Below are 144179 nucleotides of genomic sequence, written 5' to 3' on the forward strand. Positions count from 1 at the left end.
GCTCGATGGTCCAGATGGATGGAGTGGAGGATGGCTGGTTGATGGACACCCCACGCAAACACGGCTCTAGTGCCAACCAGGAGGAGGTGGAGTAATTGTTTGGGCTGGAATCATGGGGAGAGAGATTGTCGGCCCCTTTAGGATCCCTGAAGGGGTAAAGATGAACTCCATTATGTATGTGGAGTTTCTCAAACAGCACTTCCTGCCATGGTTCAAGAAGAAGAACCATGTATTCCACAGCAAGATCATTTTCATGCATGATAATGCACCGTCTCATGCTGCACATAACACATCTGCATCTCTGGCTGATATGGGCATAAAAGGGGACAAACTTATGGTGTGACCCCCATGCTCCCCTGACCTCTACTCCATTCAGAACCTCTGGAGCATCATCAAAAGGAGTGTCTATGATGGCGGGAAGCAGTTCACATCTAAGCAACAGCTCTGGGAGGGTATTCTGTCCTCATGCAAAACAATTGAATCAGAAACCATCCAAAACCTGACAAATTCAATGGACGAGAGAGTTCAGAAGCTCCTTTCGAACAAGGGGTCCTATGTGCAAATGTAACATCACCTAGAATAAAGTTTTGAGTTGAAAACTGTTTGATTTCAGTTTCTAATAACCTGCTAATGCTTATAATTTCAAAAATGACCATTTTTTTGTTCTTTATTAAAATGAAAAGGTTGATCGAAGAGTGTGGGGGATCTAAGAGTGTGGCAACCCAGTAGTCAGGATTACTTCGAATTCTGACAAACTGGGGGTCATGTTGCAGGTAGTGCAGCAAGAAGGCACTTATGTGTCTTGCGCATCTCGGAGCCCCAAAATTATTTTCCGGGCTAAATGCAGCTAAAAATTATTATTAATTTTAAATCTGGTGGAGCTTAGTATAGATGGCCTAATAGAATCAGTGCTGCACACTGCTACAAAGCCCAAATTATTTTCCAGCCAAGATACAGATAAACATGATTAGTAATTTTAAATCTGGTGGAGCTTAGTATAGATGGCCTAATAGAATCAGTACTGCACACTGCTACAAAGCCCAAATTATTTTCCAGCCAAGATACAGATAAACATGATTAGTCATATTAAATCTGGTGGAGCTTAGTATAGATGGCCTATTAGAATCAGTACTGCACACTGCTGCAAAGCCCAAATTATTTTCCAGCCAAGATACAGATAAACATGATTAGTAATTTGAAAGCTTAAAATGGTTGGTGAGGTGATTTTAACCAATCATCAAGCTTTTACTCTCCCCAGGATGACACAGGGGTAGAAAAGTCGTTTCGGATCCATGATTTGTTCATCTTTATGAACGTGAGTCTGTCTACATTATCAGTGGAGAGCCGCGTGTGCTTATCTGTCAGCACACCACCAGCAGAGCTGAACACACGTTCAGACAGAACGCTGGCTGCGGGGCATGACAAGATTTCCAAGGCGTACGTGGCTAGCTCCGGCCATTTATCCAGATTGGAAGCCCAAAAAGAGCAAGGGTCCAGTGACACAGTCGTGGCTTCAATGTTTACTTGGAGATACTCCTGTACCATCGTCTCTAGGCGTTGACTATGTGTCAGACTTCTTGTCTCCTGTGGCCTTGCAAAGGATGGGCTAAAAAAGTGGTGAAATGATTCCGCAAAATTGATGTTACCAGCAGATACTGTGTTTCTGTTACGGTTTGAGTGCTGAACACTCGACGGTCCCACGGTTGGCAAGTTGGAACTGTGAGATTCACTACGTGCACCACTGGTGTTTTGTGGAAAAGCACATGTAAGATTCTGCAACAGTCTCTGCTGATACTCCTGCATGCGTGCATCCCTTTCTATGGCAGGAATAATTTCTGCAAATTTACTTTTGTACCCGGGATCTAACAGTGTGGCAACCCAGTAGTCAGGATTATTTCTAATTCTCACAATTCGAGGGTCATGTTGTAGGTAGTGCAGCAAGAAGGCACTCATGTGTCTTGCGCATCCAGGAGCACAAAGTCCTTGTTGTGTTGGTGGCGAGGTAACAATCATGCTTCCTTCCTCTGTCCTCTCCCCCCAACCTCGCACAACAGAAATGTGATCAAGGTCTCACTCATCTGATGAGACTTCCATCAGTTCGTCCTCCACTTCTTCCTGGGCTCCTGCACCTTCCTCACTAGTTTGGCTGCTACCATGCGCCCTGGTAAAACCATCTCCCACACTCTCACATGCCTGTCACCTTGGTGCTGCCGACCGTCTGGACCTTGCAGATGTTAGCCCTTCCGCATACAACTCCTCCTCCTCTACTTCCTCCACCTCCTCTTGTGCCACCACCTGACTCCGAATTCTGTTTAACATGTGCTCCAGCATGTAAATCACCGGAATAGTCATGCTGATAATGGCATCGTCAGCACTAAACATCTTCGTCGCCATTTCAAAACTGTGTAGAAGGGTGCATAGGTCCCTGATCTGAGACCACTCCTCCAGTGTGATTTGCCCCACCTCTGAATCTCGTTGGCCCAGGCTATACGTCAGAACGTATTGCACCAGGGCTTGTCGGTGCTGCCACAGTCGCTGCAACATGTGCAGAGTTGAATTCCACCGGGTAGGCACATCGCATTTTAGCCGGTGAAGTGGCAGGCCCAACGACTTCTGTAGAGATGTAGTCGCTGAGCTGCGGGATGCGAACGGCGGAAGTGAGCACACAGCGACCGTGCCCTCTGCAGAAGGCCATCTAGTCCGGGATAGTGGGCTAAAAATTGCTGGACAACCTGGTTCAACACGTGAGCCATACAAGGCATGTGTGTGACATTGCCCCAGCGAAGGGCCGCACCCAGGTTTGCAGCATTGTGGCACTCAGCCTTCCCTGGTTTCAGGTCCAGTGGAGACAACCATTCATGAAATTGGTTCTCCAGAGCTAACCACAACTCCTCAGCTGTGTGACTCACATTTCCCAGACATTTCAAAGTAAAAACCGCCTGATAACGTTGAGCCCTACTGCCAGCATAGTAAGGAGGTGTGCAGGATCCCTTCTGCGCAGTTAGAAAGCTTGTGGTATGACCAGACCGGCTTTGGGTGCAGGTGGAGGACCGAGAGGAGGTTGAGGAGGCAGAAGCAGTGGAGGAACTTTGAGATAAAGAGGATTGACGCACAACTCGTGGGGACGGCAAGACTTGGACAGCAACCCCTTGTCCTGCTGTCACCATAGTTACCCAGTGCCCAGTCAGCGACATGTAACGCCCCTGTCCATGCCTACTCGTCCAAATGTCTGTGGTGAAATGCACCCTGTCACACACAGAGTTTCTCAAAGAAGCGGTGATGTTGTGTGCGACATGCTGGTGGAGCACAGGCACACCTTTCTTTGAGAAGTAGTGCCGACTGGGCATCTGGTACTGGGGCACTGCGATGGACATAAGGTCTCGAAAATCCTCTGTGTCCACCAGGCGGAAAGGCAGCATTTCTGTAGCCAAGAGCTTGCAGATGGTGAAATTCAACCTCTTAGCTTTCTCATGGCTAGGAGGAAATGGTCTTTTACTTGTCCACATCTGAGGGACCGAGGCCTGGGGGTTGTGCTTAGACGGGGTTGATAAGGGTGTCCCCGGCAAACTGCCGGTCTGTGAGGAAGATGCAGGCGGACATGTTAGGTTGCCTTGATCCAAAGGTGGTGCTATCGATGTCGGACAGCGCTCAACACCAGCTGGTGTTACCACCTCCAAAGAAAATGATGACCTGCCAATCACACTGGCTGTTGCGGGTAAAGAGGTGGCAGGTCTGCGTCCCAAAACAGGTGTGACTGCTGTCCCCCCAGTCATAGAGGATGAAGAGGCCGCGGATGCACAAGATGTGGCAGACGGTGGTTGGCCCGGCCGGGTAGGCCGCATTGTAGCACAGTGAGCTTCCCACTGCAACTTATACTTCATGTCCATGTGCCGTTTCATGCATGAAGTACTCAAACTATGTATTTTTTGGCCTCTACTTAGCTTTTGCTGACAAATGTTACAGATAACATGAGTTGGGTCATCTTTATCGATCTGAAAAAATGCCCAGGCTATGCAAGGCTTAGCACCCATGCGACCTGAAGAGCCACCACAACGTGGTGAGAGGCAGAGTTGTGTTTGAGGATGCAGTTGTTGACGTGCTTCCAGTACTACGTCTCTGTCCAGGAAGGCGCAACCTGACCACCTCGTCACTAATATTCTCCTCTACCTCCTCTGCTGACCTCATCTCTTGGCTGACTGTGGGTAGACAGTAAGTGGGATCTCCAACCTCATCATCATCACCCTGTGTGTTATCACACCCGTCGTCCTCAGAGCCAACCTGTTCCTGCCCTGACAAAAAATTAATGTTGTCGCTCCAATCAGGTATTTGAGTCTCATCATCGTCTTCCTCATTGTCTCCACCAACAGGAGTTACAGTTTGGGAATGAGGGTCTACATTATGGTCAGAACCTTCTGCGTCTGGTCCTGGATCCGACTCATAAAGATTCTGGGCATCAGTGCAGATCATTTCCTCGTCTGGATTCACAGAAGCGCTGGAGCCGACCTCTGATTCCCAGGCTATAGTATGAGTAAACAGCTCTGCAGACTCAACCATCTGTTCTACCTCATACTCAGACGGGCAGCTGGAGATTTGGGAGCTGTGAGGAAGCAAGTGCGATTGGGGTGACACCTCTGAGGACTGGAGTATTTGTGATGTTGAAGTTGATGTGGAGGAGAGCCCACTTAAAGGAGCACTTGATATCCGTTGAAGCAACTGCTGTTTTTGTGCCTCATCTGGAATTTGTAGCGATTGGCATGGCCATAAGAAAGGGTTCTTATCACATTGTCCGCTAAAAGAAGTAGACATTTTAGTTTGGCTGGAAGATGGTCTTTCTTCTGCAGATGTTACTGTTGCTTTAACACCTACTCCACGGACACAACCTTTTTTCCCCTTCCCAACACGCCTATTCCCCTTTCCACCAGCAGCAGGCCTTTTTCCACTCGTTTGGGTGGTTAACTAATTCACAACTCTGGAGTTGTTTGCACAAAAAAACAATGGATGGGAACCGAGCAGAGCTGAGTGGCCAAACTGTGGTATTAGGCCAAAACTATTGGCTGGGTTAGATGCAGAAAAAAAATTATATTCAATTTGCAACCTGATGGAGGTCAGTATAGATGGACTAATAGACCAAGTCCCACGCACTGCTAGAAGCCCAAACATTTTTTCAGAGCTAGATGCAGAAAAAAATTATATTCAATTTGCAACCTGGTGGGGGTCAGTATAGATGGACTAATAGAAGAAGCCCCACACACTGCTAGAAGCCCAAATATTTTTTCAGAGCTAGATGCAGAAAAAAATTATTTTTAATTTGCAACCTGATGGAGGTCAGTATAGATGGACTAATAGACCAAGTCCCACACACTGCTAGAAGTCCAAATATTGTTTCAGAGCTAGATGCAGAAAAAAATTATATTCAATTTGCAACCTGATGGAGGTCAGTATAGATGGACTAATAGACCAAGTCCCACACACAGCTAGAAGCCAAAATATTTTTTCAGAGCTAGATGCAGATAAAAATTATTTTTAATTTGCAACCTGATGGAGGTCAGTATAGATGGACTAATAGACCAAGTCCCACACACTGCTAGAAGCCCAAATATTTTTTCAGAGCTAGATGCAGAAAAAAATTATATTCAATTTGCAACCTGATGAAGGTCAGTATAGATGGACTAATAGACCAAGTCACACACACTGCTAGAAGCCCAAATATTTTTTCAGAGCTAGATGCAGAAAAAAATTATATTGAATTTGTAACCTGATGGAGGTCAGTATAGATGGACTAATAGACCAAGTCCCACACACTGCTAGAAGCCCAAATATTTTTTCAGAGCTAGATGCAGAAAAAAATTATATTCAATTTGTAACCTGATGGAGGTCAGTATAGATGGACTAATAGACCAAGTCCCACACACTGCTAGAAGCCCAAATATTTTTTCAGAGCTAGATGCAGAAAAAAATAATATTCAATTTGCAACCTGATGGAGGTCAGTATAGATAGACTAATAGACCAAGTCCCACACACTGCTAGAAGCCCAAATATTTTTTCAGAGCTAGATGCAGATAAAAATTATTTTTAATTTGCAACCTGATGGAGGTCAGTATAGATGGACTAATAGACCAAGTCCCACACACTGGTCGAAGCCCAAATATTATCTCAGGGTTAGATGCAGAAAAAAATAATATTCAATTTGCAATCTGATGGAGGTCAGTATAGATGGACTAATAGACCTAGTCCCACACACTGCTAGAAGCCCAAATATTTTTTCAGAGCTAGATGCAGAAAAAAATTATATTCAATTTGCAACCTGATGGAGGTCAGTATAGATGGACTAATAGACCAAGTCGCAGACACTGCTAGAAGCCCAAATATTTTTACAGAGCTAGATGCAGATAAAAATTATTTTTAATCTGCAAACTGATGGAGGTCAGTATAGATGGACTAATAGACCAAGTCCCACACACTGCTAGAAGCCCAAATATTTTTTCACAGCTAGATGCAGAAAAAAATTATATTCAATTTCCAACCTGGTGGAGGTCAGTAGAGATGGACTAATAAGTCCCACACACTGCTAGAAGCCCAAATATTCTTTCAGGGTTAGATGCAGAAAAAAATAATATTCAATTTGCAATCTGATGGAGGTCAGTATAGATGGACTAATGAAGATTTCCCAAACACTGCTAGAAGCCCAAATATTTTTTCAGAGCTAGATGCAGATAAAAATTATTTTTAATTTGCAACCTGATGGAGGTCAGTATAGATGGACTAATAGAACAAGTCCCACACACTGCTAGAAGCCCAAATATTTTTTCCGAGCTAGATGCAGAAAAAAATTATATTCAATTTGCAAAATGGTGGAGGTCAGTTTAGATGGACTAATAGAACAAGACCCCCACACTGCTAGAAGCAGAAATATTTTTTCAGAGCTAGATGCAGAAAAAAATTATATTCAATTTGCAATCTGGTGGAGGTCAGTATAGATGGACTAATAGAACAAGTCCCACACACTGCTAGAAGCCCAAATATTCTTTCAGGGCTAGATGCAGAAAAAAATAATATTCAATTTGCAATCTGATGGAGGTCAGTATAGATGGACTAATAGAACAAGTTCCACACACTGCTAGAAGCCCAAATATTTTTTCAGAGCTAGATGCAGATAAAAATTATTTTTAATTTGCAACCTGATGGAGGTCAGTATAGATGGACTAATAGACCAAGTCCCACACACTGCTAGAAGCCCAAATACTTTTTCAGAGCTAGATGCAGAAAAAAATTATATTGAATTTGCAACCTGATGGAGGTCAGTATATATGGACTAATAGACCAATTCCCACACACTGCTAGAAGCCCAAATATTTTTTCAGAGCTAGATGCAGATAAAAATTATTTTTAATTTGCAATCTGATGGAGGGGAGTGTAGATGGTCTAATAGACCAAGTCCCACACACTGCTAGAAGCCCAAATATTTTTTCAGAGCTAGATGCAGAAAAAAATTATATTCAATTTGCAACCTGGTGGAGGTCAGTATAGATGGACTAATAGAACAAGACCCCCACACTGCTAGAACCCCAAATATTTTTTCAGAGCTAGATGCAGAAAAAAATTATATCTAATTTCCAATCTGGTGGAGGTCAGCATAGATGGACTAAAAGAACAAGTCCCACACACTGCTAGAAGCCCAAATATTTTTTCAGAGCTAGATGCAGAAAAAAATTATATCCAATTTGCAATCTGGTGGAAGTCAGCATAGATGGACTAAAGGAACAAGTCCCACACACTGCTAGAAACCCAAATATTTTTTCAGAGCTAGATGCAGATAAAAATTATTTTTAATTTGCAACCTGATGGAGGTCAGTATAGATGGACTAATAGACCAAGTCCCACACACTGCTAGAAGCCCAAATATTTTTTCAGAGCTAGATGCAGAAAAAAATTAAATTCAATTTGCAACCTGATGGAGGTCATTATAGATGGACTAATATAACAAGTCCCACACACTGCTGGAAGCCCAAATATTTTTTCAGAGCTAGATGCAGATAACAATTATTTTTAATTTGCAACCTGATGGAGGTCAGTATAGATGGACTAATAGACCAAGTCCCATACACTGCTAGAAGCCCAAAAATTTTTTTCAGAGCTAGATGCAGATAAATTTTTTTTTAATATGCAACCTGATGGAGGTCAGTATAGATGGACGAATAGACCAAGTCCCACACACTGCTAGAAGCCCAAATATTTTTTCAGAGGTAGATGCAGATAAAAATTATTTTTAATTTGCAACCTGATGGAGGTCAGTATAGATGGACTAATAGACCAAGTCCCACACACTGCTAGAAGCCCAAATATTTTTTCAGAGCTAGATGCAGAAAAAAATTTAATTCAATTTGCAACCTGATTTAGGTTAGTATAGATGGACTAATAGACCAAGTCCCACACACTGCTAGAAGCCCAAATATTTTTTCAGAGCTAGATGCAGAAAAAAATTATATTCAATTTGCAATCTGGTGGAGGTCATTATAGATGGACTAAAAGAACAAGTCCCACACACTGCTGGAATCCCAAATATTTTTTCAGAGCTAGATGCAGATAAAAATTATTTTTAATTTGCAACCTCATGGAGGTCAGTATAGATGGACTAATCGACCAAGTCCCACACACTGCTAGAAGCCGAAATATTTTTTCAGAGCTAGATGCATATAAAAATTATATTGAATTTGCAACCTGATGGAGGTCAGTATAGATGGACTAATATACCAAGTCCCACACACTGATAGAAGCTCAAATATTTTTTCAGAGCTAGATGCAGAAAAAAATTATTTTTAATTTGCAACCTGATGGAGGTCAGTATAGATGGACTAATAGACCAAGTCCCACACACTGCTAGAAGCCCAAATACTTTTTCAGAGCTAGATGCAGAAAAAAATTATATTGAATTTGCAGCCTGATGGAGGTCAGTATAGATGGACTAATAGACCAAGTCCCACACACTGATAGAAGCTCAAATATTTTTTCAGAGCTAGATGCAGAAAAAAATTATTTTTAATTTGCAACCTGATGGAGGTCAGTATAGATGGACTAATAGAACAAGTCCCACACACTGCTAGAAGCCCAAATATTCTTTCAGGGCTAGATGCAGATAAAAATTATTTTTAATTTGCAACCTGATGGAGATCAGTATAGATGGACTAATAGACCAAGTCCCACACACTGCTAGAAGCCCAAATATTTTTTTCAGAGCTAGATGCAGATAAATTTTTTTTTAATATGCAACCTGATGGAGGTCAGTATAGTTGGACGAATAGACCAAGTCCCACACATTGCTAGAAGCCCAAATATTTTTTCAGAGCTAGATGCAGATAAAAATTATTTTTAATTTGCAACCTGATGGAGGTCAGTATAGATGGACTAATAGACCAAGTCCCACACACTGCTAGAAGCCCAAATATTTTTTCAGAGCTAGATGCAGAAAAAAATTATATTCAATTTGCAACCTGGTGGAGGTCAGTATAGATGGACTAATAGAACAAGTCCCACACACTGCTAGAAGCCCAAATATTTTTTCAGAGCTAGATGCAGAAAAAAATTATATTCAATTTGCATCCTAATGGAGGTCAGTATAGATGGATTAATAGAACAAGTCCCACACACTGCTAGAAGCCCAAATATTTTTTCAGAGCTAGATGCAGATAAAAATTATTTTTAATTTGCAACCTGGTGGAGGTCAGTATAGATGGACTAATAGGCCAAGTCCCACACACTGCTAGAAGCCCAAATATTTTTTTCAGAGCTAGATGCAGATAAATTTTTTTTTTAATATGCAACCTGATGGAGGTCAGTATAGATGGACGAATAGACCAAGTCCCATACACTGCTAGAAGCCCAAATATTTTTTCAGAGCTAGATGCAGATAAAAAATATTTTTAACTTGCAACATGATGGAGGTCAGTATAGATCGACTAATAGACCAAGTCCCACACACTGCTAGAAGCTCAAACATTTTTTCAGAGCTAGATGCAGATAAAAATTATTTTCAATTTGCAACCTGGTGGAAGTCAGTATAGATGGACTAATAGACCAAGTCCCACACACTGCTAGAAGCCCAAATATTCTTTCAGGGCTAGATGCAGAAAAAAATTATATTCAATTTGCAATCTGATGGAGGTCAGTATAGATGGACTAATAGACCAAGTCCCACACACTGCTAGAAGCCCAAATATTTTTTCAGAGCTAGATGCAGATAAAAATTATTTTTAATTTGCAACCTGATGGAGGTCAGTACAGATGGACTAATAGACCGAGTCCCACACACTGCTAGAAGTCCAAATATTTTTTCAGAGCTAGATGCAGATAAAAATTATTTTTAATTTGCAACCTGATGGAGGTCAGTACAGATGGACGAGTAGACCAAGTCCCACACACTGCTAGAAGCCCAAATATTTTTTCAGAGCTAGATGCAGAAAAAAATTATATTCACTTTGCATCCTGATGAAGGTCAGTATAGATCGACTAATAGAACAAGTCCCACACACTGCTAGAAGCCCAAATATTTTTTCAGAGCTAGATGCAGATAAAAGTTATTTTTAATTTGCAACCTGATGGAGGTCAGTAAAGATGGACTAATAGACCAAGTCTCACACACTGCTAGAAGCCCAAATATTTTTTCAGCGCTAGATGCAGAAAAAAATTATATTCAATTTGCAACCTGGTGGAGGTCAGTATAGATGGACTAATAGAACAAGTCCCACACACTGCTAGAAGCCCAAATATTTTTTCAGAGCTAGATGCAGAAAAAAATTATATTCAATTTGCATCCTAATGGAGGTCAGTATAGATGGATTATTAGAACAAGTCCCACACACTGCTAGAAGCCCAAATATTTTTTCAGAGCTAGATGCAGATAAAAATTATTTTTAATTTGCAACCTGATGGAGGTCAGTATAGATGGACTAATAGACCAAGTCCCACACACTGCTAGAAGCCCAAATATTTTTTCAGAGCTAGATGAAGAAAAAAATTATATTCAATTTGCAACATGAAGGAGGTCAGTATAGATGGACTAATAGACAAAGTCCCACACACTGCTAGAAGCCCAAATATTTTTTCAGAGCTAGATGCAGAAAAAAATTATTTTTAATTTGCAACCTGATGGAGCTCAGTATAGATGGACTAATAGACCAAGTCCCACACACTGCTAGAAGCCCAAATATTTTTTCAGAGCTAGATGCAGAAAAAAATTATATTCAATTTGCAACCTGATGGAGGTCAGTATAGATGGACTAATAGAACAAGTCCCACACACTGCTAGAAGCCCAAATATTTTTTCAGAGCTAGATGCAGATAAAAATTATTTTTAATTTGCAACCTGATGGAGGTCAGTATAGATGGACTAACCGACCAAGTCCCACACACTGCTCGAAGCCCAAATATTTTTTCAGAGCTAGATGCAGATAAAAATTATTTTTAATTTGCAACCTGATAGAGGTCAGTATAGATGGACTAATAGACCAAGTCCCACACACTGCTAGAAGCCCAAATATTTTTTCAGAGCTAGATGCAGATAAAAATTATTTTTAATTTGCAACCTGATGGAGGTGAGTGTAGATGGACTAATAGACCAAGTCCCACACACTGCTAGAAGCCCAAATATTTTTTCAGAGCTAGATGCAGAAAAAAATTATATTGAATTTGCAACCTGATGGAGGTCAGTATAGCTGGACTAACAGAACAAGTCCCACACACTGCTAGAAGCCCAAATATTTTTTCAGAGCTAGATGCAGAAAAAAATTATATTCAATTTGCAACCTGGTGGAGGTCAGTATGGATGGACTAATAGAACAAGTCCCACACACTGCTAGAAGCCCAAATATTTTTTCAGAGCTAGATGCAGAAAAAAATTATATTCAATTTGCAACCTGGTGGAGGTCAGTATAGATGGACTAATAGACCAAGTACCACACACTGCTAGAAGCACAAATATTTTTTCAGAGCTAGATGCAGAAAAAAATTATATTGAATTTGCAACCTGATGGAAGTCAGTATAGATGGACTAATAGACCAAGTCCCACACACTGCTAGAAGCCCAAATATTTTTTCAGAGCTAGATGCAGAAAAAAATATTTTTAGTTTGCAACCTGATGGAGGTCAGTATAGATGGACTAATAGAACAAGTCCCACACACTGCTAGAAGCCCAAATATTTTTTTCAGAGCTAGATGCAGATAAAAAAATTTTTTAATATGCATCCTGATGGAGGTCAGTATAGATGGACTCATAGACCAAGTCCCACACACTGCTAGAAGCCCAAATATTTTTTCAGAGCTAGAAGCAGATAAAAATTATTTTTAATTTGCAACCTGATGGAGGTCAGTATAGATGGACTAATAGAACAAGTCCCACACACTGCTAGAAGCCCAAATATTTTTTCAGAGCTAGATGCAGATAAAAATTATTTTTAATTTGCAACCTGATGGAGGTGAGTGTAGATGGACTAATAGACCAAGTCCCACACACTGCTAGAAGCCCAAATATTTTTTCAGAGCTAGATGCAGATAAAAATTAATTTTAATTTGCAACCTGATGGAGGTGAGTGTAGATGGACTAATAGACCAAGTCCCACACACTGCTAGAAGCCCAAATATTTTTTCAGAGCTAGATGCTGAAAAAAATTATATTCAATTTGCAACCTGGTGGAGGTCAGTATAGATGGACTAATAGACCAAGTCCCACACACTGCTAGAAGCCCAAATATTTTTTCAGAGCTAGATGCAGAAAAAATTATATTCAATTTGCAACCTGGTGTAGGTCAGTATGGATGGACTAATAGAACAAGTCCCACACACTGCTAGAAGCCCAATTATTTTTTCAGAGCTAGATGCAGAAAAAAATTATATTGAATTTGCAACCTGATGGAGGTCAGTATAGATGGACTAATAGACCAAGTCCCACACACTGATAGAAGCCCAAATATTTTTTCAGAGCTAGATGCAGATAAAAATTATTTTTAATTTGCAACCTGATGGAGGTCAGTATAGATGGACTAATAGAACAAGTCCCACACACTGCTAGAAGCCCAAATATTTTTTCAGAGAAAGATGCAGAAAAAAATTATATTCAATTTGCAACCTGATGGAGGTCAGTATAGATGGACTAATAGGCCAAGTCCAACACACTGCTAGAAGCCCAAATATTTTTTCAGAGCTAGATGCGGAAAAAAATTATATTCAATTTGCAACCTGGTGGAGGTCAGTATAGATGGACTAATAGAACAAGTCCCACACACTGCTAGAAGCCCAAATATTTTTTCAGAGCTAGATGCATATAAAAATATTTTTAGTTTGCAACCTGATGGAGGTCAGTACAGATGGACTAATAGACCAAGTCCCACACACTGCTAGAAGCCCAAATATTTTTTTCAGAGAAAGATGCAGATAAAAAAATTTTTTAATATGCAACCTGATGGAGGTCAGTATAGATGGACTAATAGACCAAGTCCCACACACTGATAGAAGCCCAAATATTTTTTCAGAGCTAGATGCAGATAAAAATTATTTTTAATTTGCAAACTGATCGAGGTCAGTATAGATGGACTAATAGACCAAGTACCACACACTGCTAGAAGCCCAAATATTTTTTCAGAGCTAGATGCAGATAAAAATTATTTTTAATTTGCAACCTGATGGAGGTGAGTGTAGATGGACTAATAGACCAAGTCCCACACACTGCTAGAAGCCCAAATATTTTTTCAGAGCTAGATGCAGAAAAAAATTAAATTCAATTTGCAACCTGGTGGAGGTCATTATAGATGGATTAATAGAACAAGTCGCACACACTGCTAGAAGCCCAAATATTTTTTCAGAGCTAGATGCAGAAAAAAATTATCTTTAATTTGCAACCTGATGGAGGTCAGTATAGATGGACTAATAGAACAAGTCCCACACACTGCTAGAAGCCCAAATATTCTTTCAGGGCTAGATGCAGAAAAAAATAATATTCAATTTGCAATCTGATGGAGGTCAGTATAGATGGACTAATAGAACAAGTTCCACAAACTGCTAGAAGCTCAAATATTTTTTCAGAGCTAGATGTAGAAAAAAATTATATTCAATTTGCAACCTGGTGGAGGTCAGTATAGATGGACTAATAGAACAAGTCCCACACACTGCTAGAAGCCCAAATATTTTTTCAGAGCTAGATGCAGATAAAAATTATTTTTCATTTGCAACCTGATGGAGGTCAGTATAGATGGACTAAAAGACCAAGTCTCACACACTGCTAGAAGCACAAATATTTTTTCAGAGCTAAATGCAGAAAAAAATTATATTGAATTTGCAACCTGATGGAAGTCAGTATAGATCGATTAATAGACCAAGTCCCACACACTGCTAGAAGCTCAAACATTTTTTCAGAGCTAGATGCCGAAAAAAATATTTTTAGTTTGCAAACTGATGGAGGTCAGTATAGATGGACTAATAGACCAAGTCCCACACACTGCTAGAAGCCCAAATATTTTTTCAGAGCTAGAAGCAGATAAAAATTATTTTTAATTTGCAACCTGATGGAGATCAGTATAGATGGACTAATACACCAAGTCCCACACACTGCTAGAAGCCCAAATATTTTTTCAAAGCTAGATGCAGGTAAAAATTATTTTTAATTTGCAACCTGATGGAGGTGAGTGTAGATGGACTAATAGACCAAGTCCCACACACTGCTAGAAGCCCAAATATTTTTTCAGAGCTAGATGCAGAAAAAAATTAAATTCAATTTGCAACCTGGTGGAGGTCAGTATAGATGGACTAATAGAACAAGTCCCACACACTGCTAGAAGCCCAAATATTTTTTCAGAGCTAGATGCAGAAAAAAACTATATTCAATTTGCAACCTGATGGAGGTCAGTATAGATGGACTAATAGAACAAGTCCCACACACTGCTAGAAGCCCAAATATTTTTTCAGAGCTAGATGCAGATAAAAATTATTTTTAATTTGCAACCTGATGGAGGTCAGTATAGATGGACTAATAGACAAAGTCCCACACAGTGCTAGAAGCCCAAATATTTTTTCAGAGCTAGATGCAGAAATAAATTAAATTCAATTTGCAACCTGATGGAGGTCAGTTTAGATGAACTAATAGACCAAGTCCCACACACTGCTAGAGGCCCACATATTTTTTCAGAGCTAGATGCAGATAAAAATTATTTTTAGTTTGCAACCTGATGGAGATCAGTATAGATGGACGAATAGACCAAGTCCCACACACTGCTAGAAGCCCAAATATTTTTTCAGAGCTAGATGCAGAAAAAAATTATATTGAATTTGCAACCTGATGGAGGTCAGTATAGATGGACTAACAGAACAAGTCCCTCACACTGCTAGAAGCCCAAATATTTTTTCAGAGCTAGATGCAGAAAAAAATTATATTCAATTTGCAACCTGGTGGAGGTCAGTATGGATGGACTAATAGAACAAGTCCCACACACTGCTAGAAGCCCAAATATTTTTTCAGAGCTAGATGCAGAAAAAAATTATGTTCAATTTGCAACCTGGTGGAGGTCAGTATAGATGGACTAATAGACCAAGTCCCACACACTGCTAGAAGCACAAATATTTTTTCAGAGCTAGATGCAGAAAAAAATTATATTGAATTTGCAACCTGATGGAAGTCAGTATAGATGGACTAATAGACCAAGTCCCACACACTGCTAGAAGCCCAAATATTTTTTCAGAGCTAGATGCAGAAAAAAATATTTTTAGTTTGCAACCTGATGGAGGTCAGTATAGATGGACTAATAGAACAAGTCCCACACACTGCTAGAAGCCCAAATATTTTTTTCAGAGCTAGATGCAGATAAAATTTTTTTTTAATATGCATCCTGATGGAGGTCAGTATAGATGGACTCATAGACCAAGTCCCACACACTGCTAGAAGCCCAAATATTTTTTCAGAGCTAGAAGCAGATAAAAATTATTTTTAATTTGCAACCTGATGGAGGTCAGTATAGATGGACTAATAGAACAAGTCCCACACACTGCTAGAAGCCCAAATATTTTTTCAGAGCTAGATGCAGATAAAAATTATTTTTAATTTGCAACCTGATGGAGGTGAGTGTAGATGGACTAATAGACCAAGTCCCACACACTGCTAGAAGCCCAAATATTTTTTCAGAGCTAGATGCAGAAAAAAATATTTTTAGTTTGCAACCTGATGGAGGTCAGTATAGATGGACTAATAGAACAAGTCCCACACACTGCTAGAAGCCCAAATATTTTTTTCAGAGCTAGATGCAGATAAAATTTTTTTTTAATATGCATCCTGATGGAGGTCAGTATAGATGGACTCATAGACCAAGTCCCACACACTGCTAGAAGCCCAAATATTTTTTCAGAGCTAGAAGCAGATAAAAGTTATTTTTAATTTGCAACCTGATGGAGGTCAGTATAGATGGACTAATAGAACAAGTCCCACACACTGCTAGAAGCCCAAATATTTTTTCAGAGCTAGATGCAGATAAAAATTATTTTTAATTTGCAACCTGATGGAGGTGAGTGTAGATGGACTAATAGACCAAGTCCCACACACTGCTAGAAGCCCAAATATTTTTTCAGAGCTAGATGCAGATAAAAATTAATTTTAATTTGCAACCTGATGGAGGTGAGTGTAGATGGACTAATAGACCAAGTCCCACACACTGCTAGAAGCCCAAATATTTTTTCAGAGCTAGATGCAGAAAAAAATTATATTCAATTTGCAACCTTGTGGAGGTCAGTATAGATGGACTAATAGACCAAGTCCCACACACTGCTAGAAGCCCAAATATTTTTTCAGAGCTAGATGCAGAAAAAAATTATATTCAATTTGCAACCTGGTGGAGGTCAGTATGGATGGACTAATAGAACAAGTCCCACACACTGCTAGAAGCCCAAATATTTTTTCAGAGCTAGATGCAGAAAAAAATTATGTTCAATTTGCAACCTGGTGGAGGTCAGTATAGATGGACTAATAGACCAAGTCCCACACACTGCTAGAAGCACAAATATTTTTTCAGAGCTAGATGCAGAAAAAAATTATATTGAATTTGCAACCTGATGGAAGTCAGTATAGATGGACTAATAGACCAAGTCCCACACACTGCTAGAAGCCCAAATATTTTTTCAGAGCTAGATGCAGAAAAAAATATTTTTAGTTTGCAACCTGATGGAGGTCAGTATAGATGGACTAATAGAACAAGTCCCACACACTGCTAGAAGCCCAAATATTTTTTTCAGAGCTAGATGCAGATAAAATTTTTTTTTAATATGCATCCTGATGGAGGTCAGTATAGATGGACTCATAGACCAAGTCCCACACACTGCTAGAAGCCCAAATATTTTTTCAGAGCTAGAAGCAGATAAAAATTATTTTTAATTTGCAACCTGATGGAGGTCAGTATAGATGGACTAATAGAACAAGTCCCACACACTGCTAGAAGCCCAAATATTTTTTCAGAGCTAGATGCAGATAAAAATTATTTTTAATTTGCAACCTGATGGAGGTGAGTGTAGATGGACTAATAGACCAAGTCCCACACACTGCTAGAAGCCCAAATATTTTTTCAGAGCTAGATGCAGAAAAAAATATTTTTAGTTTGCAACCTGATGGAGGTCAGTATAGATGGACTAATAGAACAAGTCCCACACACTGCTAGAAGCCCAAATATTTTTTTCAGAGCTAGATGCAGATAAAATTTTTTTTTAATATGCATCCTGATGGAGGTCAGTATAGATGGACTCATAGACCAAGTCCCACACACTGCTAGAAGCCCAAATATTTTTTCAGAGCTAGAAGCAGATAAAAGTTATTTTTAATTTGCAACCTGATGGAGGTCAGTATAGATGGACTAATAGAACAAGTCCCACACACTGCTAGAAGCCCAAATATTTTTTCAGAGCTAGATGCAGATAAAAATTATTTTTAATTTGCAACCTGATGGAGGTGAGTGTAGATGGACTAATAGACCAAGTCCCACACACTGCTAGAAGCCCAAATATTTTTTCAGAGCTAGATGCAGATAAAAATTAATTTTAATTTGCAACCTGATGGAGGTGAGTGTAGATGGACTAATAGACCAAGTCCCACACACTGCTAGAAGCCCAAATATTTTTTCAGAGCTAGATGCAGAAAAAAATTATATTCAATTTGCAACCTTGTGGAGGTCAGTATAGATGGACTAATAGACCAAGTCCCACACACTGCTAGAAGCCCAAATATTTTTTCAGAGCTAGATGCAGAAAAAAATTATATTCAATTTGCAACCTGGTGGAGGTCAGTATGGATGGACTAATAGAACAAGTCCCACACACTGCTAGAAGCCCAAATATTTTTTCAGAGCTAGATGCAGAAAAAAATTATATTGAATTTGCAACCTGATGGAGGTCAGTATAGATGGACAAATAGACCAAGTCCCACACACTGATAGAAGCCCAAATATTTTTTCAGAGCTAGATGCAGATAAAAATTATTTTTAATTTGCAACCTGATGGAGGTCAGTATAGATGGACTAATAGAACAAGTCCCACACACTGCTAGAAGCCCAAATATTTTTTCAGAGAAAGATGCAGAAAAAAATTATATTCAATTTGCAACCTGATGGAGGTCAGTATAGATGGACTAATAGGCCAAGTCCAACACACTGCTAGAAGCCCAAATATTTTTTCAGAGCTAGATGCGGAAAAAAATTATATTCAATTTGCAACCTGGTGGAGGTCAGCATAGATGGACTAATAGAACAAGTCCCACACACTGCTAGAAGCCCAAATATTTTTTCAGAGCTAGATGCATATAAAAATTATTTTTCATTTGCAACCTGATGGAGGTTAGTATAGATGGACTAATAGACCAAGTCTCACACCCTGCTAGAAGCACAAATATTTTTTCAGAGCTAGATGTAGAAAAAAATTATATTGAATTTGCAACCTGATGGAAGTCAGTATAGATGGACTAATAGACCAAGTCCCACACACTGCTAGAAGCCCAAATATTGTTTCAGAGCTAGATGCAGAAAAAAATATTTTTAGTTTGCAACCTGATGGAGGTCAGTACAGATGGACTAATAGACCAAGTCCCACACACTGCTAGAAGCCCAAATATTTTTTTCAGAGCTAGATGCAGATAAAAAAAATTTTAATATGCAACCTGATGGAGGTCAGTATAGATGGACTAATAGACCAAGTCCCACACACTGATAGAAGCCCAAATATTTTTTCAGAGCTAGATGCAGATAAAAATTATTTTTAATTTGCAACCTGATGGAGGTCAGTATAGATGGACTAATAGACCAAGTCCCACACACTGCTAGAAGCCCAAATATTTTTTCAGAGCTAGATGCAGAAAAAAATTATATTCAATTTGCAACCTGGTGGAGGTCAGTATAGATGGACTAATCGAAAAAGTCCCACACACTGCTAGAAGCCCAAATATTTTTTCAGAGCTAGATGCAGAAAAAAACTATATTCAATTTGCAACCTGATGGAGGTCAGTATAGATGGACTAATAGAACAAGTCCCACACACTGCTAGAAGCCCAAATATTTTTTCAGAGCTAGATGCAGATAAAAATTATTTTTAATTTGCAACCTGATGGAGATCAGTATAGATGGACTAATAGACCAAGTCCCACACACTGCTAGAAGGCCAAATATTTTTTCAGAGCTAGATGCAGAAAAAAATTAAATTCAATTTGCAACCTGATGGAGGTCAGTTTAGATGGACTAATAGACCAAGTCCCACACACTGCTAGAGGCCCAAATATTTTTTCAGAGCTAGATGCAGATAAAAATTATTTTTAATTTGCAACCTGATGGAGATCAGTATAGATGGACGAATAGACCAAGTCCCACACACTGCTAGAAGCCCAAATATTTTTTCAGAGCTAGATGCATGAAAAAAATTATATTCAATTTGCAACCTGATGGAGGTCAGTATAGATGGACTAATAGACCAAGTCCCACACACTGCTAGAAGCCCAAATATTTTTTCAGAGCTAGATGCAGATAAAAAAATTTTTTAATATGCAACCTGATGGAGGTCAGTATAGATGGACTAATATACCAAGTCCCACACACTGCTAGAAGCCCAAATATTTTTTCAGAGCTAGATGCAGATAAAAATTATTTTTAATTTGCAACCTGATGGAGGTCAGTATAGATGGACTAATAGACCAAGTCCCACACACTGCTAGAAGCCCAAATATTTTTTCAGAGCTAGATGCAGAAAAAAATTATATTCAATTTGCAACCTGGTGGAGGTCAGTATAGATGGATTAATAGAACAAGTCCCACACACTGCTAGAAGCTCAAATATTTTTTCAGAGCTAGATGCAGAAAAAATCTATATTGAATTTGCAACCTGATGGAGGTCAGTATAGATGGACTAATAGACCAAGTCCCACACACTGCTAGAAGCCCAAATATTTTTTCAGAGCTAGATGCAGATAAAAATTATTTTTAATTTGCAACCTGATGGAGGTCAGTATAGATGGACTAATAGAACAAGTCCCACACACTGCTAGAAGCCCAAATATTTTTTCAGAGCTAGATGCAGATAAAAATTATTTTTAATTTGCAACCTGATGGAGGTGAGTGTAGATGGACTAATAGACCAAGTCCCACACACTGCTAGAAGCCCAAATATTTTTTCAGAGCTAGATGCAGATAAAAATTAATTTTAATTTGCAACCTGATGGAGGTGAGTGTAGATGGACTAATAGACCAAGTCCCACACACTGCTAGAAGCCCAAATATTTTTTCAGAGCTAGATGCAGAAAAAAATTATATTCAATTTGCAACCTTGTGGAGGTCAGTATAGATGGACTAATAGACCAAGTCCCACACACTGCTAGAAGCCCAAATATTTTTTCAGAGCTAGATGCAGAAAAAAATTATATTCAATTTGCAACCTGGTGGAGGTCAGTATGGATGGACTAATAGAACAAGTCCCACACACTGCTAGAAGCCCAAATATTTTTTCAGAGCTAGATGCAGAAAAAAATTATATTGAATTTGCAACCTGATGGAGGTCAGTATAGATGGACAAATAGACCAAGTCCCACACACTGATAGAAGCCCAAATATTTTTTCAGAGCTAGATGCAGATAAAAATTATTTTTAATTTGCAACCTGATGGAGGTCAGTATAGATGGACTAATAGAACAAGTCCCACACACTGCTAGAAGCCCAAATATTTTTTCAGAGAAAGATGCAGAAAAAAATTATATTCAATTTGCAACCTGATGGAGGTCAGTATAGATGGACTAATAGGCCAAGTCCAACACACTGCTAGAAGCCCAAATATTTTTTCAGAGCTAGATGCGGAAAAAAATTATATTCAATTTGCAACCTGGTGGAGGTCAGCATAGATGGACTAATAGAACAAGTCCCACACACTGCTAGAAGCCCAAATATTTTTTCAGAGCTAGATGCATATAAAAATTATTTTTCATTTGCAACCTGATGGAGGTTAGTATAGATGGACTAATAGACCAAGTCTCACACCCTGCTAGAAGCACAAATATTTTTTCAGAGCTAGATGTAGAAAAAAATTATATTGAATTTGCAACCTGATGGAAGTCAGTATAGATGGACTAATAGACCAAGTCCCACACACTGCTAGAAGCCCAAATATTGTTTCAGAGCTAGATGCAGAAAAAAATATTTTTAGTTTGCAACCTGATGGAGGTCAGTACAGATGGACTAATAGACCAAGTCCCACACACTGCTAGAAGCCCAAATATTTTTTTCAGAGCTAGATGCAGATAAAAAAAATTTTAATATGCAACCTGATGGAGGTCAGTATAGATGGACTAATAGACCAAGTCCCACACACTGATAGAAGCCCAAATATTTTTTCAGAGCTAGATGCAGATAAAAATTATTTTTAATTTGCAACCTGATGGAGGTGAGTGTAGATGGACTAATAGACCAAGTCCCACACACTGCTAGAAGCCCAAATATTTTTTCAGAGCTAGATGCAGAAAAAAATTATATTCAATTTGCAACCTGGTGGAGGTCAGTATAGATGGACTAATCGAAAAAGTCCCACACACTGCTAGAAGCCCAAATATTTTTTCAGAGCTAGATGCAGAAAAAAACTATATTCAATTTGCAACCTGATGGAGGTCAGTATAGATGGACTAATAGAACAAGTCCCACACACTGCTAGAAGCCCAAATATTTTTTCAGAGCTAGATGCAGATAAAAATTATTTTTAATTTGCAACCTGATGGAGATCAGTATAGATGGACTAATAGACCAAGTCCCACACACTGCTAGAAGGCCAAATATTTTTTCAGAGCTAGATGCAGAAAAAAATTAAATTCAATTTGCAACCTGATGGAGGTCAGTTTAGATGGACTAATAGACCAAGTCCCACACACTGCTAGAGGCCCAAATATTTTTTCAGAGCTAGATGCAGATAAAAATTATTTTTAATTTGCAACCTGATGGAGATCAGTATAGATGGACGAATAGACCAAGTCCCACACACTGCTAGAAGCCCAAATATTTTTTCAGAGCTAGATGCATGAAAAAAATTATATTCAATTTGCAACCTGATGGAGGTCAGTATAGATGGACTAATAGACCAAGTCCCACACACTGCTAGAAGCCCAAATATTTTTTCAGAGCTAGATGCAGATAAAAAAATTTTTTAATATGCAACCTGATGGAGGTCAGTATAGATGGACTAATATACCAAGTCCCACACACTGCTAGAAGCCCAAATATTTTTTCAGAGCTAGATGCAGATAAAAATTATTTTTAATTTGCAACCTGATGGAGGTCAGTATAGATGGACTAATAGACCAAGTCCCACACACTGCTAGAAGCCCAAATATTTTTTCAGAGCTTGATGCAGAAAAAAATTACTTTTAATTTGCAACCTGATGGAGGTGAGTGTAGATGGACTAATAGACCAAGTCCCACACACTGCTAGAAGCCCAAATATTTTTTCAGAGCTAGATGCAGAAAAAAATTATATTCAATTTGCAACCTGGTGGAGGTCAGTATAGATGGATTAATAGAACAAGTCCCACACACTGCTAGAAGCCCAAATATTTTTTCAGAGCTAGATGCAGAAAAAATCTATATTGAATTTGCAACCTGATGGAGGTCAGTATAGATGGACTAATAGACCAAGTCCCACACACTGCTAGAAGCCCAAATATTTTTTCAGAGCTAGATGCAGATAAAAATTATTTTTAATTTGCAACCTGATGGAGGTCAGTATAGATGGACTAATAGAACAAGTCCCACACACTGCTAGAAGCCCAAATATTTTTTCAGGGCTAGATGCAGATAAAAATTATTTTTAATTTGCAACCTGATGGAGGTCAGTATAGATGGACTAATAGACCAAGTCTCACACACTGCTAGAAGCACAAATATTTTTTCAGAACTAGATGCAGAAAAAAATTATATTCAATTTGCAACCTGATGGAAGTCAGTATAGATGGACTAATAGACCAAGTCCCACACACTGCTAGAAGCCCAAATATTTTTTCAGAGAAAGATGCAGAAAAAAATTATATTCAATTTGCAACCTGATGGAGGTCAGTATAGATGGAATAATAGGCCAAGTCCAACACACTGATAGAAGCCCAAATATTTTTTCAGAGCTAGAAGCAGATAAAAATTATCTTTAATTTGCAACCTGATGGAGGTCAGTATAGATGGACTAATAGAACAAGTCCCACACACTGCTAGAAGCTCAAATATTTTTTCAGAGCTAGATGCAGAAAAAAATTAAATTCAATTTGCAATCTGATGGAGGTCAGTATAGATGGACTAATAGAACAAGTTCCACACACTGCTAGAAGCTCAAATATTTTTTCAGAGCTAGATGCAGAAAAAAATTAAATTCAATTTGCAACCTGATGGAGGTCAGTTTAGATGGACTAATAGACCAAGTCCCACACACTGCTAGAGGCCCACATATTTTTTCAGAGCTAGATGCAGATAAAAATTATTTTTAGTTTGCAACCTGATGGAGATCAGTATAGATGGACGAATAGACCAAGTCCCACACACTGCTAGAAGCCCAAATATTTTTTCAGAGCTAGATGCAGAAAAAAATTATATTGAATTTGCAACCTGATGGAGGTCAGTATAGACGGACTAACAGAACAAGTCCCACACACTGCTAGAAGCCCAAATATTTTTTCAGAGCTAGATGCAGAAAAAAATTATATTCAATTTGCAACCTGGTGGAGGTCAGTATGGATGTACTAAGAGAACAAGTCCCACACACTGCTAGAAGCCCAAATATTTTTTCAGAGCTAGATGCAGAAAAAAATTATATTCAATTTGCAACCTGGTGGAGGTCAGTATAGATGGACTAATAGACCAAGTCCCACACACTGCTAGAAGCACAAATATTTTTTCAGAGCTAGATGCAGAAAAAAATTATATTGAATTTGCAACCTGATGGAAGTCAGTATAGATGGACTAATAGACCAAGTCCCACACACTGCTAGAAGCCCAAATATTTTTTCAGAGCTAGATGCAGAAAAAAATATTTTTAAGTTTGCAACCTGATGGAGGTCAGTATAGATGGACTAATAGAACAAGTCCCACACACTGCTAGAAGCCCAAAAATTTTTTTTTAGAGCTAGATGCAGATAAAAAAATTTTTTAATATGCATCCTGATGGAGGTCAGTATAGATGGACTCATAGACCAAGTCCCACACACTGCTAGAAGCCCAAATATTTTTTCAGAGCTAGAAGCAGATAAAAATTATTTTTAATTTGCAACCTGATGGAGGTGAGTGTAGATGGACTAATAGACCAAGTCCCACACACTGCTAGAAGCCCAAATATTTTTTCAGAGCTAGATGCAGATAAAAATTAATTTTAATTTGCAACCTGATGGAGGTGAGTGTAGATGGACTAATAGACCAAGTCCCACACACTGCTAGAAGCCCAAATATTTTTTCAGAGCTAGATGCAGAAAAAAATTATATTCAGTTTGCAACCTGGTGGAGGTCAGTATAGATGGACTAATAGAACAAGTCCCACACACTGCTAGAAGCCCAAATATTTTTTCAGAGCTAGATGCAGAAAAAAATTATATTGAATTTGCAACCTGATGGAGGTCAGTATAGATGGACTAATAGACCAAGTTCCACACACTGATAGAAGCCCAAATATTTTTTCAGAGCTAGATGCAGAAAAAAATTATATTGAATTTGCAACCTGATGGAGGTCAGTATAGATGGACTAATAGACCAAGTCCCACACACTGATAGAAGCCCAAATATTTTTTCAGAGCTAGATGCAGATAAAAATTATTTTTAATTTGCAACCTGATGGAGGTCAGTATAGATGGACTAATAGAACAAGTCCCACACACAGCTAGAAGCCCAAATATTTTTTCAGAGAAAGATGCAGAAAAAAATTATATTCAATTTGCAACCTGATGGAGGTCAGTATAGATGGACTAATAGGCCAAGTCCAACACACTGCTAGAAGCCCAAATATTTTTTCAGAGCTAGATGCGGAAAAAAATTATATTCAATTTGCAACCTGGTGGAGGTCAGTATAGATGGACTAATAGAACAAGTCCCACACACTGCTAGAAGCCCAAATATTTTTTCAGAGCTAGATGCATATAAAAATTATTTTTCATTTGCAACCTGATGGAGGTTAGTAAAGATGGACTTATAGACCAAGTCTCACACACTGCTAGAAGCACAAATATTTTTTCAGAGCTAGATGCAGATAAAAATTATTTTTAATTTGCAACCTGATGGAGGTGAGTGTAGATGGACTAATAGACCAAGTCCCACACACTGCTAGAAGCCCAAATATTTTTTCAGAGCTAGATGCAGAAAAAAATATTTTTAGTTTGCAACCTGATGGAGGTCAGTATAGATGGACTAATAGAACAAGTCCCACACACTGCTAGAAGCCCAAATATTTTTTTCAGAGCTAGATGCAGATAAAAATTTTTTTTAATATGCATCCTGATGGAGGTCAGTATAGATGGACTCATAGACCAAGTCCCACACACTGCTAGAAGCCCAAATATTTTTTCAGAGCTAGAAGCAGATAAAAATTATTTTTAATTTGCAACCTGATGGAGGTCAGTATAGATGGACTAATAGAACAAGTCCCACACACTGCTAGAAGCCCAAATATTTTTTCAGAGCTAGATGCAGATAAAAATTATTTTTAATTTGCAACCTGATGGAGGTGAGTGTAGATGGACTAATAGACCAAGTCCCACACACTGCTAGAAGCCCAAATATTTTTTCAGAGCTAGATGCAGATAAAAATTAATTTTAATTTGCAACCTGATGGAGGTGAGTGTAGATGGACTAATAGACCAAGTCCCACACACTGCTAGAAGCCCAAATATTTTTTCAGAGCTAGATGCAGAAAAAAATTATATTCAATTTGCAACCTTGTGGAGGTCAGTATAGATGGACTAATAGACCAAGTCCCACACACTGCTAGAAGCCCAAATATTTTTTCAGAGCTAGATGCAGAAAAAAATTATATTCAATTTGCAACCTGGTGGAGGTCAGTATGGATGGACTAATAGAACAAGTCCCACACACTGCTAGAAGCCCAAATATTTTTTCAGAGCTAGATGCAGAAAAAAATTATATTGAATTTGCAACCTGATGGAGGTCAGTATAGATGGACAAATAGACCAAGTCCCACACACTGATAGAAGCCCAAATATTTTTTCAGAGCTAGATGCAGATAAAAATTATTTTTAATTTGCAACCTGATGGAGGTCAGTATAGATGGACTAATAGAACAAGTCCCACACACTGCTAGAAGCCCAAATATTTTTTCAGAGAAAGATGCAGAAAAAAATTATATTCAATTTGCAACCTGATGGAGGTCAGTATAGATGGACTAATAGGCCAAGTCCAACACACTGCTAGAAGCCCAAATATTTTTTCAGAGCTAGATGCGGAAAAAAATTATATTCAATTTGCAACCTGGTGGAGGTCAGCATAGATGGACTAATAGAACAAGTCCCACACACTGCTAGAAGCCCAAATATTTTTTCAGAGCTAGATGCATATAAAAATTATTTTTCATTTGCAACCTGATGGAGGTTAGTATAGATGGACTAATAGACCAAGTCTCACACCCTGCTAGAAGCACAAATATTTTTTCAGAGCTAGATGTAGAAAAAAATTATATTGAATTTGCAACCTGATGGAAGTCAGTATAGATGGACTAATAGACCAAGTCCCACACACTGCTAGAAGCCCAAATATTGTTTCAGAGCTAGATGCAGAAAAAAATATTTTTAGTTTGCAACCTGATGGAGGTCAGTACAGATGGACTAATAGACCAAGTCCCACACACTGCTAGAAGCCCAAATATTTTTTTCAGAGCTAGATGCAGATAAAAAAAATTTTAATATGCAACCTGATGGAGGTCAGTATAGATGGACTAATAGACCAAGTCCCACACACTGATAGAAGCCCAAATATTTTTTCAGAGCTAGATGCAGATAAAAATTATTTTTAATTTGCAACCTGATGGAGGTGAGTGTAGATGGACTAATAGACCAAGTCCCACACACTGCTAGAAGCCCAAATATTTTTTCAGAGCTAGATGCAGAAAAAAATTATATTCAATTTGCAACCTGGTGGAGGTCAGTATAGATGGACTAATCGAAAAAGTCCCACACACTGCTAGAAGCCCAAATATTTTTTCAGAGCTAGATGCAGAAAAAAACTATATTCAATTTGCAACCTGATGGAGGTCAGTATAGATGGACTAATAGAACAAGTCCCACACACTGCTAGAAGCCCAAATATTTTTTCAGAGCTAGATGCAGATAAAAATTATTTTTAATTTGCAACCTGATGGAGATCAGTATAGATGGACTAATAGACCAAGTCCCACACACTGCTAGAAGGCCAAATATTTTTTCAGAGCTAGATGCAGAAAAAAATTAAATTCAATTTGCAACCTGATGGAGGTCAGTTTAGATGGACTAATAGACCAAGTCCCACACACTGCTAGAGGCCCAAATATTTTTTCAGAGCTAGATGCAGATAAAAATTATTTTTAATTTGCAACCTGATGGAGATCAGTATAGATGGACGAATAGACCAAGTCCCACACACTGCTAGAAGCCCAAATATTTTTTCAGAGCTAGATGCATGAAAAAAATTATATTCAATTTGCAACCTGATTGAGGTCAGTATAGATGGACTAATAGACCAAGTCCCACACACTGCTAGAAGCCCAAATATTTTTTCAGAGCTAGATGCAGATAAAAAAATTTTTTAATATGCAACCTGATGGAGGTCAGTATAGATGGACTAATATACCAAGTCCCACACACTGCTAGAAGCCCAAATATTTTTTCAGAGCTAGATGCAGATAAAAATTATTTTTAATTTGCAACCTGATGGAGGTCAGTATAGATGGACTAATAGACCAAGTCCCACACACTGCTAGAAGCCCAAATATTTTTTCAGAGCTTGATGCAGAAAAAAATTACTTTTAATTTGCAACCTGATGGAGGTGAGTGTAGATCGACTAATAGACCAAGTCCCACACACTGCTAGAAGCCCAAATATTTTTTCAGAGCTAGATGCAGAAAAAAATTATATTCAATTTGCAACCTGGTGGAGGTCAGTATAGATGGATTAATAGAACAAGTCCCACACACTGCTAGAAGCCCAAATATTTTTTCAGAGCTAGATGCAGAAAAAATCTATATTGAATTTGCAACCTGATGGAGGTCAGTATAGATGGACTAATAGACCAAGTCCCACACACTGCTAGAAGCCCAAATATTTTTTCAGAGCTAGATGCAGATAAAAATTATTTTTAATTTGCAACCTGATGGAGGTCAGTATAGATGGACTAATAGAACAAGTCCCACACACTGCTAGAAGCCCAAATATTTTTTCAGGGCTAGATGCAGATAAAAATTATTTTTAATTTGCAACCTGATGGAGGTCAGTATAGATGGACTAATAGACCAAGTCTCACACACTGCTAGAAGCACAAATATTTTTTCAGAACTAGATGCAGAAAAAAATTATATTCAATTTGCAACCTGATGGAAGTCAGTATAGATGGACTAATAGACCAAGTCCCACACACTGCTAGAAGCCCAAATATTTTTTCAGAGAAAGATGCAGAAAAAAATTATATTCAATTTGCAACCTGATGGAGGTCAGTATAGATGGAATAATAGGCCAAGTCCAACACACTGATAGAAGCCCAAATATTTTTTCAGAGCTAGAAGCAGATAAAAATTATCTTTAATTTGCAACCTGATGGAGGTCAGTATAGATGGACTAATAGAACAAGTCCCACACACTGCTAGAAGCTCAAATATTTTTTCAGAGCTAGATGCAGAAAAAAATTAAATTCAATTTGCAATCTGATGGAGGTCAGTATAGATGGACTAATAGAACAAGTTCCACACACTGCTAGAAGCTCAAATATTTTTTCAGAGCTAGATGCAGAAAAAAATTAAATTCAATTTGCAACCTGATGGAGGTCAGTTTAGATGGACTAATAGACCAAGTCCCACACACTGCTAGAGGCCCACATATTTTTTCAGAGCTAGATGCAGATAAAAATTATTTTTAGTTTGCAACCTGATGGAGATCAGTATAGATGGACGAATAGACCAAGTCCCACACACTGCTAGAAGCCCAAATATTTTTTCAGAGCTAGATGCAGAAAAAAATTATATTGAATTTGCAACCTGATGGAGGTCAGTATAGATGGACTAACAGAACAAGTCCCACACACTGCTAGAAGCCCAAATATTTTTTCAGAGCTAGATGCAGAAAAAAATTATATTCAATTTGCAACCTGGTGGAGGTCAGTATGGATGTACTAAGAGAACAAGTCCCACACACTGCTAGAAGCCCAAATATTTTTTCAGAGCTAGATGCAGAAAAAAATTATATTCAATTTGCAACCTGGTGGAGGTCAGTATAGATGGACTAATAGACCAAGTCCCACACACTGCTAGAAGCACAAATATTTTTTCAGAGCTAGATGCAGAAAAAAATTATATTGAATTTGCAACCTGATGGAAGTCAGTATAGATGGACTAATAGACCAAGTCCCACACACTGCTAGAAGCCCAAATATTTTTTCAGAGCTAGATGCAGAAAAAAATATTTTTAAGTTTGCAACCTGATGGAGGTCAGTATAGATGGACTAATAGAACAAGTCCCACACACTGCTAGAAGCCCAAAAATTTTTTTTTAGAGCTAGATGCAGATAAAAAAATTTTTTAATATGCATCCTGATGGAGGTCAGTATAGATGGACTCATAGACCAAGTCCCACACACTGCTAGAAGCCCAAATATTTTTTCAGAGCTAGAAGCAGATAAAAATTATTTTTAATTTGCAACCTGATGGAGGTCAGTATAGATGGACTAATAGAACAAGTCCCACACACTGCTAGAAGCCCAAATATTTTTTCAGAGCTAGACGCAGATAAAAATTATTTTTAATTTGCAACCTGATGGAGGTGAGTGTAGATGGACTAATAGACCAAGTCCCACACACTGCTAGAAGCCCAAATATTTTTTCAGAGCTAGATGCAGAAAAAAATTATATTCAGTTTGCAACCTGGTGGAGGTCAGTATAGATGGACTAATAGAACAAGTCCCACACACTGCTAGAAGCCCAAATATTTTTTCAGAGCTAGATGCAGAAAAAAATTATATTGAATTTGCAACCTGATGGAGGTCAGTATAGATGGACTAATAGACCAAGTCCCACACACTGATAGAAGCCCAAATATTTTTTCAGAGCTAGATGCAGAAAAAAATTATATTGAATTTGCAACCTGATGGAGGTCAGTATAGATGGACTAATAGACCAAGTCCCACACACTGATAGAAGCCCAAATATTTTTTCAGAGCTAGATGCAGATAAAAATTATTTTTAATTTGCAACCTGATGGAGGTCAGTATAGATGGACTAATAGAACAAGTCCCACACACAGCTAGAAGCCCAAATATTTTTTCAGAGAAAGATGCAGAAAAAAATTATATTGAATTTGCAACCTGATGGAGGTCAGTATAGATGGACTAATAGACCAAGTCCCACACACTGATAGAAGCCCAAATATTTTTTCAGAGCTAGATGCAGATAAAAATTATTTTTAATTTGCAACCTGATGGAGGTCAGTATAGATGGACTAATAGAACAAGTCCCACACACAGCTAGAAGCCCAAATATTTTTTCAGAGAAAGATGCAGAAAAAAATTATATTCAATTTGCAACCTGATGGAGGTCAGTATAGATGGACTAATAGGCCAAGTCCAACACACTGCTAGAAGCCCAAATATTTTTTCAGAGCTAGATGCGGAAAAAAATTATATTCAATTTGCAACCTGGTGGAGGTCAGTATAGATGGACTAATAGAACAAGTCCCACACACTGCTAGAAGCCCAAATATTTTTTCAGAGCTAGATGCATATAAAAATTATTTTTCATTTGCAACCTGATGGAGGTCAGTATAGATGGACTAATAGAACAAGTCCCACACACAGCTAGAAGCCCAAATATTTTTTCAGAGAAAGATGCAGAAAAAAATTATATTCAATTTGCAACCTGATGGAGGTCAGTATAGATGGACTAATAGGCCAAGTCCAACACACTGCTAGAAGCCCAAATATTTTTTCAGAGCTAGATGCGGAAAAAAATTATATTCAATTTGCAACCTGGTGGAGGTCAGTATAGATGGACTAATAGAACAGGTCCCACACACTGCTAGAAGCCCAAATATTTTTTCAGAGCTAGATGCATATAAAAATTATTTTTCATTTGCAACCTGATGGAGGTTAGTAAAGATGGACTTATAGACCAAGTCTCACACACTGCTAGAAGCACAAATATTTTTTCAGAGCTAGATGTAGAAAAAAATTATATTGAATTTGCAACCTGATGGAAGTCAGTATAGATGGACTAATAGACCAAGTCCCACACACTGCTAGAAGCCCAAATATTGTTTCAGAGCTAGATGCAGAAAAAAATATTTTTAGTTTGCAACCTGATGGAGGTCAGTACAGACGGACTAATAGACCAAGTCCCACACACTGCTAGAAGCCCAAATAATTTTTTCAGAGCTAGATGCAGATAAAAAATTTTTTTAATATGCAACCTTATGGAGGTCAGTATAGATGGACTAATAGACCAAGTCCCACACACTGATAGAAGCCCAAATATTTTTTCAGAGCTAGATGCATGAAAAAAATTATATTCAATTTGCAACCTGATGGCGGTCAGTATAGATGGACTAATAGACCAAGTCCCACACACTGCTAGAAGCCCAAATATTTTTTCAGAGCTAGATGCAGATAAAAAATTTTTTTAATATGCAACCTGATGGAGGTCAGTATAGATGGACTAATATACCAAGTCCCACACACTGCTAGAAGCCCAAATATTTTTTCAGAGCTAGATGCAGATAAAAATTATTTTTAATTTGCAACCTGATGGAGATCAGTATAGATGGACGAATAGACCAAGTCCCACACACTGCTAGAAGGCCAAATATTTTTTCAGAGCTAGATGCATGAAAAAAATTATATTCAATTTGCAACCTGATGGAGGTCAGTTTAGATGGACTAATAGACCAAGTCCCACACACTGCTAGAAGCCCAAATATTTTTTCAGAGCTAGATGCAGATAAAAAAAATTTTTAATATGCAACCTGATGGAGGTCAGTATAGATGGACTAATATACCAAGTCCCACACACTGCTAGAAGCCCAAATATTTTTTCAGAGCTAGATGCAGATAAAAAAATTTTTTAATATGCAACCTGATGGAGGTCAGTATAGATGGACTAATATACCAAGTCCCACACACTGCTAGAAGCCCAAATATTTTTTCAGAGCTAGATGCAGATAAAAATTATTTTTAATTTGCAACCTGATGGAGGTCAGTATAGATGGACTAATAGACCAAGTCCCACACACTGCTAGAAGCCCAAATATTTTTTCAGAGCTTGATGCAGATAAAAATTATTTTTAATTTGCAACCTGATGGAGGTGAGTGTAGATGGACTAATAGACCAAGTCCCACACACTGCTAGAAGCCCAAATATTTTTTCAGAGCTAGATGGAGAAAAAAATTATATTCAATTTGCAACCTGGTGGAGGTCAGTATAGATGGATTAATAGAACAAGTCCCACACACTGCTAGAAGCCCAAATATTTTTTCAGAGCTAGATGCAGAAAAAAATTATATTGAACTTGCAACCTGATGGAGGTCAGTATAGATGGACTAATAGACCAAGTCCCACACACTGCTAGAAGCCCAAATATTTTTTCAGAGCTAGATGCAGATAAAAATTATTTTTAATTTGCAACCTGATGGAGGTCAGTATAGATGGACTAATAGAACAAGTCCCACACACTGCTAGAAACCCAAATATTTTTTCAGGGCTAGATGCAGATAAAAATTATTTTTAATTTGCAACCTGATGGAGGTCAGTATAGATGGACTAATAGACCTAGTCTCACACACTGCTAGAAGCACAAATATTTTTTCAGAACTAGATGCAGAAAAAAATTATATTCAATTTGCAACCTGATGGAAGTCAGTATAGATGGACTAATAGACCAAGTCCCACACACTGCTAGAAGCCCAAATATTTTTTCAGAGAAAGATGCAGAAAAAAATTATATTCAATTTGCAACCTGATGGAGGTCAGTATAGATGGACTAATAGGCCAAGTCCAACACACTGCTAGAAGCCCAAATATTTTTTCAGAGCTAGATGCAGAAAAAAATTATATTGAATTTGCAACCTGATGGAGGTCAGTATAGATGGACTAATAGACCAAGTCCCACACACTGATAGAAGCCCAAATATTTTTTCAGAGCTAGATGCAGATAAAAATTATCTTTAATTTGCAACCTGATGGAGGTCAGTATAGATGGACTAATAGAACAAGTCCCACACACTGCTAGAAGCCCAAATATTCTTTCAGGGCTAGATGCAGAAAAAAATAATATTCAATTTGCAATCTGATGGAGGTCAGTATAGATGGACTAATAGAACAAGTTCCACACACTGCTAGAAGCTCAAATATTTTTTCAGAGCTAGATGCAGAAAAAAATTATATTCAATTTGCAACCTGGTGGAGGTCAGTATAGATGGACTAATAGAACAAGTCCCACACACTGCTAGAAGCCCAAATATTTTTTCAGAGCTAGATGCAGATAAAAATTATTTTTCATTTGCAACCTGATGGAGGTCAGTATAGATGGACTAAAAGACGAAGTCTCACACACTGCTAGAAGCACAAATATTTTTTCAGAGCTAAATGCAGAAAAAAATTATATTGAATTTGCAACCTGATGGAGGTCAGTATAGATGGACTAATAGACCAAGTCCCACACACTGCTAGAAGCCCAAATATTTTTTCAGAGCTAGAAGCAGATAAAAATTATTTTTAATTTGCAACCTGATGGAGGTCAGTATAGATGGACTAATACACCAAGTCCCACACACTGCTAGAAGCCCAAATATTTTTTCAAAGCTAGATGCAGGTGAAAATTATTTTTAATGTGCAACCTGATGGAGGTGAGTGTAGATGGACTAATAGACCAAGTCCCACACACTGCTAGAAGCCCAAATATTTTTTCAGAGCTAGATGCAGAAAAAAACTATATTCAATTTGCAACCTGATGGAGGTCAGTATAGATGGACTAATAGAACAAGTCCCACACACTGCTAGAAGCCCAAATATTTTTTCAGAGCTAGATGCAGATAAAAATTATTTTTAATTTGCAACCTGATGGAGGTCAGTATAGATGGACTAATAGACAAAGTCCCACACAGTGCTAGAAGCCCAAATATTTTTTCAGAGCTAGATGCAGAATTAAATTAAATTAAATTTGCAACCTGATGGAGGTCAGTTTAGATGAACTAATAGACCAAGTCCCATACACTGCTAGAGGCCCAAATATTTTTTCAGAGCTAGATGCAGATAAAAATTATTTTTAACTTGCAACCTGATGGAGATCAGTATAGATGGACGAATAGACCAAGTCCCACACACTGCTAGAAGCCCAAATATTTTTTCAGAGCTAGATGCAGAAAATTTTTTTATTCAATTTGCAACCTGATGGAGGTCAGTATAGATGGACTAATAGACCAATTCCCACACACTGCTAGAAGCCCAAATATTTTTTCAGAGCTAGATGCAGATAAAAAAATTTTTTAATATGCAACCTGATGGAAGTCGGTATAGATGGACTAATAGACCATGTCCCACACACTGCTAGAAGCCCAAATATTTTTTCAGAGCTAGATGCAGATAAAAATTATTTTTCATTTGCAACCTGATGGAGGTCAGTATAGATGGACTAATAGACCAAGTCCCACACACTGCTAGAAGCACAAATATTTTTTCAGAGCTAGATGCAGAAAAAAATTATATTGAATTTGCAACCTGATGGAAGTCAGTATAGATGGACTAATAGACCAAGTCCCACACACTGCTAGAAGCCCAAATATTTTTTCAGAGCTAGATGCAGAAAAAAATTATATTCAATTTGCAACCTGGTGGAGGTCAGTATAGATGGACTAATAGAACAAGTCCCACACACTGCTAGAAGCCCAAATATTTTTTCAGAGCTAGATGCAGAAAAAAATTATATTCAATTTGCAACCTGGTGGAGGTCAGTATAGATGGACTAATAGAACAAGTACCACACACTGCTAGAAGCCCAAATATTTTTTCAGAGCTAGATGCAGATAAAAATTATTTTTCATTTGCAACCTGATGGAGGTCAGTATAGATGGACTAATAGACCAAGTCCCACACACTGCTAGAAGCACAAATATTTTTTCAGAGCTAGATACAGAAAAAAATTATATTGAATTTGCAACCTGATGGAAGTCAGTATAGATGGACTAATAGACCAAGTCCCACACACTGCTAGAAGCCCAAATATTTTTTCAGAGCTAGATGCAGAAAAAAATATTTTTAGTTTGCAAACTGATGGAGGTCAGTATAGATGGACTAATAGAACAAGTCCCACACACTGCTAGAAGCCCAAATATTTTTTCAGAGCTAGATGCAGATAAAAATTATTTTTAATTTGCAACCTGATGGAGGTCAGTATAGATGGACTAATAGAACAAGTCCCACACATTGCTAGAAGCCCAAATATTTTTTCAGAGCTAGATGCAGAAAAAGTTATATTCAATTTGCAACCTGGTGGAGGTCAGTATAGATGGACTAATAGAACAAGTCCCACACACTGCTAGAAGCCCAAATATTTTTTCAGAGCTAGATGCAGATAAAAATTATTTTTCATTTGCAACCTGATGGAGGTCAGTATAGATGGACTAATAGACCAAGTCCCACACACTGCTAGAAGCACAAATATTTTTTCAGAGCTAGATGCAGAAAAAAATTATATTGAATTTGCAACCTGATGGAAGTCAGTATAGAGGGACTAATAGACCAAGTCCCACACACTGCTAGAAGCCCAAATATTTTTTCAGAGCTAGATGCAGAAAAAAATATGTTTAGTTTGCAAACTGATGGAGGTCAGTATAGATGGACTAATAGAACAAGTCCCACACACTGCTAGAAGCCCAAATATTTTTTCAGAGCTAGATGCAGAAAAAAATTATATTGAACTTGCAACCTGATGGAGGTCAGTATAGATGGACTAATAGACCAAGTCCCACACACTGCTAGAAGCCCAAATATTTTTTCAGAGCTAGATGCAGATAAAAATTATTTTTAATTTGCAACCTGATGGAGGTCAGTATAGATGGACTAATAGAACAAGTCCCACACACTGCTAGAAACCCAAATATTTTTTCAGGGCTAGATGCAGATAAAAATTATTTTTAATTTGCAACCTGATGGAGGTCAGTATAGATGGACTAATAGACCTAGTCTCACACACTGCTAGAAGCACAAATATTTTTTCAGAACTAGATGCAGAAAAAAATTATATTCAATTTGCAACCTGATGGAAGTCAGTATAGATGGACTAATAGACCAAGTCCCACACACTGCTAGAAGCCCAAATATTTTTTCAGAGAAAGATGCAGAAAAAAATTATATTCAATTTGCAACCTGATGGAGGTCAGTATAGATGGACTAATAGGCCAAGTCCAACACACTGCTAGAAGCCCAAATATTTTTTCAGAGCTAGATGCAGAAAAAAATTATATTGAATTTGCAACCTGATGGAGGTCAGTATAGATGGACTAATAGACCAAGTCCCACACACTGATAGAAGCCCAAATATTTTTTCAGAGCTAGATGCAGATAAAAATTATCTTTAATTTGCAACCTGATGGAGGTCAGTATAGATGGACTAATAGAACAAGTCCCACACACTGCTAGAAGCCCAAATATTCTTTCAGGGCTAGATGCAGAAAAAAATAATATTCAATTTGCAATCTGATGGAGGTCAGTATAGATGGACTAATAGAACAAGTTCCACACACTGCTAGAAGCTCAAATATTTTTTCAGAGCTAGATGCAGAAAAAAATTATATTCAATTTGCAACCTGGTGGAGGTCAGTATAGATGGACTAATAGAACAAGTCCCACACACTGCTAGAAGCCCAAATATTTTTTCAGAGCTAGATGCAGATAAAAATTATTTTTCATTTGCAACCTGATGGAGGTCAGTATAGATGGACTAAAAGACGAAGTCTCACACACTGCTAGAAGCACAAATATTTTTTCAGAGCTAAATGCAGAAAAAAATTATATTGAATTTGCAACCTGATGGAGGTCAGTATAGATGGACTAATAGACCAAGTCCCACACACTGCTAGAAGCCCAAATATTTTTTCAGAGCTAGAAGCAGATAAAAATTATTTTTAATTTGCAACCTGATGGAGGTCAGTATAGATGGACTAATACACCAAGTCCCACACACTGCTAGAAGCCCAAATATTTTTTCAAAGCTAGATGCAGGTAAAAATTATTTTTAATGTGCAACCTGATGGAGGTGAGTGTAGATGGACTAATAGACCAAGTCCCACACACTGCTAGAAGCCCAAATATTTTTTCAGAGCTAGATGCAGAAAAAAACTATATTCAATTTGCAACCTGATGGAGGTCAGTATAGATGGACTAATAGAACAAGTCCCACACACTGCTAGAAGCCCAAATATTTTTTCAGAGCTAGATGCAGATAAAAATTATTTTTAATTTGCAACCTGATGGAGGTCAGTATAGATGGACTAATAGACAAAGTCCCACACAGTGCTAGAAGCCCAAATATTTTTTCAGAGCTAGATGCAGAATTAAATTAAATTAAATTTGCAACCTGATGGAGGTCAGTTTAGATGAACTAATAGACCAAGTCCCATACACTGCTAGAGGCCCAAATATTTTTTCAGAGCTAGATGCAGATAAAAATTATTTTTAACTTGCAACCTGATGGAGATCAGTATAGATGGACGAATAGACCAAGTCCCACACACTGCTAGAAGCCCAAATATTTTTTCAGAGCTAGATGCAGAAAATTTTTTTATTCAATTTGCAACCTGATGGAGGTCAGTATAGATGGACTAATAGACCAATTCCCACACACTGCTAGAAGCCCAAATATTTTTTCAGAGCTAGATGCAGATAAAAAAATTTTTTAATATGCAACCTGATGGAAGTCGGTATAGATGGACTAATAGACCATGTCCCACACACTGCTAGAAGCCCAAATATTTTTTCAGAGCTAGATGCAGATAAAAATTATTTTTCATTTGCAACCTGATGGAGGTCAGTATAGATGGACTAATAGACCAAGTCCCACACACTGCTAGAAGCACAAATATTTTTTCAGAGCTAGATGCAGAAAAAAATTATATTGAATTTGCAACCTGATGGAAGTCAGTATAGATGGACTAATAGACCAAGTCCCACACACTGCTAGAAGCCCAAATATTTTTTCAGAGCTAGATGCAGAAAAAAATTATATTCAATTTGCAACCTGGTGGAGGTCAGTATAGATGGACTAATAGAACAAGTCCCACACACTGCTAGAAGCCCAAATATTTTTTCAGAGCTAGATGCAGAAAAAAATTATATTCAATTTGCAACCTGGTGGAGGTCAGTATAGATGTACTAATAGAACAAGTACCACACACTGCTAGAAGCCCAAATATTTTTTCAGAGCTAGATGCAGATAAAAATTATTTTTCATTTGCAACCTGATGGAGGTCAGTATAGATGGACTAATAGACCAAGTCCCACACACTGCTAGAAGCACAAATATTTTTTCAGAGCTAGATACAGAAAAAAATTATATTGAATTTGCAACCTGATGGAAGTCAGTATAGATGGACTAATAGACCAAGTCCCACACACTGCTAGAAGCCCAAATATTTTTTCAGAGCTAGATGCAGAAAAAAATATTTTTAGTTTGCAAACTGATGGAGGTCAGTATAGATGGACTAATAGAACAAGTCCCACACACTGCTAGAAGCCCAAATATTTTTTCAGAGCTAGAAGCAGATAAAAATTTTTTTTAATTTGCAACCTGATGGAGGTCAGTATAGATGGACTAATAGAACAAGTCCCACACACTGCTAGAAGCCCAAATATTTTTTCAGAGCTAGATGCAGATAAAAATTATTTTTAATTTGCAACCTGATGGAGGTCAGTATAGATGGACTAATAGAACAAGTCCCACACATTGCTAGAAGCCCAAATATTTTTTCAGAGCTAGATGCAGAAAAAGTTATATTCAATTTGCAACCTGGTGGAGGTCAGTATAGATGGACTAATAGAACAAGTCCCACACACTGCTAGAAGCCCAAATATTTTTTCAGAGCTAGATGCAGATAAAAATTATTTTTCATTTGCAACCTGATGGAGGTCAGTATAGATGGACTAATAGACCAAGTCCCACACACTGCTAGAAGCACAAATATTTTTTCAGAGCTAGATGCAGAAAAAAATTATATTGAATTTGCAACCTGATGGAAGTCAGTATAGAGGGACTAATAGACCAAGTCCCACACACTGCTAGAAGCCCAAATATTTTTTCAGAGCTAGATGCAGAAAAAAATATGTTTAGTTTGCAAACTGATGGAGGTCAGTATAGATGGACTAATAGAACAAGTCCCACACACTGCTAGAAGCCCAAATATTTTTTTCAGAGCTAGATGTAGATAAAAAATTTTTTTAATATGCATCCTGATGGAGGTCAGTATAGATGGACTAATAGACCAAGTCCCACACACTGCTAGAAGCCCAAATATTTTTTCAGAGCTAGATGCATAAAAAAACTATATTCAATTTGCAACCTGATGGAGGTCAGTATAGATGGACTAATACACCAATTCCCACACACTGCTAGAAGCCCAAATATTTTTTCAGAGCTAGATGCAGAAAAAAACTATATTCAATTTGCAACCTGATGGAGGTCAGTATAGATGGACTAATAGAACAAGTCCCACACACTGCTAGAAGCCCAAATATTTTTTCAGAGCTAGATGCAGATAAAAATTATTTTTAATTTGCAACCTCATGGAGGTCAGTATAGATGGACTAATAGACCAAGTCCCACACACTGCTAGAAGCCCAAATATTTTTTCAGAGCTAGATGCAAAAAAAAATTAAATTCAATTTGCAACCTGATGGAGGTCAGTATAGATGGACTAATAGACCAAGTCCCACACACTGCTAGAGGCCCAAATATTTTTTCAGAGCTAGATGCAGATAAAAATTATTTTTAATTTGCAACCTGATGGAGATCAGTATAGATGGACGAATAGACCAAGTCCCACACACTGCTAGAAGCCCAAATATTTTTTCAGAGCTAGATGCAGAAATTTTTTTTATTCAATTTGCAACCTGATGGAGGTCAGTATAGATGGACTAATAGACCAAGTCCCACACACTGCTAGAAGCCCAAATATTTTTTCAGAGCTAGATGCAGATAAAAATTATTTTTAATTTGCAACCTGATGGAGGTGAGTGTAGATGGACTAATAGACCAAGTCCCACACACTGCTAGAAGCCCAAATATTTTTTCAGAGCTAGATGCAGAAAAAAATTATATTCAATTTGCAACCTGGTGGAGGTCAGTATAGATGGACTAATAGAACAAGTCCCACACACTGCTAGAAGCCCAAATATTTTTTCAGAGCTAGATGCGGAAAAAAACTATATTCAATTTGCAACCTAATGTAGGTCAGTATAGATGGACTAATAGAACAAGTCCCACACACTGCTAGAAGCCCAAATATTTTTTCAGAGCTAAATGCAGATAAAAATTATTTTTAATTTACAACCTGATGGAGGTCAGTATAGATGGACTAATAGACCAAGTCCCACACACTGCTAGAAGCCCAAATATTTTTTTAGAGCTAGATGCAGAAAAAAAAAAAATTCAATCTGCAACCTGATGGAGGTCAGTTTAGATGGACTAATAGAACAAGTCCCACACACTGCTAGAGGCCCAAATATTTTTTCAGAGCTAGATGCAGATAAAAATTATTTTTAATTTGCAACCTGATGGAGATCAGTATAGATGGACGAACAGACCAAGTCCCACACACTGCTAGAAGCCCAAATATTTTTTCAGAGCTAGATGCAGAAAAAAATTATATTCAATTTGCAACCTGATGGAGGTCAGTATAGATGGACTAATAGACCAATTCCCACACACTGCTAGAAGCCCAAATATTTTTTCAGAGCTAGATGCAGAAAAAAATATTTTTAGTTTGCAACCTGATGGAGGTCAGTATAGATGAACTAATAGACCAAGTCCCACACACTGCTAGAAGCCCAAATATTTTTTCAGAGCTAGATGCAGAAAAAAATTATATTGAATTTGCAACCTGATGGAAGTCAGTATAGATGGACTAATAGACCAAGTCCCACACACTGCTAGAAGCCCAAATATTTTTTCAGAGCTAGATGCAGAAAAAAATATTTTTAGTTTGCAAACTGATGGAGGTCAGTATAGATGGACTAATAGAACAAGTCCCACACACTGCTAGAAGCCCAAATATTTTTTTCAGAGCTAGATGCAGATAAAAAATTTTTTTAATATGCATCCTGATGGAGGTCAGTATAGATGGACTAATAGACCAAGTCCCACACACTGCTAGAAGCCCAAATATTTTTTCAGAGCTAGAAGCAGATAAAAATTATTTTTCATTTGCAACCTGATGGAGGTCAGTATAGATGGACTAATAGAACAAGTCCCACACACTGCTAGAAGCCCAAATATTTTTTCAGAGTTAGATGCAGATAAAAATTATTTTTAATTTGCAACCTGATGGAGGTGAGTGTAGATGGACTAATAGACCAAGTCCCACACACTGCTAGAAGCCCAAATATTTTTTCAGAGCTAGATGCAGATAAAAATTAATTTTAATTTGCAACCTGATGGAGGTGAGTGTAGATGGACTAATAGACCAAGTCCCACACACTGCTAGAAGCCCAAATATTTTTTCAGAGCTAGATGCAGAAAAAAATTATATTCAATTTGCAACCTGGTGGAGGTCAGTATAGATGGACTAATAGAACAAGTCCCACACACTGCTAGAAGCCCAAATATTTTTTCAGAGCTAGATGCAGAAAAAAACTATATTCAATTTGCAACCTGATGGAGGTCAGTATAGATGGACTAATAGAACAAGTCCCACACACTGCTAGAAGCCCAAATATTTTTTCAGAGCTAGATGCAGATAAAAATTATTTTTAATTTGCAACCTGATGGAGGTCAGTATAGATGGACTAATAGACCAAGTCCCACACACTGCTAGAAGCCCAAATATTTTTTCAGAGCTAGATGCAGAAAAAAATTATATTCAATTTGCAACCTGGTGGAGGTCAGTATAGATGGACTAATAGAACAAGTCCCACACACTGCTAGAAGCCCAAATATTTTTTCAGAGCTAGATGCAGAAAAAAACTATATTCAATTTGCAACCTAATGGAGGTCAGTATAGATGGACTAATAGAACAAGTCCCACACACTGCTAGAAGCCCAAATATTTTTTCAGAGCTAGATGCAGATAAAAATTATTTTTAATTTACAACCTGATGGAGGTCAGTATAGATGGACTAATAGACCAAGTCCCACACACTGCTAGAAGCCCAAATATTTTTTCAGAGCTAGATGCAGAAAAAAATTAAATTCAATCTGCAACCTGATGGAGGTCAGTTTAGATGGACTAATAGAACAAGTCCCACACACTGCTAGAGGCCCAAATATTTTTTCAGAGCTAGATGCAGATAAAAATTATTTTTAATTTGCAACCTGATGGAGATCAGTATAGATGGACGAACAGACCAAGTCCCACACACTGCTAGAAGCCCAAATATTTTTTCAGAGCTAGATGCAGAAAAAAATTATATTCAATTAGCAACCTGATGGAGGTCAGTATAGATGGACTAATAGACCAATTCCCACACACTGCTAGAAGCCCAAATATTTTTTCAGAGCTAGATGCAGAAAAAAATATTTTTAGTTTGCAACCTGATGGAGGTCAGTATAGATGAACTAATAGACCAAGTCCCACACACTGCTAGAAGCCCAAATATTTTTTCAGAGCTAGATGCAGAAAAAAATTATATTGAATTTGCAACCTGATGGAAGTCAGTATAGATGGACTAATAGACCAAGTCCCACACACTGCTAGAAGCCCAAATATTTTTTCAGAGCTAGATGCAGAAAAAAATATTTTTAGTTTGCAAACTGATGGAGGTCAGTATAGATGGACTAATAGAACAAGTCCCACACACTGCTAGAAGCCCAAATATTTTTTTCAGAGCTAGATGCAGATAAAAAATTTTTTTAATATGCATCCTGATGGAGGTCAGTATAGATGGACTAATAGACCAAGTCCCACACACTGCTAGAAGCCCAAATATTTTTTCAGAGCTAGAAGCAGATAAAAATTATTTTTAATTTGCAACCTGATGGAGGTCAGTATAGATGGACTAATAGAACAAGTCCCACACACTGCTAGAAGCCCAAATATTTTTTCAGTGTTAGATGCAGATAAAAATTATTTTTAATTTGCAACCTGATGGAGGTGAGTGTAGATGGACTAATAGACCAAGTCCCACACACTGCTAGAAGCCCAAATATTTTTTCAGAGCTAGATGCAAATAAAAATTAATTTTAATTTGCAACCTGATGGAGGTGAGTGTAGATGGACTAATAGACCAAGTCCCACACACTGCTAGAAGCCCAAATATTTTTTCAGAGCTAGATGCAGAAAAAAATTATATTCAATTTGCAACCTGGTGGAGGTCAGTATAGATGGACTAATAGAACAAGTCCCACACACTGCTAGAAGCCCAAATATTTTTTCAGAGCTAGATGCAGAAAAAAACTATATTCAATTTGCAACCTGATGGAGGTCAGTATAGATGGACTAATAGAACAAGTCCCACACACTGCTAGAAGCCCAAATATTTTTTCAGAGCTAGATGCAGATAAAAATTATTTTTAATTTGCAACCTGATGGAGGTCAGTATAGATGGACTAATAGACCAAGTCCCACACACTGCTAGAAGCCCAAATATTTTTTCAGAGCTAGATGCAGAAAAAAATTATATTCAATTTGCAACCTTGTGGAGGTCAGTATAGATGGACTAATAGAACAAGTCCCACACACTGCTAGAAGCCCAAATATTTTTTCAGAGCTAGATGCAGAAAAAAACTATATTCAATTTGCAACCTAATGGCGGTCAGTATAGATGGACTAATAGAACAAGTCCCACACACTGCTAGAAGCCCAAATATTTTTTCAGAGATAGATGCAGATAAAAATTATTTTTAATTTACAACCTGATGGAGGTCAGTATAGATGGACTAATAGACCAAGTCCCACACACTGCTAGAAGCCCAAATATTTTTTCAGAGCTAGATGCAGAAAAAAATTAAATTCATTCTGCAACCTGATGGAGGTCAGTTTAGATGGACTAATAGAACAAGTCCCAAACACTGCTAGAGGCCCAAATATTTTTTCAGAGCTAGATGCAGTTAAAAATTATTTTTAGTTTGCAACCTGATGGAGATCAGTATAGATGGACGAATAGACCAAGACCCACACACTGCTAGAAGCCCAAATATTTTTTCAGAGCTAGATGCAGAAAAAAATTATATTCAATTTGCAACCTGATGGAGATCAGTATAGATGGACTAATAGACCAATTCCCACACACTGCTAGAAGCCCAAATATTTTTTCAGAGCTAGATGCAGAAAAAAATATTTTTAGTTTGCAACCTGATGGAGGTCAGTATAGATGAACTAATAGACCAAGTCCCACACACTGCTAGAAGCCCAAATATTTTTTCAGAGCTAGATGCAGAAAAAAATTATATTGAATTTGCAACCTGATGGAAGTCAGTATAGATGGACTAATAGACCAAGTCCCACACACTGCTAGAAGCCCAAATATTTTTTCAGAGCTAGATGCAGAAAAAAATATTTTTAGTTTGCAAACTGATGGAGGTCAGTGTAGATGGACTAATAGAACAAGTCCCACACACTGCTAGAAGCCCAAATATTTTTTTCAGAGCTAGATGCAGATAAAAAATTTTTTTAATATGCATCCTGATGGAGGTCAGTATAGATGGACTAATAGACCAAGTCCCACACACTGCTAGAAGCCCAAATATTTTTTCAGAGCTAGAAGCAGATAAAAATTATTTTAATTTGCAACCTGATGGAGGTGAGTGTAGATGGACTAATAGACCAAGTCCCACACACTGCTAGAAGCCCAAATATTTTTTCAGAGCTAGATGCAGAAAAAAATTATATTCAATTTGCAACCTGGTGGAGGTCAGTATAGATGGACTAATAGAACAAGTCCCACACACTGCTAGAAGCCCAAATATTTTTTCAGAGCTAGATGCAGAAAAAAACTATATTCAATTTGCAACCTGATGGAGGTCAGTATAGATGGACTAATAGAACAAGTCCCACACACTGCTAGAAGCCCAAATATTTTTTCAGAGCTAGATGCAGATAAAAATTATTTTTAATTTGCAACCTGATGGAGGTCAGTATAGATGGACTAATAGACCAAGTCCCACACACTGCTAGAAGCCCAAATATTTTTTCAGAGCTAGATGCAGAAAAAAATTATATTCAATTTGCAACCTTGTGGAGGTCAGTATAGATGGACTAATAGAACAAGTCCCACACACTGCTAGAAGCCCAAATATTTTTTCAGAGCTAGATGCAGAAAAAAACTATATTCAATTTGCAACCTAATGGCGGTCAGTATAGATGGACTAATAGAACAAGTCCCACACACTGCTAGAAGCCCAAATATTTTTTCAGAGATAGATGCAGATAAAAATTATTTTTAATTTACAACCTGATGGAGGTCAGTATAGATGGACTAATAGACCAAGTCCCACACACTGCTAGAAGCCCAAATATTTTTTCAGAGCTAGATGCAGAAAAAAATTAAATTCAATCTGCAACCTGATGGAGGTCAGTTTAGATGGACTAATAGAACAAGTCCCAAACACTGCTAGAGGCCCAAATATTTTTTCAGAGCTAGATGCAGTTAAAAATTATTTTTAGTTTGCAACCTGATGGAGATCAGTATAGATGGACGAATAGACCAAGACCCACACACTGCTAGAAGCCCAAATATTTTTTCAGAGCTAGATGCAGAAAAAAATTATATTCAATTTGCAACCTGATGGAGATCAGTATAGATGGACTAATAGACCAATTCCCACACACTGCTAGAAGCCCAAATATTTTTTCAGAGCTAGATGCAGAAAAAAATATTTTTAGTTTGCAACCTGATGGAGGTCAGTATAGATGAACTAATAGACCAAGTCCCACACACTGCTAGAAGCCCAAATATTTTTTCAGAGCTAGATGCAGAAAAAAATTATATTGAATTTGCAACCTGATGGAAGTCAGTATAGATGGACTAATAGACCAAGTCCCACACACTGCTAGAAGCCCAAATATTTTTTCAGAGCTAGATGCAGAAAAAAATATTTTTAGTTTGCAAACTGATGGAGGTCAGTGTAGATGGACTAATAGAACAAGTCCCACACACTGCTAGAAGCCCAAATATTTTTTTCAGAGCTAGATGCAGATAAAAAATTTTTTTAATATGCATCCTGATGGAGGTCAGTATAGATGGACTAATAGACCAAGTCCCACACACTGCTAGAAGCCCAAATATTTTTTCAGAGCTAGAAGCAGATAAAAATTATTTTTAATTTGCAACCTGATGGAGGTCAGTATAGATGGACTAATAGAACAAGTCCCACACACTGCTAGAAGCCCAAATATTTTTTCAGAGTTAGATGCAGATAAAAATTATTTTTAATTTGCAACCTGATGGAGGTGAGTGTAGATGGACTAATAGACCAAGTCCCACACACTGCTAGAAGCCCAAATATTTTTTCAGAGCTAGATGCAGATAAAAATTAATTTTAATTTGCAACCTGATGGAGGTGAGTGTAGATGGACTAATAGACCAAGTCCCACACACTGCTAGAAGCCCAAATATTTTTTCAGAGCTAGATGCAGAAAAAAATTATATTCAATTTGCAACCTGGTGGAGGTCAGTATAGATGGACTAATAGAACAAGTCCCACACACTGCTAGAAGCCCAAATATTTTTTCAGAGCTAGATGCAGAAAAAAACTATATTCAATTTGCAACCTGATGGAGGTCAGTATAGATGGACTAATAGAACAAGTCCCACACACTGCTAGAAGCCCAAATATTTTTTCAGAGCTAGATGCAGATAAAAATTATTTTTAATTTGCAACCTGATGGAGGTCAGTATAGATGGACTAATAGACCAAGTCCCACACACTGCTAGAAGCCCAAATATTTTTTCAGAGCTAGATGCAAAAAAAAATTAAATTCCATTTGCAACCTGATGGAGGTCAGTATAGATGGACTAATAGACCGAGTCCCACACACTGCTAGAGGCCCAAATATTTTTTCAGAGCTAGATGCAGATAAAAATTATTTTTAATTTGCAACCTGATGGAGATCAGTATAGATGGACGAATAGACCAAGTCCCACACAATGCTAGAAGCCCAAATATTTTTTCAGAGCTAGATGCAGAAAATTTTTTTATTCTATTTGCAACCTGATGGAGGTCAGTATAGATGGACTAATAGACCAATTCCCACACACTGCTAGAAGCCCAAATATTTTTTCAGAGCTAGATGCAGATAAAAAATTTTTTTAATATGAAACCTGATGCAGGTCAGTATAGATGGACTAATAGACCAAGTCCCACACACTGCTAGAAGCCCAAATATTTTTTCAGAGCTAGATGCAGATAAAAATTATTTTTAATTTGCAACCTGATGGAGGTGAGTGTAGATGGACTAATAGACCAAGTCCCACACACTGCTAGAAGCCCAAATATTTTTTCAGAGCTAGATGCAGAAAAAAATTATATTTAATTTGCAACCTGGTGGAGGTCAGTATAGATGGACTAATAGAACAAGTCCCACACACTGCTAGAAGCCCAAATATTTTTTCAGAGCTAGATGCAGAAAAAAACTATATTCAATTTGCAACCTAATGGAGGTCAGTATAGATGGACTAATAGAACAAGTCCCACACACTGCTAGAAGCCCAAATATTTTTTCAGAGCTAGATGCAGATAAAAATTATTTTTAATTTACAACCTGATGGAGGTCAGTATAGATGGACTAATAGACCAAGTCCCACACACTGCTAGAAGCCCAAATATTTTTTCAGAGCTAGATGCAAAAAAAAATTAAACTCAATTTGCAACCTGATGGAGGTCAGTATAGATGGACTAATAGACCAAGTCCCACAGACTGCTAGAGGCCCAAATATTTTTTCAGAGCTAGATGCAGATAAAAATTATTTTTAATTTGCAACCTGATGGAGATCAGTATAGATGGACGAATAGACCAAGTCCCACACAATGCTAGAAGCCCAAATATTTTTTCAGAGCTAGATGCAGAAATTTTTTTTATTCAATTTGCAACCTGATGGAGGTCAGTATAGATGGACTAATAGACCAATTCCCACACACTGCTAGAAGCCCAAATATTTTTTCAGAGCTAGATGCAGATAAAAAATTTTTTTAATATGAAACCTGATGGAGGTCAGTATAGATGGACTAATAGACCAAGTCCCACACACTGCTAGAAGCCCAAATATTTTTTCAGAGCTAGATGCAGATAAAAATTATTTTTAATTTGCAACCTGATGGAGGTCAGTATAGATGGACTAATAGACCAAGTCCCACACACTGCTAGAAGCCCAAATATTTTTTCAGAGCTAGATGCAGATAAAAATTATTTTTAATTTGCAACCTGATGGAGGTGAGTGTAGATGGACTAATAGACCAAGTCCCACACACTGCTAGAAGCCCAAATATTTTTTCAGAGCTAGATGCAGAAAAAAATTATATTCAATTTGCAACCTGGTGGAGGTCAGTATAGATGGACTAATAGAACAAGTCCCACACACTGCTAGAAGCCCAAATATTTTTTCAGAGCTAGATGCAGAAAAAAACTATATTCAATTTGCAACCTAATGGAGGTCAGTATAGATGGACTAATAGAACAAGTCCCACACACTGCTAGAAGCCCAAATATTTTTTCAGAGCTAGATGCAGATAAAAATTATTTTTAATTTACAACCTGATGGAGGTCAGTATAGATGGACTAATAGACCAAGTCCCACACACTGCTAGAAGCCCAAATATTTTTTCAGAGCTAGATGCAGAAAAAAATTAAATTCAATCTGCAACCTGATGGAGGTCAGTTTAGATGGACTAATAGAACAAGTCCCACACACTGCTAGAGGCCCAAATATTTTTTCAGAGCTAGATGCAGATAAAAATTATTTTTAATTTGCAACCTGATGGAGATCAGTATAGATGGACGAATAGACCAAGTCCCACACACTGCTAGAAGCCCAAATATTTTTTCAGAGCTAGATGCAGAAAAAAATTATATTCAATTTGCAACCTGATGGAGGTCAGTATAGATGGACTAATAGACCAATTCCCACACACTGCTAGAAGCCCAAATATTTTTTCAGAGCTAGATGCAGAAAAAAATATTTTTAGTTTGCAACCTGATGGAGGTCAGTATAGATGAACTAATAGACCAAGTCCCACACACTGCTAGAAGCCCAAATATTTTTTCAGAGCTAGATGCAGATAAAAATTATTTTTAATTTGCAACCTGATGGAGGTCAGTATGGATGGACTAATAGACCAAGTCCCACACACTGCTAGAAGCCCAAATATTTTTTCAGAGCTAGATGCAGATAAAAATTATTTTTAATTTGCAACCTGATGGTGGTCAGTATAGATGGACTAATAGAACAAGTCCCACACACTGCTAGAAGCCCAAATATTTTTTCAGAGCTAGATGCAGATAAAAATTAATTTTAATTTGCAACCTGATGGAGGTCAGTATAGATGGACTAATAGACCAAGTCTCACATACTGCTAGAAGCACAAATATTTTTTCAGAACTAGATGCAGAAAAAAATGATATTCAATTTGCAACCTGATGGAAGTCAGTATAGATGGACTAATAGACCAAGTCCCACACACTGCTAGAAGCCCAAATATTTTTTCAGAGAAAGATGCAGAAAAAAATTATATTCAATTTGCAACCAGATGGAGGTCAGTATAGAAGGACTAATAGGCCAAGTCCAACGCACTGCTAGAAGCCCAAATATTTTTTCAGAGCTAGATGCAGATAAAAATTATTTTTCATTTGCTACCTGATGGAGGTCAGTATACATGGGCTAATAGACCAAGTCCCACACGCTGCTAGAAGCCCAAATATTTTTTCAGAGCTAGATGCAGAAAAAAATTATATTGAATTTGCAACCTGATGGAGGTCAGTATAGATGGACTAATAGACCAATTCCCACACACTGCTAGAAGCCCAAATATTTTTTCAGAGATAGATGCAGAAAAAAATATTTTTAGTTTGCAACCTGATGGAGGTCAGTATAGATGGACTAATAGACCAAGTCCCACACAATGCTAGAAGCCCAAATATTTTTTCAGAGCTAGATGCAGAAAAAAACTATATTCAATTTGCAACCTGATGGAGGTCAGTATAGAAGGACTAATAGAACACGTCCCACACACTGCTAGAAGCCCAAATATTTTTTCAGAGCTAGATGCAGATAAAAATTATTTTTAATTTGCAACCTGATGGAGGTCAGTATAGATGGACTAATAGACCAAGTCCAACACACTGCTAGAAGCCCAAATATTTTTTCAGAGCTAGATGCAGAAAAAAATGAAATTCAATTTGCAAACTGATGGAGGTCAGTTTAGATGGACTAATAGACCAATTCCCACACACTGCTAGAGGCCCAAATATTTTTTCAGAGCTAGATGCAGATAAAAATTATTTTTAATTTGCTACCTGATGGAGATCAGTATAGATGGACGAATAGACCAAGTCCCACACATTGCTAGAAGCCCAAATATTTTTTCAGAGCTAGATGGAGAAAAAAATATTTTTAGTTTGCAACCTGATGGAGGTCAGTATAGATGGACTAATAGACCAAGTCCCGCACACTGCTAGAAGCCCAAATATTTTTTCAGAGCTAGATGCAGAAAAAAACTATATTCAATTTGCCACCTGATGGAGGTCAGTATAGAAGGACTAATAGAACAAGTCCCACACACTGCTAGAAGCCCAAATATTTTTTCAGAGCTAGATGCAGATAAAAATTATTTTTAATTTGCAACCTGATGGAGGTCAGTATAGATGGACTAATAGACCAAGTCCAACACACTGCTAGAAGCTCAAATATTTTTTCAGAGCTAGATGCAGAAAAAAATTAAATTCAATTTGCAAACTGATGGAGGTCAGTTTAGATGGACTAATAGACCAATTCCCACACACTGCTAGAGGCCCAAATATTTTTTCAGAGCTAGATGCAGATAAAAATTATTTTTAATTTGCAACCTGATGGAGATCAGTATAGATGGACGAATAGACCAAGTCCCACACACTGCTAGAAGCCCAAATATTTTTTCAGAGCTAGATGCAGAAAAAAATTATATTCAATTTGCAACCTGATGGAGGTCAGTATAGAGGGACTAATAGACCAAGTCCCACACACTGCTAAAAGCCCAAACATTTTTTCAGAGCTAGATGCTGATAAAAATTATTTTTAATTTGCAACCTGATGTAGGTCAGTATAGATGGACTAATAGACCAAGTCCCACACACTGCTAGAAGCCCAAATATTTTTTCAGAGCTAGATGCAGATAAAAATTATTTTTAATTTGCAACCTGATGGAGGTCAGTATAGATGGACTAATAGACCAAGTCCCACACACTGCTAGAAGCCCAAATATTTTTTCAGAACTAGATGCAGATAAAAATTATTTTTAATTTGCAACCTGATGGAGGTCAGTATAGATGGACTAATAGACCAAGTCCCACACACTGCTAGAAGCCCAAATATTTTTTCAGAGCTAGATGCAGATAAAAATTATATTGAATTTGCAACCTGATGGAGTTCAGTATAGATGGACTAATATACCAAGTTCCACACACTGCTAGAAGCCCAAATATTTTTTCAGAGCTAGATGCAGAAAAAAATTATATTCAATTTGCAACCTGGTGGAGGTCAGTATAGATGGCCTAATAGAACAAGTCCCACACACTGCTAGAAGCCCAAATATTTTTTCAGAGCTAGATGCAGATAAAAATTATTTTTAATTTGCAACCTGATGGAGGTCAGTATAGATGGACTAATAGACCCAGTCCCACATACTGCTAGAAGCCCAAATATTTTTTCAGAGCTAGATGCAGAAAAAAATTATTTTTAATTTGCAACCTGATGGAGGTCAGTATAGATGGACTAATAGACCAAGTCCCACACACTGCTAGAAGCCCAAATATTTTTTCAGAGCTAGATGCAGAAAAAAATTATATCCAATTTGCAACCTGATGGAGGTCAGTATAGATGGACTAATAGAACAAGTCCCACACACTGCTAGAAGCCCAAATATTTTTTCAGAGCTAGATGCAGATAAAAATTATTTTTAATTTGCAACCTGATGGAGGTCAGTATAGATGGACTAATAGACCAAGTCCCACACACTGCTAGAAGCCCAAATATTTTTTCTGAACTAGATGCAGAAAAAAATTATATTGAATTTGCAACCTGGTGGAGGTCAGTATAGATGGACTAATAGAACAAGTCCCACACACTGCTAGAAGCCCAAATATTTTTTCTGAGCTAGATGCAGAAAAAAATTATATTGAATTTGCAACCTGGTGGAGGTCAGTATAGATGGACTAATAGACCAAGTCCCACACACTGCTAGAAGCCCAAATATTTTTTCAGAGCTAGATGCAGATAAAAATTATTTTTAATTTGCAACCTGATGGAGTACAGTATAGATGGACTAATAGACCAAGTCACACACACTGCTGGAAGCCCAAATATTCTTTCAGGGCTAGATGCAGAAAAAAATATTTTTAATTTGCAACCTGATGGAGGTCAGTATAGATGGACTAATAGAACAAGTCACATACACTGCTAGAAGCCCAAATATTTTTTCAGAGCTAGATGCAGAAAAAAATTATATTCAATTTGCAACCTGGTGGAGGTCAGTATAGATGGACTAATAGAACAAGTCCCACACACTGCTAGAAGCCCAAATATTTTTTCAGAGCTAGATGCAGATAAAAATTATTTTCAATTTGCAGCCTGATGGAGTTCAGTATAGATGGAGTAATATACCAAGTCCCACACACTGCTAGAAGCCCAAATATTTTTTCAGAGCTAGATGCAGAAAAAAATTATATTGAATTTGCAACCTGATGGAGGTCAAGATAGATGGACTAATAGACCAAGTCCCACACGCTGATAGAAGCCCAAATATTTTTTCAGAGCTAGATGCAGATAAAAATTATTTTTAATTTGCAACCTGATGGAGGTCAGTATAGATGGACTAATAGATCATGTCCACACACTGCTAGAAGCCCAAATATTCTTTCAGGGCTAGATGCAGATAAAAATTATATTCAATTTGCAACCTGGTGGAGGTCAGTATAGATGGATTAATAGAACAAGTCCCACACACTGCTAGAAGCCCAAATATTTTTTCAGAGCTAGATGCAGAAAAAAATTATATTCAATTTGCAACCTCGTGGAAGTCAGTATAGATGGACTAATAGAACAAGTCCCACACACTGCTAGAAGCCCAAATATTTTTTCAGAGCTAGATGCAGATAAAAATTATTTTTAATTTGCAACCTGATGGAGGTCAGTATAGATGGACTAATAGACCCAGTCCTACATACTGCTAGAAGCCCAGATATTTTTTCAGAGCTAGATGCGGAAAAAAATTATTTTTAATTTGCAACCTGATGGAGGTCAGTATAGATGGACTAATAGACCAAGTCCCACACACTGCTAGAAGCCCAAATATTTTTTCAGAGCTAGATGCAGAAAAAAATGATATTCAATTTGCAACCTGATGGAGGTCAGTATAGATTGACTAATAGACCAAGTCCCACACACTGCTAGAAGCCCAAATATTTTTTCAGAGCTAGATGCAGATAAAAATTATTTTTAATTTGCAACCTGATGGAGGTTAGTATAGATGGACTAATAGACCAAGTCCCACACACTGCTAGAAGCCCAAATATTTTTTCTGAGCTAGATGCAGAAAAAAATTATATTGAATTTGCAACCTGGTGGAGGTCTGTATAGATGGACTAATAGACCAAGTCCCACACACTGCTAGAAGCCCATATATTCTTTCAGGGCTAGATGCAGAAAAAAAATATTTTTAATTAGCAACCTGATGGAGGTCAGTATAGATGGACTAATAGAACAAGTCCCACACACTGCTAGAAGCCCAAATATTTTTTTCAGAGCTAGATGCAGAAAAAAATTATATTCAATTTGCAACCTGGTGGAGGTCAGTATAGATGGACTAATAGAACAAGTCCCACACACTGCTAGAAGCCCAAATATTTTTTCAGAGCTAGATGCAGAAAAAAATTATATTGAATTTGCAACCTGATGGAAGTCAGTATAGATGGACTAATAGACCAAGTCCCACACACTGCTAGAAGCCCAAATATTTTTTCAGAGCTAGATGCAGAAAAAAATATTTTTAGTTTGCAAACTGATGGAGGTCAGTATAGATGGACTAATAGAACAAGTCCCACACACTGCTAGAAGCCCAAATATTTTTTTCAGAGCTAGATGCAGAAAAAAATTATATTCAATTTGCAACCTGGTGGAGGTCAGTATAGATGGACTAATAGAACAAGTCCCACACACTGCTAGAAGCCCAAATATTTTTTTCAGAGCTAGATGCAGAAAAAAATTATATTCAATTTGCAACCTGGTGGAGGTCAGTATAGATGGACTAATAGAACAAGTCCCACACACTGCTAGAAGCCCAAATAATTTTTCAGAGCTAGATGCAGAAAAAAATTATATTGAATTTGCAACCTGATGGAAGTCAGTATAGATGGACTAATAGACCAAGTCCCACACACTGCTAGAAGCCCAAATATTTTTTCAGAGCTAGATGCAGAAAAAAATATTTTTAGTTTGCAAACTGATGGAGGTCAGTATAGATGGACTAATAGAACAAGTCCCACACACTGCTAGAAGCCCAAATATTTTTTTCAGAGCTAGATGCAGATAAAAAATTTTTTTAATATGCATCCCGATGGAGGTCAGTATAGATGGACTAATAGAACAAGTCCCACACACTGCTAGAAGCCCAAATATTTTTTCAGAGCTAGATGCAGAAATTTTTTTTATTCAATTTGCAACCTGATGGAGGTCAGTATAGATGGACTAATAGACCAATTCCCACACACTGCTAGAAGCCCAAATGATTTTTCAGAGCTAGATGCAGATAAAAAATTTTTTTAATATGAAACCTGATGGAGGTCAGTATAGATGGACTAATAGACCAAGTCCCACACACTGCTAGAAGCCCAAATATTTTTTCAGAGCTAGATGCAGATAAAAATTATTTTTAATTTGCAACCTGATGGAGGTCAGTATAGATGGACTAATAGACCAAGTCCCACACACTGCTAGAAGCCCAAATATTTTTTCAGAGCTAGATGCAGATAAAAATTATTTTTAATTTGCAACCTGATGGAGGTGAGTGTAGATGGACTAATAGACCAAGTCCCACACACTGCTAGAAGCCCAAATATTTTTTCAGAGCTAGATGCAGAAAAAAATTATATTCAATTTGCAACCTGGTGGAGGTCAGTATAGATGGACTAATAGAACAAGTCCCACACACTGCTAGAAGCCCAAATATTTTTTCAGAGCTAGATGCAGAAAAAAACTATATTCAATTTGCAACCTAATGGAGGTCAGTATAGATGGACTAATAGAACAAGTCCCACACACTGCTAGAAGCCCAAATATTTTTTCAGAGCTAGATGCAGATAAAAATAATTTTTAATTTACAACCTGATGGAGGTCAGTATAGATGGACTAATAGACCAAGTCCCACACACTGCTAGAAGCCCAAATATTTTTTCAGAGCTAGATGCAGAAAAAAATTAAATTCAATCTGCAACCTGATGGAGGTCAGTTTAGATGGACTAATAGAACAAGTCCCACACACTGCTAGAGGCCCAAATATTTTTTCAGAGCTAGATGCAGATAAAAATTATTTTTAATTTGCAACCTGATGGAGATCAGTATAGATGGACGAATAGACCAAGTCCCACACACTGCTAGAAGCCCAAATATTTTTTCAGAGCTAGATGCAGAAAAAAATTATATTCAATTTGCAACCTGATGGAGGTCAGTATAGATGGACTAATAGACCAAGTCCCACACACTGCTAGAAGCCCAAATATTTTTTCAGAGCTAGAAGCAGATAAAAATTATTTTTAATTTGCAACCTGATGGAGGTGAGTGTAGATGGACTAATAGACCAAGTCCCACACACTGCTAGAAGCCCAAATATTTTTTCAGAGCTAGATGCAGATAAAAATTAATTTTAATTTGCAACCTGATAGAGGTGAGTGTAGATGGACTAATAGACCAAGTCCCACACACTGCTAGAAGCCCAAATATTTTTTCAGAGCTAGATGCAGAAAAAAATTATATTCAATTTGCAACCTGGTGGAGGTCAGTATAGATGGACTGATAGAACAAGTCCCACACACTGCTAGAAGCCCAAATATTTTTTCAGAGCTAGATGCAGAAAAAAACTATATTCAATTTGCAACCTGATGGAGGTCAGTATAGATGGACTAATAGAACAAGTCCCACACACTGCTAGAAGCCCAAATATTTTTTCAGAGCTAGATGCAGATAAAAATTATTTTTAATTTGCAACCTGATGGAGGTCAGTATAGATGGACTAATAGACCAAGTCCCACACACTGCTAGAAGCCCAAATATTTTTTCAGAGCTAGATGCAAAAAAAAATTAAATTCAATTTGCAACGTGATGGAGGTCAGTATAGATGGACTAATAGAACAAGTCCCACACACTGCTAGAAGCCCAAATATTTTTTTCAGAGCTAGATGCAGAAAAAAATTATATTCAATTTGCAACCTGGTGGAGGTCAGTATAGATGGACTAATAGAACAAGTCCCACACACTGCTAGAAGCCCAAATATTTTTTTCAGAGCTAGATGCAGAAAAAAATTATATTCAATTTGCAACCTGGTGGAGGTCAGTATAGATGGACTAATAGAACAAGTCCCACACACTGCTAGAAGCCCAAATATTTTTTCAGAGCTAGATGCAGAAAAAAATTATATTGAATTTGCAACCTGATGGAAGTCAGTATAGATGGACTAATAGACCAAGTCCCACACACTGCTAGAAGCCCAAATATTTTTTCAGAGCTAGATGCAGAAAAAAATATTTTTAGTTTGCAAACTGATGGAGGTCAGTATAGATGGACTAATAGAACAAGTCCCACACACTGCTAGAAGCCCAAATATTTTTTTCAGAGCTAGATGCAGATAAAAATTTTTTTTAATATGCATCCCGATGGAGGTCAGTATAGATGGACTAATAGAACAAGTCCCACACACTGCTAGAAGCCCAAATATTTTTTCAGAGCTAGATGCAGAAATTTTTTTTATTCAATTTGCAACCTGATGGAGGTCAGTATAGATGGACTAATAGACCAATTCCCACACACTGCTAGAAGCCCAAATGATTTTTCAGAGCTAGATGCAGATAAAAAAATTTTTTAATATGAAACCTGATGGAGGTCAGTATAGATGGACTAATAGACCAAGTCCCACACACTGCTAGAAGCCCAAATATTTTTTCAGAGCTAGATGCAGATAAAAATTATTTTTAATTTGCAACCTGATGGAGGTCAGTATAGATGGACTAATAGACCAAGTCCCACACACTGCTAGAAGCCCAAATATTTTTTCAGAGCTAGATGCAGATAAAAATTATTTTTAATTTTCAACCTGATGTAGGTGAGTGTAGATGGACTAATAGACCAAGTCCCACACACTGCTAGAAGCCCAAATATTTTTTCAGAGCTAGATGCAGAAAAAAATTATATTCAATTTGCAACCTGGTGGAGGTCAGTATAGATGGACTAATAGAACAAGTCCCACACACAGCTAGAAGCCCAAATATTTTTTCAGAGCTAGATGCAGAAAAAAACTATATTCAATTTGCAACCTAATGGAGGTCAGTATAGATGGACTAATAGAACAAGTCCCACACACTGCTAGAAGCCCAAATATTTTTTCAGAGCTAGATGCAGATAAAAATAATTTTTAATTTACAACCTGATGGAGGTCAGTATAGATGGACTAATAGACCAAGTCCCACACACTGCTAGAAGCCCAAATATTTTTTCAGAGCTAGATGCAGAAAAAAATTAAATTCAATCTGCAACCTGATGGAGGTCATTTTAGATGGACTAATAGAACAAGTCCCACACACTGCTAGAGGCCCAAATATTTTTTCAGAGCTAGATGCAGATAAAAATTATTTTTAATTTGCAACCTGATGGAGATCAGTATAGATGGACGAATAGACCAAGTCCCACACACTGCTAGAAGCCCAAATATTTTTTCAGAGCTAGATGCAGAAAAAAATTATATTCAATTTGCAACCTGATGGAGGTCAGTATAGATGGACTAATAGACCAAGTCCCACACACTGCTAGAAGCCCAAATATTTTTTCAGAGCTAGAAGCAGATAAAAATTATTTTTAATTTGCAACCTGATGGAGGTGAGTGTAGATGGACTAATAGACCAAGTCCCACACACTGCTAGAAGCCCAAATATTTTTTCAGAGCTAGATGCAGATAAAAATTAATTTTAATTTGCAACCTGATGGAGGTGAGTGTAGATGGACTAATAGACCAAGTCCCACACACTGCTAGAAGCCCAAATATTTTTTCAGAGCTAGATGCAGAAAAAAATTATATTCAATTTGCAACCTGGTGGAGGTCAGTATAGATGGACTAATAGAACAAGTCCCACACACTGCTAGAAGCCCAAATATTTTTTCAGAGCTAGATGCAGAAAAAAACTATATTCAATTTGCAACCTGATGGAGGTCAGTATAGATGGACTAATAGAACAAGTCCCACACACTGCTAGAAGCCCAAATATTTTTTCAGAGCTAGATGCAGATAAAAATTATTTTTAATTTGCAACCTGATGGAGGTCAGTATAGATGGACTAATAGACCAAGTCCCACACACTGCTAGAAGCCCAAATATTTTTTCAGAGCTAGATGCAAAAAAAAATTAAATTCAATTTGCAACCTGATGGAGGTCAGTATAGATGGACTAATAGACCAAGTCCCACACACTGCTAGAGGCCCAAATATTTTTTCAGAGCTAGATGCAGATAAAAATTATTTTTAATTTGCAACCTGATGGAGATCAGTATAGATGGACCAATAGACCAAGTCCCACACAATGCTAGAAGCCCAAATATTTTTTCAGAGCTAGATGCAGAAATTTTTTTTATTCAATTTGCAACCTGATGGAGGTCAGTATAGATGGACTAATAGACCAATTCCCACACACTGCTAGAAGCCCAAATATTTTTTCAGAGCTAGATGCAGATAAAAATAATTTTTAATTTACAACCTGATGGAGGTCAGTATAGATGGACTAATAGACCAAGTCCCACACACTGCTAGAAGCCCAAATATTTTTTCAGAGCTAGATGCAGAAAAAAATTAAATTCAATCTGCAACCTGATGGAGGTCAGTTTAGATGGACTAATAGAACAAGTCCCACACACTGCTAGAGGCCCAAATATTTTTTCAGAGCTAGATGCAGATAAAAATTATTTTTAATTTGCAACCTGATGGAGATCAGTATAGATGGACGAATAGACCAAGTCCCACACACTGCTAGAAGCCCAAATATTTTTTCAGAGCTAGATGCAGAAAAAAATTATATTCAATTTGCAACCTGATGGAGGTCAGTATAGATGGACTAATAGACCAAGTCCCACACACTGCTAGAAGCCCAAATATTTTTTCAGAGCTAGAAGCAGATAAAAATTATTTTTAATTTGCAACCTGATGGAGGTGAGTGTAGATGGACTAATAGACCAAGTCCCACACACTGCTAGAAGCCCAAATATTTTTTCAGAGCTAGATGCAGATAAAAATTAATTTTAATTTGCAACCTGATGGAGGTGAGTGTAGATGGACTAATAGACCAAGTCCCACACACTGCTAGAAGCCCAAATATTTTTTCAGAGCTAGATGCAGAAAAAAATTATATTCAATTTGCAACCTGGTGGAGGTCAGTATAGATGGACTAATAGAACAAGTCCCACACACTGCTAGAAGCCCAAATATTTTTTCAGAGCTAGATGCAGAAAAAAACTATATTCAATTTGCAACCTGATGGAGGTCAGTATAGATGGACTAATAGAACAAGTCCCACACACTGCTAGAAGCCCAAATATTTTTTCAGAGCTAGATGCAGATAAAAATTATTTTTAATTTGCAACCTGATGGAGGTCAGTATAGATGGACTAATAGACCAAGTCCCACACACTGCTAGAAGCCCAAATATTTTTTCAGAGCTAGATGCAAAAAAAAATTAAATTCAATTTGCAACCTGATGGAGGTCAGTATAGATGGACTAATAGACCAAGCCCACACACTGCTAGAGGCCCAAATATTTTTTCAGAGCTAGATGCAGATAAAAATTATTTTTAATTTGCAACCTGATGGAGATCAGTATAGATGGACCAATAGACCAAGTCCCACACAATGCTAGAAGCCCAAATATTTTTTCAGAGCTAGATGCAGAAATTTTTTTTATTCAATTTGCAACCTGATGGAGGTCAGTATAGATGGACTAATAGACCAATTCCCACACACTGCTAGAAGCCCAAATATTTTTTCAGAGCTAGATGCAGATAAAAAAATTTTTTAATATGAAACCTGATGGAGGTCAGTATAGATGGACTAATAGACCAAGTCCCACACACTGCTAGAAGCCCAAATATTTTTTCAGAGCTAGATGCAGATAAAAATTATTTTTAATTTGCAACCTGATGGAGGTCAGTATAGATGGACTAATAGACCAAGTCCCACACACTGCTAGAAGCCCAAATATTTTTTCAGAGCTACATGCAGAAAAAAATTATATTCAATTTGCAACCTGGTGGAGGTCAGTATAGATGGACTAATAGAACAAGCCCACACACTGCTAGAAGCCCAAATATTTTTTCAGAGCTAGATGCAGAAAAAAACTATATTCAATTTGCAACCTAATGGAGGTCAGTATAGATGGACTAATAGAACAAGTCCCACACACTGCTAGAAGCCCAAATATTTTTTCAGAGCTAGATGCAGATAAAAATTATTTTCAATTTACAACCTGATGGAGGTCAGTATAGATGGACTAATAGACCAAGTCCCACACACTGCTAGAAGCCCAAATATTTTTTCAGAGCTAGATGCAGAAAAAAATTAAATTCAATCTGCAACCTGATGGAGGTCAGTTTAGATGGACTAATAGAACAAGTCCCACACACTGCTAGAGGCCCAAATATTTTTTCAGAGCTAGATGCAGAAAAAAATTATTTTTAATTTGCAACCTGATGGAGATCAGTATAGATGGACGAATAGACCAAGTCCCACACACTGCTAGAAGCCCAAATATTTTTTCAGAGCTAGATGCAGAAAAAAATTATATTCAATTTGCAACCTGATGGAGGTCAGTATAGATGGACTAATAGACCAATTCCCACACACTGCTAGAAGCCCAAATATTTTTTCAGAGCTAGATGCAGAAAAAAATATTTTTAGTTTGCAACCTGATGGAGGTCAGTATAGATGAACTAATAGACCAAGTCCCACACACTGCTAGAAGCCCAAATATTTTTTCAGAGCTAGATGCAGATAAAAATTATTTTTAATTTGCAACCTGATGGAGGTCAGTATGGATGGACTAATAGACCAAGTCCCACACACTGCAAGAAGCCCAAATATTTTTTCAGAGCTAGATGCAGATAAAAATTATTTTTAATTTGCAACCTGATGGTGGTCAGTATAGATGGACTAATAGAACAATTCCCACACACTGCTAGAAGCCCAAATATTTTTTCAGAGCTAGATGCAGATAAAAATTAATTTTAATTTGCAACCTGATGGAGGTCAGTATAGATGGACTAATAGACCAAGTCTCATATTGCTAGAAGCACAAATATTTTTTCAGAACTAGATGCAGAAAAAAATGATATTCAATTTGCAACCTGATGGAAGTCAGTATAGATGGACTAATAGACCAAGTCCCACACACTGCTAGAAGCCCAAATATTTTTTCAGAGCTAGATGCAGATAAAAATTATTTTTCATTTGCTACCTGATGGAGGTCAGTATACATGGGCTAATAGACCAAGTCCCACACGCTGCTAGAAGCCCAAATATTTTTTCAGAGCTAGATGCAGAAAAAAATTATATTGAATTTGCAACCTGATGGAGGTCAGTATAGATGGACTAATAGACCAATTCCCACACACTGCTAGAAGCCCAAATATTTTTTCAGAGATAGATGCAGAAAAAAATATTTTTAGTTTGCAACCTGATGGAGGTCAGTATAGATGGACTAATAGACCAAGTCCCACACACTGCTAGAAGCCCAAATATTTTTTCAGAGCTAGATGCAGAAAAAAACTATATTCAATTTGCAACCTGATGGAGGTCAGTATAGAAGGACTAATAGAACAAGTCCCACACACTGCTAGAAGCCCAAATATTTTTTCAGAGCTAGATGCAGGTAAAAATTATTTTTAATTTGCAACCTGATGGAGGTCAGTATAGATGGACTAATAGACCAAGTCCCACACACTGCTAGAAGCCCAAATATTTTTTCAGAACTAGATGCAGATAAAAATTATTTTTAATTTGCAACCTGATGGAGTTCAGTATAGATGGACTAATAGACCAAGTCCCACACACTGCTAGAAGCCCAAATATTTTTTCAGAGCTAGATGCAGATAAAAATTATATTGAATTTGCAACCTGATGGAGTTCAGTATAGATGGACTAATATACCAAGTTCCACACACTGCTAGAAGCCCAAATATTTTTTCAGAGCTAGATGCAGAAAAAAATTATATTCAATTTGCAACCTGGTGGAGGTCAGTATAGATGGACTAATAGAACAAGTCCCACACACTGCTAGAAGCCCAAATATTTTTTCAGAGCTAGATGCAGATGAAAATTATTTTTAATTTGCAACCTGATGGAGGTCAGTATAGATGGACTAATAGACCCAGTCCCACATACTGCTAGAAGCCCAAATATTTTTTCAGAGCTAGATGCAGAAAAAAATTATTTTTAATTTGCAACCTGATGGAGGTCAGTATAGATGGACTAATAGACCAAGTCCCACACACTGCTAGAAGCCCAAATATTTTTTCAGAGCTAGATGCAGAAAAAAATTATATCCAATTTGCAACCTGATGGAGGTCAGTATAGATGGACTAATAGAACAAGTCCCACACAATGCTAGAAGCCCAAATATTTTTTCAGAGCTAGATGCAGATAAAAATTATTTTTAATTTGCAACCTGATGGAGGTCAGTATAGATGGACTAATAGACCAAGTCCCACACACTGCTAGAAGCCCAAATATTTTTTCTGAGCTAGATGCAGAAAAAAATTATATTGAATTTGCAACCTGGTGGAGGTCAGTATAGATGGACTAATAGAACAAGTCCCACACACTGATAGAAGCCCAAATATTTTTTCTGAGCTAGATGCAGAAAAAAATTATATTGAATTTGCAACCTGATGGAGGTCAGTATAGATGGACTAATAGACCAAGTCCCACACACTGCTAGAAGCCCAAATATTTTTTCAGAGCTAGATGCAGATAAAAATTATTTATAATTTGCAACCTGATGGAGGTCAGTATAGATGGACTAATAGAACAAGTCACATACACTGCTAGAAGCCCAAATATTTTTTCAGAGCTAGATGCAGAAAAAAATTATATTCAATTTGCAACCTGGTGGAGGTCAGTATAGATGGACTAATAGAACAAGTCCCACACACTGCTAGAAGCCCAAATATTTTTTCAGAGCTAGATGCAGATAAAAATTATTTTCAATTTGCAGCCTGATGGAGTTCAGTATAGATGGAGTAATATACCAAGTCCCACACACTGCTAGAAGCCCAAATATTTTTTCAGAGCAAGATGCAGAAAAAAATTATATTGAATTTGCAACCTGATGGAGGTCAAGAGAAATAGACTAATAGACCAAGTCCCACACACTGATAGAAGCCCAAATATTTTTTCAGAGCTAGATGCAGATAAAAATTATTTTTAATTTGCAACCTGATGGAGGTCAGTATAGATGGACTAATAGATCAAGTCCACACACTGCTAGAAGCCCAAATATTCTTTCAGGGCTAGATGCAGATAAAAATTATATTCAATTTGCAACCTGGTGGAGGTCAGTATAGATGGATTAATAGAACAAGTCCCACACACTGCTAGAAGCCCAAATAATTTTTCAGAGCTAGATGCAGAAAAAAATTATATTCAATTTGCAACCTCGTGGAAGTCAGTATAGATGGACTAATAGAACAAGTCCCACACACTGCTAGAAGCCCAAATATTTTTTCAGAGCTAGATGCAGATAAAAATTATTTTTAATTTGCAACCTGATGGAGGTCAGTATAGATGGACTAATAGACCCAGTCCTATATACTGCTAGAAGCCCAGATATTTTTTCAGAGCTAGATGCGGAAAAAAAATATTTTTAATTTGCAACCTGATGGAGGTCAGTATAGATGGACTAATAGACCAAGTCCCACACACTGCTAGAAGCCCAAATATTTTTTCAGAGCTAGATGCAGAAAAAAATTATTTTTAATTTGCAACCTGATGGAGGTTAGTATAGATGGACTAATAGACCAAGTCCCACACACTGCTAGAAGCCCAAATATTTTTTCTGAGCTAGATGCAGAAAAAAATTATATTGAATTTGCAACCTGGTGGAGGTCAGTATAGATGGACTAATAGAACAAGTCCCACACACTGCTAGAAGCCCAAATATTTTTTATGAGCTAGATGCAGAAAAAAATTATATTGAATTTGCAACCTGGTGGAGGTCAGTATAGATGGACTAATAGACCAAGTCCCACACACTGCTAGAAGCCCAAATATTCTTTCAGGGCTAGATGCAGAAAAAAATATTTTTAATTTGCAACCTGGTGGAGGTCAGTATAGATGGACTAATAGAACAAGTCCCACACACTGCTAGAAGCCCAAATATTTTTTCAGAGCTAGATGCAGAAAACAATTATATTCAATTTGCAACCTGGTGGAAGTCAGTATAGATGGACTAATAGACCAAGTCCCACACACTGCTAGAAGCCCAAATATTTTTTCAGAGCTAGATGCAGATAAAAATTATTTTCAATTTGCAAACTGATGGAGGTCAGTATAGATGGACTAACAGACCAAGTCCCACACACTGCTAGAAGTCCAAATATTTTTTTAGAGCTAGATGCAGAAAAAAATTATATTGAATTTGCAACCTGATGGAGGTCAGTATAGATGGACTAATAGACCAAGTCCCACACACTGCAGAAGCCCAAATATTTTTTCAGAGCTAGATGCAGATAAAAATTATTTTTAATTTGCAACCTGATGGAGGTCAGTATAGATGGACTAATAGACCAAGTCCCACACACTGCTAGAAGCCCAAATATTTTTTCAGAGCTAGATGCAGAAAAAAATTATATTCAATTTGCAAACTGATGGAGGTCAGTATAGATGGACAAATAGAACAAGTCCCACACACTGCTAGAAGCCCAAATATTTTTTCAGAGCTCGATGCAGAAAAAAATTATATTGAATTTGCAACCTGGTGGAGGTCAGTATAGATGGACTAATAGACCAAGTCCCACACACTGCTAGAAGCCCAAATATTTTTTCAGAGCTAGATGCAGATAAAAATTATTTTCAATTTGCAACCTGATGGAGTTCAGTATAGATGGACTAGTATACCGAGTCCCACACACTGCTAGAAGCCCAAATATTTTTTCAGAGCTAGATGCAGATAAAAATTATTTTTAATTTGCAACCTAATGGAGGTCAGTATAGATGGACTAATAGATCAAGTCCACACACTGCTAGAAGCCCAAATATTCTTTCAGGACTAGATGCAGATAAAAGTTATCTTTAATTTGCAACCTGATGGAGGTCAGTATAGATGGATTAATAGAACAAGTCCCACACACTGCTAGAAGCCCAAATATTTTTTCAGAGCTAGATGCAGAAAAAAATTATATTCAATTTGCAACCTGGTGGAGGTCAGTATAGATGGACTAATAGAACAAGTCCCACACACTGCTAGAAGCCCAAATATTTTTTCAGAGCTAGATGCAGATAAAAATTATTTTTAATTTGCAACCTGATGGAGGTCAGTATAGATGAACTAATAGACCCAGTCCCACATACTGCTAGAAGCCCAAATATTTTTTCAGAGCTAGATGCAGAAAAAATTTATTTTTAATTTGCAACCTGATGGAGGTCAGTATAGATGGACTAATAGACCAAGTCCCACACACTGCTAGAAGCCCAAATATTTTTTCAGAGCTAGATGCAAAAAAAATTATATTCAATTTGCAACCTGATGGAGGTCAGTATAGATGGACTAATAGATCAAGTCCACACACTGCTAGAAGCCCAAATATTCTTTCAGGGCTAGATGCAGATAAAAATTATATTCAATTTGCAACCTGGTGGAGGTCAGTATAGATGGATTAATAGAACAAGTCCCACACACTGCTAGAAGCCCAAATATTTTTTCAGAGCTAGATGCAGAAAAAAATTATATTCAATTTGCAACCTCGTGGAAGTCAGTATAGATGGACTAATAGAACAAGTTCCACACACTGCTAGAAACCCAAATATTTTTTCAGAGCTAGATGCAGATAAAAATTATTTTTAATTTGCAACCTGATGGAGGTCAGTATAGATGGACTAATAGACCCAGTCCTACATACTGCTAGAAGCCCAGATATTTTTTCAGAGCTAGATGCGGAAAAAAAATATTTTTAATTTGCAACCTGATGGAGGTCAGTATAGATGGACTAATAGACCAAGTCCCACACACTGCTAGAAGCCCAAATATTTTTTCAGAGCTAGATGCAGAAAAAAATTATATTCAATTTGCAACCTGATGGAGGTCAGTATAGATGGACTAATAGAACAAGTCCCACACACTGCTAGAAGCCCAAATATTTTTTCAGAGCTAGATGCAGATAAAAATTATTTTTAATTTGCAACCTGATGGAGGTTAGTATAGATGGACTAATAGACCAAGTCCCACACACTGCTAGAAGCCCAAATATTTTTTCTGAGCTAGATGCAGAAAAAAATTATATTGAATTTGCAACCTGGTGGAGGTCAGTATAGATGGACTAATAGAACAAGTCCCACACACTGCTAGAAGCCCAAATATTTTTTCTGAGCTAGATGCAGAAAAAAATTATATTGAATTTGCAACCTGGTGGAGGTCAGTATAGATGGACTAATAGACCAAGTCCCACACACTGCTAGAAGCCCAAATATTCTTTCAGGGCTAGATGCAGAAAAAAAATATTTTTAATTTGCAACCTGGTGGAGGTCAGTATAGATGGACTAATAGACTAAGTGCCACACACTGCTAGAAGCCCAAATATTTTTTCAGAGCTAGATGCAGAAAACAATTATATTCAATTTGCAACCTGGTGGAAGTCAGTATAGATGGACTAATAGACCAAGTCCCACACACTGCTAGAAGCCCAAATATTTTTTCAGAGCTAGATGCAGATAAAAATTATTTTCAATTTGCAAACTGATGGAGGTCAGTATAGATGGACTAACAGACCAAGTCCCACACACTGCTAGAAGTCCAAATATTTTTTTAGAGCTAGATGCAGAAAAAAATTATATTGAATTTGCAACCTGATGGAGGTCAGTATAGATGGACTAATAGACCAAGTCCCACACACTGCAGAAGCCCAAATATTTTTTCAGAGCTAGATGCAGATAAAAATTATTTTTAATTTGCAACCTGATGGAGGTCAGTATAGATGGACTAATAGACCAAGTCCCACACACTGCTAGAAGCCCAAATATTTTTTCAGAGCTAGATGCAGAAAAAAATTATATTCAATTTACAAACTGATGGAGGTCAGTATAGATGGACAAATAGAACAAGTCCCACACACTGCTAGAAGCCCAAATATTTTTTCAGAGCTCGATGCAGAAAAAAATTATATTGAATTTGCAACCTGGTGGAGGTCAGTATAGATGGACTAATAGACCAAGTCTCACACACTGCTAGAAGCCCAAATATTTTTTCAGAGCTAGATGCAGATAAAAATTATTTTCAATTTGCAACCTGATGGAGTTCAGTATAGATGGACTAGTATACCAAGTCCCACACACTGCTAGAAGACAAATATTTTTTCAGAGCTAGATGCAGATAAAAATTATTTTTAATTTGCAACCTAATGGAGGTCAGTATAGATGGACTAATAGATCAAGTCCACACACTGCTAGAAGCCCAAATATTCTTTCAGGACTAGATGCAGATAAAAGTTATCTTTAATTTGCAACCTGATGGAGGTCAGTATAGATGGATTAATAGAACAAGTCCCACACACTGCTAGAAGCCCAAATATTTTTTCAGAGCTAGATGCAGAAAAAAATTATATTCAATTTGCAACCTGGTGGAGGTCAGTATAGATGGACTAATAGAACAAGTCCCACACACTGCTAGAAGCCCAAATATTTTTTCAGAGCTAGATGCAGATAAAAATTATTTTTAATTTGCAACCTGATGGAGGTCAGTATAGATGAACTAATAGACCCAGTCCCACATACTGCTAGAAGCCCAAATATTTTTTCAGAGCTAGATGCAGAAAAAAATTATTTTTAATTTGCAACCTGATGGAGGTCAGTATAGATGGACTAATAGACCAAGTCCCACACACTGCTAGAAGCCCAAATATTTTTTCAGAGCTAGATGCAAAAAAAATTATATTCAATTTGCAACCTGATGGAGGTCAGTATAGATGGACTAATAGAACAAGTCCCACACACTGCTAGAAGCCCAAATATTTTTTCAGAGCTAGATGCAGATAAAAATTATTTTTAATTTGCAATCTGATGGAGGTCAGTATAGATGGACTAATAGACCAAGTCCCACACACTGCTAGAAGCCCAAATATTTTTTCTGAGCTAGATGCAGAAAAAAATTATATTGAATTTGCAACCTGGTGGAGATCAGTATAGATGGACTAATAGACCAAGTCCCACACACTGCTAGAAGCCCAAATATTTTTTCTGAGCTAGATGCAGAAAAAAATTATATTGAATTTGCAACCTGGTGGAGGTCAGCATAGATGGACTAATAGACCAAGTCCCACACACTGCTAGAAGCCCAAATATTTTTTCAGAGCTAGATGCAGATAAAAATTATTTTCAATTTGCAACCTGATGGAGGTCAGTATAGATGGACTAACAGACCAAGTCCCACACACTGATAGAAGCCCAAATATTTTTTTAGAGCTAGATGCAGAAAAAAATTATATTGAATTTGCAACCTGATGGAGGTCAGTATAGATGGACTAATAGACCAAGTCACACACACTGCAGAAGCCCAAATATTTTTTCAGAGCTAGATGCAGATAAAAATTATTTTTAATTTGCAACCTGATGGAGGTCAGTATAGATGAACTAATAGACCAAGTCCCACACACTGCTAGAAGCCCAAATATTCTTTCAGGGCTAGATGCAGAAAAATAATATTTTTAATTTGCAACCTGATGGAGGTCAGTATAGATGGACTAATAGAACAAGTCACACACACTGCTAGAAGCCCAAATATTTTTTCAGAGCTAGATGCAGAAAAAAATTATATTCAATTTGCAACCTGGTGGAGGTCAGTATAGATGGACTAATAGAACAAGTCCCACACACTGCTAGAAGCCCAAATATTTTTTCAGAGCTAGATGCAGATAAAAATTATTTTTAATTTGCAAACTGATGGAGGTCAGTATAGATGGACTAATAGACCAAGTCCCACACACTGCTAGAAGCCCAAATATTTTTTCAGAGCTAGATGCAGAAAAAAATTATATTCAATTTGCAACCTGGTGGAGGTCAGTATAGATGGACTAATAGACCAAGTCCCACACACTGCTAGTAGCCCAAATATTTTTTCAGAGCTAGATGCAGATAAAAATTATTTTCAATTTGCAACCTGATGGAGGTCAGTATAGATGGACTAACAGACCAAGTCCCACACACTGCTAGAAGCCCAAATATTTTTTTAGAGCTAGATGCAGAAAAAAATTATATTGAATTTGCAACCTGATGGAGGTCAGTATAGGTGGACTAATAGACCAAGTCCCACACACTGCAGAATCCCAAATATTTTTTCAGAGCTAGATGCAGATAAAAATTATTTTTAATTTGCAACCTGATGGAGGTCAGTATAGATGGACTAATAGACCATGTCCCACACACTGCTAGAAGCCCAAATATTCTTTCAGGGCTAGATGCAGAAAAAAAATATTTTTAATTTGCAACCTGATGGAGGTCAGTATAGATGGACTAATAGAACAAGTCACACACACTGTTAGAAGCCCAAAATTTTTTCAGAGCTAGATGCAGAAAAAAATTATATTCAATTTGCAACCTGGTGGAGGTCAGTATAGATGGACTAATAGAACAAGTCCCACACACTGCTAGAAGCCCAAATATATTTTCAGCGCTAGATGCAGAAAAAAATTATATTCAATTTGCAACCTGGTGGAGGTCAGTATAGATGGACTAATAGAACAAATCCCACACACTGCTAGAAGCCCAAATATATTTTCAGCGCTAGATGCAGAAAAAAATTATATTCAATTTGCAACCTGATGGAGATCAGTATAGATGGACTAATAGACCAAGTCCCACACACTGCTAGAAGCCCAAATATTTTTTCAGAGCTAAATGCAGATAAAAATTATTTTTAATTTGCAACCTGATGGAGCTCAGTATAGATGGACTAATAGACCAAGTCCCACACACTGCTAGAAGCCCAAATATTTTTTCAGAGCTAGATGCAGATAAAAATTATTTTTAATTTGCAACCTGATGGAGGTCAGTATAGATGGACTAATAGACCAAGTCCCACACACTGCTAGAAGCCCAAATATTTTTTCAGAGCTAGATGCAGATAAAAATGACTTTTAATTTGCAACCTGATGGAGGTCAGTATAGATGGACTAATAGAACAAGTCCCACACACTGTTAGAAGCCCAAATATTTTTTCAGAGCTAGATGCAGATAAAAATGATTTTTAATTTGCAACCTGATGGAGGTCAGTATAGATGGACTAATAGACCAAGTCCCACACACTGCTTGATGCCCAAATATTTTTTCAGAGCTAGATGCAGATAAAAATTATTTTTAATATGCAACCTGATGGAGGTCAGTATAGATGGACTAATAGACCAAGTCCCACACACTGCTAGAAGCCCAAATATTTTTTCAGAGCTAGATGCAGATAAAAATTATTTTTAATTTGCAACCTGATGGAGCTCAGTATAGATGGACTAATAGACCAAGTCCCACACACTGCTAGAAGCTCAAATATTTTTTCAGAGCTAGATGCAGAAAAAAATTATATTCAATTTGCAACCTGATGGAGGTCAGTATAGATGGACTAATAGACCAAGTCCCACACACTGCTAGAAGCCCAAATATTTTTTAAGAGCAAGATGCAGATAAAAATTATTTTTAATTTGCAACCTGATGGAGCTCAGTATAGATGGACTAATAGACCAAGTCCCACACACTGCTAGAAGCCCAAATATTCTTTCAGAGCTAGATGCAGAAAAAAATTATATTGAATTTGCAACCTGATGGAGGTCAGTATAGATGGACTAATAGACCAAGTCCCACACACTGCAAGAAGCCCAAATATTTTTTCAGAGCTAGATGCAGATAAAAATTATTTTTAGTGCACAACCTGATGGAGGTCAGTATAGATGGACTAATAGACCAAGTCCCACACACTGCTAGAAGCCCAAATATTTTTTCAGAGCTAGATGCAGATAAAAATTATTTTTAATATGCAACCTGATGGAGGTCAGTATAGATGGACTAATAGACCAAGTCCCACACACTGCTAGAAGCCCAAATATATTTTCAGAGCTAGATGCAGAAAAAAATTATATTCAATTTGCAACCTGATGGAGGTCAGTATAGATGGACTAATAGAACAAGTCCCACACACTGCTAGAAGCTGAAATATTTTTTCAGAGCTAGATGCAGATAAAAATTATTTTTAATTTGCAACCTGGTGGAGGTCAGTATAGATGGACTAATAGACCAAGTCCCACACACTGCTAGAAGCCCAAATATTTTTTCAGAGCTAGATGCAGATAAAAATTATTTTCAATTTGCAACCTGATGGAGTTCAGTATAGATGGACTAGTATACCGAGTCCCACACACTGCTAGAAGCCCAAATATTTTTTCAGAGCTAGATGCAGATAAAAATTATTTTTAATTTGCAACCTAATGGAGGTCAGTATAGATGGACTAATAGACCAAGTCCCACACACTGCTAGAAGCCCAAATATTTTTTCAGAGCTAGATGCAGAAGAAAATTATTTTTAATTTGCAACCTGATGGAGGTCAGTATAGATGGACTAATAGACCAAGTCCCACACACTGCTAGAAGCCCAAATATTTTTTCAGAGCTAGATGCAGAAGAAAATTATGTTCAATTTGCAACCTGATGGAGGTCAGTATAGATGGACTAATAGACCAAGTCCCACACACTGCTAGAAGCCCAAATATTTTTTCAGAGCTAGATGCAGAAAAAAATTATATTGAATTTGCAACCTGATGGAGGTCAGTATAGATGGACTAATAGACCAAGTCCCACACACTGCTAGAAGCCCAAATATTTTTTCAGGGCTAGATGCAGAAAAAAATTATATTCAATTTGCATCCTGATGAAGGTCAGTATAGATTGACTAATAGAACAAGTCCCACACACTGCTAGAAGCCCAAATGTTTTTTCAGAGCTAGATGCAGATAAAAATAGATTTTAATTTGCAGCCTGATGGAGGTCAGTATAGATGGACTAATAGACCAAGTCCCACACAATGCTAGAAGCCCAAATATTTTTTTAGAGCTAGATGCAGAAAAAAATTATATTGAATTTGCAACCTGATGGAGGTCAGTATAGATGGACTAATAGACCAAGTCCCACACACTGCAGAAGCCCAAATATTTTTTCAGAGCTAGATGCAGATAAAAATTATTTTTAATTTGCAACCTGATGGATGTCAGTATAGATGGACTAATAGACCAAGTCCCACACACTGCTAGAAGCCCAAATATTCTTTCAGGGCTAGATGCAGAAAAAAAATATTTTTAGTTTGCAACCTGATGGAGGTCAGTATAGATGGACTAATAGAACAAGTCACACACACTGCTAGAAGCCCAAATATTTTTTCAGAGCTAGATGCAGAAAAAAATTATATTCAATTTGCAACCTGGTGGAGGTCAGTATAGATAGACTAATAGAACAAGTCCCACACACTGCTAGAAGCCCAAATATTTTTTCAGAGCTAGATGCAGATAAAAATTATTTTTAATTTGCAACCTGATGGAGGTCAGTATAGATGGACTAATAGACCAAGTCCCACACACTGCTAGAAGCCCAAATATTTTTTCAGAGCTAGATGCAGAAAAAAATTATATTCAATTTGCAACCTGATGGAGGTCAGTATAGATGGACTAATAGACCAAGTCCCACACACTGCTAGAAGCCCAAATATATTTTCAGACCTAGATGCAGAAAAAAATTATATTCAATTTGCAACCTGATGGAGGTCAGTATAGATGGACTAATAGACCAAGTCCCACACATTGCTAGAAGCCCAAATATTTTTTCAGAGCTAAATGCAGATAAAAATTATTTTTAATTTGCAACCTGATGGAGCTCAGTATAGATGGACTAATTGACCAAGTCCCACACACTACTAGAAGCCCAAATATTTTTTCAGAGCTAGATGCAGAAAAAAATTATATTGAATTTGCAACCTGATGGAGGTCAGTATAGATGGACTAATAGACCAAGTCCCACACACTGGTAGAAGCCCAAGTATTTTTACAGAGCTAGATGCATATAAAAATTATTTTTAATTTGCAACCTGATGGAGGTCAGTATAGATGGACTAATAGACCAAGTCCCACACACTGCTAGAAGCCCAAATATTTTTTCAGAGCTAGATGCAGATAAAAATTATTTTTAATTTGCAACCTGATGGAGGTCAGTATAGATGGACTAATAGACCAAGTCCCACACACTGCTTGAAGCCCAAATATTTTTTCAGAGCTAGATGCAAAAAAAATTATATTCAATTTGCAACCTGATGGAGGTCAGTATAGATGGACTAATAGAACAAGTCCCACACACTGCTAGAAGCCCAAATATTTTTTCAGAGCTAGATGCAGATAAAAATTATTTTTAATTTGCAATCTGATGGAGGTCAGTATAGATGGACTAATAGACCAAGTCCCACACACTGCTAGAAGCCCAAATATTTTTTCTGAGCTAGATGCAGAAAAAAATTATATTGAATTTGCAACCTGGTGGAGATCAGTATAGATGGACTAATAGACCAAGTCCCACACACTGCTAGAAGCCCAAATATTTTTTCTGAGCTAGATGCAGAAAAAAATTATATTGAATTTGCAACCTGGTGGAGGTCAGCATAGATGGACTAATAGACCAAGTCCCACACACTGCTAGAAGCCCAAATATTTTTTCAGAGCAAGATGCAGATAAAAATTATTTTCAATTTGCAACCTGATGGAGGTCAGTATAGATGGACTAACAGACCAAGTCCCACACACTGATAGAAGCCCAAATATTTTTTTAGAGCTAGATGCAGAAAAAAATTATATTGAATTTGCAACCTGATGGAGGTCAGTATAGATGGACTAATAGACCAAGTCACACACACTGCAGAAGCCCAAATATTTTTTCAGAGCTAGATGCAGATAAAAATTATTTTTAATTTGCAACCTGATGGAGGTCAGTATAGATGAACTAATAGACCAAGTCCCACACACTGCTAGAAGCCCAAATATTCTTTCAGGGCTAGATGCAGAAAAAAAATATTTTTAATTTGCAACCTGTTGGAGGTCAGTATAGATGGACTAATAGAACAAGTCACACACACTGCTAGAAGCCCAAATATTTTTTCAGAGCTAGATGCAGAAAAAAATTATATTCAATTTGCTACCTGGTGGAGGTCAGTATAGATGGACTAATAGAACAAGTCCCACACACTGCTAGAAGCCCAAATATTTTTTCAGAGCTAGAAGCAGATAAAAATTATTTTTAATTTGCAAACTGATGGAGGTCAGTATAGATGGACTAATAGACCAAGTCCCACACACTGCTAGAAGCCCAAATATTTTTTCAGAGCTAGATGCAGAAAAAAATTATATTCAATTTGCAACCTGGTGGAGGTCAGTATAGATGGACTAATAGACCAAGTCCCACACACTGCTAGTAGCCCAAATATTTTTTCAGAGCTAGATGCAGATAAAAATTATTTTCAATTTGCAACCTGATGGAGGTCAGTATAGATGGACTAACAGACCAAGTCCCACACACTGCTAGAAGCCCAAATATTTTTTTAGAGCTAGATGCAGAAAAAAATTATATTGAATTTGCAACCTGATGGAGGTCAGTATAGATGGACTAATAGACCAAGTCCCACACACTGCAGAATCCCAAATATTTTTTCAGAGCTAGATGCAGATAAAAATTATTTTTAATTTGCAACCTGATGGAGGTCAGTATAGATGGACTAATAGACCATGTCCCACACACTGCTAGAAGCCCAAATATTCTTTCAGGGCTAGATGCAGAAAAAAAATATTTTTAATTTGCAACCTGATGGAGGTCAGTATAGATGGACTAATAGAACAAGTCACACACACTGCTAGAAGCTCAAAATTTTTTTCAGAGCTAGATGCAGAAAAAAATTATATTCAATTTGCAACCTGGTGGAGGTCAGTATAGATGGACTAATAGAACAAGTCCCACACACTGCTAGAAGCCCAAATATATTTTCAGCGCTAGATGCAGAAAAGAATTATATTCAATTTGCAACCTGATGGAGATCAGTATAGATGGACTAATAAACCAAGTCCCACACACTGCTAGAAGCCCAAATATTTTTTCAGAGCTAAATGCAGATAAAAATTATTTTTAATTTGCAACCTGATGGAGCTCAGTATAGATGGACTAATAGACCAAGTCCCACACACTGCTAGAAGCCCAAATATTTTTTCAGAGCTAGATGCAGATAAAAATTATTTTTAATTTGCAACCTGATGGAGGTCAGTATAGATGGACTAATAGACCAAGTCCCACACACTGCTAGAAGCCCAAATATTTTTTCAGAGCTAGATGCAGATAAAAATGACTTTTAATTTGCAACCTGATGGAGGTCAGTATAGATGGACTAATAGAACAAGTCCCACACACTGCTAGAAGCCCAAATATTTTTTCAGAGCTAGATGCAGTTAAAAATGATTTTTAATTTGCAACCTGATGGAGGTCAGTATAGATGGACTAATAGACCAAGTCCCACACACTGCTTGATGCCCAAATATTTTTTCAGAGCTAGATGCAGATAAAAATTATTTTTAATATGCAACCTGATGGAGGTCAGTATAGATGGACTAATAGACCAAGTCCCACACACTGCTAGAAGCCCAAATATTTTTTCAGAGCTAGATGCAGATAAAAATTATTTTTAATTTGCAACCTGATGGAGGTCAGTATAGATGGACTAATAGACCAAGTCCCACACACTGCTAGAAGCCCAAATATTTTTTAAGAGCAAGATGCAGATAAAAATTATTTTTAATTTGCAACCTGATGGAGCTCAGTATAGATGGACTAATAGACCAAGTCCCACACACTGCTAGAAGCCCAAATATTCTTTCAGAGCTAGATGCAGAAAAAAATTATATTGAATTTGCAACCTGATGGAGGTCAGTATAGATGGACTAATAGACCAAGTCCCACACACTGCAAGAAGCCCAAATATTTTTTCAGAGCTAGATGCAGATAAAAATTATTTTTAGTGCACAACCTGATGGAGGTCAGTATAGATGGACTAATAGACCAAGTCCCACACACTGCTAGAAGCCCAAATATTTTTTCAGAGCTAGATGCAGATAAAAATTATTTTTAATATGCAACCTGATGGAGGTCAGTATAGATGGACTAATAGACCAAGTCCCACACACTGCTAGAAGCCCAAATATATTTTCAGAGCTAGATGCAGAAAAAAATTATATTCAATTTGCAACCTGATGGAGGTCAGTATAGATGGACTAATAGAACAAGTCCCACACACTGCTAGAAGCTGAAATATTTTTTCAGAGCTAGATGCAGATAAAAATTATTTTTAATTTGCAACCTGATGGAGGTCAGTATAGATGGACTAATAGACCAAGTCCCACACACTGCTAGAAGCCCAAATATTTTTTCAGAGCTAGATGCAGAAGAAAATTATTTTTAATTTGCAACCTGATGGAGGTCAGTATAGATGGACTAATAGACCAAGTCCCACACACTGCTAGAAGCCCAAATATTTTTTCAGAGCTAGATGCAGAAGAAAATTATGTTCAATTTGCAACCTGATGGAGGTCAGTATAGATGGACTAATAGACCAAGTCCCACACACTGCTAGAAGCCCAAATATTTTTTCAGAGCTAGATGCAGAAAAAAATTATATTGAATTTGCAACCTGATGGAGGTCAGTATAGATGGACTAATAGACCAAGTCCCACACACTGCTAGAAGCCCAAATATTTTTTCAGGGCTAGATGCAGAAAAAAATTATATTCAATTTGCATCCTGATGAAGGTCAGTATAGATTGACTAATAGAACAAGTCCCACACACTGCTAGAAGCCCAAATGTTTTTTCAGAGCTAGATGCAGATAAAAATAGATTTTAATTTGCAGCCTGATGGAGGTCAGTATAGATGGACTAATAGACCAAGTCCCACACAATGCTAGAAGCCCAAATATTTTTTTAGAGCTAGATGCAGAAAAAAATTATATTGAATTTGCAACCTGATGGAGGTCAGTATAGATGGACTAATAGACCAAGTCCCACACACTGCAGAAGCCCAAATATTTTTTCAGAGCTAGATGCAGATAAAAATTATTTTTAATTTGCAACCTGATGGATGTCAGTATAGATGGACTAATAGACCAAGTCCCACACACTGCTAGAAGCCCAAATATTCTTTCAGGGCTAGATGCAGAAAAAAAATATTTTTAGTTTGCAACCTGATGGAGGTCAGTATAGATGGACTAATAGAACAAGTCACACACACTGCTAGAAGCCCAAATATTTTTTCAGAGCTAGATGCAGAAAAAAATTATATTCAATTTGCAACCTGGTGGAGGTCAGTATAGATGGACTAATAGAACAAGTCCCACACACTGCTAGAAGCCCAAATATTTTTTCAGAGCTAGATGCAGATAAAAATTATTTTTAATTTGCAACCTGATGGAGGTCAGTATAGATGGACTAATAGACCAAGTCCCACACACTGCTAGAAGCCCAAATATTTTTTCAGAGCTAGATGCAGAAAAAAATTATATTCAATTTGCAACCTGATGGAGGTCAGTATAGATGGACTAATAGACCAAGTCCCACACACTGCTAGAAGCCCAAATATATTTTCAGAGCTAGATGCAGAAAAAAATTATATTCAATTTGCAACCTGATGGAGGTCAGTATAGATGGACTAATAGACCAAGTCCCACACATTGCTAGAAGCCCAAATATTTTTTCAGAGCTAAATGCAGATAAAAATTATTTTTAATTTGCAACCTGATGGAGCTCAGTATAGATGGACTAATTGACCAAGTCCCACACACTACTAGAAGCCCAAATATTTTTTCAGAGCTAGATGCAGAAAAAAATTATATTGAATTTGCAACCTGATGGAGGTCAGTATAGATGGACTAATAGACCAAGTCCCACACACTGGTAGAAGCCCAAATATTTTTACAGAGCTAGATGCATATAAAAATTATTTTTAATTTGCAACCTGATGGAGGTCAGTATAGATGGACTAATAGACCAAGTCCCACACACTGCTAGAAGCCCAAATATTTTTTCAGAGCTAGATGCAGATAAAAATTATTTTTAATTTGCAACCTGATGGAGGTCAGTATAGATGGACTAATAGACCAAGTCCCACACACTGCTTGAAGCCCAAATATTTTTTCAGAGCTAGATGCAGATAAAAATTATTTTTAATATGCAACCTGATGGAGGTCAGTATAGATGGACTAATAGACCAAGTCCCACACACTGCTAGAAGCCCAAATATTTTTTCAGAGCTAGATGCAGATGAAAATTATTTTTACTTTGCAACCTGATGGAGGTCAGTATAGATGGACTAATAGACCAAGTCCCACACACTGCTAGAAGCCCAAATATTTTTTCAGAGCTAGATGCAGAAAAAAATTATATTCAATTTGCAACCTGATGGAGGTCAGTATAGATGGACTAATAGACCAAGTCCCACACACTGCTAGAAGCCCAAATATATTTTCAGAGCTAGATGCAGAAAAAAATTATACTCAATTTGCAACCTGATGGAGGTCAGTATAGATGGACTAATAGACCAAGTCCCACACACTGCAGAAGCCCAAATATTTTTTCAGAGCTAGATGCAGATAAAAATTATTTTTAATTTGCAACCTGATGGATGTCAGTATAGATGGACTAATAGACCAAGTCCCACACACTGCTAGAAGCCCAAATATTCTTTCAGGGCTAGATGCAGAAAAAAAATATTTTTAGTTTGCAACCTGATGGAGGTCAGTATAGATGGACTAATAGAACAAGTCACACACACTGGTAGAAGCCCAAATATTTTTTCAGAGCTAGATGCAGAAAAAAATTATATTCAATTTGCAACCTGGTGGAGGTCAGTATAGATGGACTAATAGAACAAGTCCCACACACTGCTAGAAGCCCAAATATTTTTTCAGAGCTAGATGCAGATAAAAATTATTTTTAATTTGCAACCTGATGGAGGTCAGTATAGATGGACTAATAGACCAAGTCCCACACACTGCTAGAAGCCCAAATATTTTTTCAGAGCTAGATGCAGAAAAAAATTATATTCAATTTGCAACCTGATGGAGGTCAGTATAGATGGACTAATAGACCAAGTCCCACACACTGCTAGAAGCCCAAATATATTTTCAGAGCTAGATGCAGAAAAAAATTATATTCAATTTGCAACCTGATGGAGGTCAGTATAGATGGACTAATAGACCAAGTCCCACACACTGCTAGAAGCCCAAATATTTTTTCAGAGCTAAATGCAGATAAAAATTATTTTTAATTTGCAACCTGATGGAGCTCAGTATAGATGGACTAATTGACCAAGTCCCACACACTACTAGAAGCCCAAATATTTTTTCAGAGCTAGATGCAGAAAAAAATTATATTGAATTTGCAACCTGATGGAGGTCAGTATAGATGGACTAATAGACCAAGTCCCACACACTGGTAGAAGCCCAAATATTTTTACAGAGCTAGATGCATATAAAAATTATTTTTAATTTGCAACCTGATGGAGGTCAGTATAGATGGACTAATAGACCAAGTCCCACACACTGCTAGAAGCCCAAATATTTTTTCAGAGCTAGATGCAGATAAAAATTATTTTTAATTTGCAACCTGATGGAGGTCAGTATAGATGGACTAATAGACCAAGTCCCACACACTGCTTGAAGCCCAAATATTTTTTCAGAGCTAGATGCAGATAAAAATTATTTTTAATATGCAACCTGATGGAGGTCAGTATAGATGGACTAATAGACCAAGTCCCACACACTGCTAGAAGCCCAAATATTTTTTCAGAGCTAGATGCAGATAAAAATTATTTTTAATTTGCAACCTGATGGAGGTCAGTATAGATGGACTAATAGACCAAGTCCCACACACTGCTAGAAGCCCAAATATTTTTTCAGAGCTAGATGCAGAAAAAAATTATATTCAATTTGCAACCTGATGGAGGTCAGTATAGATGGACTAATAGACCAAGTCCCACACACTGCTAGAAGCCCAAATATATTTTCAGAGCTAGATGCAGAAAAAAATTATATTCAATTTGCAACCTGATGGAGGTCAGTATAGATGGACTAATAGACCAAGTCCCACACACTGCTAGAAGCCCAAATATTTTTTCAGAGCTAGATGCAGATAAAAATTATTTTTAATTTGCAACCTGATGGAGCTCAGTATAGATGGACTAATAGACCAAGTCCCACACACTGCTAGAAGCCCAAATATTTTTTCAGAGCTAGATGCAGAAAAAAATTATATTGAATTTGCAACCTGATGCAGGTCAGTATAGATGGACTAATAGACCAAGTCCCACACACTGCTAGAAGCCCAAATATTTTTTCAGAGCTAGATGCAGACAAAAATGATTTTTAATTTGCAAACTGATGGAGGTCAGTATAGATGGACTAATAGACCTAGTCCCACACACTGCTAGAAGCCCAAATATTTTTTCAGAGTTAGATGCAGAAAAAAATTATATTCAATTTGCAACCTGATGGAGGTCAGTATAGATGGACTAATAGAACAAGTCCGACACACTGCTAGAAGCCCAAATATTTTTTCAGCGCTAGATGCAGATAAAAAATATTTTTAATTTGCAACCTGATGGAGGTCAGTATAGATGGACTAATAGAACAAGTCCCACACACTGCTAGAAGCCCAAATATTTTTTCAGAGCTAGATGCAGAAAAAAATTATATTGAATTTGCAACCTGATGAAGGTCAGTATAGATGGACTAATAGAACAAGTCCCACACACTGCTAGAAGCCCAAATATTTTTTCAGAGCTAGATGCAGAAAAAAATTATATTGAATTTGCAACCTGATGGAGGTCAGTATAGATGGACTAATAGAACAAGTCCCACACACTGCTAGAAGCCGAAATATTTTTTCAGAGCTAGATGCAGATAAAAATTATTTTTAATTTGCAACCTGATGGAGGTCAGTATAGATGGACTAATAGACCAAGTCCCACACAATGCTAGAAGCCCAAATATTTTTTCAGAGCAAGATGCAGAAGAAAATTATGTTCAATTTGCAACCTGATGGAGGTCAGTATAGATCGACAAATGGACCAAGTCCCACACACTGCTAGAAGCCCAAATATATTTTCAGAGCTAGATGCAGAAAAAAATTATATTCAATTTGCAACCTGATGGAGGTCAGTATAGATGGACTAATAGACCAAGTCCCACACATTGCTAGAAGCCCAAATATTTTTTCAGAGCTAAATGCAGATAAAAATTATTTTTAATTTGCAACCTGATGGAGCTCAGTATAGATGGACTAATAGACCAAGTCCCACACACTACTAGAAGCCCAAATATTTTTTCAGAGCTAGATGCAGAAAAAAATTATATTGAATTTGCAACCTGATGGAGGTCAGTATAGATGGACTAATAGACCAAGTCCCACACACTGGTAGAAGCCCAAATATTTTTTCAGAGCTAGATGCATATAAAAATTATTTTTAATTTGCAACCTGATGGAGGTCAGTATAGATGGACTAATAGACCAAGTCCCACACACTGCTAGAAGCCCAAATATTTTTTCAGAGCTAGATGCAGATAAAAATTATTTTTAATTTGCAACCTGATGGAGGTCAGTATAGATGGACTAATAGACCAAGTCCCACACACTGCTTGAAGCCCAAATATTTTTTCAGAGCTAGATGCAGATAAAAATTATTTTTAATATGCAACCTGATGGAGGTCAGTATAGATGGACTAATAGACCAAGTCCCACACACTGCTAGAAGCCCAAATATTTTTTCAGAGCTAGATACAGATAAAAATTATTTTTAATTTGCAACCTGATGGAGGTCAGTATAGATGGACTAATAGACCAAGTCCCACACACTGCTAGAAGCCCAAATATTTTTTCAGAGCTAGATGCAGAAAAAAATTATATTCAATTTGCAACCTGATGGAGGTCAGTATAGATGGACGAATAGACCAAGTCCCACACACTGCTAGAAGCCCAAATATATTTTCAGAGCTAGATGCAGAAAAAAATTATATTCAATTTGCAACCTGATGGAGGTCAGTATAGATGGACTAATAGACCAAGTCCCACACACTGCTAGAAGCCCAAATATTTTTTCAGAGCTAGATGCAGATAAAAATTATTTTTAATTTGCAACCTGATGGAGCTCAGTATAGATGGACTAATAGACCAAGTCCCACACACTGCTAGAAGCCCAAATATTTTTTCAGAGCTAGATGCAGAAAAAAATTATATTGAATTTGCAACCTGATGCAGGTCAGTATAGATGGACTAATAGAACAAGTCCGACACACTGCTAGAAGCCCAAATATTTTTTCAGCGCTAGATGCAGATAAAAATTATTTTTAATTTGCAACCTGATGGAGGTCAGTATAGATGGACTAATAGAACAAGTCCCACACACTGCTAGAAGCCCAAATATTTTTTCAGAGCTAGATGCAGAAAAAAATTATATTGAATTTGCAACCTGATGGAGGTCAGTATAGATGTACTAATAGAACAAGTCCCACACACTGCTAGAAGCCGAAATATTTTTTCAGAGCTAGATGCAGATAAAAATTATTTTTAATTTGCAACCTGATGGAGGTCAGTATAGATGGACTAATAGACCAAGTCCCACACACTGCTAGAAGCCCAAATATTTTTTCAGAGCTACATGCAGAAGAAAATTATGTTCAATTTGCAACCTGATGGAGGTCAGTATAGATCGACAAATGGACCAAGTCCCACACACTGCTAGAAGCCCAAATATATTTTCAGAGCTAGATGCAGAAAAAAATTATATTCAATTTGCAACCTGATGGAGGTCAGTATAGATGGACTAATAGACCAAGTCCCACACACCTCAAGAAGCCCAAATATTTTTTCAGAGCTAGATGCAGAAAAAAATTATTTTTAATTTGCAACCTGATGGAGGTCAGTATAGATGGACTAATAGACCAAGTCCCACACACTGCTAGAAGTCCAAATATTTTTTCAGAGCTAGATGCAGAAAAAAATTATATTGAATTTGCAACCTGATGGAGGTCAGTATAGATGGACTAATAGACCAAGTCCCACACACTGCTTGAAGCCCAAATATTTTTTCAGAGCTAGATGCAGATAAAAATTATTTTTAATTTGCAACCTGATGGAGGTCAGTATAGATGGACTAATAGACCAAGTCCCACACACTGCTTGATGCCCAAATATTTTTTCAGAGCTAGATGCAGATAAAAATTATTTTTAATATGCAACCTGATGGAGGTCAGTATAGATGGACTAATAGACCAAGTCCCACACACTGCTAGAAGCCCAAATATTTTTTCAGAGCTAGATACAGATAAAAATTATTTTTAATTTGCAACCTGATGGAGGTCAGTATAGATCGACTAATAGACCAAGTTCCACACACTGCTAGAATCCCAAATATTTTTTCAGAGCTAGATGCAGAAAAAAATTATATTCAATTTGCAACCTGATGGAGGTCAGTATAGATGGACTAATAGACCAAGTCCCACACACTGCTAGAAGCCCAAATATTTTTTCAGAGCTAGATGCAGAAAAAAATTATATTGAATTTTCAACCTAATGGAGGTCAGTATAGATGGACTAATAGAACAAGTCCCACACACTGCTAGAAGCCCAAATATTTTTTCAGAGCTAGATGCAGATAAAAATTATTTTTAATTTGCAACCTGATGGAGGTCAGTATAGATGGACTAATAGACCAAGTCCCACACAATGCTAGAAGCCCAAATATTTTTTCAGAGCAAGATGCAGAAGAAAATTATGTTCAATTTGCAACCTGATGGAGGTCAGTATAGATCGACAAATGGACCAAGTCCCACACACTGCTAGAAGCCCAAATATATTTTCAGAGCTAGATGCAGAAAAAAATTATATTCAATTTGCAACCTGATGGAGGTCAGTATAGATGGACTAATAGACCAAGTCCCACACATTGCTAGAAGCCCAAATATTTTTTCAGAGCTAAATGCAGATAAAAATTATTTTTAATTTGCAACCTGATGGAGCTCAGTATAGATGGACTAATAGACCAAGTCCCACACACTACTAGAAGCCCAAATATTTTTTCAGAGCTAGATGCAGAAAAAAATTATATTGAATTTGCAACCTGATGGAGGTCAGTATAGATGGACTAATAGACCAAGTCCCACACACTGGTAGAAGCCCAAATATTTTTTCAGAGCTAGATGCATATAAAAATTATTTTTAATTTGCAACCTGATGGAGGTCAGTATAGATGGACTAATAGACCAAGTCCCACACACTGCTAGAAGCCCAAATATTTTTTCAGAGCTAGATGCAGATAAAAATTATTTTTAATTTGCAACCTGATGGAGGTCAGTATAGATGGACTAATAGACCAAGTCCCACACACTGCTTGAAGCCCAAATATTTTTTCAGAGCTAGATGCAGATAAAAATTATTTTTAATATGCAACCTGATGGAGGTCAGTATAGATGGACTAATAGACCAAGTCCCACACACTGCTAGAAGCCCAAATATTTTTTCAGAGCTAGATACAGATAAAAATTATTTTTAATTTGCAACCTGATGGAGGTCAGTATAGATGGACTAATAGACCAAGTCCCACACACTGCTAGAAGCCCAAATATTTTTTCAGAGCTAGATGCAGAAAAAAATTATATTCAATTTGCAACCTGATGGAGGTCAGTATAGATGGACGAATAGACCAAGTCCCACACACTGCTAGAAGCCCAAATATATTTTCAGAGCTAGATGCAGAAAAAAATTATATTCAATTTGCAACCTGATGGAGGTCAGTATAGATGGACTAATAGACCAAGTCCCACACACTGCTAGAAGCCCAAATATTTTTTCAGAGCTAGATGCAGATAAAAATTATTTTTAATTTGCAACCTGATGGAGCTCAGTATAGATGGACTAATAGACCAAGTCCCACACACTGCTAGAAGCCCAAATATTTTTTCAGAGCTAGATGCAGAAAAAAATTATATTGAATTTGCAACCTGATGCAGGTCAGTATAGATGGACTAATAGACCAAGTCCCACACACTGCTAGAAGCCCAAATATTTTTTCAGAGCTAGATGCAGATAAAAATGATTTTTAATTTGCAAACTGATGGAGGTCAGTATAGATGGACTAATAGACCTAGTCCCACACACTGCTAGAAGCCCAAATATTTTTTCAGAGTTAGATGCAGAAAAAAATTATATTCAATTTGCAACCTGATGGAGGTCAGTATAGATGGACTAATAGAACAAGTCCGACACACTGCTAGAAGCCCAAATATTTTTTCAGCGCTAGATGCAGATAAAAATTATTTTTAATTTGCAACCTGATGGAGGTCAGTATAGATGGACTAATAGAACAAGTCCCACACACTGCTAGAAGCCCAAATATTTTTTCAGAGCTAGATGCAGAAAAAAATTATATTGAATTTGCAACCTGATGGAGGTCAGTATAGATGGACTAATAGAACAAGTCCCACACACTGCTAGAAGCCGAAATATTTTTTCAGAGCTAGATGCAGATAAAAATTATTTTTAATTTGCAACCTGATGGAGGTCAGTATAGATGGACTAATAGACCAAGTCCCACACACTGCTAGAAGCCCAAATATTTTTTCAGAGCTAGATGCAGAAGAAAATTATGTTCAATTTGCAACCTGATGGAGGTCAGTATAGATCGACAAATGGACCAAGTCCCACACACTGCTAGAAGCCCAAATATATTTTCAGCGCTAGATGCAGAAAAAAATTATATTCAATTTGCAACCTGATGGAGGTCAGTATAGATGGACTTATAGACCAAGTCCCACACACCTCAAGAAGCCCAAATATTTTTTCAGAGCTAGATGCAGATAAAAATTATTTTTAATTTGCAACCTGATGGAGGTCAGTATAGATGGACTAATAGACCAAGTCCCACACATTGCTAGAAGTCCAAATATTTTTTCAGAGCTAGATGCAGAAAAAAATTATATTGAATTTGCAACCTGATGGAGGTCAGTATAGATGGACTCATAGACCAAGTCCCACACACTGCTTGAAGCCCAAATATTTTTTCAGAGCTAGATGCAGATAAAAATTATTTTTAATTTGCAACCTGATGGAGGTCAGTATAGATGGACTAATAGACCAAGTACCACACACTGCTTGATGCCCAAATATTTTTTCAGAGCTAGATGCAGATAAAAATTATTTTTAATATGCAACCTGATGGAGGTCAGTATAGATGGACTAATAGACCAAGTCCCACACACTGCTAGAAGCCCAAATATTTTTTCAGAGCTAGATACAGATAAAAATTATTTTTAATTTGCAACCTGATGGAGGTCAGTATAGATGGACTAATAGACCAAGTTCCACACACTGCTAGAATCCCAAATATTTTTTCAGAGCTAGATGCAGAAAAAAATTATATTGAATTTGCAACCCGATGGAGGTCAGTATAGATGGACTAATAGATCAAGTCCCACACACTGCTAGAAGCCCAAATAAATTTTCAGAGCTAGATGCAGAAAAAAATTATATTCAATTTGCAACCTGATGGAGGTCAGTATAGATGGACTAATAGACCAAGTCCCACACACTGCTAGAAGCCCAAATACTTTTTCAGAGCTAAATGCAGATAAAAATTATTTTTAATTTGCAACCTGATGGAGGTCAGTATAGATGGACTAATAGACCAAGTCCCACACACTACTAGAAGCCCAAATATTTTTTCAGAGCTAGATGCAGAAAAAAATTATATTGAATTTGCAACCTGATGGAGGTCAGTATAGATGGACTAATAGACCAAGTCCCACACACTGGTAGAAGCCCAAATATTTTTTCAGAGCTAGATGCAGATAAAAATTATTTTTAATTTGCAACCTGATGGAGGTCAGTATAGATGGACTAATAGACCAAGTCCCACACACTGCTAGAAGCCCAAATATTTTTTCAGAGCTAGATGCAGATAAAAATTATTTTTAATTTGCAACCTGATGGAGGTCAGTATAGATGGACTAATAGACCAAGTCCCACACACTGCTTGAAGCCCAAATATTTTTTCAGAGCTAGATGCAGATAAAAATTATTTTTAATATGCAACCTGATGGAGGTCAGTATAGATGGACTAATAGACCAAGTCCCACACACTGCTAGAAGCCCAAATATTTTTTCAGAGCTAGATGCAGATAAAAATTATTTTTAATTTGCAACCTGATGGAGGTCAGTATAGATGGACTAATAGACCAAGTCCCACACACTGCTAGAAGCCCAAATATTTTTTCAGAGCTAGATGCAGAAAAAAATTATATTCAATTTGCAACCTGATGGAGGTCAATATAGATGGACTAATAGACCAAGTCACACACACTGCTAGAAGCCCAAATATATTTTCAGAGCTAGATGCAGAAAAAAATTATATTCAATTTGCAACCTGATGGAGGTCAGTATAGATGGACTAATAGACCAAGTCCCACACACTGCTAGAAGCCCAAATATTTTTTCAGAGCTAGATGCAGATAAAAATTATTTTTAATTTGCAACCTGATGGAGCTCAGTATAGATGGACTAATAGACCAAGTCCCACACACTGCTAGAAGCCCAAATATTTTTTCAGAGCTAGATGCAGAAAAAAATTATATTGAATTTGCAACCTGATGCAGGTCAGTATAGATGGACTAATAGACCAAGTCCCACACACTGCTAGAAGCCCAAATATTTTTTCAGAGCTAGATGCAGATAAAAATTATTTTTAATTTGCAACCTGATGGAGGTCAGTTTAGATGGACTAATAGACCAAGTTCCACGCACTGCTAGAAGCCCAAATATTTTTTCAGAGCTAGATGCAGAAAAATATAATATTCAATTTGCAACCTGATGGAGGTCAGTATAGATGGACTAATAGAACAAGTCCCACACACTGCTAGAAGCCCAAATATTTTTTCAGAGCTAGATGCAGAAAAAAATTATATTCAATTTGCAACCTGATGGAGGTCAGTATAGATGGACTAATAGAACAAGTCCCACACACTTCTAGAAGCCCAAATATTTTTTCAGAGCTAGATACAGATTAAAAATTATTTTTAATTTGCAACCTGATGGAGGTCAGTATAGATGGACTAATAGACCAAGTCCCACACACTGCTAGGAGCCCAAATTTTTTTTCAGAGCTAGATGCAGATAAAAATTATTTTTAATTTGCAACCTGATGGAGGTCAGTATAGATGGACTGATAGACCAAGTCCCACACACTGCTAGAAGCCCAAATATTTTTTCAGAGCAAGATGCAGATAAAAATTATTTTTAATTTGCAACCTGATGGAGGTCAGTATACATGGACTAATAGACCAAGTGCCACACACTGCTAGAAGCCCAAATATTTTTTCAGAGCTAGATGCAGAAAAAAATTATATTGAATTTGCAACCTGATGGAGGTCAGTATAGATGGACTAATAGACCAAGTCCCACACACTGCTAGAAGCCCAAATATTTTTTCAGAGCTAGATGCAGAAAAAAATGATATTCAATTTGCAACCTGGTGGAGGTCAGTATAGATGGACTAATAGAACAAGTCCCACACACTGCTAGAAGCCCAAATATTTTTTCAGAGCTAGGTGCAGAAAAAAATTATATTCAATTTGCGACCTGATGGAGGTCAGTATAGATGGACTAATAAAATGATGCTATGCCCAAAAGGTTTTACTTCACTAGGTGCAGTAAAAAAATTGGTATTCTATACACAGGTGGTGTAGCTTGCAACACAGATAGGCTACTCCACTGACTAACACACTCTGCAATAGGCCAAAAAGGATTAGCTTTGCTAGATTTAGCCAAATGCTGTGAAAAAAAGTTGCACAGCACTGGCACAGACCTGCCTGGCAAAAACTGATAGGAACTGATGTAACTTAGTCCTGAAAAGGACTGCAATTACAATTAGTCTTTACTCCCATCCTATCTATTTAAGAGCACAGATCTGCCTGATAAAAGTCATAGGAAATGCTGTAACCTAGTCCTTAAAAGGACTGCAATCACAACTATTCCCTACTCCCAAGCTATCTGTAGATTTGTGCGAAAATTGGCTTGAAATTAACAAGGTATAGCGCACACAGCAACAGCGGTGCCGTCTAACACGCAGCTGCAGCAGTGAGAATATGGTGGCGATGGGGAAAATGGCTGGGTCTTATAGGGCAAGGACATGTGACATACACTGCGAATGACACATGCCCTTGCTTGTGTGAAAAAAAGCACTTCGCTCCGTGTGTGCGCTGCTGATAGGCTGACAGATTGCACCTCCCCACTGTAAATGCGGGAAAGAGAAAAAAAAATGGAGATCTTCATTATTCCTGCAGAGATCCATCCCCTGCCCCTCCCCCCGCCCCGCTGTACACTCAAACTGCGTATTAACATTAATTTTCATCATTACTGAGAAAAAATCCAGTTATGATTTTGGTGCACGAACAGTTATCGAACATAACCTCGAACAGCCGAATTTTTTTCAAATCGTTCGTGTTCGCCGAAAGGCACGAACACCGCCCAAAACAGCTCGAATTTGAGATTGGCGAACAGTGCGAGTCGAACAACGCTCATCTCTAGTAATATCGTAGAATATAGAATAACTTTGAATCGGCCCTGAAAAGATTTTTTTTTGTGTGTGGCTGCACCAAACTGTGGAGGAAAACAAGCAACCCTGTCTGCTGTGATGAATTTCTGAGTGCAGATCATATTAAAAAAATGAATCTGTCAATGATTTTTTGAAAAAATCAATCAAGTTATAGACAGTGTAAGAGAAGTATGCGATGACAATGAACACTCATTTCCAGCAGATGTTACCACCTAGCACTTGTCCCTATTCTAAATACAGCTAACAGAGGTATCAATAGGGAATAGAATAGATATTTTTTTGTTTGATTAAAACAGCAAAGAGTATAAGTTAATAATCCCTGGCTGGATGCATGTATTACTCTATTCCTAGTGCGATAGCTCACCCATACATGAATCGCAGGTAAGAGAGATAATATTGTAAAATATAAAACAGCACAGACTATAAGGCAATAATCCATGAATAGATGCCTGCAATATGCTATCCCTTGTATGATATAGCTCACTGTACACGAATTGCAGATTAGAGAGGTAATATAGTAAAAAATAGAATAGATTTGAATTGGCCCTGAAAAGAGGTTTTTTGGCATGTGGCAGCACCAAACTGTGGAGGAACGCAAGCAACTCTGCCTGCTTTGATAAATTTGAGTACAGATCACCATAAAAATGATTAATCTGTCAATGAGTTTTTGGAAAAAAACAATCAAGTTATAGATAGTCTAAGAGATTTATGTGACCAGAATAAACACTCATTTCCAGCAGATGATACCTAGCACCTGTCCCTATACTAAATGCAGCTAACAGCGGTATAAATAGGAAATAGCATAAAAAAAATTTTTGGGTTGCGGTTCGGTTAAAGCCTCCTCATTAATTGTGAGCAGCGAGCATTTCAGTAGACAGAGAAGCAGGATGGTTACGCTGATTATGGCGTCATTGCCGCTCACCATCTAGGTCGAGTCCTCAAAGTTTTGAAGAACGGCACAGATGTCAAACATCCATGCCCACTCATTAGCTCTTATTTGCGGATGCTGACCAGAATACCGATGGACATGTTAAATCTGGTATTCAACTACTGCCTTCTGCTGCTCACAAAGTCTTGCCAACATATGTAACGTTAAGTTCCAACACGTGGTGACATTGCACACTAGTCGGTAATTGGAAGTTGCAAAAGCTGCTGAAGCACTGCCAAGGCAGCGGAAGCTGTAGCTGACTTGTGGAAATGGGCACACATGAGGTGTACTTTCACAAGCAGCTCAGGCAGATCTCGCTAGGTTTTGAGAAACCATTGAACAACTAAGTTGAGCACGTGGGCCAGGCATGGTTCATGTGCGAGGTTGCCAAGCTTCAGAGCCGCCGCCAAGTAATGGCCATTGTCATACACGATCATGCCTGGCTGAAGGTTCAGGGGCGAGAGCCAGCGATCAGTCTGGTCTGTTAGACGTTTCAACAAATCTGTGGCGGTGTGCTCTTTGTCACCAAGCAGATTAGCTTCAGCAGAGCCTGTTGTCGCTAGGCTGAGGCCGTGCTGCAGTGCCTCCAGCTTGCAACTGATGTTGACATTTTCGAAATAGAGAAGGAGGAGGTGCAGGAACTGCCATAGAAGGTGAGGGCAACCCTGATTGAACCAGGGCCCGCAATCCTCGGCATCGGCAGCACGTGTTTCATCCCAGGGTCCGGCTGGGTCCCAGCTTCCACAATATTCACCCAGTGTGCCATCAGGGAAATGTACTGTCCCTGGCCACAAGCACTTGGTTAAGTGGACCTTCCGCATAACAGCGTTGGTCAGGGCACAGCTGATGTTATGGGACACGTGCTTGTATAAGGCGGGATGGCACGCCGGAAGAAATAGTGGCGGCTGGGGACCGAGTACCGAGGGACGGCTGTTTGTCATGATGTTGCGGAAAGCTTCCGTCTCCACAAACCTAAATAATTAACAATTATTTATTATTAACATTGGTAGGGTCCCAGCTTCCACAATATTCACCCAGTGTGCCATCAGGGAAATGTACTGTCCCTGGCCACAAGCACTTGGTTAAGTGGACCTTCTGCATAACAGCACTGGTCAGGGCACAGCTGATGTTATGGGACACGTGCTTGTATAAGGCGGGATGGCACACCGGAAGAAATAGTGGCAGCTGGGGACAGAGTACCGAGGGACGGCTGTTGTCATGATGTTGCGGAAAGCTTCCGTCTCCACAAACCTAAATAATTAACAATTATTTATTATTAACATTGGTAGGGTCCTGACATCGAGAAACGCCTTATCGCGGCTGTCAGGTACACATGAATTGACCAATTTATGCGCTAAGATTTCTCATTTATTTCTACATTCCTCAGCAGTAGTGCTATTCATATTTCATAATTACATGCGCTAAAATTTCTCATTTATTTCTATTTTCTACAGCAGTAATGCTATTCATATTTCATACTTCATAATTATATATTAAGCATTACAGAGTGCTACTTTGTTTGTTAATTGTATATGGAGGTAGCTCATCCTAGTAAGCACCTGTTCACACCTATTTCTTGCATTGTAAGTGCCGTCAGTTTTTTCTGTTTCCACAAACCTAAATGGCTACATTTCCAGGGCAAGCAGTCTGGAAATGTGGCCGGTTAGTTTTGCGGCCTGTGGGTTGGTTTCTGCATATTTACATTTGTGTTCCAAGAACGGAGGTAGGAACAACTGATTGCTGCGCTAGGACAAGACATAGATGTAGTTGCTGATGGTGGTTGCAAGTGTGCAACGACAGGTGCAGGGTGGGAGGCATCATCACCTGCGTCATGGTCAGGGGATTGGCGTGCATGTAGAACAGGGGAAGAGGCAGTGGTGTCACTCGCAGAAACTGTTTCTGGACACTGGCGTTTGGCCCAACTGGTCAAGTGCTTTTCTGTCATGTGCCTGAGCATGCTGGTGGTGGTCAGGCTTGTAGCTTTGCTGCCCTTGCTGATGCTGGCATACCTGGTATGTATGGCCCCCTTCATCCCTGTATGTATGGCCCCCTTCACCCCTGTATGTATGGCCCCCATCATGCCTCATCCCTGCATGTATGGCCCGCCTCATGCCTCATCCCTGTATGTATGTCCCCCCTCATCCCGGTATGTATAGCCCCCCTCATCCTTGTATGCATGGCCCCCTCATCCTGGTATGCATGGCACCCCCTGATCCCCGTCGCGCTGCACAGAAAAAAAATAAACAATTGACGCGCCACTCTGGGCCGTGAGGTACTTGGCAGCCGGGCCTCTGTGGATGCCGGTGGGGGATATCACAGTGGCTAGCCCGGTCCATGACCCAGGGCGATCAGTAAAAAGGGGAAATTGTTTATAGGGGATTGGGGAAAGTGTTCGTGATGCCACCTGTGGAATGCGGCTAAGGGGTGCCGCCACTGCGGAGCAGTCCTCTGGAGCTGGTGTTACGGCAACAGGGATGGTGTGGCTCTCCACAGGTAGAGCTAGCTCCAGGGCAGCGTGGGGTGTATTGGATGGTGGTGCAGGGGAGAGATGGCAGGATGGTCCCGGAGGAAAGACGGACACTCACACGGGGGTAAGCTTCAGTACCTTTACTGGTGATGATGCAGGCACGGTCCAGGGTACTCCGGGTGAAGGGTGCACTTTTGGACTCTCCCCAGTGAGCGGGTATAGGGCCTCCTGATCCGTGGCTTTACTCGCTAAGCTTCTGGCCTGCCTGGAACTAGGCCTAGCTTGGTTACTGTCTCTCTCTCTCCCTTGCACCTGCTGACCTGGTAGTAGGGCCTTCTTTTGGAGATCACTCTCCCTGGACACTGGGGCCTCCGTGACTCCTAGCCCTGGTACTGTAGTCAGCGTTTGGTAAACCTGGGACCTGTAGTCCTCCAGGGGTTCCGGTGATCCCTACTGGGTATAAAGGGTCCCTGTAGGCGTGGACCGGTGTCCGGTATATATCTCGGGGTGAGCCTGGTATGCTCCTCTGCCTCCTCGCTACTTCTTCCTTCTCCTCTCGCCTTCGGCCACACTCAGGGCCCTCACACGTGCTGTAGGCCTTGGCTCGCCTAAGCACAGCAGCCCGCATGCTGCCTCTTCGCTGCTCTCTGAGCGTCAGCACGCTCTCAGACTCTCTCTGTCTGACTGAACACTAAACTCAAAACTGAGCTGCCTGGCTCCACCCTCCCTATATATATCCCTAACGGGCTCCCTCTGCTGGTCTGAGGTGGTAGGGTGGAGGTGTGTGAATGTGCGAGGGCCTCTTGTGGAGAAGTCCATCCATGCACCCTTCTGGGTTCTGTGGCACCAATGTGCAGCAGGGCGCCACACAATCATACTCACCTCTACTCTCCTCCAGGGCGATGTTCCCCTTGTGCCGGAATAGTCACTGCTCCCCACGCCGGGACTGCATGGGGAGCAGTGACCATTCATTCTCCCTAATAGCGCGCACACTTTAGCTGCAGCGCTCGGCGGTCAGCGTGCCGGCTATTAAAGGCCATGAATATTGACAACACCCATGGGAGTGTTTTTTTTTTGTGCAGCGTGACGGGGATCAGGGGGTGCCAAGCATACCAGGATGAGGGGGGCCATACATACAGGGATGAAGGGTACCATACATACCGTGATGAGGGGGGCCATACATACTGGGATGAAGGGTGCCATACATACCAGGAGCCGCGCTGCGGGCACAGAGTGACAGTTATTAAGGAAAATCAATATTTATTGGGGCGTGGAGAGCAGTGAATATTCATTTCTTTTTTAGTAACGGGCACATTGTAGGCTGCAGCAGGCGGCTACTGCCTCCTGTGCACCGCTACTCCACCACTGTTGCTTCTCCCATATCCCCCACCACCCACAGCCACAGCATTTATGTATATCGGACTATAAGACGCACCCCCCACTTTCCTACAAAATTTTGGAGGAAAAAAGTGCGTCTTATAGTCCAAAAAATGCAGTATATATCACCCTGTTTTTTTATTACATATGTTCCTCTATGTTAGATATATAATGCAATGACTGCTGTTGGAGCATGGGAAAGCTTCTTTTCTAATGGAGGAGCTGATGGACTGGTCTTCTGGTCATAGGCTGTTCCACCCGCTGCCATTTTATATTTAACAAGAGAGGACTATGTAATATAAGAGGGCGCTGTGACTGACAAAAAATAACAAGAATATGCTATGTAAGGGGCAGCACTGTACATAACAGCAGAGGAAGCTATGGTATATAATAAGGTATGGCACCATATATAACTAGAGATGATGGTACATAATAAAAGAGGAAACTATGTATCTAAGGACAGTGCTATACATAATAAGTGAGTACACTATATACTAAAGGACTGTGATATACATACTAAGGCTACATTCCTGTATCCATGTGCAATGTTGGTGTGCTGCCTGCTTTTACAGATGTATTGAGCATGTCCTATTCTGATCCTCAAAATCAGATCAGAATAGGACATTCTCTGACCCTCACAGATCTCATTCTCAGACCTGTGATTTTCACGGATGTGTGAATGGACCTAGAAAACTCTGAGTTCGTGTGACAGCACACAGACATTTGAAACAAATTTGAGAATGCAGCCTAAGGGCTTTTACAGACAACATTATCACTCCAAATCACACAGTGCAGATATAGAACAATATTCACATCCAGGAACTTACTGCTGACGTCTCATGTGTTTAAAGTCATGTTCTGCAGCTTCATCTCCCAGCCACGACTTGTCTTGTCTTGATGATCACACAGCCCTAAAAATAACAAGGTCATATATATTGTATACATATATGTGTCTCCCTCGCTCTGCGCCCCTGAAAAAGATAGGTACCGCACCATTAATATACTATTAGCCACACACAAATCAAAATACTCTATATCCATCATTGTCCTCTCCATAACTCCATCATTGTCCTCTCCCCCACATCCATAATTGTTCTCCCACTTCCCCATCAATGTTCTCCCACATCCCCATCATTGTCATCTCCCCCACCTCCATCATTGTTCTCCCCATCCCCATCATTGTCATCCCTCAAATCCATCATTGTCATCCCCCACCATCATTGTCATCTCCCCAACCTCCATCAATGTTCTCCCTCATCCCCATCATTGTTCTCCCCTACCTCCATCATCCTTTCCCCCAGCCCCATCATGGTTCTCCCCATCGCCATCATTGTCATCCCCCACCTCCATCAGTCATCTTCCCCCACCTCCCTAATTGTCCTTTTCCCCATCCCCATCATTGTCTACCCCACCTCCATCATTGTTCTCCAATATCCCCATCATTTTTCTCCCCCACCTCCATTGATGTCTTCTCCCCCACATCCATAATTGTCCTTTCCCCCACATCCATCATTGTCCTTTCCCCATCCCTATCATTGTCTACCGCACCTCCATCACTGTTCTCCCCTATCCCCATATCCATCATTGTGCTCTCCCCCACCTTCATCATTGTCAACTCCCCACCTCCATAATTGTCATCTCCACCACCTCCATTATTGTCCTCCCCTACCTCCATCATTGTCATCTCCCCCAACTCCAACATTGTCAACTCCCCGCCTCCATCATTGTCATCTCCCCCACCTCCAACATTGTCAACTCCCCACCTCCATAATTGTCATTGCCCCCACCTCCATTATTGTCCTCCCCTACCTCCAACATTGTCATCTCCCCCACCTCCAACATTGTCATCTCCCCACCTCCATCATTGTCATCTCCCCCATCTCCATCATTGTCCTGTCCCCCACATCCATCATTGTTCTCCCCTATCCCCATCATTGACATATCCCCAGATCCATCATTGTTCTCCCCCATCCCCATCATTGTTCTATCCCCCACCTTCATCATTGTTCTCGTCCACTTCCATCATTGTCATATCCCTCACCTCCATCATTGTTCTCCTCTACCATTGTTCTCCTCCATCATTGTTCTCCCACACCATTCATAGTCCTGGACCTCTTCCCAGTGTATTGGGAAAGAAAATAAAAAAAACACTCACCTCTTTCTCAGCATCATCGTTGCTGGCAACTTTCTCTCTGACACAGACCCACGCTGCATGCTGATGTCATCAAGCCATGCACGCCTGTGTCAGGCATAAAGTGTTGCTGGGCAGTAGGCAGAGGACAGATTTGTGCTGCTCCACTGTCATTATCCTCCTGTCAGCAGCGGAACTGCAGGGATTTCTCCCTGCCCGCCGTACATGAAGACGGCTATCTGGCCTTGGGTCCCCAGATTGCTCTCCTTATTACCACCATGCAAGGGTCCCCCTCCACCTCCTAGCCCCGGTGCAGCTGCACCGGCAGTATGTCCATCCATGAGTGCGGTCCCCCAGCAGCCCTGTACAGCTGCTTAGGGACCGGCCCGGGGGGGCATATTCCCCCTGCTGTGTGCCACCAGTGGCTGTGCACGAAACACTATAATGAGGGCAATCTGACCATGGGCCCCCACGGAGCCTTGGGCGGTAGCCCAAATTGCCTTCATTATAATCTGCCTATGAACATGTATGAAGAAAGTGCATATGGCTACTCCTGTAGTTCGCCGGAATTGAAATTGTAGAGGTGGAGATAGAATTAAAGCGCTATTGAAATGTGAAGCTAAATGGATCCTGAGAACTAATTCTCTAGGACACATAAGTTAAAATGTGGCCCACGGGCCCAATCTGAGGTGAATAAATTTGGCACTCCATGCCAGGTTGGTCCCCCCCCCCCACCCAACATTGCACTTTCATCTAGGATGCTGATGCAGTTGAAAGCAATGATGGAGGAGGGAGCATCAGCTGACACTCTCTCTCCCATCACTCCCCCTGTGTATCTGATGTCTCAGCACAGTGAGCGCGATAATGTCATTACATCGTACCTGCTGTACCAAGATGTGCAGAGAATCAGAAGACAATATGAAGAGGCTAAAGCAGTGGGGGAACAAGGAGAGATATTTTTTTTCAATGTGGGGCCAATATTCTGTATGGAGCACTAAGTGGGGCCATTAAACTGTATGGAACACTAAGTCTATGTGGGGCCATTATACTGTATGGAGCACTATGTGGGGCTATAATACTGTGTGGAGGACTGTGTGAGGATTCCAGTTGAGGAATCATATTATGATGGGGTCACCATATTTTTACGGATGGTGGGGGGTACAGTAGGGTCATCATTCCATGCATATGGAGGGTATTGTGGGGGAATTCACTGTGGGGGCATCTTACTGTCTTTGGGGGGCACTTTTGTTGGCATCATACTTTATTATCTGTATTATTTAAGTTGTTTTTTTTATCTTTTGTCATTACATATTTAAATTAGGCCATTGGGCCACATGATTTTTACTGCTCGTACATAACATATTATATTATTCAAATATTTTATTCTAAGATTTATTAATTAAAATATATTTTGTTTGTTAGACATCCCCTTTAAGTTTGTTTGCATATGAAAAGGTTCATCATTATATTTGATGATTACGAAAAATGTCCTCAATTGTAAACAATTTTTCAATAAATAACAAGGTTGACCCGGGACTTTGTCCAAGCTTTTAATTTTGGCCCTATGTGTATTTGAGTTTGACATCCTTGCTCTAGGAGCATTGGATCTCAGTGGTCAAAATTACTTGATCTTCTTTCTATTTTAATGGGGGCAAACATTCAGGTGGAGAAGGGGTTGTCCTTGTATTGAATAACCCCTTTAATATTCTGCTACATGTATTTATCTGTAGTATGCTATTTTCCTCCAAATCTATCATTGCGTTTTTAAACTGGTTGCTTACTCTTGCAATGTACCGTTCAATACTTATTATTATTATTATTATTTATTATTATAGCGCCATTTATTCCATGGCGCTTTACATGTGAAAAAAGGGTATACATAGCAAAAACAATTACAATAATCTTGAACACAATGTGATGGCGACTGGTACCGAAGGAGCGAGGACCCTGCCCGCAAGGGCTCATAGTCTACAAAAACTTAATAAAAAACACCAGTAGCTTCATATACAAAAGGTGGCTATCGTCAGAATACAAATGAATCACATGTACCATACAAATGGATCACAAGACACTGAAACAAGAGTGTGGGGCTTTTTTATTATTTTTTTTTATTGTGTCATGACTTTATTCAATAAAGGTTAAATTTTATGATCTGATATACTCATTTTTCTTGTTTTTTTGGATTAACATCCTATATGAAAGCTGTCGTTATATATTGTTAGAGTTTTTGTGATCATTATCACTACATATGGGATACCATTGTGGGACTTTTGTAAGCTAATATTTAAATATTCTGTTTTATAACAGATTTAGTTCCAGGATAATGGACCTCAAAGCCAGGATGCAGTCCTGGCAGGATAAGGCCTCTGATTTATTTAAACCCAGCACTTCATCTGTTTTTAATTCTACACAGAACGAACATAAGGAGCTTTTTAAAAAATATAAAAATTTATTACAGAAAAAGACCAAAATATGGTGGACCAAAGCTTCTTTGGACAATTACCTCAACCAAAAAATTATACCGAGAGGGTTGAGGATTAAGCTATTCCCCACATTTGGACTTGATGATGTTGAAATTAATAAAAAATGGGAAATGGCAGCTTCATCCTGCTCATTGACATTTATTGAATTGTTAACGAAAAAAAATACTCTTATATTGGGAGAAATAGATCAAGAACTTGATCAAATTCAGAAACAAATGTCCTGTGACATCTCTGTTGAATTGATGGATAAATTTTATCTGGATATGAAAAAGGATATGGAAAAGTGGGAAGATAATATCAGTAAAATAAAATCTAAAAAATACTTACGTGATGTTAGTGATTACGAGAATAAGAGAGCATTTAGTTGGCAATACAAAAATACTGAGGATAAAAATAAGATGATGAGAAACTCCTCTATGTCGTCCATCTCATCATCTGGTTTTGAGAATAAAATTTCCACTAGAAGACCCATCCGGACAAGATATGGTGGAAAAAACAAACCGCGTGAAGACTATGGATCTATTCACAGCCATAAACGCAACAACCAACCTAAGGTAATAAATCTATCCACCCATACCCTCACACAACAACAAATTCAAGTGTTGGAAAAAGGCTTAATGCCCCCCCCCTCAACCCCTAGATGTCTTTCCGGCCGTAAAGGACGTACATCTCTTCGCAAGGAAGATCATATTTAAAAGATTTCATGAAAAAACGAGTTTCGGTCTTACTTTAAGTACTGAGGAAGAGAAAGCTTCTTTGGCTATCCTTGAATCCTTGGCTGACAAGGAACCAGAATTGGTAAGCACTTTCCCTATCCTTCTAGTCAACAAATCGAGTATATTCCCCAATCTGAACACGTGTCCTGCTGTGGACATTTTTGTCAGATTGGTGACTTGAGATATAGAACAATTGAAGGCTAATGTCCTCCAATACTATGGTAATAAACAATTCATGGAAGTCATTCAGGAAATTGGGAAATGGGATGATTGCGTTCTAAAAACTGCAGATGGAGGAGGCAATTTAATTATTTGGCCGAACTGTTTATATGAAAAACAGGCATATAAATTGTTACTTTACCATCATTGTTATAAAAAATTACCTCAAAATCCTTTAAACAAATTCCAATCTGAGTTGATAGAAATACTTGAAAAAGCCTACGACAATTGTATTATCCCCAAAAAAATTCTGGATAGTATGCAAAAATTAAAACCTCGCATGCCTACCCTATATTTAATTCCAAAGATTCATAAAGATATAGCGGATCCCCCAGGCAGACAAATAGTGTCTGGTAATGGGGGATTATGTGAGTTAATATGTCTAATGATTGACCACTACCTAAAACCCACCATAGCTACTCTTCCATCTTATGTGCAGGACACCACCGCGGCACTCAAGCGGCTAGATCAACTCCACCTGGATAGCCAAATGATACTGGTGACTGCCGATGTTGAAGCGCTTTACACCTCTATCATGCATACACACGGATTGAGGGCCACTTCTTGGTTCCTCAACAACAGCAATCTTGATGTGGAGTTGGTTGATCTGATTATGTTGTTGCTTGAGTTTGTCCTGACACATAATTGTTTTCTTTTCAAAGATGAGGTTTTTTTGCAGACACAAGGTACAGCAATGAGGGCGGCGTCTGCCCCCTCTTATGCCAACTTGTTCTTAGGAACCTGGGAGAGGGAGATCTTCCAAAGCTCTCCCCTCCCTGGAAGTGAGAATATTCATAATTGGGCAAGATATATCGACGATGTCCTATTTGTGTGGGATGGTAGTATCGATGATCTTCATGAAATCATGCGTTTAATGAATAACAATGATCTCAATATCAAATTAACCTATACCTACGGACGTAAAGTCAACTTTCTTGATATCGATATCAAAGTGACCCCAGATGGGGTGATCCGTACCGATATATTTCGCAAACCTACAGCCACCAATTCTATCCTAAGGGCAGATTCATCTCACCTCCCTTCCACCATTCGGGGTATACCAGTTGGGCAATATCTAAGAGCCAGAAGAATCTATTCCATGGATGAGGCATTTGAGCAACAAGCTTCGGAACTTTATGTCCGGTTTAGAGAAAGGGGATACGGACATAGACAGATCAGATGAGGATATTGGCAAGCTAAGAAAGTTAGTAGGGATCCGCTACTTTATTCAACAAATATCCCCAAAGCAAAACAAAGTTCCAACCAAGTGAGGCTGATAACTCCATACAATTGCCAGTGGGGAGATTTTTCAAAAATTATCCAGAAACATTGGTCTGTTTTACAAACTTACCCAGTATTGGGAAAGATTTTAAGCGGAAAACCTTGTATCACTGCAAAAAGATCAAAAAATTTGAAAGACTTTTTGATCCGTAGTGAATATCAACCCGCAAGGACAAAGCATGTCACATTTAGGGAACAAATTCAGGGCTTTTGCCCTTGTGGTCAATGTAAGGCATGCCTCAATACCGTTCGAAGTAAAGAATTTTTTAATTCAACAAAGGATCGAAAATTTACAATAAGACAGCTCCTTACTTGTTCAACAAAGGGGGAGGTCTATGTGGCGGAATGCCCATGTCACAAAATATATGCGGACATGACCACCAGGGAGTTCAGGATTCGTGTAAGAGAACACGTGCACGATATTGAAAAGGCCAAAAGTTCGGATGAAGATGAACAGCTAAAAATCTTCCCCAGACACTTCAAAGGCTTCTACAATGCTGATTCAACATTTTTGAGAGTGAAAGCTATAGACAAGGTATCTTTGGGAAGTAGGGGAGGGAGATTTATTTAAGATTTTATTTTGTGTTGAAAGCCGATGGATCTATTGATTGAACTCCATAGTACCCCATGGGCTTAATGAAAATTTTGGCATTGGCTCATTTCTGTAGTTTGCTGTGTATTTTACTTTGTTTTTATATGTTTTTAATACCACTTTTTGTTTATTTTTATATAGGGTGGGGATGTCTCGTCACCCATTTTCTTGCTGTGATTGCTGCAGCCCTCTCTCGTTTGGTTATTCATCTCGTTTGAGGATCTACGTGACAGGGATTATCATGATGGAGGATCAGCATGAATGTTTCTTTCCTTTCCCCCTCCCTTTTTTACATATTTGAATTCAATATTTTATTTATTCATGCTAGTATATACTTGAATTTAATGTCATATTTATTTATGCTATTCATGCTGTCTATTTATGTATTATATAATATGCATTGATGTCTTTGACCTATATGGTCCATTGGCACTTTAATTATGTACCACTTATGCTAGTATATACTTAAATTTAATGTCGTATTTATTTATGCTATTCATGCTGTCCATTTATTTATTATATATACAACCTCTGGCAAAAAATTATGGAATCACCGGGCTCGGAGGATGTTCATTCAGTTGTTTAATGTTGTTGAAAAAAAGCAGATCACAGACATGGCACAAAACTAAAGTAATTTCAAATGGCAACTTTAGGGCTTTAAGAAACACTAACAGAAATCAAGATTAAAATTGTGGTATTCAGTAAGGGTAATTTTTTTCAGACCAAGCAGAGGGAAAAAATTATGGAATCACTCAATTCTGAGGAAAAAATTATGGAATCACTCTGTAAATTTTCATTTCCAAAACTAACACCTGCATCAAATTAGATCTGCTCGTTAGTCTGCATCTAAAAAGGAGTGATCACACCTTGGAGAGCTGTTGCACCAAGTGGACTGACACGAATCATGGTTCCAACAGGAGAGATGTCAATTGAAACAAAGGAGAGGATTATCAATCTCTTAAAAGAAGGTAAATCATCACATAATGTTGCAAAAGATGTTGGTTGTTCACAGTCAGCTGTGTCTAAAATCTGGACCAAATACAAACAACATGGGAAGGTTGTTAAAGGCAAACATACTGGTAGACCAAGGAAGACATCAAAGCGTCAAGACCGGAAACTTAAAGCAATATGTCTCCAAAACAGGAAATGCACAACAAAACAAATGAGGAACGAATGGGAGGAAACTGGAGTCAATGTCTGTGACTGAGCTGTAAGAAACCGCCTAAAGGAAATGGGATTTACATACAGAAAAGCTAAACATAAGCCATCATTAACACCTAAACAGAAAAAAACAAGGTTACAATGGGCTAAGGAAAAGCAATCGTGGACTGTGGATTACTGGATGAAAGTCATATTCAGTGATGAATCGCAAATCTGCATTGGGCAAGGTGATGATGCTGGAACTTTTGTTTGGTGCCGTTCCAATGAGATTTATAAAGATGACTGGATGAAGAGAACATGCAAATTTCTACAGTCATTGATGATATGGCGCAGCATGTCAGGTAAAGGCACTGGGGAGATGGCTGTCATTATATCTTCAATAAATGCCGAAGTTTACATTGATATTTTGGACAGTTTTCTTATCCCATCAATTGAAAGGATGTTTGGGGATGATGACATCATTTTTCAAGATGATAATGCATCCTGCCATAGAGCAAAAACTGAAAACATTCCTTGAAAGAAGACACATAAGGTCAATATCATGGCCTGCAAATAGTCCGGATCTCAATCCAATTGAAAATCTTTGGTGGAAGTTGAAGAAAATGGTCCATGACAAGGCTCCAACCTGCAAAGCTGTTCTGGCAACAGCAATCAGAGAAAGTTGGAGCCAGATTGATGTAGAGTACTGTTTGTCACTCATTAAGTCCATGCCTCAGAGACTGCAAGCTCTTATTAAAGCCGGAGGTGGTGCAACAAAATACTAGTGATGCATTGGAGTGTTTTTTTGTGTGTTTGTTTCTCATGATTCCATAATTTTTTCCTCAGAATTGAGTGATTCCATAATTTTTTCCCTCTGCTTGGTCTGAAAAAAAAAATACCCTTACTGAGTACCACATTTTTAATCTTGATTTCTTTTAGTGTTTCTTAAAGCCCTAAAGTTACCATTTGAAATGACTTTAGTTTTGTGCCTTGTCTGTGATCTGCTGTTTTTCAACAACATTAAATAACTGAATGAACATCCTGCGAGCCCGGTGATTCCATAATTTTTGCCAGAGGTTGTATATATGCATTGATGTTTTTGACCTTTATGGTCCATTGGCACTTTTATTATATACCACTTATTTTCACATTATATTTATCACATAGTCAATATTCATTTTATTTTATGTTTTATGTATAATATATGAATTTGATTATATTTATTGCATATTTATTGTCACCTTTATTTTATGTATTTTATTCATATATATTTACCATTTCATGCACCCTTTTGAGCATTTCAAATATTTCAATCCATTATGTTTTTTAATTCACCACACATATAATGAGTTATATATTTTTCCACACATTTACATATATCCTAAACACATAATCTTTTTCACATACGATCCTTCAATATATCAAAAAATCCTCTCAGTACATTTATTCATATATATTCACCCATGGCTTATTTAATTAATACAAATGACCCATGTTATTGTGTCTTAAAACCGTTTTATTTTTGCAAATTTATAAATTCATACTAATTTTGGTATACTCTGTTCGGCACTGACCTTTCCACATGTTCCCTGCAGTGTAGATGGGTGTGCGCATGTATGACAGACTAACTTCCTACGCAACCCAGCGCTTGTGGGTCACTGACCATGAACAGAAGTCCACACTTCATAGGAAGTCGTCAATTGACATGCGCGCCGAGTACCATCTGACTTCCGGTCGGCGGCTATTGATTGAACAGCGGCAAGTGCTGTTCCAGTGATCAGCAACCCCTATATATACAGTACAAACCAAAAGTTTGGACACATCTTCTCATTTAAAGATTTTTCTGTATTTTCATGACTTTGAAAATTGTACATTCACACTGAAGGCATCAAAACTATGAATTAACACATGTTGAATTATATACTTAATAAAAAAGTGTGAAACAACTGAAAATATGTCTTATATTCTAGGTTCTTCAAAGTATCCACCTTTTGCTTTGATGACTGCTTTGCACACTCTTGGCATTATCTTGATGAGCTTCAAGAGGTAGTCACCGGAAATGGTTTTCACTTCACAGGTGTGCCCTGTCAGGTTTAATAAGTGGGATTTCTTGCCTTATAAATGAGGTTGGGACCATCAGTTGTGTTGTGCAGAAGTCAGGTGGATACACAGCTGATAGTCCTACTAAATTGACTGTTAGAATTTGTTTTATGGCAAGAAAAAAGCAGCTAAGTAAAGAAAAAGAAGTGGCCATCATTACTTTAAGAAATGAAGGTCAGTCAGTCAGTCCCCAAGTGCAGTTGCAAAAACCATCAAGCGCTACAAAGAAACTGGCTCACATGAGGACCGCCCCAGGAAAGGAAGACCAAGAGTCATCTCTGCTTCTGAGGATAAGTTTATCCGAGTCACCAGCCTCAGAAATCACAGGTTAACAGCAGCTCAGATTAGAGACCAGGTCAATGCCACACAGAGTTCTAGCAGCAGACACATCTCTACAACAACTGTTAAGAGGAGACTTTGTGCAGCAGGCCTTCATGGTAAAATAGCTGCTAGGAAACCACTGCTAAGGACAGGCAACAAGCAGAAGAGACTTGTTTGGGCTAAAGAACACAAGGAATGGACATTAGACCAGTGGAAATCTGTGCTTTGGTCTGATGAGTCCAAATTTGAGATCTTTGGTTCCAACCACCATGTCTTTATACGACGCAGAAAAGGTGAATGGATGGACTCTACATACCTGGTTCCCACCGTGAAGCATGGAGGAGGAGGTGTGATGGTGTGGGCGTGCTTTGCTGGTGACACTGTTGGGGATTTATTCAAAATTGAAGGCATACTGAACCAGCATGGCTACCACAGCATCTTGCAGCGGCATGCTATTCCATCCAGTTTGTGTTTAGTTGGACCATCATTTATTTTTCAACAGGACAATGACCCCAAACACACCTCCAGGCTGTGTAAGGGCTATTTGACCAAGAAGGAGAGTGATGGGGTGCTACGCCAGATGACCTGGCCTCCGCAGTCACCAGACCTGAACCCAATTGAGATGGTTTGGGGTGAGCTGGACCGCAGGGTGAAGGCAAAAGGGCCAACAAGTGCTAAGCATCTCTGGGAACTCCTTCAAGATTGTTGGAAGACCATTTCCGGTGACTACCGCTTGAAGCTCATCAAGGGAATGCCAAGAGTGTGCAAAGCAGTCATCAAAGCAAAAGGTGGCTACTTTGGAGAACCTAGAATATAAGACATATTTTCAGTTGTTTCACACTTTTTTGCTAAGTATATAATTCCACATGTGTTAATTCATAGTTTTGATGCCTTCAGTGTGAATGTACAATTTTCAAAGTCATGAAAATACAGAAAAATATTTAAATGAGAAGGTGTGTCCAAACTTTTGGTCTGTACTGTAGCTTACATTACACATCTAACATTGCGCTCCCTGAAGAAGGGTGACGAAACGCGCGCCGGAGCGGCGGGTCGTCCGGTTTGTTTACCTCCCTATTCCACCAGGTAATGGACATAATGGCATACACTGTTCATGTGACCACATGTGGGTTAAGTTCATCCTGACCTACTAATGTGTGCTACTAACACCAATCTTATTGTCAATACACATTTTTGTGCAACTTTATTTTTTGGTCTGTTATAGCCACTGGGTCTAATATATATACTCCAGCCCCACACTCTTGTTTCAGTGTCTTGTGATCCATTTGTATGGTACATGTGATTCATTTGTGATTCATTTGTATTCTGACGACACCCACCTTTTGTATATGAAGCTACAGGTGTTTTTTATTAAGTTTTTTTTATTGTGTCATGACTTTGTTCAATAAAGGTTAAATTTTATGATCTGATATACTCATTTTTCCTGCTTTTTTTGGATTAACATCCTATTTGAAAGCTGTCGTTAGTGTTTTTTTTTACAGCCTGCCTTCTATTTATGCTCATTTGTACCATCCTTTGCATTACATACAAGTGCTTCTCACTAAATGAGAATATCATCAAAAAGTTAATTTATTTCTGTTCTTCAATGCAAAAAGTGAAACTCATATTATATAGAGTCATTACAAACAGAGTGATCTATTTCAAGCGTTTATTTCTGTTAATGTTGATGATTATGGCTTACAGCCAATGAAAACTGAAAAGTCATTATCTCAGTAAATTAGAATAATTAACGGAAACCTGTCATGTCACTTCTATAAGCTAAATTGTCCCCAGGTTCTTGTTAGTGATGCAATGTGCATCACTAACATGCTTTTCCCATGCAAATTTGTGCTATAGTCACTTGCTAAAATCACTTTATGTACTTATAACTTACTTGCTCGTTCAGTCATAGGGGTGTTCTTTCTTTTATTCAGTCATCCTGGTCACCGCCCACTCAATTTGAATGTTAATCCTGTGCTTGTGGGCTTGTAATGTTTTATCCAGCTTTCTGAGGGTGCTTGTCACATTGCGCAAGCAAAGGTAATGTGTCACGGGGATTCGCGCTTGGGCATTGTGTGATGTTATAAAGTATTCTAATTTACTGAGATAATGACTTTTGTGTTTTAATTGGCTGTAAACCATAATCATCAACATTAACAGAAATAAACACTTGAAATAGATCACTCGGTTCGTAATGACTCTATATAATATATGAGTTTCACTTTTTGTATTGAACTGAAATAAATTTACTTTTTGATGATATTCAAATTTAGTGAGAAGCACTTGTATATGTAGGGTATTTTAATTAATTCTCTTAGGTGTTGTGACAGTGTGTATGTATAAATATATAGGGCTGAGCCCCCATATGCTATATCTACTTGTTATCAGAGTAATTTTGCGGACTCTATCCATAAACATGTCCTGAAAAGGCTATTCTACTTTATTTTTACACATTTTGTATTACGAATGGGATTTATATAACTCACTTATGCACAAGCACTTTAATGGTATATTATAGTCTATCCTGTGATAACTGAATTAGAGTGGGACTCAATCTACCCATACAACCACCTCATTACCTAGGTTGAATATAGCCCTCCTTTTCTGTCATGCACATACACTTTTCATCCTATAGTTATTATATTTCTCCCCATTTCCTAATGGTAGGGATGCTGTTTATTTAATGTACACTTTGTAATTACAATTCTTGTATTCTGGGTCTGTATCTCCTACCTTTCTTCACACAAGAGGCATCTGTTTTTATCTAAATTACTGTATTTTTTGGACTACAAGACCCACCAGACCATAAGACTCACCTAAGTTTTAGAGGAGGAAAATAGAAAAAAATTTAAGCAAAAAATGTGGTCATGATGCACTGTTAAGGGGAGGGGGTCTGCTACTGACATTGTTTTAGGGGTAATGTCCCCCAATTCTGTTAATATCTCCCATCCTATGCATGGCACCCCTCAACCCCATCCTGGTATGAATGGCACCCCTCAACCCCATCCTGGTATGAATGGCACCCCTCATCCCCATCCTGGTATGCATGGCACCCCTGATCCCCGTCCTGGTATCCATGGCACCCCTCCATTCTAGTATGCATGGCACCCCCTGATCCCCATCCTTGTATGCATGGCACCCCTGATCCCCATCCTCGTATGAATGGCCCCCCTCATCCTAGCATGGGTGTGGGGAGCAGTGAATATTCATTTTCTTATCAGTGGACACAGCGTAGGCTGCAGCAGGCAGCTCCTGCCTCCTGTGCCCCGATCATCCACCGCTGCCGCTCCCTCACCAGCCATAGTATATATACATATTCAGACTATAAGACGCACCCGCCACTTTCCTCCAAAAAGGAAAACAGTGCGTCTTCTAGCCTGAAAAATATGGTAAATATTAGTAGTTTGTTTCCTTTGATTGTGTTTCATAAAAAATATACTTTTGTAAATCTCTTCAGTGTATACGTCTGTCTACCAAGCCCCCTTTTGGTCAAAGAATTATGCTTAGTAGTACAACTTGCTTTATAATTGTCCCTGTGACACTATACTGTGATATGGATCACCCATTTTTGATCTAATATTGTCTCTTTCTGTTTAAGACAGACGATTTGAGCCATTATTATGGATATGAAAGCCAGAGAGACTGCCTGGCAAACCAAAACATCAGATATTTTTAAATACAGTTCCTATAGTGTTTTTAATGAGACCACTATCTCTAATAATGAGCTCATATGGCAATATAAAAACATGCTTTTCAAGAAAACCAAAGTTTGGTGGACCAAGACATCCCTGGAACATTATTCTGAACGTAAAATTGTCCCTAAAGGGTTACGTATACAGTTGTTCCCTACTTTTAATTTGGAAAATGAGACATTGGCTAAGAGATAGATAGAGGCGGCAAGCATCTACTCCCTAACATTCATTCAAATTATTATTGAACATAATACTCAGTCTCTCAAGACTATTGATGAAGAGATCACCAAGATTAAACAAGCAATTAATAAGGAAAGGCAAGTTGATGTACTAGACAGACATCTCAAAGAAATTGAAAACGATCTAGAAAAATGATCTAGTCATATAAACAGACCCAGCAGACCATAGGTGAGACAAACACAGCAGGTTTCGGACGCTGCCATGTCCAATCCCACCAGCCCAGCCTTGAGAGGAGGACCAGAGGGAAAATACAGCGACAACAATAAACGGAGACTACAGGAGCTGTGCCATCTTCGACACATCGAATACAGGGTCAACGACACTCAGTTGGATTTAATACAGGAATTGGTCAGTTCGGATGCCCAGAATGTCGTGGAGGACAATGAAAACTCCACTGATGAGGACCCAGGGGAATTAAACTGTTTGTCAAATCCAGGATCCAGTGGTAATCTGCAATCAAATACCCAATCCCAAGCAGCTCAGATCCATGAATAGTTGATCGCATTGGGACCCGGAGCCTCAAGCGAGGAGAGGGCTTGTATTATAGAATCGGTTTTGGGAGTTCCAGTACCCCTACCGTCAGCTCCGGACCCTACTTCAATGATGGCCCACAACCAAGGCTATCATCTTCACTACAGAGATGTGCCAGTGTTTAATGAGTCCAACACAGAGGTTGATGAACATCTGCAAGATTTTGAGAACCTGATGCTGATGCACCAGGTACCCACAGCTGACTGGGCTAAATACCTGTGGACTAGTTTGACTGGCTGGGCACGGGATGCTGTCCGGTCGCTCGGGCCTCAGGACTGCCTGGACTATTGGACTGCTAAAGGATACCCTGTTGGCACTTTTTACTATCACCCCAGAGATATTGCACCAAGCTCCAGACTTTGTCTCGCCAGGGTGCTTCCAATGTAGAATTTGGCAGTCAACTCCGACGACACTGCAACCGTTGGTTCGAAGGTCGCGCTGCCCACTCTGCTGATGCCCTCCGAGACTTGATCATTCTTGAGCAGCTTAGGGAGAAAATGTCCCCAGAAATATTAGTGGGTAGCCTGCCGGAAGTCCAAAACCCCAGAGCAAGCAGCCCAATTCGAGACAAATTCACAGCCAATCGTCCCCCAGGAGACCCTATATGCCCACCGATTCCAGGAAACCCCTCAGCCAAGGATTCAGGCAGCCAACAGCCATTCAAGCTGCCCAGCAGAAACCCCACCAGGAGAAAGGTTTACAAACAGGACCCGTGATTTGCCCAAACCACAGAGCTGTTATAAGTGTGAGAATCTTTCACACATGGCCAAAGACTGTCTACAGGGTCAGGACCCCATGCCTGGAGCCCGCCTGCGTTCCCTTCCGCTCAATGTCTGCCAAGATGAGCCATCAGAGTCTGTGGGACGTTCCGCTCAGGATACACCAGCAGAGGTGTAAGTGATATCCCCTCTTCACACTATATGGCAGGTTGACCGCTGTTCACCAGCCAACCTCCATAACCTTCTCCAGCCAGTCAAGGTTAGTAATTTCAAGGCCCAGGGACCTAGGAAAATTGGGGCTTCCATCAGCCTTGCCAGTTCAGATATTGCACCCCCAAAAACACCATTTACCAGGCCGCCAAGTGACTATCTCCCGGGCTGGGGGTCAGCGCCCGGGGATTGGGGGCATTTATGTGGGCAATTTACTGGCCAATGTATGGAAAAAGGAGCTGGTGGAGTTGTTCCATTGGTACGGGCGGATCCGTACCATCGAGCTGATGAATCATGATGAAGGTGGTGCCACACCGTTTGCCTTCATCAGCTTCCAGGATCCGCAGGATGCGGAGAACACCATGTGCAGACACAATGGATATGAGTTTGATTCTCGTCAATTACGTGTGAAGTTTCCAAGGTTAAGCCAGAGACCATGGGGAGGATATAGAGGACCCCACAGGAATGGACCCCCTCCCCGGGGAACTGAATACAGAGTCCTTGTCTCCGATCTTCCCCCATCGGGAAGTTGGCAGGATCTAAAAGATCATATGAGAGAAGCTGGAAGTGTCTGCTATGCTGATGTACAAAAGGATGGCATGGGGATTGTGGAGTTTATTCACAAGGAAGATATGGAATATGCTTTGAGGGAACTGGATGATACAAAGTTTCGTTCTCATGAAGGTGCGACCTCTTACATTCGTGTCTGTGCTTAAAGACATGCTGATGGACTGTGCCCAATAAGGGTGACAGGAAATCTATCACATTTGGCTAATTAAGAAGGGGGAGGTATGTGACAACACAGCATTTATTCTTAATCACCCAGACGTCTAAATTCAGGAGAAATACCTTATTATCCTTATGTTGACTTTGAATTTATGTGTTTTTCTTTGGTTGGTCAAGAAGGATAGACTATTGTTTGTGTAAAGCCTGTATGTTGACACTTGAGCTGATATTTACTGAAACTTATGGTCAGTTATCTCTGGTGACAGAGACTGAGGGTCATGAAACAATGATGCTTACTAAAATGCTGATTACATATTTACCCAGGCCAGCTACCTTATTGACTAGCTAAAGGTAGCTGGACAAACTACAGATCAATTAGATGTTCTAACAAGGATAAAAGAGAACTCTAACAATCAGGTTTGGCTTCTCAAGAACCTACAACAACCAATGGTTACAATTTCATCAAATTATTAACAAACATTGACAGGTACTATTGGCTGTTCCTATATTGAAGAAGTGCCTACCAGCAACTCCCTTAATCATGTCTAGATGGTCCAAAAATCTTAAGGACCTTCTTTTACACAGTTATTGTGAACCCCCCAGAAATCGGACCAAAACCTGGTTGGAGACCAAAGTAGCCACTGTAAGGCCTGTTCTAATATGACCAAAATTCAAACCTTCCATAATGCCACAGGGGATCAGAAATATTCTATTAGACACTTCTTGTCTTGCTCTTCTAAAGGAGTGATCTATTGTGCAGAGTGCCCATGTGGTAAAATTTATGTCAGACTCACAACTCGGGAACTTAGAGTCCGAACCAGGGAACATGTTAGAGACATTGAGAAGGACTAACAGCCGAGGACCCTTCACAGCTTAAAACACTGCAAAGACATTTCTATCACTTCTATAAAAGCAATTCAAGCCTCCTGCAAGTTAAAGTATCGATCAATATGGTATCCTTGGGGTATTGAGGGGGGAACCTTAGCAAAAGTCTCACCAAAATGGAAAGCAAATGGATATTAAGACTAGGGAGCATCACCCCGTATGGGCTTAATGACAATTTTGGTTACCGTGCCTTTATGTAAAATAATATGAGTTTTCTCGTATCATTCTAGGTTTTAGGGGAGGGAGGAATGGTCAGGGGGTTTTATTTAGATTTTTAATTTGTCTGATTGCATTTTGTCAGTATTCTAATATATGTGCATCTTATTCACAGCTACCTTCTTGTTGCATACAACGTGGAGATGGGCCTCTTTTCCCTATACCGATGTTTCTGGATGCTCATGGATGTATCACTGATTGTAGGATTCTGCGTGGCCTGCGCTGGCGGATGTTCCTCTACAAGATATGTACTGCAGACAGCTTGAATCGAATGGGATTTGTTCCTATTCATTGTTTATACTTCTCTGATTCTATGGACATTTAAAAAGCCTCTATTGTGAACCGTTAATCACCAGGATATGGGATCAAATGTTTGGGACTGTATATTTTGAAGGACTATTCTGCTAATATTTATTTATTTTATTTATTATTTTTTCTTCTTTTGCCATTGTTTATAACACTACGTCTGAATGAGCAAATATATGTTGGCGCTCTACATACCACAAAATCTGCCTGGTTTTCAGTAATTACTCTTGACACATATTCACATTTACATTACTTTGAGACTGTTTTTCACATTGTTTCCCTCACATTTTATTACCCACATACTTACCAGACCCTCACTTTTGTGTTTTCTACCCATTTTTTGCAATATTCACATATACACATACAACTCTTCACACTAGACTTTCTTTTCTTTTATTTCTTTTTCACTGTAGTCCCACTTAATATTCTTACACTCATCACATGTACACATTCACACCCATTACTTATACCACCTTAAGCTTCCTCTTAGACAAATTCCCCTTATTCCCATTTCTTTCATCCCTTCGCTCTCCTGTTACAAGCCAGGCTTGTGGGCATCGCCCCCTGACTTGATCCACTCCAGGCAACCTGATCCAGCTGGAACGCACGGCGGCCATCTCTGAGGCTGCACTGGGGGCTTGTGAATCAACCATCAGAGGTGACTAGTCACCTTTGGACTCAGGCTTATGATGCTGTGCGCCGCGTCATATCCTTAATAACCCTGGTGTCTCAGCAGTGTCTGTCACATGACACTTAAATACAACTAGCCACTGGTGCAGCGTTCATTTAAAGGTCCGGCGTCCCTGTTCCCCAACATGCCCCCTGAGGAAGTGTGGACAAAACGTGCGTCGATGCTGAGGGACACAGGACAGACCCATTCTCCATACTCTAACCTGTTATTTACACTACATTATTATTTATTATTACAGCACCATTTATTCCATGGCGCCTTACATATGATAAAGGGGTATACATAGCAAAAGCAATTAAAATAATTCTTGAGCAAAACAAGTTAGCGACTGGTACAGAAGAAGAAAGGACCCTGCCTGCGAGGGCTCACAATCTACAAGGGATGGGTGAGGATACAGTAGGTGAGGGTACAGCTGGTCGTGCAGTGGTCTGGTGGAGCGAGGGTTCCTGCAGGTTGTAGGCTTGTCGGAAGAGGTGAGTCTTCAGGTTTCTTTTGAAGGTTTCCACTGTAGGTGAGTGTCTGATATGTTGAGGTAGAGAGTTCCAAAGTAGGGGGGATACATGGGAGAAATCTTGTATGCGATTGTGGGAAGAGGAGATAAGAGGGGAGTAGAGAAAGAGTTCTAGTGAGGGTTGGAGGTTGCGTGCAGGTAAGTACCGAGAGACTAGGTCACAGATGTATGGAGGAGACAGGTTGTGGATGGTTTTGTATGCCAAGGTTAGGTTTTTGAACTGGAGTCTCTGGGTGATGGGGAGCCAGTGAAGGGATTTACAGAGGGGAGAAGCCGGGGAATAGCGGGGGGACAAGTGGATTAGTTGGGCATCAGCATGTAGAATAGATTGGAGGGGTGCAAGAGTGGTAGAAGGGAGGCCACAGAGCAGGAGGTTGCAGTAATCGAGGCGGGAGATGATGAGGGCATGCACTAGTGTTTTTGCAGATTTGAGGTTGAGGAATGTGCGGATTCGGGAGATATTTTTGAGATGAAGTTGGCAGGAGGTGGAAAGGGCTTGGATATGTGGTTTGAAGGAGAGATCAGAGTTCAGGGTTACCCCGAGGCAGTGAGCTTGTGGAATTGTGGAGAGTGGGCAGCCATTAAATTTGTTGGATAGGTCGGATGGGGGGGTTGAGTGAGATGGGGGAAAGATGATGAATTCAGTTTAATTCATGTTAAGTTTTAGAGATCTAGCAGAAAAGAAGGAAGAAATAGCAGATAGACATTGTGGGATTCTGGTTAATAAGAAGGTGATATCGGATCCAGAGACCTAGATCTGTGTGTCATCAGCATAGAGGTGATATTGAAAGCTGTGAGACTCTATGAGCTGTCCCAGGCCAAAGGTGTAGATGGAGAAGAGCAGGGGTCCGAGAACTGAACCTTGGGGGACACCGACAGATAGGAAGTAGTGTGTAAGTCAAAGATACTGAATGTCCGGTCTATTAGATATGAAGAGATCCAAGTTAGGGCCAAGTCTGTGATGCCAAGAGACGAGAGAGTCTGAAGTAAGAGGGAATGTTCCACTGTGTCAAAGGCAGATGATAGGTCCAGGAGGAGGACAGAGTAGTGTAGCTTGGATTTGGTGGTTAGTAGGTCATTAATGACTTTAGTCAGGGCAGTTTCAGAGGAGTGATGCTGTCGGAAGACAGATTGTAAGTGGTCGAAGAGGGAGCAGGAGGAGAGGTGGGAGGACAGTTCAAAGTGGATGTATTGTTCCAGTAGTTTTGAGGAGGCATAAGGTAGAAGTGATATGATGTAATAGCTGGACACAGAGGATGGGTCAAAGGAGAGCTTTTTGAGGATGGTTGTGATTGAAGCATGTTTGAAACATGAGGGGAAGACACCAGTAGTTAGTGACAGGTTGAAGAGGTGGGTTAGGGTTGGAATGAAGACTGTGGTAAAGTTAGGGATGAGGTGGGACAGGATTGGATCAAGTTCACAGGTGTTGAGGTGTGATTTGGAGAGTAAAGAGGAAACCCATACAACCACCTCATTACCTAGGCTGAATATAACCCTCCTTTTTTTGTCATGCACATGCACTTTTGATCGTATAGTTATTATATTTCTCCCCATTTCCTAACGGTAGGGATCATCTTTTGGTGACTAACTATCTGCTGTTTATTTAATGTGAACTAGGTAATTACAATTCTTGTTTCTCCTACCGTTCCTCACACAAGAGGCATATGTTTTTTTCTAAATTAAGTATATGTTTGTTTCCTTAGATAGTGTTTAATAAAAAATATACTTTTATAAACATCTCTTCAGTGTTCACGTCTGTCTACCTAGCCCACTTTTGGTCAAAGAATTATGCTTAGTACTACATTTTGAATTATGAATTAGAAAACTGCTGCATTTTTGAAAACTGCAGCATGTCATTCTTTCAGCATTTTTTCAGCATTTTTGCAGTGTTTCTTCACTCACCCATAGAAAGCAATGAGTAAGGGGATGTGCCCACAATCAAGAATAGCTGCATTTTGGACGCAGCTCACCTGCGCTGTGTCCAAAATGCTGCGTTAGTGCTTGCAAGCATAGTGGATGGGAACATCCAAAAAAGCTGCTTTTTGTAAACAGCTTCTTTACTGCTTGGAGAGCAGGCTTTGCAAGCAAAAAAAACAGCAAAAAAACGCAATGTGTGAACATAGCCCAAGGCTATGTTCACACATTGCGTTCTTGCTGTGTATTTTTGTGCAATTTTTAAGCTGCGTTTTACAGTACAAATAACGGCTATGAGATTTCAGAAATCTCATGCACACACGTTGCTTTTTTTATTCCTCACTGATTTGGATGTCACTTCTTTCAGCCTTTTTCACCCTTTGAAAGCAATGGATAAGTGCAAAAACGTAACAAAAACGCAGCAAAAAATGCAGATATCAGGTTTTGCTGCATTTTTGGTGCCAAAACCTGAGGAAGTTTGTTTTTATGCACTAAACTTTATCAGCATGCACAAGAGACAAATGTACCTGACAAAATGCAGCAAATGCGCAAAAAAAACAGCAAAAACTCAGCAAAACTTGCTTTTTGTAAGCAGTTTCTTTACTGCCAAGAGAGCAAGTTTTGCTTGCAGAAAAAAAAAACACAGCAAAAACGCAAATTGTGAAAATAGCCTTAGGCTATGTGCCCACGATGCAAAAATGAAGCAGAAAATTTCTGCATCATTTCTGCATCTCCCTGGCAGAAAAAACGCATGCGGATTGTACATGCGTTTTTTCTGCGGAATACATGCGGATTCACATGTGTTTCCACATGCGTTTCTGCATGCAGATTGACAAGCGCTTTCCAGGCGATTTTAGCATCATCTGGAAAGTGCTTGACAACTAGGTCACACTATATAAATCCATGCAACCGGCATGGATTTATATAGTGTGACCGTAAAAGAATGTTTAAAAATAAAAAAATAAAGCTATACTTACCCTCTGATGCCCCGGCGTGTGCTGCCGCTTTCGTTCCTGGCTCGTTCCTGGCTGCCGTGATATCGCGAGACACTGCGCTGAAGGGCCTGCGGTCACATGACTGTGACGTCACCTCAGGTCCTTCAGTCTTGCACGCAAGCAGAGGGAAGGAGACCGGGGCCGTCGGAAGGTGAATATAATCTTTATTTTTAATTTTATTCTTGTTTTTACAGCTTTTAATGGTACCTGGGTGTGGAGGAGAGTCTCATCTTCTCCACACTCGGGTACCATCCGCACATTAGAACGCGCCAATAACGCAAGTACAGATGCAGTCTAGCGGTATTGGCGCGTTCTAATGCAAGTCAATGGCGGCGAAAACTCTGCGTTTCCGCAAAATTAATGGACATGCAGCAGATTTTTGAGCGCAGCATAAACGCTGCGGAAAAATCCGCAGCATGGGCACAGCACATGCGGATTATCATTGGGGAACATTGCTGCCCTTCTACCATGCGTTTTTAATGCGTTTCCGCAGCTGCAATGACGCTGTGGAAACGCATTAAAAATGCATCGTGGGCACACAGCCTTAAGTAGATTAATTAAATAGCGCCACTAAAGAGCTACGTATCAGAGGCTAGCTGAAGCTTATGTGAAGTGAAGCCTTCTAATCTCTAGCCTCCGGATCCCTCCAATGCTATGCCGCTTTCTACTGTTTTTATTATAATGGAATAAAGGAACGTTTTTTTTAGATAGTAGGTGTCATCTCTACCCAGGGTTTCCAACTTGATTTCTTTTGGATATGGGAGCAGAGTGGGAGATGACATGGGGGCAGAATTAAAGATGACATGGGGGCAGAATGGAGACATGAGGCAGAATGGGAGATGACAGGGGGGCATAATGGAGGGACATGGAGCAGAATAGGAGAGGACATGGGGGCAGAATGGGAGATGACATGGGGGAAGAATAGAGACGACATGGGGCAGAATGGAGACATGGGGCAGAATGGAGATGACATGGGGAAGAATGGAGACATGAGAGCAGAATGGAGATGACATGGGGCAGAATGGAGATGACATTGGGCAGAATGGTGACAGAATGGGTGACATGGGGGCAGAAGGGGAGATCATATGGGGCAAAATGGGAGGAGACATGGGGCAGAATGGCAGGAGACATTGGGGCTGAATGGGGAAATGACATGGGGGCAGAATGGGAGATGACATGGAGGCAGAATGGGAGATGACATGGGGTCAGAATGGGAGATGACATGGGGTTAGAATGGGAGGAGACATGGGGGTAAAATGGCAGAAAACATGGGGGCAGAATGGAGACATGAGGCAGAATGCAGACATGCGGCAGAATGGGAGATGACATGGGAGCAGAATGGAGACGTGGGGGCAGAATGGAGAGACGACATGGGGGCAGAATGGGAGATGACATGGGAGCAGAATGGAGACATGACTCAAAATGGAGATGACATGGGGAAGAATGGAGACATGAGGGCAGAATGGAGATGACATGGGGAAGAATGGAGACATGGGGCAGAATGGAGATGACATGGGGCAGAATAGAAAGACATGGGAGCAGAATGGAGACATGGGGAAGAATGGAAACAGAATGGGTGGAGAAATGAGGGAAGAATGGAGAGACAAGGGGGCAGAATGGGAGATCACATGGGGGCACAATGGGAGGAGACATGGGGGCAGAATGGGAGGAGACTTGGGGTAGAATGGAGACAAGGGATAGAATGGAGAGACAACATGGGGCAGAATGGGAGATGACATGGGGCAGAATGGGAGATGACATGGGGCAGAATGGGAGATGACATGGGGCAGAATGGGAGGAGACATGGGGCAGAAAGGAGACATGAGGCAGAATGGAGATGATATGGGGGCAGAATGAAGATGATATGGGGGCAGAATGGGAAATGACATGAGGGCAGAATGGGAGATGACATGGGGAAGAATGGAGACATGAGGGGAGAATGGGGATGACATGGGGGCAGAATAGGAGATGACATTAGACAGAATGGGAGGAGACATGGGGCAGAATGGGAGGAGACATGGGGCAGAATGGGAGGAGACATGGGGTCAGAATGGGAAATGACATGTGGGCAGAATGGCGATGACATGGGGAAGAATGGAGACGTGAGGGGAGAACGGAGATGACATGAGGCAGAATGGAGATATGAGGAAGAATGGAGATGAAATGGGGGCAGAATGGAGAAGTGGAGGCAAAATGGAGAGACAAAATGGAGGCAGAGTGGCAAACGACATGGGGGCAGAATGGGGGATGACTTGGGGACAGAATGGGAGATGACACGGGGAAGAATGGAGACATGAGGGCAGAATAGAGATGACACGGAGAAGAATGGAGTGACATGGGGGAAGAATGGAGACAGAATAGGTGGAGACATGGGGGAAGAATGGAGAGACATGGAAGTAGAGTGGGCTATGACATGGGGCACCATGGGAGATGACATGGGGCACCATGGGAGATGACATGAGGCAGAATGGGATATGACATGGGGGCAGAATGGGAGATGAAATGGGGGCAGAATGGGAGATGACATCGGAGCAGAATGGGAGATGACATCGGGGCAGAATAGGAGGAGACATGGGTGCAGAATGGAAGGAGACATGGGGCAGAATGGGAGGAGACATGGGGGCAGAATGGAGATGATATGGGGGCAGAATGGAGATGATATGGGGGGCAGAATGGGAAATGAACTGGAGTCAGAATGAGAAATGACATGGGGTCAGAATGGGAGATGACATGGGGACAGAATGAGAGATGACATGAGGAAGCATGGAGACATGAGGGGAGAATGGAGATGACATGAGGCAGAATGGAGATATGAGGCAGAATGGAGGTGACATGGGGGCAGAATGCAGAAGTGGAGGCAAAATGGAGAGACAAAATGGAGGCAGAGTGGGAGATGACTTGGGGCAGAAAGGGAGATTACATGGGGGCAGATTGGGAGTTGACATGGGGGCATTATGGGAGATGACACGGGGAAGAATGGAGACATGAGGGCAGAATAGAGATGACATGGAGAAGAATGGAGAGACATGGGGGAAGAATGGAGACAGAATGGGTGGAGACATGGGGGAAGAATGGAGAGACATGGGAGTAGAATGGGCAATGACATGGGGCACAATGGTAGATGGCATGGGGCACAATGGGAGATGACATGGGGCACAATGGGAGATGACATGGGGCACACTGGGATATGACATGGGGGGCAGAATGGGAGATGAAATGGGGGCAGAATGGGAGATGACATGGAGGCAGAATTGAAGATGACAAAGGGGTAGAATGGGAGGAGACATGGGGCAGAATGAAGATATGAGGCAGAATGGAGACATGGGGGTAGAATGGAGAGACGACATGGGGGCAGAATGGGAAAAGACATGGGGCAGAATGGGAGATGAGATCGGGGCAGAATGGGAGATGACATGGTTGCAGAATGGGAGATGACATCTCGGGGCAGAATGGGAAATGACATTGGAGCAGAATGGGAGATGACATCGGGGCAGAATAGGAGGAGACATGGGGGCGGAATGGAAGGAGACATGGGGCAGAATGGGAGGAGACATGGGGCAGAATGGGAGGAGACATGGGGGCAGAATGGAGATGATATGGGGGCAGAATGGAGATGATATGGGGTCAGAATGGGAAATGAACTGGGGTCAGAATGAGAAATGACATGGGGTCAGAATGAGAGATGACATGGGGACAGAATGGGAGATGACATGGGGAAGAATGGAGACATGAGGGGAGAATGGAGATGACGTGAGGCAGAATGGAGATATGAGGCAGAATGGAGGTGACATGGGGGCAGAATGCAGAAGTGGAGGCAAAATGGAGAGACAAAATGGAGGCAGAGAGGGAGATGACTTGGGGGCAGAAAGGGAGATTACATGGGGGAAGAATGGGACATGACATGGGGGCTTTATGGGAGATGACACGGGGAAGAATGGAGACATGAGGGCAGAATAGAGATGACATGGGGAAGAATGGAGAGACATGGGGGAAGAATGGAGACAGAATGGGTGGAGACATGGAGGAAGAATGGTGAGAAATGGGAGTAGAAAGGGCAATGACATGGGGCACAATGGTAGATGACATGGGGCACAATGGGAGATGACATGGGGCACAATGGGCAATGACATGGGGCACAATGGTAGATGACATGGGGCACAATGGGAGATGACATGGGGCACAATGGGAGATGACATGGGGCACAATGGGAGATGACATGGGGCACAATGGGATATGACATGGGGCAGAATGGGAGATGAAATGGGGGCAGAATGGGAGATGACATGGAGGCAGAATTGAAGATGACATAGGGGTAGAATGGGAGAAGACATGGGGCAGAATGGAGATATGAGGCAGAATGGAGACATGGGGGTAGCATGGAGAGACGACATGAGGGCAGAATGGGAAAAGACATGGGGCAGAATGGGAGATGACATCGGGGCAGAATGGGAGATGACATGGTTACAGAATGGGAGATGACATCTCGGGGCAGAATGGGAAATGACATGTGGGCAGAATGGGAAATGACATGGGGGCAGAATGGTAATGACATGGGGGCAGAATGGAGACGTGGGGGCAAAATGGAGAAACGACATATGGCAGAATGGGAGATGACTAATGATGAGCGAGCATGTTCGTTACTGCTCGGTGCTCGCCCAAGCATCTCACTGCTCGACATACTCGGCGCTCGCCGAGTATTTCCAGGGTTGCTCGGCGGGAGCTCGGGTGTCCTCCCTCCATGTTTGGCGCTCTTTAGAGCGCCAATTAACATGCAGGGATTGCCTGTCACTCACTGTAATGCCGTAGCCTTGTTGGTTGGGGCATTACAGTGATTGACTGGCCGCACAGCGTCATCAGGTCTATATCAGACCTGGTGCCGCCATGCTCGTCAGTCACTCCGGAATCACACAGTGTAGGGAGAGGTGCTGCTGAGCTAGGAAGAGATTTGCTTGTTTCTAGTTAGTGTAAGTATACCAAACTATATTAGAGACACATATCCATCTCAACAAACAGTCCTTCTGAGGACTAATCCATCTGCAGAGATATCAGGCAGGCTGGGTGTATAGGCATGCGGTGTATATAGCAGACTGCAGTGCACATAGCACAAGATGCTCCATTCCAGTTTTGTCTGCAGCTGCTGCTGCTGTTGTTAGATATTTCTAGAAATAGGCCTAGGTCTCAGTGGCCAGAAATAATTATTTTGGATCTTAATCCTCGTTATTTGTTTAAAAAGCAATCCAGAGAACACAGTTTTTCTACGCCATTTGCTTGTTGGCACTGCAGAATACAGCCAGGTCATTTCCATATTACAGCGCTAAAAATTCAGCTATTTAAAACCGTGTTTTCTCCGTCGCACGGATCACATATACGTTTTCAGAAAATGCTGACATTTCTGGCCTCCTTTAAAAATTTGTTTCAGTGTTTCAGTGAAACAATTGACACCAGATTGCTGTTCAAAATAGTTACCTACAGGCCAGGTATTTAAAACTGTGCTTTCTCCATTACACGGATCACATATATGTTATCAGAAAATACTGCCATTTCTGACCTCCATTAAAAATTTGTTTCAGTGTGCCAGTGAAGCAATTGACATCAGATTGCTATTCAAAATAGTTACCTACAGGCCAGGTATTTAAACCTGTGGTTTGTCCGTCACACAGATCACATGTAAGTTCGCTCCAAATTCAGTCATTTGTTGTGAGCGTGGAAGATATTGTCCTCCATTTAAAATGGGCAAGGCACGTGGCAAGGGACGGGGAACTGGACATGATGGTGATGATGGTGCACGCAGAGGCCGAGGCCGTGGGTAAGCTGAAATTGTGCCACAACAAACACCCACATCTTCTCGCTCGACCTTCCTGTCCCAATTAATAGTGGACCGCAGAACACCACTATTGAACACAGAGCAGTGTGAAGAGGTTATTGGTTGGATAGCAGATAATGCTTCCAGTCACTTAGCCACCACCACCACCACCTTGTCTTCCACACGGTCAAGTCTCAGTAGCTGTGAGTCTGGACCACATATTCCTCACCCTGAACCTCCTTCTCCCACCATGTCGAGTGCCCAGAGACAACTGATCCCACACTTGGACACTCCGAAGAGCTGTTCACTTTTTTATTTATAGATTTGGGCCTCTCGCCCGGTCCACTTGAAGTGGGACAAGAGGAGATCGCATGTAGCCATGCCCAAATATTTGAGCAGCCACGGTCACATGAACTCGAGAAAGTGTCACAAGAGGTGGACGATGATGAGACACAATTGCCAGAAAGTCAGGAGGAGGACAAGAGTTCGGAAGTGGAAGACGAGGTGGTGAATGACATAGTAACTGACCCAACCTGGCAGGAGGACATGCAGAGCGAGGAGAGCAGCAATCAGAGGGAGGGAGGCAGAGCACCCCAACAGGTAGGAAGAAGCAGTGTGGTGGCCGCAGAAAGAAAGCAGGCAACCGTTCCCCGTAACACCAACAAGAAGGTAGTTGACAGTACAACTGTTAGGTCTTCCTGAGTCTGGTTGTTTTTTAAAGACTGTGCCGATAACCCAAAAAAAGCCATTTGCACCACCTGCCAGGCCAGCATCAGCAGGGGTGGCAAAACGACTAGCCTGACCACCACCAGCATGATCAGGCACATGGCAGCAAAGCACCTGACTTTGTGGGTCGAACCCCAGGGTCCAGGAACAGTGTCTGCGGGTGGCACCATTCCTTCTTCCGCTGTTGTGCATGCAAGCCAATCCTCTGTCCATGGTGCATGCGAAGATGCCTCCTGCCCTGCACCTGTCATTGAACACTCTCAAGTAGCAGCATCAGGAAGCACGTCCACGTCCTTGTCCCAGCACAGCGTTCAGTTGTCCATACCCCAGTTCTTGGAATGCAAGTGCAAATACGCAGCCAACGCCCCACAGGCCACAGTACTAAATTCCCACATTTCACGACTGCTTGCGCTTGAAATGTTGCCTTTTAGGCTCGTGGAGACGGAAGCATTCCGTAACCTGATGGCGGCAGCCGTCCCTCGGTACTCAGTCCCCAGCCGCCACTATTTCTCCCGTTGTGCCATCCCAGCATTATACTAGCACATGTCCCAAAACATTAGCCGTGCCCTCAGCAACACAGTTAACTGGAAAGTCAACCTAACCATGGACACGTGGACAAGTGCTCCTGACACAAAGGATTGCAGTCCCTAGGTCAATCAGGGTTGCCCCCACAGTCTACAGCTCTTGCACCTCATCCTCCTCAGCCTCCTCCTCCTCTTCAGCCTCCATCTCCGAAATGACCACATCAGTCACAAGCTGGAAGCATTGCAGCACTGCCTCGGCCAAGCGGTAACAGGCTGTGCTGAAGCTAATATGCTTAGGTGACAAACCGCACAATGCTGAAGAGTTGTGGACAGCTCTGAAAGAGCAGGCAGGTCTGTGGCTCACACCGCTGAACCTATAGCCAGACATGGTCGTGTGTGACAATGGCCGGACCCTGATGGCGGCTCTGAGGTGAGGCGAGCTCACACACGTACTATGCCTGGCCCATGCGCTTAACCTCGTGGTTCAGCGGTTTCTCAAATCCTACCTGGAGCTGCTATATCTGCTTTTAAAGTACGCCGCCTCTGTGTCCATTTTAGAAAGTCGCCTACAGCTTCCGCCGCCCTTGCCGTGCTTCAGCAGCGTTTGCAGCTTCCGGCTCACAGACTGGTATGTGATGTCCCCACGCGTTGGAACTCTACACTGCAAATGTTGGGAAGGATTTGTGAGCAGAAGAGTGCAGTTGTAGAGTACCAGCATCAACAAGGCCGTCGGTATTCAGTTCAGACTCCACACATCAGACCTCAGGAGAGGACATGGATGTCAGACATATGTACCATCCTCCAAAACTTTGAGGACTCCACCAAGATGGTAAGCGGCGATGACACCATAATTAGCATCACCATCTCACTTCTCTGTCTTCTGAAACGCTCTCTGCTCACAATCAAATAGGATGCATTGCAGACAGAGCATGATGAGATGGAGCAAGGAACCATGCAGGGTGAATTCACACAGCCCAGCCTCATCTCATTCCAACATGGATTGGGTGACAATGAGGAGGAGGAGGAAGAACAGGAGCTAGTTTCATGCTCTATAGATGGTATTACCTGCACAACTGTCATAATGTCTGTTCAGCATGGACAGAGAGGAGGAGGAGGAGAGCGTGGTCAGCCATCCTCTTGGTGAGGACACAGAAGTCTTGCCTGTTAGCAGTCTGGCATGCATGGCTGAGTTTATGTTATGCTGCCTTTCCCATGACCCTCGAGTTCTCAAAATTTTGGGTGACACTCATTACTGGTTGGTGACACTTCTAGACCCACGCTACAATGAGAACTTTATATCTCTTATTCCTGAGGCAGGCACGTCTACAAAAATGGGGCAGTACCAGAAGGCCATTGTTGCGGGGTACTCTCACAAGGAGTGCAAAGTTTGGGAAGATGCTGAGAGAGTACCTTGCCGACCGTACCAATGTCCTCCGTGATTCCTCTTTGCCTTTTAATTATTGGGTATCCAAGCTGGATACATGGAATGAACTGGCTCTCTACGCCTTGGAGGTCCTGGCTGCCCTGCTGCTGGCTTTTTATCAGAGCGGGTTTTTTGTGCTTCTAGCGGAATTATAACTGATAAGTGCATCTGCCTGTCAACTGAAAATGCTGACAGGCTGACTCTTATAAAAATGAACAAGGGCTGGATTGGGCCAGACTTCTCAACACCACCGAATGATAGCAGAGTAACATAAACTCAAATCCAGTGTCTTTTTTTGGGAGGTGTATTCCCATGCGCCTCTTCACACCCACACATGGGTATACACTTCCTGATTTTGGATATTTGCTCTTGTCCTCCTCCTTCTCCTCATCCTCATCCTCCACCACTATATCACCAGGGAGACCGTGGTCCATGATGCAACACCCACATAATTTTTTTAAAGGGTGTTTATGTTGCCCGTAAAAAAAAAATTATACAGTATGTTCATGTATACCTCCCAGGGGTAAATGTTTGTCAGCCCATACACTTAGTGCATGGGCATTACAAGTATAGGAGACCAGCTCCTTTCTAATGGGAACATTTTTTTTATGAGGCCCTCTAAGCCTCTTCCAAGGGGCATTAGAGTGCCTCCCAATTGTTGGCAGCCCTTGCATTCACTGAATGGGCCAACACTATGGGAGACCCCCTGCTTTCTAATGGGAATTTGTCGTTACTGTGGCCCTGCTCTATGTGTCTTTAAATTCTTAGCGGGGTTTTTCCTAAAATTGGTCAGCCATTGGACTCACTGCATACCCTATAACTGCATAGCAGACTCTTTCCTTTCTAATGGGAATTTGTCATTACTGTGGCCCTGCTCTATGTGTCTTTAAAATCTTAGTGGGGTTTTTCCTAAAATTGGTCAGCCGTTGGACTGACTGCATACCCTATAACTGTATAGCAGACTCTCTCCTTTCTAATGGGAATTTGTCATTACTGTGTCCCTGCTCTATGTGTCTTTAAAATCTTAGTGGGGTTTTTCCTAAAATTGGTCAGACGTTGGACTCACTGCATACCCTATAACTGTATAGCAGACTATTTCCTTTCTAATGGGAATTTGTCGTTACTGTGGCCCTGCTCTATGTGTCTTTAAATTCTTAATGGGGTTTTTCCTAAAATTGGTCAGCCGTTGGACTCATGCATACTCTGTAACTATATAGCAGACTCTCTCCTTTCTAATGGGAATTGGTCGTTACTGTGGCCCTGCTCTGTGTGTCTTTAAATTCTTAGTGGGGTTTTTCCCAAATTTTGGCAGCCCTTGCAGTCACAGCATGGGCATTACCTCTATAGGAGACGCGCTCCTTTATAATGGGAAAGTTTTTTTTACTGAGACCCTCCTCTATGTCTCTTCAAAGGGGTATTGGCAGCCCTTGCAGCCCTGGCATTTTTGGCAGCCCTTGCAGTCACTACATACACAATAACAGTATAGGAGACCCACTTGTTAATAATGGGAACAAAAAAGCATAGCCGGCTGATGGCTCTCTAACAATAGCGAGGGCCGACTGCTGGCCTTTTAAGAATAGTAAGGGCCGTCTGATGTCCCTATAAAAATAGGCTTTATGACTTTCAGAGTCCCTCCATCATAAATGAAACAGGATGTGTCTGATGATGTGTCACACACCACATTGCCAGATAAGGTTGTAAAATTTTAAAATGACATTTCCTGGTGAATGCATTGGTCTTAAAAAATAACGTAAAAAAACCCCCAAAAAAATAGGATCTTTCTTTAGTATAAAAAACAGCGTCACCAATTTAACCTCAATGTAATCACATTGTTCAGCTCCTGCACCTCCTCCTCCATCTCCAAAATGACCACATCAGTCACAAGCTGACAGTACTGCCTTGGCCAAGCGGCTCCAGGCTGTGCTGAAGATAACATGCTTAATGCTTAGGGAACAAACCGCCCAGCACTGCAGAGTTGTTGAAAGCTGTAATACAGCAGCCTGATCTGTGGCTCTCACCGCTGAACATACAGCCAGGCATGGTCGTGTTTGACAATGGGCGGAACCTGGTGACGGAGAAATGACAGCCGGAGTACATACTGTTTCCCTCTATGCCAGTCCTTTCACGGAGCTAAAGAATATGGCTGTGGTGAAATACAACTCCCACTGAGAAGCTGTTTCAGATTGAAAAACCTTATGCAACCAGAGGATTTGATTCTGAGGGCTCACCTTTCTCCCCCGCTCAAGAGCCCCATAGTAGCTACAAAGTTAGCGCTATCATGAACTCTCCGGAGGTAGAAGCCAGGGCACACCAGAGGATTCTCTCGTGGGACCGTCCAACTCTGCCGAGAAGCAGTCCTGGCTAAGAAAAGTATGTGGGAAGGTTCCTGGACACTCAATGGCTGCTTTTTTACTGAGGAGGAAAGACATGCAAACAAGGGAAGAACATATAAAGTCCTTGCAGATGTTGTCCTAGCTGGGATTTGAACCCAGGATCCCAGCACTGCATGGCTTTAGTGCTAACCACTGATCCAATGTGCTGCCGTTCACCCTCTAATATCTAACAGGCTGGAGAAACTTGCACCTACTGCCACTCTATCTTCAGCTCCTTTGTCAGAAACTAATGTATTTGGGAAGCCACTCAGTCTACCAAATAAAATTCCTGAGAAGGAAATTGGGGATGGCTCGCTACTTTTACTGGGGGCAATGCTAATACCATGGCGTCATACCATAGTTTATTGGAAATATTCCAGGCTGGTAGGAGGCAAGCAAATTCCCACAGAAAAGTACCAGCAGTAATGTTCAGTGACCAGCACTTGTAGAAGGCGGAGACAACACCGGGAGAAATAGTGATGGCTGGGGATCGAGTATGGACACGAGGCATGAGGCATGAGGTTGTGAAAAGCTTCCGCCTCCATGAGCCTAAAAGGCCACATTTCAAGTGCAAGCAGCTGCCCAGAAATCTGGCAGTTTAGTATTGCAGCCTATGGGTGCGTGGCTTGCTGCATACTTGCGCTTGTGACGCACCCCCTGGGCCTGTGTTGTGCAGGGGAACCCGGAACCAGGCCTGTTGTAGAATGCTGGGGGTTGTAGTCTCCGTGTGGCGGTGACCCGGTCCGTGCCCAGGGTGGTCAAACCAGTGGCAGTCTATTTGTATTGTAATAAGTGTCCGACTACACCACCCGTGGATTGCGGTCAGTGGGGACCGCCGCTGCGCTGCAGACCGCTGAGGCTGATGTTGTTTACGCAGCCGAGTATGGGATGACTCCCCACGGGAGAAGTATTGCCTCAGGGCAGCTAATGTGGAAGATGATGGGAGTGATGGTGTGAGGGTCCCAGTACTAATGGTGCTGGTGCGGCAAGGAATCACAGAGACGTGTGGTGCAGTTCAGGGTCTTTACTGATGGTACAAGGCAGACCCTCCCGGGAGTACTGGCTAGTATAAGGGGCCTGGTCAGTCTGCGAGCAAGCAGGAGTTCCCCTGGCCAGGTGGAGTTGTAGGCCTCCCCGTTTATCTGCACTCTTCCTGACTACCTTGCTGTCAGCGGTTACAAGTAGCCCACGTCCCTGAGTATACCGTGTGGTGCTCACCCGTATGGCTGGTGACTTGGGGCCTTCTGTTAGCCTCCGCTCCTGGATGGCGGCGCTGGTCCCTTCTTTGTGACTGAGCCTCCGGGCTTCTATGGCCAGAGGACCTGGAATCCCCTGCCGGCTGGTTTCTGCTGCTGGGTATAGATCAGTCCCCACAGCCTCGGACTCCTGTGTCCGGCTTTAGTATCTTCGTCCAGGGCGAACTCTGCTCAGCTCCAGCCCCTGGACTTCTGCTACTGCTCCTACAGAGCTCCTGTTCTTGCTTTCCCTGTGTCTGGAACTGAACTGTCTAATCCCGCCCCAGACCCAGTTTATAAGGGCAGATTCCTCCCCTCCCAGGTCTGGGTGGGCCGTGTTGCATGTTTAGGGCTCCTGACCAGAGAAACCTCCCACTTGCTCTCAGACATAATATCTCTATTACTGTGGCAACCAGACCCCTGGGGTGTCACATTCCCCCCTAGTAAACTTTAGTACTCCGGGACTAAACACATTTTTAAAGAAACATAAATACAAGGTATAACAATAACAAGACAACATATTTACAAGAAGCTTTAGTCTGTAGAGGTCACGGCGTTTCCGTGACCGGGTGTCCATATCACCCAAGGTGAAGTTTATGAAAACAAAGGGGGTGTCCATGTCACCCAACAAGGCGAAGTCTTGGCACAGAATAGGGGATCTGTCCAAAGCAAACCCCTTGCGTTGTCCTTGGGCGTGGCTGCAAGAGTAGACTAACTACTTTGGGCCGCAAGGAGGCCACGCCAGACAGGTTTTCTCTTCCGCGGCCGTCTTCACAAGAGGCACCAAGGTGCAACTATCTACAAAACTGTTCCGGTTATCCAGTGTCCATAACCTGTTAGTCCAAATAAATCTGCAGGGTAACTGAGAAACATAATTAGTAACAGGCAACAAACATAAACCATAAACATTTTTCAATAAACAGTCAACTTTACAGTGCATTGGTTTAGATTCTCCAGCGAGCGGGCATCTGACCTCTAGTGACTCTAGTGGACCTACGGAGCTCACTAACTGGTTCTGCACTACAGGGTGTAGGAGGTGTTATGGGCAAGCTGGGCAGCTTTCTGCGCACTCTTTGGCTCACTAGGGGCACGGCAGGCTCACTACTAGCAGAGGGTTGATCCTCCTGTACTGCTGGTGTGGACTCTTCTGCCTCTTGGGCCGGCTGCTCTTCCAGCTCTACCGGTTCCTCTGTAGGCACTTGCGGGGCTGGCTGGAGAAAGGTGAGGACGGGTACCACGACAGCGCCGTTTACTTGTGTCCAAGACCGGGGGAAGTCTCCGAGTACGGTACTGATCATTTCTTCCCTTTCCTCTGCGGGTTGAGGGTTTTCTTGATCTTCTTCAGGGCTTTGCAGCTGCTCGGGACACTTCTTCAGGTGGTCTCTGGAGACAATGGCTGTGGTTTCTCCTCCATCCTTACTGATTATGCAGATTTTTGGGTTCTCATGGCTTGATGGCAGTACGGTGTACGGGTCCTTCTCCCACTGGTCGTCCAACTTGTGGAGCCGCCTCTTCCTCTTCAAGACCTGCTCTCCAGGTACCAGGGGAACAACGGGAGCATACTTGTTATAAGCCTTCTCTTGCCTTTCTCTAGCTTGAGACAGACTTCGCTCGACGCTCTCTTGTACTTTCCGATACTGCTGCTGCCGTTCTGTATCCCAGTCTGCCTCTGGCGAGGTGTCCTCAGGCGTCAGGACTCCCATATCCAGGTCGATAGACAGCTTACCAGGTCTTGCTCTCATTAGGTAAGCCGGGGTACAGTTGGTGGAACCTACAGGGATGTGGTTATACAGGTCCACCAGATCGGGCAGTTTCTCAGGCCACAGACTGCGTTCTTCCAGGGGCAATGCTTTTAGCAGATCTATCACCACCTGGTTCATCTTCTCGCAGAGTCCATTGGTTTGAGGGTGATAGGGCGTTGTTCTTATCTTCTTGCAGCCATACAGGTTGCAGAACTCCTGGAAGACCTCCGCTTCAAAGGCTGGTCCTTGGTCTGTCAACACTTGGTCCGGGTACCCGTGTGGACGGCAGAAATGCTGCTGGAAGGCTCTAGCTGCTGTTTGAGCCGTTAAGTCCTTGACCGGGACCACCACCAGGAACCGGGAGTAATGATCTACGATTGTGAGGGCGTAGACATACCCAGATCTGCTTGGAGCCAGTTTCACATGGTCCAGGGCTACCAGTTCCAGCGGCTGTCTGGTGATGATGGGCTGCAGGGGAGCCTTCTGGCTGGCAAGGTCTTTTCTTCTCAGGTGGCACGGGCCACAGTCTCTGCACCACCTCTCGATGGCTCCTCTCATGCCTACCCAGTAGAACCGTTCACGCAACAAGAACTCCAGCTTCTTCCATCCGAAATGCCCTGCTCCGTTGTGGTATGCCTCCAGAACCATAGCCGCGTCTCGTCTTGGGACCACTACCTGCCAGGTCAACTCATGTGTTCGAGAGTTAACCATTCTCCGGCACAGCTTCTCCCTGTAGAGGAACAGCTTACTTTTCTCCTTCCACAGTTGCTTGGTCTCCTCCGGAGCGTCTGGGTCAAGACTGGCATCGGCTTGGGTCAGCATTTCCTTCACCAAATGGACTGCGGGATCACTGTCTTGCGTCTCCGCCCAGTTGTAGTGGGGCAAGGGATTGAACGTCACGGAGCGCCTGTCCTTCACACGGTGGGAATACAGGGTAATCCCATGACGGTGGAACGCAGGGAGCTCAACTTCTTCCAGATCTTCTGGATCTTCCCCTACGTCCGGTAAGTTCGGCATTCTAGACAGGGCATCCGCGTTGGCATTTGATCGTCCTGCCCGGTATTTGATGGTGAATTCAAAATTGGACAGGCGGGCCATCCATCTCTGTTCCAGGGCACCGAGCCTTGCAGTGTCCAGGTGTGTCAACGGGTTGTTATCCGTGTATACGGTGAATTTGGAGGAGGCAAGGTAATGCTTGAAACGTTCGGTCACTGCCCACACTACTGCCAGGAACTCCAGCTTGAATGAGCTATAATTCTCAGGGTTCCTCTCCGTGGGCCGTAGCTTTCGGCTGGCGTAAGCGATTACCCATTCTTTCCCTTGCTGGATCTGGGACAGTACGGCTCCTAGCCCGATGTTGCTTGCGTCCGTGTGGAGGATAAAGGGCTGGCTGTAGTCTGGATATGCCAGGATTTCATCCCCCGTGAGGGCCATCTTCAGCTGGCAAAAGGACTCCTCTTCCAGCTTTTCCCACCTGAAGGGCGGCTTCTGGTTTTTGGCTTTCCGAGATTGACCTATCAGGAGGTCCTGCATAGGGGCTGCCATTTTGGTGAAACCGGGAATGAATCTTCGGTAGTAGCCTACCAACCCGAGGAACTGCTGCACTTCCTTTATGCTGGAGGGTCTTGGCCAGTCCTTAAACACGGTGATCTTATCAGGGTCAGGAGCCACTCCGTCAGCACTCACCACGTGTCCCAGGTATTGCACCTTTGGTTTCAGGAGGTGACACTTGGAGGGTTTCACCTTTAGGCCGTAGTTTGCCAGAGCTTCGAACACTTCTGCCAGGTGTTTCAGGTGGTCCTCGTAGGTCTTGGAATAGACGATGACATCGTCCAGGTATAACAGGACCGTCTCGAAGTTCCGGTGTCCCAGACAGCATTCCATCAACCGTTGGAAGGTTCCTGGTGCGCTGCAGAGCCCGAACGGCATGCAGTTAAATTCGCTGAGACCCATCGGGGTGGTGAATGCGGTCTTCTCCCGGTCCGCCTCTGCTACAGGAACCTGCCAGTACCAGCTAGTGAGATCCAAAGTAGAGAAGAAGTTAGCAGATTTTAATGCAGCTAAGGACTCTTCTATCCTTGGTAAAGGGTACGCATCTTTGTGTGTGATACGGTTGACCTTCCTGTAGTCTACACACATTCTCATGGTGTTTTCTTTCTTTTTCACTAAGACTAGTGGAGCTGCCCAGGGGCTACAGCTGTCCCTGATTACCCCAACCTCCTTCATGTCTCTAAGCATCCCCTTGGCGTGTTGATAGTGTGCAGGGGGTACGGGTCGGTATATCTCCTTTATGGGAGGATGGTCTCCCGTGGGGATGAGGTGTTCTACCCCCTTTACTCGCCCGAAGTCTAGCGGGTGTTTACTAGAGATGAGCGTTGTTCTACTCGAACTGTTCGCCAATCTCAAATTCGAGCTGTTTTGGGCGGTGTTCGAGCCGTTCGGCGAACACGAACAATTTGAGAAAAATTCGGCTGTTCGAGGTTATGTTCGATAACTGTTCGTGCACCAAAATCATAACTGGATTTTTTCTCAGTAATGATGAAAATTAATGTTAATACGCAGTTTGAGTGTACAGCAGGGTGGGGGGAGGGGCAGGGGATGGATCTCTGCAGGAACAATGAAGATCTCCATTTTTTTTTCTCTTTCCCGCATTTGCAGTGGGGAGGTGCAATCTGTCAGCCTATCAGCAGCGCACACACGGAGCGAAGTGCTTTTTTTCACACAAGCAAGGGCATGTGTCATTGGCAGTGTATGTCACATGTCCTTGCCCTATAAGACCAAGCCATTTTCCCCGTCACCACCATTTTCTCACTGCTGCAGCTGCGTGTTAGACGGCACCGCTGTTGCTGTGTGCGCTATACCTTGTTAATTTCAAGCCAATTTTCGCACAAATATACAGATAGCTTGGGAGTAGGGAATAGTTGTGATTGCAGTCCTTTTAAGGACTAGGTTACAGCATTTCCTACGACTTTTATCAGGGAGGTCTGTGCTCTTAAATAGATAGATTGTGGGAGTAAAGACTAATTGTAATTGGAGTCCTTTTCAGGACTAGGTTACATCAGTTCCTATCAGTTTTTGCCAGGCAGGTCTGTGCCAGTGCTGTGCAAGTTTTTTTCACAGCACTTGGCTGAATCTAGCAAAGCTAATCCTTTTTGGCCTATTGCAGAGTGTGTTAGTCAGTGGAGTAGCCTATCTGTGTTGCAAGATATACCACCTGTGTATAGAATACCAATTTTTTTACTGTACCTAGTGAAGTAAAATCTTTTGGGCATAGCATCATTCTATTAGTCCATCTATACTGACCTCCATCAGGTTGCAAACTGAATATAATTTTTTTCTGCATCTAGCTCTGAAAAAATATTTGGCCTTCTAGCAGTGTGTCGGACTTTCTCTATTAGTCCATCTATACTGACCTCCATCAGGTTGCAAATTAAAAATAATTTTTATCTGCATCTACAGTACCTTTGAAAAAATATTTGGGCTTCTAGCTGTGTGTGGGACTTGTTGTATTAGTCCATCTATACTGACCTCCATCAGGTTGCAAACTGAATATATTTTTTTCTGCATCTACCTCTGAAAAAATATTGGGCTTCTAGCTGTGTGTGGGACTTGTTGTATTAGTCCATCTATACTGACCTCCATCAGGTTGCAAACTGAATATATTTTTTTCTGCATCTACCTCTGAAAAAATATTGGGCTTCTAGCTGTGTGTGGGACTTGTTGTATTAGTCGATCTATACTGACCTCCATCAGGTTGCAAACTGAATATATTTTTTTCTGCATCTACCTCTGAAAAAATATTGGGCTTCTAGCTGTGTGTGGGTCTTGTTCTATTAATCCATCTATACAGACCTCCATCAGGTTGCAAACTGAATATAATTTTTTTCTGCATCTAGCTCTGAAAAAATATTTGGCCTTCTAGCAGTGTGTGGGACTTGTTCTATTAGTCCACCTATACTGACCTCGATCAGGTTGCAAATTCAAAATAATTTTTTGTATGCATCTAGCTCTGAAAAAATATTTGGCCTTCTAGCAGTGTGTGGGACTTTCTCTGTTAGTCCATCTATACTGACCTCCATCAGGTTGCAAACTGAATATAATTTTTTTCTGCATCTAGCTCTGAAAAAATATTTGGCCTTCTAGCAGTGTGTCGGACTTTCTCTATTAGTCCATCTATACTGACCTCCATCAGGTTGCAAATTAAAAATAATTTTTATCTGCATCTACAGTACCTCTGAAAAAATATTTGGGCTTCTAGCTGTGTGTGGGACTTGTTGTATTAGTCCATCTATACTGACCTCCATCAGGTTGCAAACTGAATATATTTTTTTCTGCATCTACCTCTGAAAAAATATTGGGCTTCTAGCTGTGTATGGGACTTGTTGTATTAGTCCATCTATACTGACCTCCATCAGGTTGCAAATTGAATATAATTTTTTTCTGGATCTAACCCAGCCAATAGTTTTGGCCTAATACCACAGTTTGGCCACTCAGCTCTGCTCGGTTACCATCCATTGTTTTTTTGTGCAAACAACTCCAGAGTTGTGAATTAGTTAACCACCAAAATGAGTGGAAAAAGGCCTGCTGCTGGTGGAAAGGGGAATAGGCGTGTTGGGAAGGGGAAAAAAGGTTGTGTCCGTGGGGTAGGTGTTAAAGCAACAGTAACATCTGCAGAAGAAAGACCATCTTCCAGCCAAACTAAAATGTCTACTTCTTTTAGCGGACAATGTGATAAGATCCCTTTCTTACGGCCACGCCAATCGCTACAAATTCCAGATGAGGCACAAAAACAGCAGGTGCTTCAACGAATATCAAGTGCTCCTTTAAGTGGGCTCTCCTCCACATCAACTTCAACATCACAAATACTCCAGTCCTCAAAGGTGTCACCCCAATCGCACTTGCTTCCTCACAGCTCCCAAATCTCCAGCTGCCCGTCTGAGTATGAGGTAGAACAGATGGTTGAGTCTGCAGAGCTGTTTACTCATACTATAGCCTGGGAATCAGAGGTCGACTCCAGCGCTTCTGTGAATCCAGACGAGGAAATGATCTGCATTGATGCCCAGAATCTTTATGAGTCGGATCCAGGACCAGACGCAGAAGGTTCTGACCATAATGTAGACCCTCATTCCCAAACTGTAACTCCTGTTGGTGGAGACAATGAGGAAGACGATGATAAGACTCAAATACCTGATTGGAGCGACAACTTTAGTTTTTTGTCAGGGCAGGAACAGGTTGGCTCTGAGGACGACGGGTGTGATAAAGCACAGGGTGATGATGATGAGGTTGGAGATCCCACTTACTGTCAACCCACAGTCAGCCAAGAGATGAGGTCAGCAGAGGAGGTGGAGGAAGATGCTAGTGACGACGAGGTCAGGTTGCGCCTTCCTGGACAGAGACGTAGTACTGGAAGCACGTCAACAACTGCATCCTCAAACACAACTCTGCCTCTCACCACAAGTCGTGGTGGCTCTTCGGGTCGCATGGGTGCTAAGCCTTGCATAGCCTGGGCATTTTTTCAGATCGATAAAGATGACCCAACTCGTGTTATCTGTAACATTTGTCAGCAAAAGCTAAGTAGAGGCCAAAAAATACATAGTTTGAGTACTTCATGCATGAACCGGCACATGGACATGAAGCATAAGTTGCAGTGGGAAGCTCAGTGTGCTACAATGCGGCCTAGCCGGCCGGGCCAACCACCGTCTGCCATATCTTGTGAATCCGCGGCCTCTTCATCCTCTGTGACTGGGGGGACAGCAGTCACACCTGTTTTGGGGCGCAGACCTGCCACCTCTTTACCCGCAACAGCCAGCGTGATTGGCAGGTCATCATTTTCTTTGGAGGTGGGAACACCAGCTGGTGTTGAGCGCTGTCCGACATCGATAGCACCACCTTTGGATCAAGGCAACCTAACATGTCCGCCTGCATCTTCCTCACAGACCGGCAGTTTGCCGGGGACACCCTTATCTACCCCGTCTAAGCACAATAGCCAGCCCTCGGTCCCTCAGATGTGGACAAGTAAAAGACCATTTCCTCCTAGCCATGAGAAAGCTAAGAGGTTGAATTTCACCATCTGCAAGCTCTTGGCTACAGAAATGCTGCCTTTCCGCCTGGTGGACACAGAGGATTTTCGAGACCTTATGTCCGTCGCAGTGCCCCAGTACCAGATGCCCAGTCGGCACTACTTCTCAAAGAAAGGTGTGCCTGCGCTCCATCAGCATGTCGCACACAACATCACCGCTTCTTTGAGAAACTCTGTGTGTGACAGGGTGCATTTCACCACAGACACTTGGACGAGTAGGCATGGACAGGGGCGTTACATGTCGCTGACTGGGCACTGGGTAACTATGGTGACAGCAGGACAAGGGGCTGCTGTCCAAGTCTTGCCGTCCCCACGAGTTGTGCGTCAATCCTCTTTATGTCAAAGTTCCTCCACTGCTTCTGCCTCCTCAACCTCCTCTCGGTCTTCCACCTGCACCCAAAGCCTGTCTGGTCATGCCACAAGCTTTCTAACTGCGCAGAAGGGATCCTGCACACCTCCTCACTATGCTGGCAGTAGGGCTCAACGTCATCAGGCGGTTTTTACATTGAAATGTCTGGGAAATGTGAGTCACACAGCTGAGGAGTTGTGGTCAGCTCTGGAGAACCAATTTCATGAATGGTTGTCTCCACTGGACCTGAAACCAGGGAAGGCCGTGTGCGACAATGCTGCAAACCAGGGTGCGGCCCTTCGCCGGGGCAATGTCACACACGTGCCTTGTATGGCTCACGTGTTGAACCTGGTTGTCCAGCAATTTTTAGCCCACTATCCCAGACTAGATGGCCTTCTGCAGAGGGCACGGTCGCTGTGTGCTCACTTCCGCCGTTCGCATCCCGCAGCTCAGCGACTTACATCTCTACAGAAGTCGTTGGGCCTGCCACTTCACCGGCTAAAATGCGATGTGCCTACCCGGTGGAATTCAACTCTGCACATGTTGCAGCGACTGTGGCAGCACCGACAAACCCTGGTGCAATACGTTCTGACGTATAGCCTGGGCCAACGAGATTCAGAGGTGGGGCAAATCACGCTGGAGGAGTGGTCTCAGATCAGGGACCTATGCACCCTTCTGCACAGTTTTGAAATGGCGACGAAGATGTTTAGTGCTGACGATGCCATTATCAGCATGACTATTCCGGTGATTTACATGCTGGAGCACATGTTAAACAGAATTCGGAGTCAGGTGGTGGCACAAGAGGAGGTGGAGGAAGTAGAGGAGGAGGAGTTGTATGCGGAAGGGCTAACATCTGCAAGGTCCAGACGGTCGGCAGCACCAAGGCGGCAGGCATGTGAGGGTGGGGGAGATGGTTTTACCAGGGCGCATGGTAGCAGCCAAACTAGTGAGGAAGGTGCAGGAGCCCAGGAAGAAGTGGAGGACGAACTGATGGAAGACTCATCAGATGAGGGAGACCTTGATCACATTTCTGTTGTGCGAGGTTGGGGGGAGAGGACAGAGGAAGGAAGCATGATTGTTACCTCGCCACCAACACAACAGGGACTTGGTGCTCCTGGATGCGCAACACACATGAGTGCCTTCTTGCTGCACTACCTGCAACATGACCCTCGAATTGTGAGAATTAGAAATAATCCTGACTACTGGGTTGCCACACTGTTAGATCCCCGGTACAAAAGTAAATTTGCAGAAATTATTCCTGCCATAGAAAGGGATGCACGCATGCAGGAGTATCAGCAGAGACTGTTGCAGAATCTTACATGTGCTTTTCCACAAAATACCAGTGGTGCATGTAGTGAATCTCACAGTTCCAACTTGCCAACCGTGGGACCGTCAAGTGTTCAGCACTCAAACCGTAACAGAACCACAGTATCTGCTGGTAACATCAATTTTGCGGAATCATTTCACCACTTTTTTAGCCCATCCTTTGCAAGGCCACAGGAGACAAGAAGTCTGACACATAGTCAACGCCTAGAGATGATGGTACAGGAGTATCTCCAAGTAAACATTGAAGCCACGACTGTGTCACTGGACCCTTGCTCTTTTTGGGCTTCCAATCTGGATAAATGGCCGGAGCTAGCCACTTACGCCTTGGAGATCTTGTCATGCCCTGCAGCCAGCGTTCTGTCTGAACGTGTGTTCAGCGCTGCTGGTGGTGTGCTGACAGATAAGCGCACGCGGCTCTCCACTGATAATGTAGACAGACTCACGTTCATAAAGATGAACAAATCATGGATCCGAAACGACTTTTCTACCCCTGTGTCATCCTGGGGAGAGTAAAAGCTTGATGATTGGTTAAAATCACCCTACCAACCGTTTTAAGCTTTCAAATTACTAATCATGTTTATCTGTATCTTGACTGGAAAATAATTTGGGCTTTGTAGCAGTGTGCAGCACTGATCCTATTAGGCCATCTATACTAAAGCTTCACCAGATTTAAAATTAAAAATAATTTTTAGCTGCATCTAGCCCGGAAAATAATTTTGGGGCTCCGAGATGCGCAAGACACATAAGTGCCTTCTTGCTGCACTACCTGCAGCATGACCCTCATATTGTCAGAATTCGAAGTAATCATGACTACTGGGTTGCCACACTCTTAGATCCCCCAAACTTTTCGATCAACCTTTTCATTTTAATAAAGACCAAAAAAATGGTCATTTTTGAAATTATAAGCATTAGCAGGTTGTTAGAAACTGAAATCAAACAGTTTTCAACTCAAAACTTTATTCTAGGTGATGTTACATTTTCACATAGGACCCCTTGTTCGAAAGGAGCTTCTGAACTCTCTCGTCCATTGAATTTGTCAGGTTTTGGATGGTTTCTGCTTCAATTGTTTTGCATGAGGACAGAATACCCTCCCAGAGCTGTTGCTTAGATGTGAACTGCCTCCCGCCATCATAGACACTCCTTTTAATGATGCTCCAAAGGTTCTGAATGGGGTAGAGGTCAGGGGAGCATGGGGGTCACACCATAAGTTTGTCCCCTTTTATGCCCATATCAGCCAGAGATGCAGATGTTTTATGTGCAGCATGAGATGGTGCATTATCATGCAGAAAAATGATCTTGCTGTGAAATACACGGTTCTTCTTCTTGAACCATGGCAGGAAGTGCTGTTTGAGAAAATCCACATACATTATGGAGTTCATCTTTAGCGCCTTCAGGGATCCTAAAGGGGCTGACAATCTCTCTCCCCATGATTCCAGCCCAAAAGATTACTCCACCTCCTCCTTGTTGGCGCTGTAGCCGTGTTTGCGTGGGGTGTCCATCAACCAGCCATCCTCCACTCCATCCATCTGGACCATCGAGCGCTGCACGACACTCATCCGTGAACAAAACTGTTTTGAAATCAGTCTTCATGTAATGTTTGGCCCACTGGAGCCGTTTCTGCTTGTGTGAAGTGGATAGAGGAGGTCGACAGGATGGCGTATGCACAGCTGCAAACCTCTGAAGGACCCTGCATCTTGTTGTTCGGGGGACGTTGGAGGCACAAGCAGCTTCAAAAACTTGTCTGCTGCTATGACAAGGCTTTTTTGCCGCTGCTCTTTCAACCTGACGTAATTGCCTGTAGGAAAGAGTCCTCAATTTGCCCTTATCAGCACGCACACGTGTGTACTGTGAATCAGCTACATACTTCTTGATTGCCAAGACACTTCATCCTGATCATCGCACAATGTTGATTGTAGTCATGCCTTGACCTAAACACTCCACAATTTGTTGCTTCTCAGCAGCCGACACATCCTTTTTCTTTCCCATTTTGGCAGAAAATGTAGGCTGCTTAATAATGTGAGAGAGCCTTCTTAAGTAGTCTTGCCTTTCATTGGACACACCTGCCAAACTAATTAGCACAGGTGTCTGCAATTGCTTACAGTGATATAAAGAGCCCTGACACACATCACCATCAATGAGTTTAACTGACAAACAAACAAATTCTTCCCTTATCACTCCTAAACACTTTTTGCATAATAATTTGGAACGCAGTGTACATGTGCTTTTCCACAAAACACCAGCGGTTCACGTAGTGAATCTTACAGTTCTAACTTGCCAACCGTGGTCTGTATGGAGTTGTTCAATAAAGGGCCCAAAATTAAGATAACATAGATGGGAGAGGTCTCTATGAATAGGAATTCCTAAGTATTTGATACCCTGTGAGGGCCAGGCAAAGGGAAAGTTGGACTGGATGGAATCCTATATGGATTTGGGGAGGGGGACATCGAGGGCCTCAGACTTCGCTGCATTGATTTTAAAATTTGACCATGTAACAAAGTGATCTATTTCAGCCATAACAGCATGGATGGATATATGTGATTGAGTGATATATACTAGGACATCATCAGCAAATAGAGAGCACTTGTACTCGGTGCCTCCCACCTCAATCCACCTAATATTGGGGTTATGGCGAATTGATGAGAGCAGGTGCTCCGTCACTAGGATGTATAAGAGAGGGGACAGAGGACATCCCTGCCTTGTCCCATTGGTGATTGTGAAAGGTGATGAAAATGTTCTGACGCACCCCCTGGGCCTTGGGACACCCGGAGCCGGACCCTTTTTGGTGGATGCTGGTGGTTGTAGTCTTCGTGGCGGCGACCCGGTTCCGTGGCTCAGGGCGGTCAAACCAGTGGCGGAACTATTTATGTGGTTTTGATGTTTAAATGTACGACTACGCCACCCGTGGATTGCGGTCAGAGTGAACCGCCGCTACAGGGCAGACCGCTGAGGCTGGTGTTGTGGGTGCAGCAGAGCGTAGCATAACTCCCCACGGGAGGAGTATAGCCTCAGGGCAGTGTATGCGGAGGATGGGGGTGATGGTGCAGGGCAGCAGCAGTAACGACACGGAGTCAGTGATGCAGTTCAGGGCCTTTACTCACAGTTCTTATTATCCAGACCACGTCTGCAGGTAACGGCTGCCCACGTCGTACTGTGCTCACCAGGTGAGGGGCTCAGACAACTCCCAGATAACTTTGGAGCACTTCACAGGACCCCCTTTGTGTGTCCTTTGTCTGGCCTTTCTTACCAACACTTCTGTCCGGCTGCCTCGGGCCTCCTCTTGGTAAACTTGGCGCCAGTTTCCCTGACCCTATGTGGTGCCTTCCTAGCGGGTGTAGCGAGGGGCTGCGCCACATAAAATGTCAGAGCCTCCGGTTTCTAGCTGAGGGTCGTTTCCTGCCTCCACTAGTTCGGGGACCGGTCTCCCCCTTTGGCCTGACCCCTCCACGCAGGTGGATTCGGGCGTGCGGTGGCGACTCGCCCGTCCGCACCCCTGGGATCCCTTCATTCCTCGTTCCAGGAGCCTTCTCCGCTCCTCTTCCTTCCTTCTCCCTCTTCCAGGCCTGGGCCTCTGTTACTAGGCCCGCCTCCGGAGCAGAGCTCATGCAGAGCCCCTGCTCCCTGCCACTTCTGCTCAGACTTCTCTGCACTGAACTAAGATGGTGCCCACCTTTTATACTCCCTTCTCAATGCACCTAGGAACTGCTTCCTCCCTGCTCCTGCACTACAGGGTTCCCCTTCCTCAGTGTTCCCTCCCCCCACTCCAGCCAGGGACAGGGACTGTCATGCCCATCTCAGGGGCATATTGGTCGCCCTGCCCCACGGCAATGTGGTGTAATGCATGCAGGTGTCGGGTCCTGATCCACACTCCATCCTTACCTGAGAGTGAGATATCACACCTCTGGGTGAGGTGCAATACGTCTGTAGCAA

Source organism: Phyllobates terribilis, unplaced genomic scaffold (genome assembly GCF_046119375.1).
Source record: "Phyllobates terribilis strain yellow unplaced genomic scaffold, ASM4611937v1 Scaffold_3__8_contigs__length_932513732, whole genome shotgun sequence".
Classification (NCBI taxonomy): Eukaryota; Metazoa; Chordata; class Amphibia; order Anura; family Dendrobatidae; genus Phyllobates; species Phyllobates terribilis.